We start from the raw sequence: 144,179 nt of genomic DNA on the forward strand, positions 1-144,179 counted from the left end.
CGTTGTTGACATTCCAACTCACACACTGGCCCAAAGTTGGCCATTTCTGTTATGAGTTCACCTGGTAAAATGTTTAAAAAATTTAAATAAGTGCAACAAAATATACTTCTGTGCAATACTCGTCCCCTGTTTTAAAAAATATTTCAAACTTTGCTTTTGCTTACTTTCTGCAAGAGACTGATAGCTCTACTTCCATAATTGTACACTGTGCTTATTGCACCAACTTTTTTTACTCGTGACAGCTTACTTATATAGACTCTCAGTTTCTTTCCTAATTCTGTGTTGTTATTCACAAGTTTTGGTTTGCAGAACCCATTTTGCAATTATGCAAGATTATCCTTATTTTCATGTTTACTGTGCATACTAACTTTATAGTTTTCTTAATCTGTGTTTCTTGATTTACACTAGTTAACCTCTCGACAGGTGCTTGATGTCTCAGTAAATCTGGAGAATGGATGCCTTATGCCTAAGACAAAAGTTAAAAATGCAGTCAGGAACATCACAATACTAGTGGTCGCCATGTTTATACATACCACACTTCCAATGGTTGAAGTACACCTGTTTGCATTTATGCATTTAACAGCTGCCTCTATTGGTGTTGGGTGTTGTTTGCCCTTCCTATGTTTCCCACAATCCTGTGCTCTGTGCCCTACTTAGACACACTTACAAATACTGCATTTTTATGTTAAGTTCACAACTATAAAATTTTACTTCTGCAGAAGAAACATGCTGGTTCGTATGTGGTGTTGTAGCAATGTCAGCCAGCTCTAATTGTGTCACAACCACAAGAACTACAACCAATCCCCATTATTTTCCATCATTACTCAACATGACATCTCAATGGGTATGCAATATAGAGAAACAAGAAGAGCTCTATTCCCAGCTTTCCACAGCAAGACACTGTCCACTTCATTGTTTTGCATTAGCTAATACACTACTGGCCATTAAAATTGCTACGCCAAGAAGAAATGCAAATGATAAACGGGTATTCATTGGACAAATATATTATACTAGAACTGACATGTGATTACATTTTCACACATTTTGGGTGCATCGATCCTGAGAAATCAGTACCCAGAACAACAACCTCTGGCCGTAATAACGGCCTCGATACGCCTGGGCATTGAGTCAACCAGAGCTTGGATGGCCTGCACAGGTACACCTACCCTCGCAGCTTCAACAAGGTACCACAGTTCATTAAGAGTAGTGACTGGTGTATTGTGACGAGCCAGTTGCTCGGCCACCATTGGCCAGACATTTTCAATTGGTGAGAGATCTGGAGAACGTGCTGGCCAGGGCAGCAGTTAGCCCATACAGGACTTGCAACATGCGGTTGTGCATTATCCTGCTGAAATGTAGGGTTTCGCAGGGATCAAATGAAGGGTAGAGCCGCAGGTCTTAACACATCTGAACTGTAACGTCCCTTGTTCAAAGTGCCATCAACGCGAACAAGAGGTGACCAAGATGTGTAACCAATGGCCATACCATCATGCTGGGTGATACGTCAGTATGGTGATGACGAATACATGCTTCAAATGTGTGTTCACTGTGATGTCATCAAACACTGATGCGACCATCATGAAGCTGTAAACAGAACCTGGATTCATCAAAAAAAAAAAAAAATGACGTTTTGCCATTCGTGCACCCAGGTTCATCGTTGAGTACACCATCGCAGGCGCTTCTGTCAAGGGTCACCGCAGTTACGGTCTCCGAGCTGATAGTCCATGCTGCTGCAAACATTGTCGAACTGTTCATGCAGATGGTTGTTGTCTTGCAAACGTCCCCATCTGTTGACACGGAGATCGAGACATGGCTGCACGATACGTTACATTCTGCATTACCTTCCTGAACCCACTGATTCCATATTCTGCCAACAGCCATTGGATCTCGACCAACGTGAGCAGCAATGTTGCAATACGATAAGCTGCAATCGTGATAGGCTACAATCCAACCTTTATCAAAGTCAGAAACGTGATGATACACATTTCTCCTCCTTACACGAGGCATCACAACAATGTTTCACCAGGCAACGCTGGTCAACTGCTGTTTGTGTATGAGAAATCGGTTGGAAACTTTCCTCATGGAAGCACATTGTAGGTGTCGCCACTGGCGCCAACCTTGTGTAAATGCTCTGAAAAGCTAATCATTTGCATATCACAGCATCTTCCTCCTGTCGGTTAAATTTCGCTTCTGTAGCACGTTATCTTCGTGGTGTAGCAATTTTAATGGCCAGTGGTGTACATCTGGCACTGATCCTCAGGATCTTATCCAAAAGGATGTCCACTGGTCTCTTATGTTTCTTTGTTTCTGAATTTTTCCTGTGAACATCTTATGCTGTTTTTTTGCTTCTGATGATAAAAATCGTTGTAAATCATAAGCTTACTACTGGAATGGGGACCTCATGAGTAGCAGCGCACTGCAGGTTCTGGCAGAGAATATGCTGAAGCAGCACCTTCTTATCTGTTGTGTCATATTACAGCTGAGACAAACACACACATCATATTTTGCTGACATCAGCATGACCACTTTCTTATCTTCAAGATCATTCCAGGGATCACGACATCCTGCCATAAACTGAAGTTGAAGTTAAGGTCAAGGTCAGGGTGCAATGGGGCTGGGGTGGGCCTCCCCACCCCCCACAGGCATCAAGCTCCCACCCCCTCCCCCAGCTTCGCATTTGTGGGAGTGAGACTTGAAAGCATTTCGCATGCATGCCATATTTCACTGACCTCAGCCCCACCCCCCTTCTAAAAGTTTTGAATCAAGTTGCTTAAACTCTTCACACCTCCCCTTAACAACTACGTTTGCACTAAAGACTGCAGCCCTTGCACCTCCCCTTTACAACTAAGTTTGCATTACTGACTTCCAAATATTTGTTTAAGGACTGTCTCACCAGTCCTCACATAGCGACGAAAAGAACAAACCACTAATAGGGCTAACCCCCCTTCTAGTCTGATTAGTTGGTTCAGGACAGAACTAATGAATCCTCGGACAAGCACTGTCATGGTCAGGGACGACGCTTGAACCCTATGCCTGTCCACAATGGTAGCGACACTGCTAGTCACACGGAAAATGATTTAAATCCAAATATAGGTGTTTTGCAGGATATGCTCCCTGCAACCACTCTAGAAGGAAAACAAAGACGGGATGAGATGGTCAGATGAAGCTAACTGACACCTCATGTTCTGTTATTACCAAGCAACAAACCTAGGAACCAACACAACTGGATACAGATCACAAGTATACACAACATTTATTACCAGATACCCAGAATTAAAATTTTTAACAGAACAACGACTAGCTGATCAGATCCGTGTAATAATCAAAAATAACATGATACCCTACTCAGAATTAGAAAACATCAAACAACAAGTACAACAAGTACTGGAACAAAATCATGTGCAATCAGAAGAAGAAGAAGAAAATACAGTAATGGACTCAAACATCCCAGAGCAAACAAACAAAGAACAACACGCATCAATTAAACAATCATAGGAAAACGAAATCTTAAGACAGCCACCAGAACAAGCACAAATAGAACACATGTTAGATATAGAAGAAAAATTTCAGCTGACATATATAGAATACAAAGACACAAATACCGACATTAGACAATTCTTGTATAGACCACCAAATAACCCACAAGTCGAAACAACAATAACAACTATCAACACAACCATACACAACAAAATAAATGAAAATACAACTATGGAAGAGTTACAACTACTGGTTTATATAGGAGCACTCACTACACTAAATATACACACTAGGCAGAAATCAGAACCAACCAACACACAGAAGAAACCCACAAAACCAGCATGGCAACACAGGCTTCAGATCAGAATAGAAAAACTGAGAAAAGACATTGGACAGCTGACACAATTTATAGGAAATGAAATATCAGACAAAAAACAAAAAAGGTTAGGTAAAATCTCACAACAAGAAGTGATAGAGCAATTAGATGAAAAGAAGCTGAAATTACAAGCATTGGCCAAATGACTTAGAAGATACAAAAAAAGTGAAAATAGAAGGAAACAAAACCAAACATTCAACACAAACCAAAAGAAATTTTACCAGACAATACATAACACACACATTAAAATAGACAACCCACCAAACATTATAGACATGGAACACTTCTGGAGAAACATATGGTCAAACCGGGTACAACATAACAAACATGGATGGTGGATACAAGCAGAAATAGATACATACAAGATGATACCACAAATGGCTGAAGTGATAATTTTGTAACATGAAGTTACCCGAGCAATTAATTCTACGCACAATTGGAAAGCCCCAGGAAAAGTTAAAATAGCAAATTTCTGGCCAAAGAAGTTCACCTCAACACATTCACATCTAACTAAATTCTTTAACAGTTACATTGCAGACCCATACACAGTCCCTGATACACTTACACAAGGAATAACTTATCTGAAACCTAAAGATCAAGCAGACACAGGAAACCAATCTAAATATCGCCCCATAACATGTCTACCAACAATATACAAAATATTAACTTCAGTCAATACACAGAAATTATTGACACGTACAACATAGAACAAAATTATAAATGAAGAACAAAAAGGCTGCTGCAAAGGAGCACGAGGATGTAAAGAGCAACTGATAATAGATGCAGAGGTGGCATATCAAGCTAAAACTAAACAAAGGTTGCTACACTATGCATACACTGATTACCAAAAAGCTTTTGATTGTGTACTCCACTCATGGTTACTACAGATATTGGAAATATACAAAGTAGATCCTAAACTGATACAGTTCCTAAACATAGTAATGAAAAATTGGAAAACCACACTTAATATCCAAACAAATTCAAATAATATCACATCACAGCCAATATAGATTAAGCATGGAATATACCAACGAGGCTCATTAAGTCCTTTGTGGTTCTGCCTTGCTGTGAACCCGCTATCCAACATGCTAAATAATACAAATTATGGATATAATATTACTGGAACATACCAACACAAAATCACACATTTGCTGTACATGGATGATCTAAAACTACTGGCAGCAACAAATCAACAACACAACCAATTACTAAAGATAACAGAAGTATTCAGCAATGATATAAATATGGCTTTCGGAACAGACAAATGTCAGGAAAATAGCATAGTCAAGGGAAAACACACTAAACAAGAAGATTACTTATTGGATAACTACAGCGACTGCATAGAAGCGATGGAAAAAACAGATGCCTATAAATATCTAGGATACAGGCAAAAAAGAGGAATAGATAATACAAATATTAAAAAAGAACTAAAAGAAAAATGAAGACAAAGACTAACAAAAATACTGAAAACAGAATTGACAGCAAGAAACAAGGCAAAAGCTATAAATACTTATGCTATACCAATAGTGACCTATTCATTTGGAGTAGTGAAATGGAGTAACACCGAACTAGAAGCACTCAATACACTTACACGATCACAATGCCACAAATATAGAATACACCACATACATTCAACAACAGAAAGATTCACTTTAAGCAGAAAGGAAGGAGGAAGGGGGATTTATCGACATAAAAAAACCTACATTATGGACAGGTAGACAATTTAAGAAAATTCTTTATAGAACGAGCAGAAACTAGCAAAATACACAAAGCAATCACTCATATAAATACATCGGCTACACCATTGCAATTTCATAACCACTTCTACAACCCTTTAGATCACATAACATCAACAGATACAAAGAAAGTAAATCAGAAAAAGAAAACACTACATGGCAAGCACCCGTATCATCTAACACAGCCACACATCGATCAAGACGCATCCAACATATCGTTAAGAAAAGGTAATATATACAGTGAGACAGAAGTATTCATTATTGCAGTACAGGATTAAACAATAAACACCAGATATTACAGCAAGCATATTATTAAAGATTGCAATACCACAACAGATAAATGCAGACTTTGCAAACAACAAATAGAAACAGTAGATCACATCACAAGCGGCTGTACAATACTAGCAAATACAGAATACTCCAGAAGACATAACAATGTAGCAAAAATAATACATCAACAACTTGCCATACAACATAAACTAATAAAACAACATGTTCCCACATACAAGTATGCACCACAAAATGTACTGGAGAATGATGAATACAAATTATACTGGAAAGTATATACTATAAAGACTTTGTTCCGCTGTTGAGCATTCTAATTGACCTTTAAAAGAAGAATATCAGATCAGAACAAATGCATTTTAGGGCAAACATACCACCAATACTATTTGGATGGTGTACTGACAACGGGAGGCCATGACGACGGGATCACACATTTACTTCAAACTCTGTACACCTTTAGTAAGCCATTAAAACAACATAATGTGCAAGCAGTAAGGTGCACTAAACTGGCAATTCTGAGAAAATCCCAAGAGAAATTTTACACATGCATTATATATGTATCTGTACAAAGCTACCTGCCAAAAGAAGTCATAATGACCATGTGCTTAGCATTCACGCAGGGCAGGTGATTCATGCCCAAGGCAATGGTTCAAGCCCCACCAACATCTACTTTTTAATATATTTTTTCCATCACTGCTCTCATTTTTAATTTATAACACTTTTTAGACGCAGTATAATGTTTAAGAAAAACTACATGCATTTTCATGAAGTTACAGTGAATTTCATGTGTCATTTGACTACTTACAATTTATAATTAAATTTTCAAGGATGAGGGATGGGCTTGGAAAATGCTAGTCAAAGCCCAATAAATAATGATGTTATTCAAAATCAGTAATGTAGTAAGCCACAGTGTGTTAGACCAGAAGAGTAATATAGAGTCACTTATTGGATATGCACTCGACATCACACATTGCAGGATTTTTTTTTGTCTAACAGACATGGAAAACATAAATTGAAACTTCACACAAATACTCGATTTTTTCGTTATATTACGTCCTAAATGTCATATAAATTAAATAATGAGCCCAGTGATGAGAAAAATATAGATTAAAAAATAAGTCTTGATGGGATTCGAATTATTGTCCACCTTAGCCACAACTTTGCTGCCATGTGAAAACTCCAACCACATCATCACAATGAATTCTTATGGCTGGTACCTCTGCACAGGTATGTGGTTTACATAACAGATGCATAAAACTTCTCTTGCAATTTTCTCAGAATTGCTAGATTAGCGGAACTTACTATTTTCACATTAAGTTGTTTCAGTGGCCTACTAAAGGTGTATAAAGTTTGAAATAAATTTTTAATAACAATGATGTGGACTCCCCTTGTGAGAATTTCTGTCCATTAACGAAAAATTAAATGTAATCTTTCTCCTGCATCATACATGACATCGGTTCTAATACACAAATTTTATGCAGTGCTGTGAACTATTATAATTGAGAATGACAAATTACTGAGATTTTTATTAGTCTGAATTACTCATGCTCAAACATGAGATGAATTATTATTCACATCCCAGTATGAAGAACAGTGAGAAATACAAAGTTACCACTTAAGTTGAAGCCTGGTACAGGACATATCTCTTTTTTCCTTTTTTATCCAGATAGTTTTCTTGTGGTCCATGGCAGCAGTTCTATGGCTTTGCAAAGCAATCAATCAGATAAAAACAGATATATCCAACTTCCATTATTGCTATGAGGTATATCACAAAGGAAATATTTTCAGTACACTACTGGCTGCAGCCATAAGCCACAACACAGAGATTAGATTTAACAATGGCTGAGGAACAGAATGGAATGACATGAATTAATTTATTTCTATACTAAATTTGCAGTATAGTTAGCCTCCCTTCAAAGCATAATCTTTCGAACAAGTAATATCCCTCAAACAAAAAACTGTGCCCACTTCTTGGGAAATGGTACAGGTGACACCTGTCTACAAAAGGGTAGTAGAAGTGATCCACATAACTACTGTCCCATATTCTTAACACTGATTTGTTGTAGAATCTTGGAACACATTCTAAGCTCAAACATATTAAGGTATCTTCAACAGATTGATCTCCTCAGTGCCAACAGCATGGATTTCGACAACAGTGATCATGTGAAACCTAACTTGCACTTTCCTCACATGACATGCAGTTGCCTCGAATTAAATGAAATGCTGCTGCCTGACGAGCAACAAGGTCCCCCAAAGGCCCCCTCCACCGGTCCCCCGAGATGACAGCGCGAGCCCGCCTTATCGCTTCTGGTTGCGCAATCCCGCAGTTTGATTTTCCAGCAACACGGTGCTAGTAATACTAGGCACTGTGTCGCGCGGCTGCCTCGCTCAGCGGCTAAGTCCCACTGAAGATCACGCACCTTACAGAGCGACATGCAGTCAATGCACACAGCCATGCTATAACACCCACCCACCTCCCCAGGAGTCGGAACTCCCGCACCCATCAGTATATGCTGATCAATAAATAATTAATAAATAGATCCAAAAGATAAGATATTGACATGGACCTACTTATACAATTAAAAAAAATCTACAGAGAGTATAAAAGATAAGATTTTTAAATGTATGTAAATAAGTTCTTCAAAAAAAAATCTCACGAAATAGATACGGATGATTTGAAACTTTAAATTGAAGAATGAAATAAAGACTAAATTTGAAATTATAAAGGTGATTATATAAGATTGACTTATTGTGAAAATGACAGAGACAGCATCCCAGAGTGCCCAGAGAGCATCCCAGAGTGCCCCAGAGAGCTAAAACACCAAGAAGAATCACTTCTCGGCTTTTGGCAAGATCAATGTGTAGTAGTAAGTATTAAATAATAAAATACAATAGCTTTGGATCAAGGCAGTCAGGTAGATCCAGAATTTCTTGATTTCTGAAAAGCAATTGACTCAGTACTGCACCTAGCTTATTGCAAAAGTTCAGTCATATGGGGTATCAAGCAAAACTTGTGGCTACTTTGAGGAATTTTTTGTAGGGAGGACACAGCATGTTATCTTGGATGGAGCATCATCATCAACTGTAGAAGTAATGTTGGGTGTGCCCCAGGGAAGTGTGTTGGGATCCTTACTGTTCATGTTGCATATTAATGACCTTTCAGACAATATTAAATCACGTTTTCTGAAAATGGCACAGTTTTTTATAATGAAGTGCAATCTAAAGGAAGCTGCATAAATATTCAGTCATATGTTGATAAGATTTCGAAGTGTTGCAGAGATTGGAAACTTGGTTTAAATGTCTAGAAATGTAAAATTTTGCACTATTATTACAATATCAATGAGTCACTGTTGGAACCAGCCAACCCATACAAATACCTGGGTTAACACTTTGCAGGGATATGACGTGGAATTATCACACAGGTTCAGTCATGGGTAAAGTAGGTGGTAGACTTCGGTTTATTGGTAGAATACTGGGGAAGTGTACTCAGTCTATAAAGGAGACTGCTTACAAATCACTCATGTCCAGTTCTACGATACTGCTTAAGTGTGTGGAGCCCATACCAGATAGGACTAAAAGGGGATATGGAAATTACATGGAGAAGGGCAGCATGAATGGTCACAGGTTTGTTTAATCGGTGGGAGAGTGTCACAAAGGTACTGAAGGAACTGAACTAGAAGACTCTTTAAGATAGCTATAAATTATCCCGAGTAAGTCTGTTAACAAAGTTTCAAGAACCAGCTTTAAATGGTGGCTCTAAATTTATGCTACAACCACCTAGTATCACTCACATATGGATTATGAGAATAAGATCAGAATAATTACTGTGCACACAGAGGAATTCAATCAATCATTCTTCCCGTGCTCCATATATGAATGGAACGGGAAAGAGGAGGAATCTACCCTCTGCCCTGCACCTCACAGTGGTTTGCAGAATATAGATATACACTACTGGCCATTAAAATTGCTACGCCACGAAGATGCCGCGCTACAGATGAGAAATTTAACCGACAGGAACAAGGTGCTGAGATATGAAAATGATTAGCTTTTCAGAGCATTCATGCAAGGCTGGCACAGGTGGCAACACCCACAATGTGCTGACATGAGGAAAGTTTCCAACCAATTTCTCATAGACAAACAGCAGTTGGCTGGTGTTGCCTGGTGAAACATTGTTCTGATGCTACGTGTAAGGAGGAGAAATGCATACCATCACGTTTCCAACTTGGATAAAGGTCGGATTATAGTCTATCGCGATTGCGGTTTATCGTATCGCAACATTGCTGCTTGCGTTGGTCAAGAACCAATGACTGTTAGCAGAATATGGAATCGGTGGGTTCAGGAGGATAATTTGAAACGCCATGCTGGATCCCAATGGCCTCATATCACTAGCAGTCGAGATGACAGGCATCTTATCTGCATGGCTGTAACGGATCGTGCAGCCACGTATCAATCCCTGAGTCAACAGTAGAGGACGTTTGCAAGACAACAAATATCTGCACAAACAGTTTGACAATGTTTGCAGCATCATGGACTATCAGCACGGTGACCATGGCTGAGGTTACCCTTGACGCTGCATCACAGACAGGAGCGCCTGCGATGGTGTACTCAATGACGAACCTGGGTGCAAGAATGGCAAAACATCATTTTTTTCAGATGAATCCAGGTTCTGTTTACAGCATAATGACGGTTGCATCCGTGTTTGGCGACATTGTGGTGAACGCGCATTGGAAGCGTGTATTTGTCATCGCTATACTGGGGTATCACCCGGTGTGATGGTATGGGGTGCCATTAGTTACACGTCTCAGTCACCTCTTGTTTGCATTGACAGCACTTTGAACAGTGGACGTTACATTTCAGATGTGTTATGACCCGTGGTTCTACCCTTCAGTCGGTCCCTGCGAAACCCTTCATTTCAACAGGATAATGCACAACCGCATGTTGCAGGTCCTGTATGGGCCTTTCTGGATACAAAAAATGTTCGACTGCTGCCCTGGCCAGCACACTCTCCAGATCTCTCACCAACTGAAAACATCTAGTCAATGGTGGCCGAGCAACTGGCTCGTCACAATACACCAGTCACTACTCTCGATGAACTGTGGTATCATGTTGAAGCTGCATGGGCAGCTGTACCTGTACACGCCATCCAAGCTCTGTTTGACTCAATGCCCAGGCGTATCAAAGCCGTTCTTACGGCCAGAGGTGGTTGTTCTGGGTACTGATTTCTCAGGATCTATGCACCCAAATTGTGTGAAAATGTAATCACATGTCAGTTCTAGCATAATATATTTGTCCAATGAATACCCATTTATCATCTGCATTTCTTCTTGGTGTAGCAATTTTAATGGCCAGCAGTGTAGATGAATAATTTATGATTCTCATGTTATAAAGAGTCAAAACATATCATCTCAAATTACATTCCATGGAAACAAAAGAGAATTAATTGCTGTTGCTTCTATGAATCACTGGTGTATGGCAAACTGTACTCTGATTAAAATTACCTTGTCAACCTGATGTTTCAGCGAGTAGAGTGGTAGGAGCAAGCCATCATCCAACCAGATTGTTTTTTGAGGGTGACATGCTCATTGTGTTGCCTGTTTTGTACATACATGCAGCAACTCATCTAGCGAGCCTGGCTACACTTTGGCAATACTGCCTGCTGCCACTGCAGTTTGTCAAAGTACTTGTAACTGGAGTTTATCCAATTGGGATAACTATGGTAGAGGTTATATTGTCTTCTTCAGAGGAACACTAACTTAAGAATTATGATCAGTCAAAGTAAGTAAGATCAAAGTGAATTTACCAAATTAGACTGTTCACTATAGCCTGTTTCCAAATTTCCAGATGAAGAAAAAAGGTTTTAGCTTGCAGTCTTCACCAACACCATTGCTTCTGCACTTTTTTTGAGAATATTTTGATGTATAATTTAATCCAAGAGGTCTGTAATCATGTTCTTATTAAGAATGATAAGAACAGAAAAGAATTTCTACTTATCTGAATCATACATGCCACACCTGAAATCCTTAGCCCCTAAATATACATTTTACACTGTACCTTGTTCACTGCATTATTTAGTTTCACGCTGAGAGGCAAAAATTGAAAATGCACCACCACAAACTGTTCATCATACTGCAAACCAAAAAATGTTTGTATTTTTTAACATTCTTTTTAACACTGCTGTTTGTTTGAGACTTTCTTTGCCACATTCATTGCTGTACACTGAGTCATAGTGGAAAGTCTTTCAAGATGGATGAAAAGTAAAATAATTTACTCTTCTGTAGAGTTAGTTGAGTGTGTATTAAATCATCCTCATTCCTTATGAGGATGAACAATAAATTAACTACAAACTTTACATATGCTACACAGTGTAACTGTGGTACTGAGGCAGTATCAGTAGAAAGTCTCAAACCTGCCTTCATTGCTCCTCCCTGAGATGAAATACTGTGCAACCCACCTGTTCCTGTACCTGCACCACATGCCCTGTGGTCACACCACTCCCTGCTTCATCTCGAGTAACACCATCATCGGTGTATGCAGACACCCTTGTCCTGTTGCCTGCTACACCACTATTCACTCGCACTGGCAGACAAATAAAATGAAAATTCTGAGAGATTCCTGGTGCACCAGGCTATCATGTGCACAGTAAATGAGGGGGTGAGATGACTTCACTCTCTGATACTCCAACGGCACTGCCTCCCTGTGTGCCAACTTGTGCCCAGGTGCTCACTACAGCTCCTGCTGTTTCCACCTTTGTCAAGAAATGGCCCAGCCATGCCTCCACCCAGGTGGCCTGCCACAGACTGAGTTAGTCACCACCCCCCAAAGTTCTTTGGGAGGACAGAAGTCAGATGAGGCACAACACACCATCAATCCACACTGTAGGCTCTACATTTTTTCAAAGTAGGGGTGCTTCTGTGGTGACTGCAATATCGACTAATTGATTAACTCCATTGAAATTATGCTGTACAAAATTCTTTGAGAGGTATAGGATGCCGTCTTAAATTTGTGTTGAATGTATATGTATCTGTGCACCCTGCGAGTGTTTTGATGCTTAATAAAATTATTTGCTGTGCTCTATCACACAGTTGTTCGTTCTAGTTGAGGTAAAATAGCATCAATACACACCCTCAGATGGTAAATATATTGACGGTTTGACAATATTATTGAATGTGTGAGGGTCTCCTTAGCATGGAAGAAAGAAGAATACCCAGTTGGGTTCAGATGTCGACAAAATTGTGATTACTCGGTTGTTTCAGGGTATGTGGACTGCAGTATATGAGTCTTTGTATAGTGAGTGTATAAATTTCTGCCATAGCATTTTCCTCAAACTGGGGCTACAATTATGAATGTTACCTATGATCAATTGGAAGAATGAATCAATACAGTATGTTTCATTGTAGGATTGTTTCACTTTAACTTCATTAAAATCTTACATGCTTCCTGACATTGTTTTAGGTTAAAGTCCATCCACAGGCTACGATCCATCTGCACAAATATCTGTGCTAATGTCTGTGGGTGCAGCAGATCGCTGCAAATGTGGTTTGTTCATACCAAAGAGATTGTTTTCTCTATCTCTTTGGTTCATACGATATAGTTCCAGTTTACTGACCACACACCATCTGTTGGTATAGAAAAGAAATTTCAGTGGCATGCGACTAAGTTCACATAACCTCAAACCTCATTTTACTTCCAGAATGAGCTTCTGTAAAGTTTGGAAGGTAGGAGACGAGGTACTGGCAGAAGTAAAGCTGTGAGTACCGGATGTGAGTCGTGCTTCGGTAGCTCAGTTGGTAGAGCACTTGCCCGCGAAAGGCAAAGGTCCCGAGTTCGAGTCTCGGTCGGGCACACAGTTTTAATCTGCCAGGAAGTTTCAAGTCTCATTTTACTTATTCATAAATGGAGTAGATTCAGTTATGATCTATGTTGCCAATTTGTGTTGCAGAAAACATGCAACAGAAAAATCTATCAAAATGGTCTCGACAGTGGCTGCTTAGCCAAAGCCAGTTTTTGCACGTAAATTTGCTTCATGAGTTACAGGATGAACCCAACGACTGTCGTAATTATTTGCGGATGGCTCTGGATACATGCAATTATCTTTTGATGCTCAAAACTCTTTGTATAATATGGAAAAAAAAGTTTTATGAGGAAATCAATTTCCCCCTTCGAGCCAACAACAGTGAAGTTAAGCTTCCTGGCAACAGGAAAGGGCTGCCCTGTGCTTTTTAAACAATATCCCCTGTCCTCTATCAAGATATATGCAACTGCAAACTCGATGAAAACATTTTCAGTGCAAAATTTTTGGGAGTCCATATCTCAACTGTATGTTAAATTGTTGTCTTGTCATATCTAGAAAGAATATTCATTAAGCTTCAAAAGTTATATTGCTTAATTTTTTACTCATGACTGCTTACAACTGAAAAGCATTGCTCAAAATCATTATTATTCATATACAGTATATATACTTGATTGTGAGATTAATGAGTAAACAAAGTGAAATCGTTGGAAAATCATTTTATGCCAGTCAAAATATATGTGTAGTTGTGTACAAGTCTACTTCAAGGAAGAATTAGAGAAAAACAAATGAAAGTCCAGAAAGTTAGAACTTTAAACACACTGTATGAGAGGAATAGTCCTATTCCACTACAGACTTAATAAATTGCTAATACATCTTGTTCTGATTTTGGGTAAATTTATTGCCTTGATGGAGCATTTATGAATTTAATTGTGTGTCACTCTGGAATCCAGCAATTGTATTTAGTAGATGGCCAGTGGAAAGAATGGGAATGACCATGGGGATACATAAAGTGACCAAGGCATCTTTTTGTTTAAATGAAGTTTCACATACATTTCAGTACCACTAAGCATTGTCGTACATGCAAGGAACGTAATGCCACAGCTGTCACAGTATAGTTGAAACGGCTGGAATTTCTTTGTCTGATTTAAATGCATGAACTGCAAATGCTGCAGGATCATTGGAAACTCTGCTTTCTCTGATCTCCTTTAAACCAATAGGCTTGAAAAGTTGATTTACTGCTGTAAAGTTTCACTATGAGGGGAAAAAGATACCTTGTTAAGCCCTATGCTTCCCCTGGTCCAGACAGTTGCTTCCACTGGTTGTGTAGTAAAATACTTGCTGGCTTCCAGTGGAACACATATTTAATATCATAAAAGCACCATCAATGCCATCATCATGAAGGCAATACATTTAGTCAGATAGACAGTATTGGCAATTTATTTAGGCTGAAGACTTATTTCAAGTTGTATAGTGCATTTAAAGTTCTAACTTTCTGTACTCTCAATTTTTTTGTTACAGATTATCACTTGAAATTGATTTGAACATAACTACACTTGTCTTTGAGCAATTTTCACTGATTTTGTTTCCATTTACCCATTAATGTCACATTCAGCATATATACTGTGTATGAAAAGTAATAACTTATAGCGATTGATCAAAAACTGAACTATATAGATTCTACAGCTTAACAAATACTCTTTCTAGGTATTAAAAGACAAAAACTTAAGGAACATACAGGGTGACAGTTATTGAACGATATGGAAAAAAAACAAACGTAAATTAGTTACACACTACGGAATGCATAGACTTTATTCAACATGTAAAAATCACTACAGATATTCATATTTAGGTTTCGATATGTTCGATAGGCCTTCCACCATTGGCGATGATGAGCTGCAGACAAAAAGCAAAATTCTGCATGACCCACTGAAGTGTCAGAACATTGATGCTGTCAATGACCTCCTGAATGGCTGTTTTCAGATCAGCAATGGTTTTGGGGTTATTGCTGTACACTGTGTCTTTAATACATACAAAAAAAAAAGAGTTGCACATGTTCAGATCCTGAGAATATGGCGGACAATCAAGGCCCATAGCAGTGCCCTCTGGGTACCCCGGAGCCAGAATGCAGTCCCCAAAGTGCTCCTCCAGGACATCAAACACTCTCCTGCTTTGATGGGGTCAAGCTCCATCTTGTATGAACCACATATTGTCAATATCAGGGTCACTTTGGATAATGGGGATGAAATCATCTTCCAAAACCTTCACCTCCCGTTCAGTAGTCACCATGTCACAAAGGAATATTGCACCAATTATTCTGTGACTGGACATTGGACACCACATAGTCACCCATTGTAAGTGAAGAGATTTATCGATCACAATGTGTGGATTCCAAGTCACTCAAAGCACCATTTTGCCTTATTGACAAACCCATCCAAATGAAAGTAGGCTTTGTCACTAAAATAAACCATACAGTGCATAGTAATTCCCATCATGACTGCAGCCAACCATGAAGTTTGAACATCCTAATGCAAACCATTCAGAAGTTATGACGATTTTATTTCATACAGTTCAATAATTGTCACCCTGTATGTTTGACAATCCCCCCCTCCCCCCCCCCCCCCCCCCCCCCCGCAAAAAATAAATAAATAAATAAAAAATTTTGCACTCAAGATGTTTTCATCAACTGTGTGGATCATATATTTTGATGGATGACAGAGGCTATTGTAGAAAAAGCACAGGAAGACAAAAGGGCTTTGGGTCATATTACCAATTAATAGCTGAATCTGTCTATAAAATTAGTGTCAGCAAAAAAGTTGTATGTTAACCAAAATACAGTTTTGTCAATTTTGTCACAAAATGCATATAATCAAAATATGTAAATAAATAATTGGATCTTAGAAAAGTATCTGAAATAATTCAGTACTTCCTCTATTAACATATCACTATATTTCTATGTAATTAAGAAACTATCCTGGCATTTGCCTTACAACTCAGGGAAACCATGAGAACCCAGATTAGGGTTGAATATTAACATATTGTGATACGGTTCCATAGTGATAAGTTTCACAGTGTGTGAATTTAAAATTTCACTTCAGAGCACACTTAAAATCGCTGATCCCAGATCACAGAAAACTACTGCTTTCCATCCCTCTGAACTCTGCTTCAAGCTGTAAAGATACTGAGGCAACACTGTTCACCATGAAACTCATGAGGATGGGTATTAAGCTGGTAAGGATATTAGTATGAGAGATAATAAATATGTGAAATGTGACTAAATATTTAATGTTTAATATTATAAAAATAAAGTTTTAAACATAAAATGGCAACAGTCTTAAATACCATAAAACAGGAACAACATGCCTAAGTCATAAAACAGTTTCAAATTTAGTAGTGACTTCAAGCTAAAAGAAAGTAATGGATGACACTACATGCCCCAAAAATTACGTAATAAAGCAGTTTTGCTCCAGAGAATGGCCTACTTCCCAATAAAATAGGCTTGCCAGTGAAAAAATGGTGTCATGAACAACTAGCTAGGGAACTTCATCAACTTGACCTCATATTGTCTTGAGAAGAAACACATGAGCCAGATATCAACCCCAGCAATTGATCTCCTTGCAAATTGAGGCCATTATGTGGATGCTACCCAGGTATGGCCTTCTCATTGTACAGCTTTTAAACATTCACTCTGTAGTGTTTGTCACACTTCCCACTTCACTGCAGCTGCACATCTCCAAATGCAATGTACTATGTGTGAGGTTTAGTAAGGCTGCATTCACAGTGGCACCAATAAGAGTCACCAGACACCTGAGATCGCTCAATAACATTGGCTGGCAGCATGGTCGCAGCGCATCCGATCTCTTCATCAGTTTAATACAGATGCTATACAGCACTTGTATTGAAGCACAGAGGCACTGTGGTATCAACTCCACCCTAACAGGTTAAAATCTAACCTACTTCATACATAGAAGTTTTATGAATATATGAGATGACGGGAGAAATGTTCTGTAACATACTTGATGTAATTCATGGTGACCTTGAACAGCAAGTTATAAACACTCAGTTTCATTGAATTTACTTCAAGTTGTATGGACATACATCAATTAACCTTCAACGCCTGTCATTTAGACACAAGTGAAAGACAAGCATAAAGTGCAGCATAAGATACTCTGAAAACCTAAAGCACTTAAAAGTGGAAATACATACTGTACACCACATTTGCAAATCATTCCATATTGACAGAATCACTACCGTACTGGCATAAAATGCCAGTAAGCAGTAATAACAATTTGTAGACAACTAATGACAACCTACCACAAAAAAGATCCAGTACAATAGCTTTACGTGTAAAAGATACACCACCTTTTTTTACTTGAACAAATTATTTTTTGAGGTTATAATCTATATCAAAATTTTCCAATAAAGATTTTGTCTATATGAGTTTTCGAATAAACCTGTGATTTTAATCCATAGATTCTGAACTATAATCCGATGATATATTCATCCTCAGGATGCCAGAAACTCACTATTTCTTGGACTAAACTTATCAGTTTTTCACATTCCATATTTGGTGTATGAGAATGTTGGTTAATTTAGGCAAAGAAAACAAACTGATCTAAATTTCATCGACTATTGTCTGAAGCCTGTATGTTCAGGAGATTGTATCGGCTATAGTGTGATCGCACACGTAGTGGCATACTGATTTGGAAAGACTGGCCGTCTCTGGCCGACATCAGTCGTCGGCGGAGTACTCTGATGAGGGAACCAGTGTGACCACTGCCTAAGAGGTGTGTGTTCATGATGTCAGTTAATCCACAAGCTATTGTGCGACACCATCACGAGTGGTATAGAATGATAGCTAAACTGCAACAAGTAAATGTCAAAGAACTAGAATTCTTGAAAGTCGTCACCAGTACGCATCAAGATTTGTGATTATTGGACGAGCTTCTATATACCATAAATGAAAGCATCACACTTTCCTTATGCTTTTCCTTATATCTTTCAATTTGTTGCAGATACCATAGACAACTGCACCAATGTAGACCTGCTAGATACAGAAGAAAATAGTGGGCTGACGTTCAGTGCATGTGTACAAGAGGATGAGGACAATAATGAAACTACTTTCTCACCAATGTCACACTTTCGTTGTATCAATGGGGCAGGAGTGTGCAGTCGAGGATGTCATGATGATGAGGGATGCTTTGACAATGTAAAATTGTTGAATACCACCTTGCCCATGCCCATAACAGAGGAATATATACAATATGCCGTTGCCTTTCAGAAAAGTGGAAAGAAGGAGAATCTATCTTTCAAGACACTCAAGAAGAGCTTTAAATTATTAAAAAAAGGAAGAGGGGTCTGTATGTATGGAATAAATAATTCTAAAACCATGGTGCGCATCATCAAAAGGTTTCAAAAGTAACTATAATCTCTTTGGATAAATTTAACAATGCATGAAGCAGTAAGTTCACGATCCACGACATTGACTTGCAGCAGTGGGGCATTCAAGCCGCAGTGGAGGTGGGCCTAATTAATTTCAAGGCATCTGCTGAGTGGGTTTACACCTTCAAGGAGAAATAAGATATTGTGTCATGGAAGATAACAAAAAAGCCACATAATGAAACAACCACAATTACTGCCAGCGAAAAAGTCGTCACCACCACCATAGCTGTTATGGAAGTGGTCGGTACACAGAATGTTTGCCATATGGATCAGAGTGGGTTTAATTTAGGAATGACGTCAGATTGAATGCTTGTGGAAAAAGGGACAAAAGATATCATCACAACTATGCAGTCCATCAGTAATACGACCCACAGCTATACACTACTGCCAATGATATCTACAGATGGACATTTGCAGTCACTTTTGTTTATTGTTTTAAAAGAGCAACCAGACCACTTGGGTAGAATGTCAAACAAAATTTGTTTCACATGGATAATATTATAGTTGTCACCTCATCTTCTGAAAAGTGAATAATGAATACTTAAAGTGGTGAGAAGAGCTGTTTTATAAAATCATCTGAGTTGATGAAAGATCAGTTTTAATAGTGGACTCATTTTCTTGTCACAAATGTTTGTCAGCGCAAGAAGAACACAGAGTAGAAAACATGACCTGTACTGACAATACCACCAGGTGACAAGATACTGCCAATGACTAAATGTATTTGGATTCCGCATGTTCAAGGGGCTCATCTGGGAACACCATCCTGCAAATGCATTCGCTTCTTCACAAGCAATTATGCGCACCAGTGTTTAGGTCAGGTTTCGCAGATACGATGCGGCAACACCAGTGAGCATCCAGACTACTGTGAACATTGAGTGAAATACTGTTTTGACACAGGTGAAGTGATATATTCATTGTGTCAAAGACCGTGATTTTTAATGTGTAGTGAGTGTCAAAGACCTCTTAGCTTTGAGCATTTTTATCTTGTGGTTGATAACTGCAGTAGGAACGAATGAAACGGTCTTTCAACATGTAGCACAGTGTAATTTAATTTTGGCAGTCAAGGATGTATGTTATTTTCTTTGATATGTAAAGCTGACACTATTAAAATGGAGTACAGTTGTAAGAGTTACTCTATATAGGTTGCATTTCATACTATTATTACCTCTTCCACTTCCATAGCTCTTTACATTTCAAATTATGATGGACTCGCTACTGTCACTTCAATGCACAGTACTTTATGTTTGGGTATTACGCAGTCATAGTGAAGTGGGGCGCATGACAAACAACCCCTAGCTCGCGAATTTTCAGAAGCTATACATACCTGTGTAGTGTATGCAAAATGGCCCAAATTTCTGCGTAAGACTGATTACTACGGGTTGGAGGATATACGACGAACATCAACAAAAGCAAAACAAGGATAATGGAATGTAGTCGAATTAAGTCGGGTGATGCTCAAGGAATTAGATTAGGAAATGAGACACTTAAAGTAGTAAAGGAATTCTGCTATTTGGGGAGCAAAATAATTGATGAAGTTCGAAGTAGAGAGGATATAAAATGTAGACTGGCAATGGCAAGGAAAGCATTTCTGAAGAAGAGAAATTTGTTAACATCGAGTATAGATTTAAGTGTCAGGAAGTCGTTTCTGTAAGTATTTGTATGGAGTGTAGCCATGTATGGAAGTGAAACATGGACGATAAATAGTTTGGACAAGAAGAGAATAGAAGCTTTTGAAATGTGGTGCTACAGAAGAATGCTGAAGATTAGATGGGTTGATCACATAACTAATGAGGAAGTATTGAATAGGATTGGGGAGAAGAGAAGTTTGTGGCACAACTTGACTAGAAGAAGGGATCGGTTGGTAGGACATGTTCTGAGACATCAAGGGATCACCAGTTTAGTACTGGAGGGCAGCATGGATGGTAAAAATCGTAGAGGGGGACCAAGAGATGAATACACTAAGCAGATTCAGAAGGATGTAGGTTGCAGTAGGTATTGGGAGATGAAGAAGCTTGCACAGGATAGAGTAGCATGGAGAGCTGCATCAAACCAGTCTCAGGACTTAAGACCACAACAACAACAACAACAACAACAACAACAACAAGAACAGGGGTTGGTATCTTTCTAATGTGTTTTTTTTTCTCTTTTCAAGAAAATATGACATCAAGTTGATAAAGTTCCCTTGTAAGCATAACAGGTTCACATACTGCTCATGTCACTCCCATGGTTATAAGCAGTGACACCAGAAGCTGAGCACTCCAAATATAATGCATTTCAAAACCTAATAGGTGCATGAAACAGAATAACTGCTTCACTTTATGGTGAATCTATACATTATACATACCAACAAGCAGCTCCATAACAAAAACTGTGTGCACCTAGATTTAGAGAAGGCTGCTTCAGCATTAAATAAATTGTAACATTATACCATTCTACAAATGGCAACTTAGAAAATCCTCTCACTCAAATGGAATCCACTTTGTTGTGCATAATGTGTGGTTATTTCAATGTACACTTCAGCAAAGACACCACTAAGGAGAGAGAACACTGATCATAAAACTAACTGAGATGACTAGTTGAACAAATGATTTCTGACCATAGAGCACAAGTCATGGAATGTGGAAGAATGAACATAGTATACTGGTAAATTGAAAAAAAGAAGTATTGTACTATTACACAATCACGTCAAACCAGCAAATAATCCTAGCTCAAAAGGCAATATTCCACAGCAATTACTTACAAACTAAAAGAATTTAAAGAAAAGATGTATAAGTAAGTGTGAAGAAAAGTAATGATATGTACTTAGTTTTTGTAAATGATTTTACACACCTGTGGACAGTTCTCGTAGATGACAACATTGTACTCTAATGACTTTAATGCTATCCTGAAGATGTAGAGTGATGCAACAAAGGAATGGTTTGTTACACACAAAGCTATTGTAACAAGTATCAATTATTAAGCAATACAGATAAACTGAATGGGTGAAGAGTAAAATGCACAAACGGATTAAAATTAATGTGTTACTGTAGTAGCAGAAAGAAATTACACTAAATTTCCAAAGCTAAATTATGAAACAACAAGCAGTTCTCTTCAACTGCATTAAAAAGAATTTTACAGTGAAAATTTGAAAATAAAAATATAAAGAATATACGTGATACAAAGTAACTATATATCGATATAATCAGATCCTGGTAAACCCATACAATATGCTGTGTACTTCCTGAGAGGCTTACCTTGTTCTGCCATGTGATTTACGACTTATTGCTGCTGTTCTTACTGCTGCTCCATCTTGTGTAGAGTGTGTGATATCGCAGATTGAATTTCAAAGTTCCGCTTATCCCTCCATTTCCTTCCCTCACTCCTGCCCCAGTCTGTTTGGAGTGTGGCTGTGTACTACTGTCTCTTCTCATCTACTAGTTCATCTTCTGTAGTATGTTTCTTTATCCCATACTTTGATAGGGGAAGGCGGGGGGGGGGGGGGAGGATAATAAGATTCCTTTATTAGTAATGTTAAGAAATTTACTATTAAAATGAGAACTGATTTGAGGCAAAAATTGACGAACTTTCTGGTAATGTATGAAATACTAACGTTTAAATCAATTTGTAACATAGTTTTTACGATAGAGACTGTATGTAGTACCATTAAAATCGGTACCATAAATGAAAAATTACCCCTGGTTTGTGATTATTTAGTTTCCTAAGGAACCTGGAAGATATGAAATGGCGCATTAGGACAGCTTATTCACGATTCTCTTGTAACATATAGATATTTACTGAATAATTTAGTTATTCAGTAACAAAAAATATTAAGTAAACACAAGAAGACCCGACCTTTTGCAGAAGGACATCATATATCGACCCACCAAAGTGGAGTTTTGTTCACAAATGCTTTGCTTTCAGACAAATCAGTGAATGTGGAATGTAGGAAACCTATGTGGAATACCTACATTATTTAATGATTCAAATGAGCCACCACAACTGTAACTTAAGGAAAGACTGTGCATATGTGGTAATAAATCACTAAAATCAATAAAACTGTTTCCCAGAACTGAGAAAACCAATTTCACAACTGTTGCTAAATCTGAGCCACAAACGGCAAGAATCTTCAACACACTCACTTTTGAAGCAGAAGTAATTACCTTAAAAAATGTTCATGTATTAGAAAGCCGAGTGAAGTGTAAGAATGGGCGTATCATTAGAATCCACAGAAAATGTTTACCACTCAAGGAGAGTGCCTATCATAACAACAGAAATAAGGCTTTGCATGCATGAAATGTGTTTATATTCTCTTGATTTCAGTGAAATAAGATGCAAATATGGGCACAACGGAAAGCATATATTCATGAACGAGCTGTAGCTTGTCACAGAACCAGTGCGATTTGGCTGTTTACACATGTATTTCACGGTAACTAATGTCTCTTGGTAACTTGCTAACACATGGATTGCAAAATACAACAACTATTCCATTAACTAAGTAGGAAATAACTAAAAAAGCATTATCCTTATGATGCATGTGACAATCTGCTTTTTTGTCACTTAGAGCACTACTGTTGCTTCAGCTGTCAAACAGTAACAACTTTCACACTAGTCTGTGTTGTAACTGTGATTAGGTTATAAAAAAAATGTTTCTTTTTATAATGTCAAGTAATGAAAAGTAATAAGCTTATTAAATAGATTATGTAACAATTACACATCATTTTCTTTTTCTAGACCCCTGAAACAACTGGTGAATGGATGCAAGTGGCAAAGGAGTTTGAAGAAGATTGGTAATTTCCACACTGCATGGGGCACTGGATGGGAAGCACACTGTGAGGCAAGCTACAAATGACCGTGGGAGCTACTATTACAATTACAAACGTTGCCATGGTATTGTTTTTATGGCACGTGTAGGTGCCAATTAAAAGTTACGGTATATGGATGCAAGATGTGATGGAAGAGTTTCTGATGGTGGTGTGTTTATCACCTGTTCATTATCTTCAGCCCTGGAGCCTTCAGCCTTGATGTTCCTCTGCCTCATGCACTCACAGTCATAGAAAAGGCCACCTCGATGTAATTGTAGCTGATGATATATTCGCAATGAAATCGTAATTAATGGAGCATTATCCTTTTCATAACCAACCAAGTACAAACAGAGTATTTAGTTATAGATTGTCAAGGGCACAAAGAGTTGTTTAAAACTTTCTTTGCACACATTGCACTATAGTTCAGAGTATTGAGGCGTCCACTGATAGCACAGCCTGAGCAAACCATAACAACAGTTTCAGGTATATGTGCCCTACACAATTTCTTGATGGTTAGGAAAGGGGGCAATTATGCAAACAGATGCAATTTAGATACAGAGAAGGTACAGAATGGTGAAGTATTAGGGGTTTCATGGAGGAATGAAGAGCAATGAACACAAAATTCAAACAGGAAAATGTAATAGAAATTCTTGTGATACTTGAGCAGTTTGTGAAGAATTCATTAATTATATCACCACATGGCGAAGTAACTTGACAGTACAAATACATTTAAAATGTAGATTGCAGATTTGAAAATTTACTTCTTTCAATTTTATAAACTGTTGTAAGAAATGAAAGCAATCTATTCTACTCCATAATCTATTTTTCTGGTTGTTTATAGAACTTTACACTGTAATCTAATCTTCATAGAGTGTGGCTGTATTCCATGTCAGTGACAACCAAGTTCCGCTATTTTAATGTATTTTGTATTATTTGAATTAGCAATATATACTAGATTTCTCTATCATTATTGCAAATTACTGTATTTAGCATTTCAGTAAGATTCACCTGAGAAACATGGGAAGGGTTGATGCATGTATTACTATGCCTGTGTATTATTTTGTTTCAGATAGTCACAGCACATAAGCACTCAATTTAATTACAGAATAACAAGTAAAATGACAGGAAATGTGTATGGTAGACCTGTAACTGATATGCTACTAAATATTATTTCAATTTTGAACCAACTATATTTTGCACAGTACATTTACAACTTCCACAAGGAGTTATGTTGGACAAGAGAGGGACAACAACCTACCTTTCCTTCATATAAACAGTATAAATGGCTTGCTTCATCATAATATAAGTAATTGTTGATTAGTCAGTGCATTCACATTTCTCAGGCCACAAGTCAGTACAAGAGCTCGGAACTTGTATTCTCAGTGAACACACAACTCAAAGGAAGTGAATGCTTCATTACATTTAGTAGTAATAAACAAATTCTCATATATAATTTGGCCATATAAAAATCCAGTGTAGCCCCCATTTAGACAGGATAGTCATAAACCACCAATTTAAATAGTTTTTCCACCTTCCCCATCATTTCTACAAGCTTATTCTTTTTAGGAGGGAAAAACACTTGTAATACTGAAAACCTTTCAAGAGAATCTATTAGGAGCAATACCTTATAACTATCATAATGACCAAGTATCATTTAAAAGAAATTTTTTACAATTATTTCTACGACGTATTATCAATATTCAATATAAGGAGCATGAACATAAAAATACAAATCTTCCTCTGTAAACAAAACACAAGGTTCTACTACAAAAACTGATGAAAATATTGCATTTTGAAATTAGGTAGGAGCTTGTATATGACAGTCTGAGCTTCTGAATTCATATAACTTCTTTACATCATAACTGGAAAGTACTTGAAACTTCCTGGCAGATTAAAACTGTGTGCCCGACCGAGACTCGAACTCGGGACCTTTGCCTTTCGCGGGCAAGTGCTCTACCATCTGAGCTACCGAAGCACGACTCACGCCCGGTCTCACAGCTTTACTTCTGCCAGTATCTCGTCTCCTACCTTCCAAACTTTACAGAAGCTCTCCTGCGAACCTTGCAGAACTAGCACTCCTGAAAGAAAGGATATTGCGGAGACATGGCTTAGCCACAGCCTGGGGGATGTTTCCAGACAAGTACTTGTCCTGCAACATATTCTGGAGATGCTTATTTATATAGGTGAACTTCAGTTACACAAGATTACAAGGATTTGTATGGGGGTGGGCGTCAGTTCTTAACTATTCTGGACAATTTGTTATGGAGTGACCCATATCTGTACATATTTATGGCTAGAATTATATTGGCATGAGTATCAAGAAAATGATATCGTCTGAATCTTTAACAGATAGGAAAAAAGGGACTTTTTCATACATTATATGCTAACTTATCACATTTAAATCTGTAGGTACTTGTGAGATATGATTTTGATAAGCATTTTCTGTTCCTGTATGTGAAACTACTAATGCTGCACTGAACATTATGGGTTTGTTTTTCCTACTCATTCGCATTAACTTACATTTTTCTACATTTAGAGCTAGCTGCCAAATCATTTATGTATATAGAGAGCAATGGTGGTCCTATCACACTTTGCTGGCCTGAGTGGCCGAGCGGTCCTAGGCACTACAGTCTGGAACAGCGTGACCACTACGGTCGCAGGTTCAGATCCTGCCTCAGGCATGGATGTGTGTGATGTCCTTAGGTTAGTTAGGTTTAAGTAGTTTTGAGTTCTAGGGGACTGATGACCTCAGCAGTTAAGTCCCATAGTGATCAGAGCCATTTGAACCTATCACACTTCTCTGGGGCACTCCTGATGATACCCTGGTCTCTGATGAACACTCACCATTGAGGACAACATACTGGATTCTGTTAGTTAAGAGGTCTTCAAGCCACTCTCATATCTGTGGACTTTAGTTAACCAATAACGTGTGCAACTGTTTTAACTTTCATGAGCTTGAAGAAACAACAAAATAATCACTTCTACTATGCCAGTAGTAGTAAAATGAAAAACCTGTTTCTGTAAAATACTTTCAACAAAATACTTATTACTTTACTTCTAAATGTATGAAAATAGTTACCTCTTACTTTAATGATTTTGAATAAGGGTTGTCATGTTGAATGGCTGAAGGCCTCTTTATATTAGAACCAGGCTGCATAAAAAACATACGAAAATGCACACTATCCCAGTTTACAGTGAAGCAATAATTGCGCTCAAATCTTTAGTAAGTTCTAGTCACACACACAGTTACATAATATGAATGGATTTACAAGGAAATTTTCATCAAATAGCAAAGACTAAATATTTTTACACTTTGTATTGCACAAAAAACCACAAATATTTACCTTTTCCCTGTTTCAATACTACGTACCCAAATTTTAGATCTGGCCTTTTGATGGTCAACAAACTGCATCCATTCTAACTGCTCTTAACAATGGCTCCATGTAATAACTAGCATGTACTACATTATCCTCTTGACGTAATATAGGTTGCATTCATACCTCTTGCTGCATGTGATGTAGACAATTTACTGAATGCTGGTAATCGGCATTTACAGCAGAAAATTTCCACAATAACTGCAATCTGATATTCGTCTTGCCTCAGGTTGTAGATCAGCCACACTACTACAAGAGAACATGCCACAGTACTTACAAGCAATCCAATGTTATAATAACCAAATTTATTTCAGACACAAAATAAATCACACAGAGCAGTGCTCAGTCTTCTCCTGAGGTAATACATCTCGTTTCTTATTACATTTGCTGTGGTCACTCTATTAACTGCTCGTAAGTTCTGACTTTACATAATGACCAACCTCATTAGGCATACTACAGACCGTGTCCCTGTCTTGTGCACTCTGGCATACATTTAACTTTTCACATCTTCCACATCATCAGTACATCCCCTGCTCAGAGATACATAACAATTGATATTATTCAGTGTGAGGTTAGAGAGTAGTCTTTACATTATCATTTCCTTTGATTCATCACTACAAAATTTCTATTGTTAAAATGAAAATCGTATACAATTTCACACAACTTGAATTTACAGGAAATAATTTAGGCAAAACATTGTTATAAAACATACAAGCAAAATTTGAATGTTTTGTTGTAACTTTAATGGTAAATTAGGATAGACTCATTATAGCTTCAAGTAATCAAAACCAATATTTTGTTCATGTTATGGACTTGACTTCCATTATATTAACTTGCCAATAACATCTCACACAAGTTCCCCTTCTACAATCAAAATCATAACGACAAAACCCTTGTAACATGGAACTACTAGTTCAAAAGACTTGCAGTAGTTTACAGAAAAAACTTTAGAGCTTAATGGCAGTACTAGTAATAAAATAACCATTTCAAAAATATCTTAAAATATCAAATGCACTTTTAGTGGACAAGTGATTGGCAAATAACAAGTCACTGCAACAGTGCAGTCTGCCTTCGGTGGCCAGAGACAGTGGTCACATGTGTGAGTTGTGTCTGCATGAATGGGTGTGTGTATGTTTTCTTATTCAGAAGAGTCTTTTGGTTGAAATATTACTTGTTTAGCAGTCTTTCTGTTGACTCAGCATCTTCACAATATTGTCAACAGTGAAGTGTGATATATCTTTAGACAGTTTTCTTTGTCTTGCCTTACAGCATCTTTTTTCCATTATACCAAATCTTATTGTTTTTCTGATTATTAAACCAATAAACTCTCCATTTGTTTCTGCAGAAAAAGCTGAGGCTATAGTGGCATGCTCAGAACTGAAAGTTGGCAGCACTGTCGCCTGCATCATTTCTCAGCTGGAGACCCCGAAACAAGCATTTCAGAAATGGGCAAGCACAATGGTTCCAGAGCAAGCATCAAGGGAAAAGCACCAGTTCATACCACCAAGCAGCTAGCAGAAAGCATTCAGATTCTGGCCACATAAGTGGCAGCTCTGCAAAACAAGCTTCATGCATCAGATGTAAAAACAAGCTGCGTGCATCAGATGTAAAATCCAGCTGTTGGCACTGGCAAGGCAACAGACAGTGTGAAGAGAGGTTATAATATGATGAGATTCATTTATACTGGTTCCATCCGAGGTTGAGAGACAAGGCACGCAAATGCATGGCATCATGTCAGTACCCAAACTCGTTCGACGAAATCTAAAAGGTGCACCATGGCAGCACACAAGATTTATCAGGCACCCACCCCAATCCCCCTCTTCTGTAGCCATTGCATCATTCATGCCCAACTGTTCAATTCGGTATGTGTCCCGAGTTCAATGACAGCAGCACCAGAGGAGGCTACTGAATGTTGGAATACATATAGCACACAGGAAACAACATGCAGGTGGACTGTACGTTCGAGCCTGTTCCTAGGAGGGTGTTAGTGCACATGTGGTGCGAGAATTTTAACTTTGAAGAGACTGAAGAGATGCAATTCTACTGCCACAATCAAACAACAAGTAACTCAGAATGTGAAGGGCAACTTCTGAGTGTTGGATTTACAAATACTACAGACCAATTCAAACGACTGTTTGTGACAGACAGATGGTCAGTGAAGGACTGTTTGGTGACACAGACTTGAATATTGGTGAGTTGCCGAGAGAGTTGTTTCACCAAGAGAGTACAGCGACACCTTTCCATTTAATGGCCATGAATTACAATTACAGAGTATAGTGTTAGTTCTCAGTTTACAATACCACTTAGCACGGAACTTTTTCACTGTGAACATTACAGAGACCATCCTGGGGGTAGATTAGTTTTTCAATATTTGAATTTTGTAGTGGACATCAGGAGGGGACTACTCTAAAAGGCATTGATCACAATCACTAGTCCCAACAAGGGGTGGTGCCACATTCTCAACAAATTCTTAGGTATTTTTTCTATGTCAGAGGCTAAGGCAACAGTTCAGAATAAAACACATCATTTCATACACACCATGCCAGGACAACCATGCCACAGCCCTGAGAAGTTTGCAACAGTAAAAAATGATACAGACAGGCACATCAGTAATGTGGTGAAAAGGCTTTCAGAAAGCCGATGGGCTTCACCTACGCACATGGTGAAGAAGTGCAGTGACACATGAAGGCTGTGCATGACTATTGGGTATTAAATTCGAGGACAATTCTGGATCAGTATCCTACACCAAATGTTACGGATGCAGACAATTCAGTGGTGGGTGCAACAATCTTCTCCATCGCTGATTTCACCTGCACATACTCATAAATTCTGGTGGCACTGTCTGACATAGTCAAGATGGCAGTCACCACACCCTTTGGGTTATTTGAATATTTTTGTGTAATTCACCAGGTCCTCTGTGGATTGGTTGGTTGGTTGATTTGGGGGAGGGGACCAAACAGTGAAGTCAGTGGTCCCATCTGGTTAGGGAAGGATGGGGAAGGAAGTTGGCCGTGCCCTTTCAAAGGAACCAATCTGGCATTTGCCTGGAGCGATTTAGAGAAAACCTAAATCAGGATGGCCGGACATGGGTTTTAACTGTCATCCTCCTGAATGTGAGTCCAGTATGCTAACAACTGTGCCACCTCACCCCATCCCTCCATGGACTCAGCTGCTTATTCTGTTATATGGATGACATTCTATACTGTACACAGTTGCAAGACAAGCATAAGAAACATGTACTGCAAGTTTTTACACAGCTATGGGATGCCAGTGTAGTGGTGAACAATGACAAATGCATTTTCGGTCAGGCCAAAGTGAAATCCATGGATTTTGAGGTTTCACTGGGAGAGCTCACACCACTTGCAGAATGGCTGATGGCCGTTCAGAATGTTCCTAGGCCAAAAACATTCAAAGATCTAAGAAGATTCCTTGGAATGCTAAATTATTATCAGTGGCACTTACTCCAGGCTGTGATATTGCTGCCACCATTAACAAATCTGCACAAAGGAAAACACATGATGGGATCAGAAACGGTATGTGGGAATCTGGAAGAAGGGACAGTGTTTGAGAAAGCAAGAGAGTATGCTGTGCAGGCAGTCCTGCTGGTGCGCCAGTAGTTTCAGGCACTGTTGACTCTCACGACTAACAAGGCAGATGGCTGTGGGGGCAATACTCCAACAATTCATCGAAGTGGTTTCGCAACCTTTGTGTTTTTTTTCCCCCATCAACTTACTGATGTGCAAATGTCATGGAGTGCTACTGACAGAGAGCTCTATGCAGCAGTCCAGCACTTCAGAGATTTGATCGAAGGAAGAGCCTTCACAATTTATACAGACCATGCACTGATTACAGCACTATTCCAGAAAAGTGCCAAATGTCTTGCCTAGGTTGATTAGACAAGTGAACTACATATTGCAATTCACAACAGATGTTTGCCACATAAATGTGTGCCGCATAAGAGTCAGCAAAAACAGTTCTGACTTTGTCAAGATATTGTGCAAGTGTGAAGACCATACAGTGGGGCAACATTACACGTGCATAAGCACTTGAACCAGAGATATGTAACCTGCAGGAACAAGGACATTCCAAGCAAGTGATGACGCCATCAGGCCATTTAACTTTGTGGTGCGAGGTTTTGCATGGCATGACAAAAGTTTTCATAGCCAGGCTTTTTAGGCGTGGTGTTTTTGATACATTCCATGGACTGTTGCATCCAGGATTACTAGCCACTGTATGGCTGCTGACTAAAAAGGTGGTGGGGCTTGGAATCAATAAAGACTGTCATAAATGGGCACGGCAGTGCGATCACTGCCAGAGGTGCAAAGTGAATCTGTACCAACAGGATCCATTGTCATGACTACAGAACTGTTTAGGCACATCCGTGTGTCTCTGGTCAGACCACTACCATACACCAATGACTACTGTTATTTGGTTACCACTGTAGACTGCTTCATGAGATGGCCTGAGGTGTGGCCTTCCCCTTCACTGACATCACTGCCACAACCATGACAAGGGCACTATTCATTGGTTGGATTGCAGGATGGCACACACCAAACAATAATAATCCAAAGGAGCCAACAATTGGAGTCCACATTATTCCAGGAGCTGTTTCACCTGTGCAGCTGCATCAACATTCATATGAGTTCCAGCCTGCAATGGGCCAGTGGAAATATTCACCACAGTCAGACGGCAGTGCTGACGTGTAGTTAGGTTACATGGACTGAGGCTTTACTGACTGTGTTGTTAGGGTCGCAGCCAGCCTTTAAAGAAGACATGGAACACACACAGGCACAGTTAGTTTATGGCACAATATTACATCTATCAGCCAAATTGATCTCAGTCTAGCCGGCATGCATCTCTTCAATGGAGTCGGTTTTTAGTTTGGCAGACAGTTCTGTGAGACTATGGGTGTCCTTTGGTCAACTGCTCCGTGCCTATCAAACAGATTAAACGGACTCATCTGGATATGGACACTTGATGGAAACCACCTCCATACCTCTGGGCCAGGTTCACCCAGCAGTCGACAATGCACATACAGTAGACACAGGTGACACCAGTTCGAATAGCAAGCATGGGACTGTAAAGCCAGGCATGCAGAAATTTCCTATGACCAGGACATGAGGCAGATGGGTTTTCAAACGTCGATTCTGTGACATTCATGGGGCTGAAGGTCTTTTTTGTTTAAAAAAATGAAGGGGGGAAGGGGCTGCTGAGGTGGACTAGGTGTTGAAAATAGCAAGTTACTGCAACAGTGAAGTGTGATATATATTTTATATAGTTCTCTTTGTCTTGCCTTAGGCAACTTTTGTATTGTACAATCAAATCTTACTGTACCTGTCTGTGATTATTAAAGGAGTGTGCACTACGTTTATCTGTGTCTGCCTACTGCATCTATTTCTCCAAGGATCATTCCTACACAGAGGTTACAATGAACATATGTTTGCATTATTGAATAACATTTTTCCTTTACTATATGTTGAATGTCCATTACTTTTGTCACTGTTCCTGATACCCCTTCAACAGTGAACTAGCCTGACAATCTACAAAACAATTCATCAAAGAGTTTAAAAAATGAATTTTTGTACTGCAGTGGAATGTGCAGCAAATTGAACCTTCCTGACAGATTAAAAACTCTGTGCTGGACTAGGTATCAAGCCCAAGACCTTGTGTACCTCAGTCAGTTGAGCATTTGCCCAGGAAACACAAAGGTCTCAGGTTTGATTCTTCGTCCAACACGCAGATTTTAATTTGTCAGGAAGTCTCACATCATTGTATCACTGAGCAAAAGTTTTCTAATGAATTAATTTCTGCTACACATCTACATTTACATAATTTGAACTATTACAGATGCAAAATACAAACTCAGTCCTTCTACATGACAAGTAAACACAGTGTGAATCACCTAAAACTTTTATTGCAAATATTTTGGCAATGGAAGGCACCATTGATACACAGATTTCAGGGACCCACCTTTGCAGCCTCTACACAGTATTATTAGTTTCAAATGTGTTTACAAAAGGTACAAATATTTCAATGGAACAAAGCCTACCGACAGTACTACAACCAAAAGTACATAGAGTAAATTAGAATGTCAATCATATTTATTGCAGAAATCTAGAGCAAGTAGTTTGAGATATTATAGTTTGAATATTGTAAAGTTGAACAGTTGTTTGAACCATGTGGTGGCTTAAATGAATGTGAATCAGACACGAGTGCATTTGTGCAGCCCTATTCAGATGTTAATATATCTCCAGAGGTGTCATGTTGTTAAATGCAACAATACCTAGGACAAACAAAGATGAATACAGTACCACTGTGGGGTCTGACATGTGAAGAAACACTCTACCATCAAAGCCTATACATGACCACCAATGGTATCAGTAAAAGCTTGCAGTCTGCTATGCAAAGATTGCTGCACATGTTATAGCATTTCAGTGGAAATTGCAGCACAGGAAGCAGCAATACGCCATTTCACATCTTCTGGTGTCATTGGTATGACCTTGTAGACAGTGTCTTTCAGGTTCTGCCACGGAAATGCCAGTGGCATCAAATTGGGAAATGAGAAATCCAAGGTGCACGTCCTTCCTGTCCAGTCTCTCAATCAGGAAACAATCCCTTAAGAGACACAATCATAGCCATGCACTATGGACCAGATAGCTGTCATGTTGATATCACAGGTTCCTTCTAGTCTGAAGGGGAACGTCTTCTAACATTTGCAGAAGATGGTCCATTAGGAGGTGAGATACTTATGTAAATCCAGTGTTCCCTCTATGAATGACAGGTCTATCATGTGGTGGTGCACTATTTCACACCACACATTTAAACTCCATGGATGTTGACATTCCACCCAACGAAGAAAATGGGAATTGTCAACAACCCAGTGGTGCATGTTTTTGAGACTTGCTTCGCTATGATTAGTAAATGTTGCTTTATAAACAAGATATATGACATGTACAAAGTATCATGTCTTAACGTCCATGTACAAAAGTTCACACGATTCACAAAATCATTTCCATGCAGTGTTTTATGGAGAGATATGTGATATGGATGGAGTGTATTATGATGCAGAACGCGTAGTACATACACTTGCACGACTCATGCCACTTCCTCATGCAATTACACGGGAACTACTTTGCAGATCTACTCCTACAGCAACCGCAACATTTATTTCACACTCCTCTCCAGTCACACATTTCATTCTGTTACATATTTTAGGAGTTACACTACCACTTTTAGGTAATTGTCTGAAAAGGTTTACAAATAACTGTCGCAATGGTTGAAATCTACTGAGATATTTTTCGATGAACACAGTACACAAATGAACGGCATTCTTCCTGCAGTCATCATAAACCATAAGCATGTCCACTTTTTCTGCACTGGAAAATGCCGTCTTCCAAGCAGGTGACACTGCAACCAATATTGTTTGAAGAGGTTAACAAATAACTGTCACAATGGTTGACATCTACTGGAATATTTTTTGATGAACATGGTATACGAACGAATGATAATCCTACAATCACGAAAAACCATTAGTATGTCCACTATTTCACATTGGGAGATACCATCTTTCAAGCAAGTCATGCTGCATTCAGTATCTCACAATAACTGGCAGGACTGTCACACAACAAAATATAAACAAACAACATCGTCACCTAGTATCTAAGGAACAGGATGGAACAACCAGCTGTTGGTGTTTACAATATTCACAAAGCTTAGCTTGACTTGACTTGACTTAATTCCTTTGGCCCCTATGGGGGCATAGGGCATCCGGGAGAACTCGCCATCCGTCTCTGTCTTTGGCCATTTGCCTCAATTCTGCCCAGGTCTTGCCAACTCTTTTTGCTTCCCCTTCCACTGTCCTCTTCCATGTGCCCCTTGTCTTCCTCTCTTCCTTGTTCCCTGGGGATTCCATTCCAATGCTTTTTACTCGATGGCTCCATCTGGTTTTCTCAAGGTGTGCCCCAACCAGCCCCACTTTCTCTCTCGTGTTTGGTCTTCTACAGGTATCTGGTTTGTTATTCGTCAGAGCTCCTCATTACATATTTTTTCTGGCCACCAGATATTCATGGTGCGTCGAAGACATTTATTTATGAAGCTTTGTAACTGGGTTGTTATCTTTTTATCCATTTTCCAGCTTTCACTGGCGTACAGGAGGACAGCCTTCACATTTGTATTAAAAATACAGATTTTTGTTTTATATGTGATATTTCTATTTTTCCATATTGGATACAATTGTATGCCTTTTTAATGTGGTTTTTCACGTCATCTCCAGCTCCACCATCTTCTGCCACTGAACCACCCAGATACAGGAATGAGTTGACAGTCTCCACTCACTGCTCACCTATTAACAGGGGCACCTCCATGTTCTGTGAATTTACTCTCATTTCCTTTGTTTTGCCTGTATTTATCTTGAGGCCAGCAGTCTCTGCTTCTTCTTTCAGCAAGTTTAATTTAGCTTGCATATCAGTCAGCCTTGGAGCTAATAAAACTATGTCGTCCGCAAAATCCAAATCCTGCAGATGTTTGTGGATCCCCCACTGGATTCCTCGTCTCCTGCCTGCCGTGACTCTTCTCATAACAGAGTCTAGAATGAGTAGAAAAAGTGTTGGTGACAAAATGCAACCCTGCCGGACTCCAATTGTTACTTTTATGGGCTCTGTCATATTTCCCTTGTGCAGCATTCGTAGCCATCATATAGATCTTTTATGATGTTTAAGATCTTCTGTGGTATGCCATACTTCTGCAACATCTGCCAGAGCACTTTATGTTTCACGGAATTGAAGGCCTTTTGAAAATCAATGAATGCCAGGTACATGGTTGCTTGGAATTCTTTGCTTTGCTCTAAGATGATTCCAAGAGTGTTAATAAGATCAACACAGCTGCGTTGTGCCCTAAAACCGGCCTGTTCTTTAAGCAGTTGCTTTTCAAGGGATTCTTTAATTCTGTTTAAAATAATTCTGGTGAGGACCTTTGTAATACCACGCCAGTTGTTACAGTCTGACAAATTTCCCTTTTTTTGGGAGCTTTACCACCAAGCCATTTTTCCACTCCTTTGGAGATTTCTCTTCAAGCCAAATATGCTTCAGCAAAGGATGGAGCATTTTAACAGTACTTTCAATATCGGCTTGTAAGAGCTCCGGTGCTATGTTGTCTAGGCCTGGAGCCTTTGTATTTTTTAGTGTTTTCAAGGCAATTCTAATTTCGTCCATTGTGGGGCACTGCAAATTTATATCTTGATCTTCTTCGACTTCCTCTGGAACATCTCTTACCTGTTCCTCTTGGTTGTCTTCACAATTTAACAGTTCCCTGAAGTGCTCCTCCCATCTCTGTAGCTGTGCCTGTTGAGTTGTAAGCATCACACCATTCTTGTTCTTAACTGGTCCTTCAAGTCTGAAGTTCTTCATTGACAACCGTTTGGTAATGTTGTAGAGCTCTTTCATATTTCCTTGTCTTGCTGCCTCTTCTGATAATTTTGCTTGCTCATCTATCCATTTCCTTTTATCTCGACGTAGCAATGTTTTCACTTTTTTGTTCACCTCCATGTATTCTTTATGCGCTTCGCTCTTCTGCGCTCTTGTCTTACAAAAATTTAACTTAAGTTTTAGTTCTTTCCTGTGGCTGATTTCATTCCACGTAGCATCGGAGATCCATTCCTTCCTTTGATGTGCCTTAAATCCTAGGATTTTTTCTCCCACATCTAAATAACTGTCTTTGATTTTTTTGCCAGCATGTTTCAGTTCCCTCTTCCATAAAGTTTTCTTCAGAGAGGACCTGGAATCTGTTTTGTAGTTCAAGGGCAAATGTTTCTTTGATCTGTTGGTCTTTTAATCTTGCCACCTCTATTTTCTTGCACCTATGATTGAGCTTGGTTCTATTTGCCACTATCTTCAGTCTGAATTCCGCCAAAACTAGGTGGTGCTCACTTCCAACGTCTGCCCCTCTTCTATTTCTCACATCTAACAGAGAGTGTCGGAACTTGCAGCTTATGACTATGTGGTCTATTTGATTTTCGGTAACGTGGTCTGGAGAAACCCACCTTATCTTATGGCAGTTACGATGTGGAAACAATGTGCCTCCAATGACTAGTCATGTTCAGCGCATGTATCTATCAACAGTTCACCATTTACATTCCTGATCCCCATGCCATGCACGCCCATGATATGTTCAAGCCTTCATTTTCTGAACCAACTTTTGCGTTCAAGTCACCCATTAAAATTTTTATGTCCCTAGAATTTGTTTGTCTAAGGACTCCGTTAAGCTCTGTATAAAATGCATCTTTTAATTCTCCTTTAGCTATTTCAGTAGGTGCATAGCATTGAATTACAGAGACATATCGCACATTTGTTTTAAAGCGTGCGGTTTTTATCCATTCTGAGACGAATCCACTCCAGTAAGCTCTTCTTGCTACTTTTAGATAGTAAGAGCCCTACACCATTCCTGTGCATCGCGTCCTCATCTGTCTGACCCGCATACAGCAACACTTCACCATTTTGTGTTTGGAATTCCCCAGATTCTGGCCACCTTACTTCACTTAGTCCCAATATATCTAGTCGATAGTTCTCCATCTCTTTTTCAACCTGTCTTAGACTCCCTGCCTCTCTCTACGTCCTTACATTCCAAAAACCGATACGGGTTTTCCTTTTCAGGCCAAAGGTCATATCCTTAAGATAAGATCCATCCGGCTGTTTCTCCTTTTAGTTTCTGTGATATGTGTTTTTTGGTGGTGCGGGTTATCAGCGCACAGCCCCCGAGTGTCCTGGTGGGGCTGCCACCTCATGGCCTGGACACCTGCCAAGGTTTTATTTCAGGGCCTTACCCCTTAGATAGCTTGTCTTCACCACGACTACAGAAAGCTATCCATCTCTTCGCAGTAAGGCCTATGTGCGTCAACGTTGTCCTGGTTTCCTAGGATCTTCCGCTGTCCACATTAGGGGACTGTGTCTGCTGCCAGACAATCACAAGGAGGAAAAGGAAAGGGAGGGAATGTATAGGATGGGACAGAACAGAATAGGGTGGGACAGGACACTAGACAGGACATTGTGAGACACACTTTGTCTGGATCCTCTATGTAGACCTGTCCAGCTTGGGAGGCCCTACCGGTAGTTGCACCACCGCCGGCATTCACAAAACAATAACTTGTAAACTACTTGAATTAGCTTCCTGCAAAACCACTGTAGACATTCTCATTTACACTACTTTTCGGATTTTAATGTCAATGGACACAGTCCCATTTAAAAATTTGTAACTGTTGCAAATAACTGTACCTTCATAAACGTCTCAAAATGTGTATAAGCTGCAAATATGCATGAAATTCAGTTCTGTGTAAACCGCATACTGATAGCACCTTCCATTTCCAAAATATTTGCAGTGCAAGTGTTAGGTCATCCACAAATTAAATAACTTAAGCATATCTACTGGTGCTAGGAACAATTATATATAAAAATGAAGGAAAAAAGGCCAAATTTGATGAAGTACAGAAAACCATGGAGTTTATAGCAGAAATGGTATTTATGTACTTTACGTATTACAAGAAACATTGGGCATGGCAAAAGTCAGTCCTGGAACTGAATTTTAACATTATATGGTACTTTTTAACTAACTACACATTCCGGTACAAGTCTCCCACTGCACACATGCTTTTCTATCCTTTTAGACAAATAAAAGGACTCAAATATTAATCTTAAGCATGCTTGCCAGAATCTTCGAACAGCTGCACATCAATGCTATAAACAAGTTATGGAACAAAACTACAGAAACAGAGATCATCTTTTTTATATCCACTTTCCTCTGCTTACACATACAAAATATATGTGTCACAAAAAAATATGGATATTTATTGTGACAAAGAAGGACACATTCACACACACAAATAAAACTCCCATGGCAAATCTCGCAATAATGTTCAAACAATTAACTAAGTGCAAACTTTGTGTGCACACAACTAGTATGAGCATCTTTCATTATTTTATCTGAAGCTATATGTCTCTTAATTTAAGAATGCATCTAGCATATGAATTTTGAGATAAAAAATCCTTGCAAAAGATTTCCTTCATATGAGAATGCGCTACTAAATGGACATTAAGTACACCAACTCCAGTAATTATGATGGACATTACACTGCCGTGATTATGCCCCAGAATGTACTAATAAATGGTACTTGACATCACGAAGGGTAGCAAAAGATTCGCCACACACATCACATTTATGTGGTTTCATGCCAGGATGCAGTGCTTGCTCATGGTATTTGAGATAATCAGCTCTAGCAAACATTTTGCCACAAACATTACATTTATGTGACTTCACTTTAGAATGCAATAGGATATGGCTTTTGAGATTATCAATTCTAGTAAACAATTTTTCACAAACATGACATTTGTGTGATTTCACCCCAAGATGCATTACTGCATGGGCATTGAGATTATGAACTCGAGCAAACAATTTGCCACAAGTATCACATTTGTATGATTTCACTCCAGAATGCACTAAAGCATGATTCTTGAGATTATGAACTCTAGCAAACAGTTTGCCACAAACATCACATTTGTATGACTTTACTTTAGAATGCACTAATTTGTGATTTTTAAGATGATCACATCTTGCAAACAGTTTGCCACAAACATCACATTTGTATGACTTTATTCCAGAATGCACTACAGCATGGGCTTGGAGACGAGAAGCATAAGCAAAGGATTTGCAACATTTGCCACATTTGTATGGCTTTGTGTGTACTGTGCATGTAGAAACTAATTTAGAGTTGTTTCGACAAAGAGAGTAGTTATCGGGTTCACTATAGCACCTCTGTGATATATGATCAATGTTTGTAAACTGCCCACATGAACACATACCACTACATTTATGTAACTTCCTGGTGTCAGCAAGTGGGTGAGCAATTAGAGTCCTATCTTCCTCTTTTTTCATCATGTGCTTATTCAGACAATTATCACTGTGAAACACTTCACCACAACATCTACAAACATGTGATGGCACATCCACAGCATCAATATGAATGAACACGTGCATTATGAGGCTGTATTTTGATGAAAATCTTTGTAGGCATGTACTACAGGTGAAGTCACCAAAGTTATTCCCCATCATGCTCATATTACTTGCACTGCAGAAGGAAGAAGTACGTAGTTTCCATTGGACATTTGAGACGACCTGAAACATCACGATAATGAATCGAATCAAAATTTCATTTAATAACTGCTAGATAAATTGATGAAGATGTAGTTACACACGAACATAAAGGACAAAGCTGAAAATATTTATGCTAACTACTTAGGTCAAGTTTTGTTGAAGGGTAGTAAATCATTTGGAAATTCACCACTAAAAGTTTTTACTCAGTAACTGAAGCAGAGAAGATCTGTATGAGTGTTTAAAGAACTCCTTTTATGAAACATATTTATGATACTAATGTTTGTGGATAAATTACACCATTCCTGCATTAATTATTAATTCCAGTCTGAAAGAAATCTCCAAGAACATGGAATAAGTTGGATAATAGCTTTTGAAAGAGAAGAAGTTGTCAGAAATTAATGCTGTGCACATAACTCAAAATTATCAACAACTAAACTACTAGAATTTATTTGTTCTTACTTGTGCTAATATGAAAATAATGAGAGAAACAAATGCTCTAGTCTAAAGAAAAGCTACTGTTTCTACACATATTTATACACTGTCTATGTACTATCAAATGTAATAAAATCAATAATATTACTATAAAAAATTATTCAAATAGTGTTCAACTATTTGATAAAATTCAGTTTTATATATGCCACCAAAATAATGCTATAAAACTTAATACTGCTGCATGTAGCTTCGATATTTAATCATCCAGCAGATCTGAATATAATAAGACTGCACTTTTTTTTTCAAATTAAAGGACATAAATAATTTTACTATGTTAATATATCATTATGACAACATTATAAAAGGATAGATTCCTGCTCAGTATATAGAGGAGACACTGAGTTGCAACAGGCACAGCAGAAAGATTGCTATACATTTGAGCTTTCAGTCAAAAGGCCTTCTTGGTGTAAAGTACAGAACCCACACATTCACACAAGCACAACTCACACACTCATGACCACTGCCTCCAGCTACTGAGGCCAGCACACAGCAACTGTGCCTGACATGTAAAGAAAGCTGAGGACGGTGGGGGTAAAGAGGAAGCTGGGGTGAGAAGGGGTTGAGCAAAGATGCAGTGCTGGTTTTGGAAGCATGCTGGCACATGACAGGAACAGGGCGAGGCTGCTAGCTGCAGTCAGGACTTTTAGTTTAGCGAGGGTGGGGGCGGGGGTGGGGTGGGGGGGAGGGGCACAGCGGGGGTGGCAGAGGAGCCGAAATAGAGAAGATAACTAGGGCAGATGGAAAAGACTAGTGGGTGTATTGGCAGAATAGAAGGCTGTGTAGTGCTTGAGTGGGGGCAGGGAAGGGAATACATTGGTGGAGGACATGGACTAGCAAAGGTTCAGGCCTGGGGGTCTACCTGCGAATGTAGGATGTATTGCACAGGTGAGAATTTTCCCTGCAGTTCGGAAAAGTTGGCGTTGATGGGAAGAACACAGATGGTGCAGGCTGTGAAACAGTCATTAAAGTGAAGCAAGTTACGTTGGGCAGCATGTTTAGCAACTGTGAGATGCAGCTGTCTCTTGGCCACAGTTTGACGGTTAGTCTTTCTTGCTGACAGACAGCTTGTTGATGGTCATCTCCTTGTAGAAAGAAGCACAGTGGTTTTAGCTTCGTTTGCAGATTACATGATTGGTTTCATAGATAGCCCTGCCTGTGATGGGATAGGTGCTGCCTATAACTGGACTGGAGTAGGTGGTGGTGGGAGGATGTATTGGACTGGTCTTGTATGTAGGTCTATTGCAGGGATAGGGGCTATGAAGTAAGGGGTTGGGAGCAAGGATGGTGTAGAGATGGGGAAGAATAATGTGTAAGTTCAGAGGGCAGCAAAATATCACTGTCGGAGGGACGGGAAGGATAGTGGGTAGAATATTTCTCATTTTAGGGCATGATGATGGTAGTAACAATACTGATGGAAAATGTGACTCAGTTGCTCCTGTTCTGAGTGGTACTGAGTCATGAGGGGAATGCTCCTTCGTGGCCAGATGGTGGGAATATGGAAGGTCATATGTGACTGCAGAGAAAAGGTACAAGAGATCTGCTCCTGTACAAGCTTGGGCGGGTCATTTAGGTTTGTGAAGACCCCAGTCAGATCCTTGGTATATTTTGAGAGGGACTCCTTGTCACTTGAGATGTGATGGCCATGGGTGGTTAGGGTCTATGTATGGGGTGGGTGTTAGCTGTTGAAGTGGGGGTTGGTGGTTGCTAGGTTTGACAAATTGATGTAGCCATCTTTGAGGTGGAGGTCAACGTCAGGGAAGGTGGCTTGTTGGGTTGAGGATGACCTACTAGGTGAAGTCTGATACCAACCATTTCCTCCACCAATTGTCCACAGACCCTGTACTGTTACCCGCACCCAGTTCATCACTGTTATTAGCATCTCCCTCTATACTAACACCCCTAATGTCTACAGCTTTGCTGCTACTGAACACTACCTTTCCCAATGCCCAAATTACTCCAAACCTGCAACCTCCTTCCTGGTCACAATAACCAATTATATTCTCACCCACAATTACTCCAACTTTGAAGGCATCACCTACAAACAAATCCATGGTAAGGCAATGGACACTTGTATGGCACCATCCAATGCCAAGCTATTCCTGGACCATCTAGAAGATTCCTTCATAATCACATAGAACCCCAAAGACCCTCCCTGGTTCAAATTCATTGATGACATATTTGTGATCTGGACCAAGGGTGAGCACACATTATCCACATTCATCCAGAACCTCCCCCATTTGCTTCAACTGCTCCAACAAGCCACCTTACTCAATGTTGACTTCCACCTTGATGGTTACATCAGTACCTCTGTCCATATCAGATCTAACGACCACCCGCAATACATCCACTTCAACAGCTGCCACTCATTCCATATCACGAAGTGCCTTCCATACAGAATAGCCACCTTTAGCATTTTTAGTGATGAGCAGTCCATCTCAAAATATACCAAGGGCCTCTCTGAGGCCTTCACAGGTTGAAATTACCTTCCTAAGCTTGTACAGAAACAAATCTCCTGTGCCTTATCTCTCCAGTCACCCAGCATTCCCACTGTCTGGCCACAAAGGAGTGTTCCCATTGTGACTCAGTAACACCTCAGGACTGGAGCAACTGAATCACATTCTCTGCCAGGATTTCAACTACCTCTCATTGTGCCCTGAAATGAGGACTATCCTACCCACTATCCTTTCCATCCCTCCCACACAGTGTATTTCACTGCCCCCTCCCCCAATTTACACAATATCCCTGCCTGCCAATGCTCCACCCCTACTCCCAACCCCCTGCTTCATGGCTCATAACCCCGAAAGGCCTAAATGCAAGACCTGTTCCACACATCCTCCCACCACCATCACCTACTCCAGTTTGGCCACATTCATTATCTACCCCATCAAATATATGGCTGTCTGGAAACCAGTCATGCGATCTACAAGCTAAGCTGCCAGCCACCAAGCTGTGTTCTATGTGGGAATGAAAACTGACACGCTGTCTGTCCGCACAAATGGCCGCCGCTAAAATTTAGCTCAGAGACAGCTGGACAAGCCAGTTGCTGAGCATGGCACCCAACACAACATTCTTCATTTTAACGGCTGCTTCACAGCCTGTGCCATCTGGATACATCCTACCAACACCAGCTTCTCTGAACTGTGTAGGTGAGAACTCTTCATGCAATATATCCTACATTCCCATAACCCTCCTGGTCTTAAGCTTCATTAGTCATTCTCCTTCAACTACCAATCCCTTTTCCTGTTTCGACTGCAGCACTAACAGCCCACTGTTCCACTAATGCATTGACAGTCTTTTTAATTCTCTCCTTTTCTGCTCCTCCCCCCCCCCCACCACCGCCGCCATCAACATAATGTCCTGACTGTAGCTAGCAACCCTACCCTCCCCCCACATTGTCTCTGCATGCTTCCGCAAGCAGCACTGCAACTTTGCCCACCCCTACTCTGCTATTCTTTTCTATCTCCCTCTCCCTACCACAGCCTCCTCCTTCCCCCACCATCCAACAAATTGCTTCTCCCATTACGCACAGTTACTGCATTCAGTCTGGCCTCAGTGGCCAGAGACAGTAGTCATGTGTGTAAGAGTTGTGCATCTGTGAATGTGTGTTTTATGTCGTAGAAGGCCTTTTAGGTGAAAGGACAAATGCATAGTAGTCTTTCTGTTGTGCCTGTCTGCAACTCAGTGTCCGCTCTATATTGTGAGTTGTTGTGCAATATTGTCATTGTGCCATCTTGGATTTTCCTTTGCTTAATACAGGTAAACAGTTTAAAATTTAAAACAATATATACCTAGCATCCATTATTGAAAAGTAGGTGTAATATACAGTTAGTGGTATGGAGTGAAGCTGGTCCTTTAAAAAACAAAGATAATATACATCAGAACCATGGTTCTATATATCAATATTGGCTACTTTACACACTCAGTCACAAATTACCTAATTTATGGTAGGAAATTATCAAATGCGGAAATGTAACTGAAATGGCACTCAATGTTTCAATTACATACAACTTTGTACATGTATCACAGGGTATATCAAACTTTAAATGTTTGTAAGAAGTAGGTTTGAAATTCATGCGTCCAAGATTGACCTATTTCTGTGTCCAAGATTGACCTATTTCTGTGTCTGTATTACACACACACACAAAATTAACATATAACGTATCATAATACAAACTGAACTGTTGTAACATTACAATTTAAGATTTTAATCAAATTGTACACAATAAAAACAGTTCATGGTAGAACCGAAAAAATTTTCAGGCTGTAAAATCTTGTAGCCACCAGACTTCTTACAAAAAAAGATACTCATAAGCCCAAGCACACAGTTATTAAGTTATCCAACACACACTTGTACTTCATGCTGTAAGTATTATAGTGCACCATGTAAAAGACACGGAATTTAACATGGTCACTGATACAATAAACGTATAATGTTAGCATTATCATACTGACTTTCAGAGGATAATACATACGCAGATAAAGTCAATATTATTTATAGAATGATACATTAACTGTTACATAAATTTGCATTGCAGAATATAGCTGCCAAGTACGATTACATGGTCACATTATAATGCATTACACCCAGAACACAAACTTTTAATTGACTTTCCAGGCACTGTTTCAGGAAAATCAATTCATGTAATACACTAGGTAAAAAAGTTTCAGATACACCAGCATGTCAAGACAAGTCTTCATATGGCAGGAATGCAGAAAAAAGGAACATGACAACAACATCTCACAGTAGCAAGTTGCAGTAGCAGAGATTTGGCTAAAGACAATCAAAAAAGTCTGTTTAACATGGATCTATGTGAAGAATTCATTGCAAGCAACATTCCTCTTCACAAACTTACAAACCCAACCCTCAAAGGTTTTCTGCACAAATATTGCTTAAATCAAAATATACCATATGAATCAACACTGTGTAAAAATTACATATCTATAATTTACAAAAATGTTCTGGAAGAAATATACAATGAAGTGAAGGACGGCATTCTCTGGATTTCTGTTGACAAAACTACAGACACTTGTGGCCTTTACATCGCAAATTTAATTGTTGGTGCTTTAAAAGAAGAGCCTTCTTCTTCCTATTTAGTGGCCTGCAAAGAATTTGAAAAAGTAAATCATTCTACGATCGCCAGGTTTGTGAATGAGAGTATTAGAAAAATATTTCCAGAACCTTCTGCAGACGAAAGGGTGTCTGTGTTTATTTAAGATGCTGCTCCCTGCATGATCAAAGCAAGAAAAGCCCTCTGAGTATTTTATGCCAATTTGATTCATGTGACTTGCTCTGCTTATGGAGTACATCGCCTTGCTGAAAAAGTATGTTCAATGTCTCTGAATGTAAATAAACCTCTCCCTCTGAAATCAGTAAAATAATAAACTCACTGAAAAGTAAAAGCTCTTATGGAATTGATGGCATTTCCAGCAAGGTACTTAAAGCTTGTTCCCCACAGATAAGTAGGATTCTCAGCCACGTATGTAATGGCTCTTTGGAGCAGGGTGTTTTCCCTGATAGACTGAAATAAGCCACTGTAAAACCATTGCATAAAAAGGGGGATACGTCGGATGTCAACAACTACCGCCCAATCTCTCTTCTGACATCTCTATCAAAAATTTTTGAGAAAGTAATGTATTCAAGAGTAGCCTCCCATATTTGTAAAAATAAAGTACTAACAAAATGTCAGTTTGATTTTCAGAAAGGCTTTTCAACAGAAAATGCTATATACGCTTTCACTGATCAAATATTAAATGCTCTGAATAACTGGACATCACCCATTGGTATTTTTTGTGATCTCTCAATGGCCTTTGATTGTGTAAATCATGGAATTCTTTTAGATAAGCTAAATCACTATGGTTTGAGGGGGGCAGTGCACAAATGGTTTAATTCATACTTAACTGGAAGAATGCAGAAAGTTGAAATAAGTGGTTCATGTAATGTTAAAACAACAGCTGATTCCTCAAGCTGGGGGGCTATCAAGTACAGGGTACCACAGGGTTCGGTCTTAGGTCCTTTACTGTTCTTGATATACATTAATGACTTACCATTCCACATTGATCAAGATGCAAAGTTAGTTCTTTTTGCTGATGATACAAGTATAGTACTAACATCCAAAAACCAAGAACTAAGTGATGCAATTGTAAATGATGTTTTTCACAAAATTATTAAGTGGTTCTCAGCAAACGGACTCTCTTTAAATTTTGATAAAACACAGTATATACAGTTCCGTACAGTAAATGGCACAACTCCAGTAATAAATATAGACTTTGAACAGAAGTCTGTAGCTTTGGTAGAATTTTCAAAAATTTTAGGTGTGTCCATTGATGAGAGGTTAAACTGGAAGCAACACATTGATGGTCTGCTGAAATGTCTGAGTTCAGCTACGTATGCTATTAGGGTTATTGCAAATTTTGGTGATAAGAATCTCAGTAAATTAGATTACTATGCCTACTTTCTTTCACTGCTTTCATATGGCATCATATTCTGGGGTAATTCATCGTTGAGTAGAAAAGTACTCATTGCTCAAAAATGTGTAATCAGAATAATTGCTGGAGCCCACCCACGGTCATCCTGCAGACATCTATTTAAGGATCTAGGGATCCTCACAGTAACCTCACAGTATATATATTCACTTATGAAATATGTTGTTAATAATCCAACCCAGTTCAAAAGTAATAGCTATAACACCAGGAGAAAGGATGATCTTCACTATGCAGGGTTAAATCTGACTTTGGCACAGAAAGGGGTAAATTATGCTGCCACAAAAGTCTTTGGTCACCTACCAAACAGCATCAAAAGCCTGACAGATAGCCAACTAACATTTAAAAATAAATTAAAAGAATTTCTAGATGACAACACCTTCTACTCATTGGCTGAATTTTTAGATATGAAGTAAGGGGGGGAACAAACTTAAACATTAGTGTCATGCAATATTTTGTGTAATGTAATATCTTGTACAGACATCTTTTATTAACCTGACACGTTCCACATCAATACGAAGTGTCGTATTCATGATCTATGGAACAAGTATTAAACTAATCTAATCTAATCTGATCTGATCTGATCCACAACAAAAGTGTTTCTAAAGGTTCCTGCACGCATCAAGACCTACTAAGAAAAATTGCCACACTTGCCTTTATCTCTCAAACCAGTAGTAACTTGTTGGGGTACGTGGGTTGAAGCTGTGTTGTTTTACAATGAACATTTCGAGGCCATTAGAGGGGTAGTAAACAACTTCAATCTAGTAGGCACTGCTCATGCAAGGTTGTTTACATCTTTGGGCAGGTTTAGTGACATCTCTGAACAGTTGAAGGGACTGTGTCTGTAATGCAATATCTTCACGAGTTCTGGGAAGCAGGGTGCTGCAAAACTTTTTTGATGTCTGTATTATGAAATAAGTGAGGTATGGTTCTGGGCTCTCCAACTGTAGGTATAGCTAACTTCTTTATGGTAGGTTCTGATGAACCAGCTTAACATTCTGCCCCTATCCACACAACTTGGTTTTCTAGGTACGTGGACAACAAAGTTTTAATCATGGGATGTATAAACTCCATACATCTGAACATCAAATTTACTATGGAATTAGAGACAGGAGACAATCCGCCTTTTTGGACATGTTTGTTGAAAGTACATTGAATGGACAACTGAGCCATACTGTGTACAGAAATCTGACACACACAAATTGTTATGTACATGAGTCGAGTTCCTACCATCCGCTTCAAAAGCATTCTGTCCAGAACACTTCATTATACAGAGAACACAATTTCAGACTACTGTAAGGCTATAATTGGAGTGGCAAGGGAATAAATACATACGAGCCAAACTAGTACCAAGTCAAATAATATACCAATCATCTGAATGCATTAATTCTTCACATGCAGCAGTTGGTTCAGAACACAATTTATTACAATGGAAATTGCTCTTCTGCACATCATTAACACAAACACTTAGGCTCTGGCTATTCATATACCTCCAAATTATTTCACTACATCTTGCCACTCCAGGGAACAACCACCTTTCGGTGCACTAGCTTCTATTCAACTCCATTACTCAAAGTTTACACTAGCGCAAAGATATAACAGCAAGGCAAAACTCCTGAATGGTTGGTGCTCTACACCTTCTAGATATTTGATTATGAAAATCTTCTAAACACCATGAGCTGCACTTAAAATGATTATTAGCCAAACCGGTTTCCAGGTGTACAACCCATCATCAGTGGCAACTGATACAGAGGAACAAACAACTATGTACATCAATTTTTCCAACATGGCAATGTATATATAACAGCAGATACATAAGTCTGCTTACATTACAGATCTTTGTATCAATGACATGCACATAAGTTATAAATTCTTTGTGGTGTTCACTTTGATGTGCATCAAGAAAGCAAATAACTATGTGGATACCTAGAACCCAATTACAACCATGTCCATGTTAATATGATACGATATGAATTCAGTCCTAGCTCAGAGTATAAAGGTTGCTGTGTACGTTACTGCTGTCGTATCATAGGAAGCGACAATTTGTCGTCACATCTGACATAACCGTCACATAGTGTAAACATGGAACTGACAGGTCAGAGAGTCTATACTATGCCTTTTGTTATTTCTAAGGTCATATTTATATACATCTGTGACTTGTATTCATATATGTAAAACACCATGTCTGCAGGAGTAGAATATACAGAAGGTATAATATGGAAAAATAATCCAACATATCATACCAAATTAGACAATTTTACATGTACGATATGGAGAGATCCCAAACCAAAATTATTCACTTCAAACGTAGTTGAAATTTTGTATATATATCTTTTCCATATCTCTGTTCATTAAGTGTGATATATAAACCCGTATCAAAATACACCTGGACAACATGGCTCTGTTATGGAAGATGACCACAGTATTCTAAGTGGAAATACACTATGTGATCAAAAGTATCTGGATACCACCAAAAACATACATTTTTCATATCAGGTGCATTGTGCTGCCACCTACTGCCAGGTACTCCTTATCGGCAACCTCAGTAGTCATTAGAGATCATGAGAGAGCAGAATGGGGCACTACGTGGAACTCACATACTACGAATGTGGTCATGTGATTGGGTGTCACTTGTGTCATATGTCTGTACGCGAGATTTCCACCCTCCTAAAAATCCCTAGGTCAACTGTTTCCGATGTGATAGTGAAGTGGAAATGTGAAGAAACACATACAGCACAAGCATACAGGCTGACCTCGTCTGTTGACTGACAGAGACCGCCGACAGTTGAGGAGGGTCATAATGTATAATAGGCAGACATCTATTCAGACCATCACACAGGAATTCCATACTGCATCAGGATCCACTGCAAGTACTATGACAGGCAGGAGGTGAGAAAACGGATTTCATGGTTGAGTGGTTGCTCATAAGCCACACATCATGCCGGTAAATGCCAAACAACACCTCACTTAGTATAAGGAGCATAAACACTGGACGATTGAACAGTGGAAAAACATTGTGTGGAAAACGACGAATCACGGTACACAATGTGGCGATCCATGGCAGAGTGTGGGTATGGCGAATGCCCAGTGAATATCATCTGCCAGCATGTGTAGTGCCAATAGTAAAATTCAGAGGCAGTAGTGTTATAGTGTAATCATGTTTATCACGGAGGGGGCTTGCACCCCCTGTTATTTTGCATGGCACTATAACAGCACAGGCCTACATTGATGTTTTGAGCACCTTCTTGCTTCCCACTGTTGAAGTGCAATTTGGGGATGGCAACTGCATCCTTCAACACAATCGAGCACCTGTTCACAATGCACTTCCTGTGGCGGAGTGGTTACATGACAATAACATCCCTGTAATGGATTGGCCTGCACAGAGCCCTGACCTGAATCCTATAGAACACCTTTGGAATGTTTTGGAACGCCAACTTCATGCCAGGCCTCACCAACTGACATTGATACCTCTCCTCAGTGCGGAATTCCGTGAAGAATGGGCTGCCATTCCCCAAGAAAGCTTCCAGCACCTGATGGAACTTTTGCCTGTGAGAGTGGAAGCTGTCATCAAGGCTAAGATTGGGCCAATACCATAGTGAATTCCAGCATTACTGATGGAGGGTGCCATGAATTTGTAAGTCATTTTCGGCCAGGTGTCCGGATACTTTTTATCAGATAGTGTATCTACTATCAAAGCTTGCATGAAGGAGAATTTGCGAAGCTGCTACAAAGATCTTAGCATCCACAGGGTTATTTTTTCCAACATATACAAACTCTAGGAACTGATCTATGACAGGATATGGAATAAAGTGGTCTAATGAACTTATCTGCAGAAATGAATGGTTTCCATGCTAGAGACCATTTATTCAATCACACTTTGTTACAGAGATTGTGGTCTAATATGCGCTGTACCATGCAGCCTGTCATCTGCTAGATAGTAGGCAGAACCCCCATGGTATGGTGACAGTGAATCATCAGCATCGGTGTAGCTGGAATGTATGGGCCGGGATAACTGGCAGCCATATTTTGGGACCAGTCTTCCTTCCACGTCACCTAACAGGCCACAACTATCGGCGTTTTTTGCGGGTGATTTTGCCTCCTCTGCTGGAAGAAGTGTCGCTGCTGCATGACGTTGTTCCAGCCCACTTCACTGTTAACATTCAGATTCATGTCAATGGTGTCTTCCCCAATCGACAGATCAGACAATGGGGGTCCAGTTGCATAGCCTGCTCATTCACCAGATCACAACCCTTGCAATTTCTGGTTATGGGGCCATCTCAAATGTATCGCATATGCAGGGCCCATTCCAGATGTGGAGACACTGGAGCAGCATATTCACGCTGCCTTTGACACTGTCTGGGTGCAGCCTGGCTGATGCAAACGTGAGACAGAACATGCTACAGCACATTCACATGTGTTGAAGCACATGGAAGCCATTTTCAACATACACTGTAACAGTGGTTGCATGGTGCAGCGTGTATTAGACTGCAGTCTCTGTAACAATGTATGATCGAATAAATGGTCTCTAGTATGGAAACAATGCATTTCCAGATATACGCTCATTAGGCCTTTTTTGTTCTGTATCCTCTCATCGATCAATCCCTAGAATTTATACATGGTAGGAAAAAAAAAATCACCTGGCATTTTTATTGAGACAGGCAAGCAGATCTGAAATCTCTATTAACCCCTGCATTGAGATCAAGTATTGTAGCAAAATGTCATGAATCCCTTGACAGACTAGGGGAAAGCAATGGGACACATCTGTTGTGGGTCCCTGGTCACTCAGGAATTAACAGCAATGAACAGCTGACAGACTGGTCAGCACAGATGTAATGATGCCATTTATTGGACTGGCACCTGTCCTAATTATCACTAGGGTGAAGGTAATTCAAAACTATGTAGCTAGATCATGCGGCAGCATGCACAATACAGGAATATGATAAAAAAAATCAAAAACATGGCAAGGTAATGATTGCAAAGTCCTGTAATCCTAGCTTGAAGAAGAAACAGATTAAACTCATGGTAGAGCTCATGACTCACTCAGGGAACTTCTTAAGAAACGCCTACACATGATGACTATAGAGGAAGAAGCCCCTAAGTGTTTGCTATGTGGTGAGGAGGATGAAACCCCACCACATCTCATCTTCCAAAACAAAGCTCTGTAGGGCAATAGACAGAATATTTGGGTTGGTAGAGCATGAAGAAATAGTGTCTCACAAGGAACTAGGAAAGGGTCTCCTACTACTTAATGGTACCAGTTGATTTTACTAAAATCACAGGGAGCCAAAATGTGCAATAAACACAGTTTTGGTGCAGGCAACACTGAGCTAAGACCACTGCTGTTTCTGTCTCCCTGCATTAATAAAATAAAACCGAGATGTGTGTACCTCACATCCCCCTGCCAGCTTCTTTTTCAAATTTGGAAAAATAACACCAAAATCAAGAACATGCAAAAAAACTTGCATGCAATGAAATTAGTCTCAAATAACTAGTAACTTAAACTAACTTTGCAGATGCTCTGTTTAACAACACCACACACAGCTCATTAATTGCTTCGTATTAAGATATCATCTTACACAAATTTAGATGTACATTTACTAACCAAAACTCATCATACTCAAGTGACTAAGGGTCCTCTGATTTCTACACACACACAAAATAGACAAAAACAATGAAATATTAACCACGAAACCATCCACAACTGGACATCAATCACTTAATGACTGAACTGCATAACAGCCATATTATCAGTCACCTCAGTCTTTAGTTTCAATCAGTTCACAAAAAATAGTAGGAACATTCACAGGCAAGCACAATATACGGAAGGCTCCCTTGTTGCAGACTTGCAGTCACTCACACTGAAAAACTTCTAGCATGCTGGAGTAGCTGTGGGTCAACAACTTCTGTTAATTAGTAGGAAAAAAACCTGTTCAAAGTTGCAAATTTTATGTTTTTATCCACTCGAGTTTTGGGCTGACAGTAATTTTCAGCTCATTGTAAAATACTCAAAAATGATATTTCTAAAGATGCGAAAACAATGTCAATGTGCAACAAACAGTTACAGTGCATATAGATAATTCTGCACATTTTTGACATGGTTTTCACGTCTCTTGAAATACCATTTTTGACTACGTTATGATGATTTGAGAATGTGTCTCAGCCTGAAACTAGTCATCAAGTTAATAAAAAAAAAGCAAAATTTGCAATTTCGGACTGGGTTTTTGTTATATTGGTTATTTTTATTGTCATGAGTGAAAGTGGCTTCATCAGCAGACAGTATCAGTGGGATTACTTGGTGATTTGCAGTTAGATAATGACAAAATTCCACCAGTATTCCTTCATCCCTTCTCGGGGGTGTTGAATCTGCTGTGAAAGATAATGACTGAAGCTTTGCATAAGTAATGTCAGCCATATTCATACATATGGAAGATAGAAATGTATACAAATTCTGTGTGTGCTCGTTGAAGAACGGGGTAATCCTATGGAACCCATCTGGGTCACTTTGGGTGGCCTGTTATTTATACTAATTACATGACCTGTTGATAGATATGTAGATATCTTGTGCTACATATCTCCACAAACCTACCAACAAACAGTTGGATACCAGAATCAGAGATACACTTCACTCCGAAGACAGAAAAAAAAGCTATTAAGCATGTGGTCATAATGTTCTGGCTCATAAGTGTAGCAGCAAAATTTGCGTCACCTGAAGAGGACGTCCGCATTGGTCATTGAAGTATTGCATACCAAATGGAAACAACAATTTGGCAGAACACACTGAAGTACACCATTGTGAGTGTTGTTGTTGTTGTTGTTGTTGTTGTTGTTGATGATGATGATGATGATGATGATGATGATGATGATGATGATGGGGGTGGTTGGTTTGTGAAGCATTCAACTGCACAATCACCAGTGCCCCGTACGAAGTACCAATTTTTACATAGTCCAATTTTCTTACACAGTCCACTCTAGCCATGGTCACGAATGATGATGATGAAAACACAAACACCCAGTCCCCGGGCAGAGAAAATCTCCCAACTCGGCCGGGAATCAAACCTGGGACCCTATGATCTAGAGGCAGCAACGTTAGCCACTAGACCATGAGCTGTGGACGTGAGTGTTATTGTTACAAGGGTGTTCAAAAAGTTTTGCACACTTGTCTCAAAGTTTTTTATGTTTTGCAGAAGGAGAACGAAATATTTTGGAATATTTAGCTATAAGTTGGTATATAAAAGTATTTTCTTTTATTTACAGGTGAAGTAAATGTCAGGTTGCGACAACGGTCGGTGATGGAGTTCCTCTTCAAGACTGGCGATGACTCTGCCACATTGATTCACAAGAAGCTGCTTCCTGTTTATGGGGAGGACACAGTGGATCGCAGCAGTATCCAGTGATGGTTGCAGAGGTTTAGAGAAGGTGATTTCTCTCTACTGGACAATCCACGATGCGGTAGACCATCGACGGCAGTGAGTGATGTGAATAAGGAGACCACTGATCAAATCATCCAAAATGACAGATGTTTGATGGCACAGCATGCCATCAAGACCCACAGACCACAGTTTCAGGGTCAGCTCATCAGACTACACCAGGGCAATGCCAGACCCCATACACCCCTTATGACGCAGGAGAAAATCAGGAAAATTGGTTGGAAAATTGTTCCTCATCCTCCCTACAGTCCGGACTTGGCTCCGTCTGATGTTTACCTCTTTGGTCATCTGAAGGCCCATCTGCACGGTAAAATATGTGATAGTGAGAAAGACCTTATTTCCTGTATCAAGCGATGGTGTAAAAGTCAATTCCCAGAATTTTACCAAACTGCATTTCAATCATGGAAAGAATGTTGGGCCAGATGTGTCGCAGCTGATGGAGGCTACACTGAGTAGGCTCAATGTATAGCTAAATGTTCCACATATGTTCACAAAAAAATTTCATTCTCCTCCTACCAAAAAAAAAAAAGGAGATGAGTGTGCAAAACTTTTTGAACGCCATTTCTATTTACAAACTTCCAGCATGCTGGAGTAGCTGTGGGTCAGCAACGTCTTTTAATCAGTACAACAAAAAACCAGTCCAAAGTTGCAAGTTTCACTTTTTTTTATTCACTTGATTAGTTTTGGGTCACAACCCATTTTCAAACTCAACTACGTTACGATGATTTGAAAATGGGTCTCAGCCCAAAACTAGTCATCGAGTGAATAAAAAAGGTGACATTTGTAACTGTGGACTGGTTTTTTGCTGTACTGACTTATATTAGAGGCATTGTTGGAATGCTGCTCACTGTCTGTCATGGTATGGCGGAAACAACCTGTGCACCATCTGCATGTTGGCACATTTACAAGGGTCACTCCAAAAGAAATGCACACTATTTTTGTAAAAATACACTTTTCATTCTGCATGTGTGAAAGTTTTACAGTGTGTAGATACATCCTTCCCGCTTGTTTTCAAACTAAGTTCAACCTGTTCCCGTGAGTGGCGCCGTCACAGCATGTCTTCAAGATGGTTGCTACGCTTGACGTTCGTCAGAAGCAACGTGCTGTCATAGAATTCTTGTGCTGTGAAAACGAGACAGTGGGAAACATCCACAAGAGGTTGAAAAAGGCGTATGGAGATGCTGCTGTTGATCGCAGTACAGTTACTCGGTGGGCAAACAGGTTACGTGATGAAAGCGGGCACGGCAATATTGAGGATTGTCCTTGCAGCGGAAGGCCTTGTACTGCACACACTCCCGACAATGTGCAGAGAGTTAACAAATTGCTGACTGCTGACAGACACATCACAGTGAACGAACTGTCACACTACGATGGGATAGGGGAAGGAAGTGTTTGCAGAATACTGAAAGTGTTGGCGTTAAAAAAGGTTTGTGCCAGGTGCGTTCCCAGGATGTTGACAATGGCTCACAAAGAAACAAGAAAAATAGTATGCAGCGAACTTTTGGAACAGTACGAGAATGGTGGAGATGAATTTCTTGGAAGAATTGTGACAGGTGACGAAACATCGCTCCATCATTTTTCACCAGAGATGAAGAGGCAATCAATGGAGTGGCATAATGAAAATTCATCCAAGAAAAAAAAAAAAAAAAAGCAAAACCACACCTTCTGATGGAAAAGTTATGGCTACAGTGTTTTTCGATTCCGAAGGACTCTTGCTTGTGGACATCATGCCGAGTGGAAACACCATAAATTCTGATGCATATGTGATGACACTGAAGAAACTTCAAGCTTGACTGAGTCGTGTTCGACCACATCGGCAAAAGCAGGATGTTTTGCTGTTGCACAACAATGCATGGCCACATGTCAGTCAAAAAACTATGGAAGCAATCACAAAACTCAGATGGACAACACTGAAACACCCACCTTACAGTCCAGACCTGGCTCCATGTGACTATCATCTCTTTGGGAAACTGAAAGACTCTCTTCATGGAACACGGTTTGAAGATGATGACTCCATTGTGCACGGTGTCAAACAGTGGCTCCAACAGGTTGGTCCAGAATTTTACCATGTAAGTATACAGGTGCTGGTTCCAAGATGCCGTAAGGCAGCTGAGAGGGATGGAAATTATGTGCAGGAATGAAAATATTTTTCCTAAAGGATGTATCTACACACTGTAAAACTTTCAAACATGTAGAATAAAAGATGGATTTAAAAAAAATAGTGTGCATCTCTTTTGGAGTGACCCTCATAGTTTGGTCCGGTCAACAAATAATAGCAGTTAGTGGGACACAAGCCCTGGAGGTCGACGCTCCCTCCCCACACTGGCTGTTAGCAGCAGCTGCAACATCACAATGATTGGGGCAAAATAAGAGAGCATTTGCTTACTTACAAAGAAAATAGTAGAAGCCGACCTTGGGGAAGATCAGTTTGGATTCCATAGAAATATTGGTTCATGTGAGGCAAGCTTATCCTAGAAGCTAGATTAAGGAAAGGCAAACCTACGTTTCTAACATTTGTAGACTTAGAAAAAACTTTTGACAATGTTGACTGGAATACTCTCTTTCAAATTTTGAAGGTGGCAGGGGTAAAACATAGGGAGCGAAAGGCTATTTACAATTTGTAGAGAAACCAAATGGCAGTTATAAGAGTTGAGGGGGATGAAAGGGAAGCAGTGGTTGGGAAGGGAGTGAGACAGGGTTGTAGCCTCTCCTCGATGTTATTCAATCTGTATATTGAGCAAGCAGTGAAGGAAACAAAAGAAAAATTCGGAGTAGGTATTAAAATCCATGGAGAAGAATTAAAAACTTTGAGGTTCGCCGATGACATTGTAATTCTGTCAGAGACAGCAAAGGACTTGGAAGAGCAGTTGAACAGAATGGGCAGTGTCTTGAAGGGAGGATATAAGATGAAAATCAACAAAAGCAAAACGAGGATAATGGAATGTAGTTGAATTAAGTCAGGTGATGCTGAGGGAATTAGATTAGGAAATGAGACACTTAAAGCAGTAAAGGAGTTTTGCTATTTGGGGAGCAAAATAACTGATGATGGTCGAAGTATAGAGGATATAAAATGTAGACTGGCAATGGCAAGGAAAGCGTTTCTGAAGAAGAGAAATATGTTAACATCGAGTATAGATTTAAATGTCAGGAAGTTGTTTCTGAAAGTATTTGTATGGAGTGTAGCCATGTATGGAAGTGAAACATGGACGATAAATAGTTTAGATAAAAAGAGAATAGAAGCTTTCGAAATGTGGTGCTACAGAAGAATGCTGAAGATTAGATGGGTAGATCACATAACTAATGAGGTGGTGTTGAATAGGATTTGGGAGAAGAGAAGTTTGTGGCACAACTTGACTAGAAGAAGGGATCGGTTGGTAGGACATGTTCTGAGGCATCAAGGGATCACCAATTTAGTATTGGAGGGCAGCGTGGAGGGTAAAAATCATAAAGGGAGACCAAGAGATGAATACACTAAGCAGATTCAGAAGGATGTAGGTTGCAGTAGGTACTGGGAGATGAAGAAGCTTGCACAGGATAGAGTAGCATGGAGAGCTGCATCAAATCAGTCTCAGGACTGAAGACCACAACAACAACAAAGAAAATAAAACTATAGAGAACACAGAAGCATCTATGAGAACATTTTGCAATGCAGTAGAAGACCAGGGGAAGCAGGCACAAATGGATTACGTGTCACTGCAATTTGAAACAGCATCTAGAAGAAAAAGAAAATCTGAATGAAGACGAGGAAAGTGTCCAGAAAATCACAGAGAGCGATACCAAAACCATAGAAAATTGTGACTCCAGTGATGGTGAGGTTGGCTGCCCAGAGCTGTGCTGGTGTCTGGATTTCCTGTTTCTGTTGACACCTGACACACTGTAAACTTGAAGAAAAACAATCAGCATCTATGTGTCAGCTCAGAGAAAGCATTTTGAACAGTGAGAAACTAATTTATACTTGTAAAGTGTTTTTTGACGTACAACTGTATCCCGGCTGTCTCTGCAGCACTATTAATCTTGCAGTCTGTCTTTCTTCTTCTTTCTACTGTTCATCCTCATGCATTTGATTTCTTCTCTCACTGCACCCGTGTCAAGGTTATGAAATAACTTTAAGTACTCCATCTCACTTGGCTTTCCCATTTCATGTTCACTTCCTTCTTCCTTCCTCACCATACCTTTTCTCTGTTTATTTTCCTGTTATGGAATTGGTTTTGGTATTGCTCTCTGTGATTTTCTGGGCAGTTTCCTCTTCCTCAGTGGGTATTTCTTCCTCTTCTAGGTGCTGCAGTATGACACATAATCCATTTGTTCCTGGTTCCCCTGGCCCTTTCCTAGCACAGTGCAATACATTCTTATAAATGCTTCTGTGTTCTCTATAGTTTTCTTCTCTTTATACCTAAGCATATGTTCTCTTTTGCCCCCTCAATACTTTCGGCATTGTCACTAAAACTGATCTCTACTCTATATTCCATATCCAGCCTGTACCTAGTATGACATCCACACATGAATTTGGTACTAATAAGATCTTCATAGTATACATTTCTTCCTCTACTTTGGTTAGACTATCATCCTCTGCTTGTATATACTGTTTTCTTTTAAACAATGTTGCTGACTTAAATCTGTGCTCATGTGGATTTGTTCACTTTGTATCTGCTGGTGCTTCAGTTTGGTCTTGTTTTTGTAGCTCTCTATGCAGTTCAGAAGTTCCTACTTGACTGTCAGTTTCTAAACCTTCACATTTATCTGTATCTTCTAGTGGCTTGCGTAACATTAGTTCCAAACATTTTTCAGATTCTTCCTAGCATCGGGCCTCTCTTTCCTCTTGATCTTTCTTCTATTTTTTTGTCAATGTCCTGAAGAAGGCATGTCACTGCATTTAACATTACCTCCAGTTGCATTCATAATGGGTATCTTTTAATAGTTTAATTGTAACATTTTGGCCACACACATAAAGAACAGCTCTAACACAATTCAGATTGAATCATCACCCGTTATTCCACATACCAGAAATATGACTGTTTCATTCAACAGTTATACTGCAGCACTTTGTCGCAAAACATTTAGTCATCTTAAACTACTACTGTTGCATGTTGCACCTTCTACAATGTAGACTGCTGTTTATGGTGTTTTTGTAATTTCTTCTGTCGTCCTATTTATGCAATTCACCATTTTAAAATTCCATTCTGATTTGGCCATGTGGTCCACTATGCTGCGCACTCCACTTGATAATACAGTGTTCAAACATTGTGAATCATCTTGAAAAAAAAAAAAAACGATTTATTGAGAATTAGTCAACATGGATTCAGTAAATCTTGTTCTTCTGAAACACAAGTAGCTCTTTATTCTCACAGAGTAATGAATGCTACCAACAAGAGATATCAAATTGTTTCCATATGTTTTGATTTCCAGAAGGCTTTCGAAACATCCTCATGAAAGACTGGCCTCCAAAACTGCTCCTCACGAGGGACTTCTAATTAAATTGTGTGTCTATAGAAAGTTGTCTTGGTTGTGTGACTGGATTTGTGATTTCTTGTCAGAAAGGTCAGAATTTGTAATAATTGATGGAAAGTTATCAAGTAAAACAGAAGTAATATCTGGCATTCCCCAAGGTCCTCTGTTGTTCCTGATCTACATAAAAAATTTTGGAGACAATCTTGAGTAGTTCTCTTAGATTGTTTGCATTGGTGCATTTACCACTATGTAAAGTCATCAGACGATCAAAATGAAGTGTAAAATGATTTAGACAAGATATCTGCATAGAGCAAAAAGTGGCAACTAAGTCTAAATCATAAAAATTGTGAAGTCATCCACATGAGCACTAAAAAGAACTCACTACATTTCTGTTACATGATAAATTACATAAGGGTAAAGGCTGTAAACTCAACTAAATACTTAGGGAATGCAATTACGAATAACTTAAATTGGAACAATCACATAGATCATGCCATGTGGAAAGCAAACCAAAGACTGCAATTTATTGACAGAACACTTAGAAATTTAACAGGTCTACTAAAGAGAGTGCTTACACAACACTTGTCTGCTCTATTCTGGTGTACTACTGTGTGGTGTGGGATCCACATCAGATACAATTGATAGAGGACACTGAAAAAGTTCAGAGAAGGGCTGCTTGTTTTGTACTATTGCAAAGTAGGGGAAAGAGTGCCACAGATATGATACTTCAAATAGGATGGCAGTCATTATAAGACAGGCAGTTTTTGCTGCAGCAGCAACTTTTCATGAAATTTCAATCACCAATTTTCTTCTCAGAGTGTGGAAATACTTTGTGAGTGCCTACCTACATAGGGAGAAATTATCATCAGAATAAAATAAAACAAATCAGAGCTGACACGGAAAGACTGAAGTGTTAATTTTTCCTGCATTTTATTCGAGACTAGAATGGTAGAGAAGTAGCTTAAAGATGGTTCGATGAACCCTCTGACAGGCAGTTAAATGTGAATTGCAGAGTAATCATGTAGATGTAGATGTGCTAGGTGCCACAGAGGCTCTCAAACCACAGATTTGTTTCAAGAGCCATCCATCCCATCACATTTTTTAAGATCTTTAGGTCGAGATTTCTTGTAGAGCTCTTAATCCTTTTGCAGCTTAAGAGGAAATCTCCGCTCCTGGGAAACTTAATGACCCACAGCTCTGTATGGTTGTCTCCAAAGTATGCATGAAGCTTACGGTTACTGAGGATTACTGACTAGCACCAGCCCACAGCTGTCACTGTCCAGGTTGCTAGCCATGCTTGCCACTTGAAACTATCCAGGAGGCACATGTAATTTACAAAAATTGTTCACACAATAACCATTACCTGCCACAACTACAATATGAGAAGAATTTTGACATATACGTGAATACTTACATTACTGTCAGTTGTGTCGATCCCTAAATCTACGTCTGGTTCCTCTTTAAAACAGCTAGTGAACTCTGAGACTGCTAATGGCTCTTCAGGAACCTGGAAAAAGCAAAGTAAATGGAGGTAATTGAAGCTATAAGCACATTCCCTCATGCGTCATGAAGGCAGTTCGAAAATTTCATGGAATCACCACCAGATGTCAGGGCCAGTGCAACAAAGTTCCCACATACCAAAAGGTCATCTTTTATGTGTAAACAGGTGACACATCAGTGCCCTGGGTAGAGATCTGTGATGCAGACATCTCTCTGTTGTTGTGCTTGTTTAGTAGTTTGTGAAGATGCAAAGAAATCAAAATTCAAGCCATGATTATGTTTGAAGAATGACATTTTTCCACCAGACTGTGAAGAACTTCCAATTTTTCACATTATCTGTTTCAGGCATTATCCATTCTCAAGTGTGTCTCTAGTAACATATCATCATCATTAATTTAAAATTAATGATGACAATGTAGCTATGTGTGTAACTAGAGACACATTTGAGAATGGACAATGCCCAAAACCAGTATTATGAAAAATAAAGAAACTTATACACAGTCTGTTGAAAAAATATTGTTCTTCAAATTTATTGATGCTTTAAAGCCCGCACAGAAGAAAATGAGAAAGTGATTTAAGTACATTGTAAAGAAAGGTAAGAAAGCAAGGGAAATTCACGCTGATTTTCAGAACACATTGGGGGGACTCTGCTCCTCAATATTCAACTATTACCAAGTGGACAAATTAGTTTAAATTTTATTGCGAGAGCTTAGAAGATAATCTGTGAAGTGGTCAGCCAAGATGAGCCACTATGCAAGATCACCAACTGAAATTGCGAGAAATTGCTGAAGCTCTATGGATGTCATCTGAATAGGCATATCATATTTTTACAGTGGAACTAGATATGAGAAAATTATCTGCTAGATGGGTGTTCCAACTATCAACACATGATGAGAAATGCATCAGAATGCAAATGTTCAAACAATGTTTGATCCATTTTCAGTGTAAGCAAAACGATTTTTTCCAACAGTCTATAACCACAGATGAAACTTGGATCCATCACATCCCAGAGACAAAACAAAAGATGAAGCATGCTGATGAACCACCACCAAAGACAGAAAAGGCAATACAGTTGGCTGGAAAAGCAATGGTATCAGTTTCTGAGATGCAAAAGAGGTCCTGCACACAGATTATCTTCTCAGTGGTTAAACAATTGCAGGACACTACTATGCTAACCTCCTGGCCAACTGCAGCAAAAGATATGGGGGAAAAAAAACAAATTTTGCAAGGAAGAAAGTCACTTTTCATCAAAACAGAACTTACACAAATCTCGTTGCCACAGCAAAAGTACATGAACTGACAATGAGAGATCCCCAAGGTTGGGATCCACTTTTTGAAACCATCTATACAGTGATGTAGGTTAACGTCCAAGGTATCACACCCTGCTTTCATTTACCCTGATGGACCCTAGTTTGAGAGCAATCAAGAAAAAAAATTCATAATTTCATTTGATGGTCTAGAGCTTTAAAAATAGGAGCCTTTGCACAGAGTAGTGGTGTAGTATAATGGTTAAGGTGGTTTCCTCATATGCAGAAGATTATGGGTTCGAATCTCATCAAATGCTTTGAAATTTTTTATTTTTTGATCTTTATCAGAATGATTTTTACTCAGGTAACTAGTTTTAATGTAATGTTTCTATTTATATTTCTAATTCCCATAATTTTAATCATATTACCCATTATCCTACACTGCCAATCTGTGACGCTACAGTTTTTAAAGTTCTAGGGCCTCACAGGAAATTATGAAATATTTTTTTGTTGATTACTCAGAAACGAGGGCTCACTGCGATGAATGGCTCCAGTATGTGATACTTGGCACCCTAATCTTCACAACCATACAGACTGTTTCAAAAAGTAAATCCCACCCTTGAGGACCTCTCCTTGTAAGATATGAACTCTTGCCACACCCACCTTATTTGCCTGATCTGGCTCTATCAGACTTACATTTCTCCCAAGCTCCAAATTTTCTTGTGGATGAAGATTCTCTTCAAACAAAGAATTGACAGCCAAAGTTCATGGATATTTTGCAGACCTGGAAGAACCTAATTTTTGGGATTGGATTAAGTGATTGGAATGTAACTTGACCATGTGCATTAGTGTATAGGTAGAATTCATTTACAAATAGAATAGTTTTACTTATGTAAGTAGTTTCTTTTTATTTCATTCCAAGAACTTTTTTACTATCCTTGTACTACACTCTCATTTCATAGGAAGAGGATGAGACACAATTATCATAGGAAAAAAGCAATATAAAGATATGATTCCAGCATTATTACAACTTCTTTTCAGTAATTCTGCATCTTTACCTGAGGACAGCCTGTTCTTTTGTCTAAAATCTTTGTACATTCTTAAGGCATCCTCACATGGAATGTGAAAGCTAATGAGGGCATAGAGAGGAATGAGTTTTGTGATTCCACTGGGATGAATTCATGATGCTACAAAATATGACCTACAATGATGCAAGATCAGTTTCTGCATCACAGGCTGTACTACTAATCTGATGCTGTATTGCTTAAGCTAAAGGGCTAGATACTTTTTGTGTGAAAATTTACGGACTATGGAAATTTCCTGTTTCAGAGCACTGTCACATTAAATAGAAAGTGACCCAGAACTCCATCAACAAAATTTCAGAGGTTGTTCAAGGATACCTTCTGAGTGTTTTGGTACAACAGACCCACGGTCTCCAATTGCTCGTTACAGAGTATTACACTAAAGTGACAAAAGTCATGGGATATCTCCTAATATTGTGTCAGACCTCCTTTTGCCCAACTTAGTGCAGCTACTCAACATGATATGGATGCAAAAAGTCCCTGGATGTCCCCTGCATAAATACTGAGTCATGCTGCCCCTACAGCCATCTATAAGTTAAGTGTTGCAGCTGCAGGATTTTGTGCACAAACTGATCTCTCAATTACATCCCATAAATGTTTGATGGGATTAATGCCAGGTGATCTGGGTGGTAAAATCATTAGGAAGCACAAACTCCACGAACGGCTGCAAATGGTCTCCAAGTATCTGAACACCGGTCCAATTGGACCAGAGGATCCAGCCCATTCCGTGTAAACGTAGCCCACACAATTATGGAGCCACCATCAGGTTTCACAGTGCCTTGTTGACAACTAACCGTACTTACTCGAATGTAAGCCGCACTTTTTTTCCGGTTTTTGTATTCCAAAAAACCGCCTGCAGCTTAGAATCGAGTGCAAAGTAAGCGGAAGTTCTGAAAAATGTTGGTAGGTGCCGCCACAAGTGTAACTTCTGCCGTCGAATATATGTAGCGTTACACTGGCATGCTTTCAGGCACAAAGATAAATACTGGCACCAAAACCCCTGCAGCAGTAAAAAAAAAAAAGAAAGAAAGAAAGGTGGAAGACGTGTTTTTTTTTCTCCGCCCCGAGTTTCGACCACTGCATTTTCATACATTACCCAATGAAGTAAATACAAATTCTGTATTGTTCATCTTCGAATATAGCAGCATTTCAATGCACTACGAAAATCCGATTGGCAAGACTGTTTGGGATATTTGTCAATATGGCCAACTGTACATTATGAATTTTTTCCTAGCTGTCAGAAGAGATGGTTGCTAGTAAGAAATTTTATGAACTGTGAATCACATTCAGTATTCTCATCACCATAAGAATAATACAAATATAAACATTTTGCCATGTATTCTTTCGTGTTTGCTGCGCTCTTTTAAATCCTGTGTGCCTAATAAACTACGAAACTAGAGTGAGACAACAGCACATGCGGAAGAATATACATATCGTGTCACGTTTATATTCATATTATTCTTATGTCTAATAGTGATACAGTCAGAACTGAAGCACGGCAATTGACTAGATTTTTGAATCTAAGATGACTCTAATTTCTGTGCAGAATGTAATGTGCTAAAGAGGCGTCTGCAAAGATTTTCAAACGCAGAAAATTTGTCGCTAAACTCTCATTCAGAACATCTTCTATCATATGCAGTCTATTATTTGGTTCTTGTTGATCATTATCAAAGAAAGGAGCAGTGTAAGTAACAAGAAACAGCAGTCTCTTGCCATTGGTTCGCTAATTTTTTTTCTTTTTTTTTAATTATAAGCGGTGGTAACACGCACAAAAGCAAGCCATGCCACGAGCGGCGACAGGCCGTAAACACTCATCATCAGAATGTGACAAACAGTGCATGACACAGTACAGTAATGCATTTTCAGCTTAGAGTGACGTAAACACCTATAACAAAGAAAACGGCACTTATCAGATCAAAGAAGAATAAGCAATCAATTCAAACCAGATGAAGCACGTGAAAAAGGAAGGGTACCCGTATAAATACGGATGGAGCGCCTGACGCATAGCAATGGCTACCTGGTAAAGCTTAACTGCTAAGCTTACGACTTGAACCAAACTGCTGTAGCTCTATCGTCACTCATTCGACCTAAATTGTGTCTCATATTAAATGGACCAACTTTGTTTCGATTTGCAGGTGCAGCCTAAAACTTCTCTCTCCCCTTGAATTTTGAGTCTCAAATTTCAGGTGCGGCTCAGATTCGGGAATTTTTTCCCCCCCCTTGTTTTCGAGTCTCATTTTTCATGTGCGGCTTAGATTCGAGTAAATACGGTACACCCATGGCTTCAATGGGGTCTGGACCACACTCAACCTACCATCAGCTCTTACCAACTGAAATCAGCACATATCTGACCAAGCCACAAATTTCCAGTTGTGCAGGTTCCAACCAATATGGTCATGAGGCCAGGGGAGGTGCTGCAGGTGATGTCGTGCTGTTACCAACAGCATTTGTGTCAGTCGTCGGTTGTCACAGCCCATTAATGTCAAATTTCACCACACTGTCCTAACAGATACTTTGACTGATTTCTGTGATGTTAACAGAGTTGCTTGCCTATTAGCACTGACAATTCTATGCAAACGATGCTGCTCTCGTTCATTAAGTGAAGGGTGTAAGCCACTGTGTTATTCACGGTGAGGGGTAATGCCTACAATTTGGTACTCTCGACGCACTCTTGACACTGTGGATATCACAATATTAAATTCTGTAATGATTTCTGAAACTGAAAGTCCCAGGCATATAGCTCCAACTACCATTCCACATACAAAGTCTGTTAATTCCTGTTGTGCAGCCATAATCATGTCAGAAACCTTTTCAAAATCACCTGAAGTACAAATGACAGCTCCACCCACGCACTACACTTTTATACCTCTTGTACAGATATTATCACTGTCCCATTACCTTTTTCACCTCAGTGTAATATAATTATGATTCATTCAGTTTATTACCACAGCTATCTTCACTTCTGTTCAAATACCATGATAACAATGCAAAAGAACTGAAATACCCAATCACCAAAATGTATAACACATCCAGTTTCTTGTAGTAGTCTAAGCACAGACACAAAAGCACTGTCATTACTGCAGGAAGAACTTGGCATAGGCATCACTGTGCCACTCTCCCACTGCATTCAGTGGAACTGCACACAGAGTGCACATTGGTCAAGTCTTGATCAGTAACCCTACTCAAAGTACTGTGTATCACTGTTAAGGTACAAGTAACATTGCCGGAAAAACAAACTGAAGACAGAGATGTGCAATACTGAATGCAAGCTTGAGAGTGAAGAGTAATGTGGGCATTATTGTTGTCAAGAGCACTTACTGTGAGTGAATAGAACAAGTTTGTTTCCCCATAGGACACAAAATGCATACTGCTGACATTTGCACTGTTGTGCACTATTTTCAGTGTAATATAGATACAAAGCTAACTGGGATGTGAATAAAAGAGAAATCCAATGACTCTGTAATGAGCCTCCAGAGGCCGTGGGTCCCTAATACCAAAAAAATCTGAAGGTGTCCCTTAACAACTTCTGAAAGTTTGTCAGTGGAGTTCTGGTTTACTCTCTACAGCAAAAACACATGTTTATGATACAAATTGTTAAAATAAATTTTTGTGACATGGTATGCCAGTGGTTAAAATTGCTACCATACATGTAATTACAAGAAGATGGCACAGGAAAAAAAAACCCTTTACAAATGTTTTACACATTAAATGTGAATGTGCTTCCCTCCTGGTGAAGAAGAAATGAAAAATGTTTGAAATTAACCTGGAACAGAAGGAGTCAAACAAGTTTAACATATAAGATTTAGGCCTGGGGATTACAGGAGCGAAGGATGTGCTGTAAGGATAGCTCCCATCTGTGCAGCTCAGAAAAGTTGGTGGTGGTGGGGAGGATGCAGATGGCATGGGTTGTGAAGCACCTGCTGAAATCTCGCATGTCGTGCTCTGCCGCACGTTGCGCCACTTGGTGGCCCACCTTGTTTATGGCAACAGGTTGGTGGTGACCATTCATTTTAGCTGACAGCTGGTTGGTTGTCATATCAAAACAATGCAATGCAATGTTGTGCAGTGGTTGCAGCAGAGCTGGTATATAACATGGCTGCTTTCACATTTGACCATGACTCTGATGGGGTAGGATAAGCCTACAACAGGTCTGGAATAGCTGGTGTTGGGTGGGGTAGATTGTGCAGGTCTTGCATCTGGGTCTTCCACAGGGGTATGATCCCTGCGGTTGGGTATTTGGGGTGGGAGTGGCATAGGGATGGACTAGGATGTTGTGGAGGTTGGGTGGGTGGCAGATCACCACTTTGGGAGGTGTTGGAAGTATCTTAGGTAGGATTTCCCTCATTTTAGGGCATGATGACAGATAATCAAAGCCCTGATGAAAAACATGGTTCAGTTGTTCCAGTCCCAGGTGGTATTGGGCGACGAGGGGAGCACTTCTTAGCGGTTGGTTCTTCGGATGGTTGTGAGGATCAGGTGTGTGTGAGGTTATGCCACAAGAGATCTATTTACAATGAAATTCTGATCACTGCAGATGTGTCTACCGCAGGTGGCCAGGCTGTATGGGAGGGATTTTTTGGAATGGAAGGAGTGGCAGTTGTCAGAATGCAGGTACTGTTGCTGACTGGCGGGTCTGATGTGGAACAAGGTGTGGATGGAGCCATCTGAGAAGAGGAGATTGATATTTAGGAAGGTGGCAAGATGGGTGGAGGAGGACCAGGTGAGGTGGATTGGAGAGAAGTTGTTGAGGTTGTGGAGGAATGAGGATAAGGTGTCCTGGCCTTGGGTCCTGATTATAAAGATGTCATCAATAAACCTGAACCAGACCAGGGGATGCAGGTTCTGGGTTTTCAGAAGTCTGGAATGTTTCCCCTAGGTGGCTCATAAAGAGGTTGGCATAGGGAGGTGCACACAGGTGCTCTTGACCATACCATATGAATTTGCTTGTATGCCTTCCCTTCAAAGGTGAAGTAGTTATGAGTGTACGAGGAACGAAGTGGTAGGTTTGGAATCTGCATAGCTTAGGCAGAAGTAGTGTTCAATTGTGGTAGGGCCACGGGCATTATCCGAGCAAATTTGTGGCACAGCCATGGGCACCCACATGTCATCCTCCTATGCCAACTTCTTCGTGGGCCACTAGAGGAAACATTCCTAGCTTCCCAAAACCCTAAACCTCAGGTCTGGTTCAGGTTTGTTAATGACATCTTTTTAGTCTGGACCCAAGGCTAAGACACCTTATCCTCATTCCTCCACAACTTCAACACCTTCTCTCCCATCCACCTCACCTGGACCTCCACCAACCATCATGCTACCTTCCTAAATATCGATCTCCTCCTCTCAGATGGCTCCATCCCCACCTTGTTCCACATCAAACCCACCCATCAGCAACAGTACCTGCACTCTGACAGCTGCCACTCCTTCCACTCCAAAACATCCCTCCCATACAGCCTGGCCACCCGTGACAGACACATCTAGTGCAATGCAATCAGAAACCTCTCACCCAGTATACTAAAGGCCTCACAAAGGCATTTGCAAGCAGTCAATACCCTCCAGACCTAATTCACAAACAGATCTCCCATTCCATACACACACACACACACACACACACACACACACACACACACACACACACACACACACACACACCTAATCCACACACACACACACACACACACACACACACACAATCTAATCCTCAAATCCATCTCAAAAACCAACCAAAAGAAAGCACAGCCCTTGTCACCCAATACCACCTGGAACTGGAAGAGTTGAACCATATCCTTCTTCAGGGCTTTGATTTCCTATTAGCATGCCCTGAAATGAGGGACATCCACCCCAAAATACTTCCACCACCTCCCAAAATGGTGTTCTGCTGCCCACCCAACCTCCACAACACCGTAGTCCATCCCTATGCCACTCCCACCCCCAATCCCCGGCCACAGGGATCATATCCCTGTGGAAGACCCAGATACAAGACCTGCCCAATATAAACTTATCCTGCCCCATCAGATTCCGGGCCACTTGTGAAAGCAGCCATGTTACATATCAGCTCTCCTCCAGCCACTGCACAGCGTTTTACATTGATGTGTCAACCAACCAGCTGTCAACTAGAATGAAAGACCACTGCCAAACTCTTGCCAGAAACAAGGTGGACCACCCAGTGGCACAACATGCAGTAGAGCACAACATGTGAGATTTCAGTGAGTGCTTCACAACCCATGCCATCTGTATCCTTCCCACCACCAGCAGCAATCAGTTTTTCTTAGCTGCACAGATGGGAGCTGTACTTCCTTCACTCCCGTAACCTCCCTCCTGGCATAAACCTAAGGTAACTTGCAGTCCTGCCACCCCACCTCCATCCCTACCCAATACAGAGAGAGAGAGAGAGAGAGAGAGAGAGAGAGAGAGAGAGAGAGTGTTTCTGTTTCTCCTACAAGTTTCAAAAGGAAGTTCATTCCAAAAGCTAGAAAACCTTTTGGTTCTATGTGTATAGACAATGTAGTGCTTCTGCATTTTGGTGAGTCGTCTCCTTTATTCCTAAACAGCTCATAATTCTCAAATAGAACTTTCCATAAATTTTAAAACTTTATTATATATATCTTGATGCCCAGTCATGTAAAATTATCATTTATTTTGAACTAGTATCAGCTCATGTGCAAAAACGAATTCATTCAACACAGTTAGCAAGATAATTCACTCCGAATAAAATGCACTGTAAACTTTCTGTACAATCCCTTTTCTTGGTACATCAACAAAGCTTTCTCTGAGCTAATAGCTTTACCTTGGTACAGAAATAGAAATACAGTTGAAAGTCAAGTCCACTAAATACTGGATAGTAAAAAGAAGTTAGAACCTCTTCAGTTGGATAGCAGACATGATTCATGTCTCCTGTGAAGGAACGTGGCCAGAGGTTGGTTGGATGGCTGGTTTGGGGGAGGTACCAAACAGCGAAGTCATCAGCACCATCGGATTAAGGAAGGATGGGGAAGGAATTTGGATATGCCCTTTCAAAGGAACCATCCTGGCATTTACCTGAAGCAATTTAGGGAAATCACGGAAAACCTAAATCATGATGGCCGAACACGGGTTTGAACTGTCGTCCTCCCAAATGTGAGTCCAGTGTGCTAAACACTGTGTCACCTTGCTCAGTGGTGAGATGTTGATTTATTTATGTGTTAGTGTGCATAAGAGTGGGTACTTATGCCAGAAACAGAGCTTTCTGGAACCAGACAAGCAGCTAAAAATGATAAAAATGGCTCTAGGTTTGTTACGTGTTTCTACATGCTACAGACATGTGACTAGATATGTGTGATTGCCTTTCTCCATTTCTGTTTATCATTAACATCATGTAATATTCATTATTGTAACATTCATCATCACATAATTTCCAGCACATTACTGTCCATTTACTTAATTCTGGATATGGTGTGGGGAGTACTGCAGCTCTGTCCACCCACTGACAATTCACTGATCCCTGTAAGTAGTTCGGAACTATATAACAGCCAATAACATTACCAGCACAAGCAAAATATTAACAGAACTTCACATTTAGCAGCTTCATACCTCTTTCTTAATGCTCCGTAAATCACAGTTGGAAAGTGCATCAACAGCAAGTGGATAAACCTGTAACAACCCAACCAGAAAAATAAATCACACTTTGTGAAACTAATTTTAGTCATTGTGATTCTGCAGGTAATAGTCATGCAGTCACTACATACCTCATACAAAGAGCGCTCTCTACCAAATTATAGTATCCAACCTCCTTAGATGTATGCGCCAACTGCAACCATCCAGCACAAATACGACTGACACCAACACTTTGGTGTGTGTGTGTGTGTGTGTGTGTGTGTGTGTGTGTGTGTGTGTGTGTGTGTGTGTGTGTGTGATCCAAAATGGCAAATTTCTACCAATGCTGGACTCCTCATGTACGAGGGTGGTTTGAAAAGTTCTCAGAATGGAGTAGGAAAAAAGTACTTACATCACTGAAACTTTTTTAAAATTTTTCAATGTAGTCTCCATGTAGATTAATACACTTGGTCCAACGATGTTCCAGTGCCTTGATCCCATTTCTCCAGACGTGCAAAATATTTGTCAATTCCGGCTATCAATTCTTCATTTGAAGTGAATCTTTGTCCAGCAAGAAAAATTTTGTTTTGGGCAGAGGGAGGTCTGATGGAGCCATATCAGGTGAATAAGGCAGGTGTGGCAACAATTCATATCTTAGTTCATGTAATTTTGCCGTGACAACGGCACACATTTTTGATCCAGCTTCAGGAGTCGTGGCACCCATCTTTTAGATAATTTTTTCATTTCTAATTCTTCAGTTAAAATGTGATATAGCCTTTCAGATGACATCTGGCAAGAGTGAGCAATTTCATGCACTTTCAATTGGTGCTCCTCCGTGACCATTCTGTGCACTTTTGCCAGCATTTTCAACCATATTTTAGATGGTAACATACAACAGACTCAATACACACACAGTACTGGAAAACGCACTCAGCAGCAAACAGTTTGGACTTCAGAAAGGGCTGTCAACTGAACAGGTTAGATTTACCTTGACAGGTGACATACTAGAATCAATCAGAATTCACTGCCATACCCTCGAGAATGTTTTGTTAAGTTGACTATGGCTTTTGACGGTGGTGACCATGAGATCCTAATGCAAAAGTTAAAATATTACAAAGGTAAGTCAATACGTAAGTTTCACAATAGAATAGAAGCAATAATAATCAATGTTACTTCTTGAAATTTATTTCACTTTTCTGCATATTCACCCTGTATATTTGGCCAAAAGTCCCTTGTTAGCCAAAAGCAAAGAAGCCTTTTGTTGCTGTTGCTGCCAACATGTAGTGTCATCAGCTACAGCTTCTTCACTTTCAGAACATCACCCACCAAAACAAGAGTTTAGGAGTGTAAACAGATGAAAGTCACTAGGGACTAAGTCTGGACTGTACAGCAGACATTCCAAGTATTTCCAATGACACAGCTTCTGCATATGTCTTGTTGTGTGAGGGCAGGCATTGTCATTCAGAGGAATCACCCCTTTTGTCAGTGGCCCAGGCTGTTTGTGGCTAGTCACATATCACAGATTCCACACAGTGCTGGGAAAAAAAAAAAAAAAAAAAAAAAAAAAAAAAAAAAAAAAAAAAAACCTGGCGTTCACAGTCTCCTGCAAGGCTCGAATTTCATCAGTTTGTCCACTCCCTTGTCCCAAAAAATGATGAGCATCATTTTTCAGGCTGATGAAATGGTCTTGGAGTTTTTGTTGTTGGGGAAGTGGAATCTTTCCAGTCTGTGGATGACTGTTTTGTTCCCAGGTGAAAGTGGTGAGCTGAAGCCTCGTCCTCTGTAACAATTCATTCCACAAAGTCCTCTTCTTCCTCAAAGTACTGAATGAGATGCTGCAAAAAGAGACCCATTCTGTTCATTCCCATCTCTACATGGAAACTCCACAAACCACACTTAAGTGCCTGGCAGAGGCTTCGCAATAATTCTCCCTTATTCCACTCTTGAACAGGGCATACCCCTATTTCGCATTAATAAAAAAGGAGCTGCTCTTCTCTGAACATTCACGATGTACTCTGTTAATCCTATCTGGTAAGGATCCCAGAACTGTGCAGCAGTACTCCAAAAGAGGACAGACAAGCACAGTATAGACAGTCTCTTTAGTAGATGTGTATGCAGTTGTCGGTTTGCCTTCCTCACAAAATTTTCTATGTGTTTGTTCCAATTTAAGTCGTTCATAATTGTAATTCTCAGGTATTTAGTTGAATCTGAGGTCTTTAGATTTGACTGATTTATCGTGTAACTGAAGTTTAACAAATTCCTTTTAGAAATCATGTAGGTGACCTCACACTTTTCTTTATTTAAGGTCAATTGCCAATTTTCGCATATTTTCTAAATCATTTTGTGATTTGTTTTGATCTTCTGATGACTTTACTAGACCATACATGACAGCATCATCTGCAAACAGCCTAAGACAGCTGCTCAGATTGTTTCCTAAATCATTTACATAGGTTAGGAACAGCAAAGGGCCTGTCACACTACCTTGGGGAATCTCAGAAATCACTTCTGTTTTACTCAATGACTTTTCATCAACTGCTTTGAACTGTGACCTCTCTGAGAGGAAATCATGTATCCAGTCGCATAATTGAGATGATATTTCATAGGCACGCAATTTCACTAAAAGCTGCTTGTGTGGTTGTGTCAAAAGCCTTCTGCAAGTCTACAAATATGGCATCAATATGAAATCTCTTATGAACAGCCCTCAACACTTCGTGTGTGTGAAGAGCGAGATGGGTTTCACAAGAACGACATTTTCTAAATCTGTGCTGAATGTGTATCAATAGACCATTTTGTTCACTGTAATTCATAATGTTCGAACATAATGTGTGTTCAAAAATCCTGCTGCATATTGATGTTAATGATATGGGCATGTAATTTAGTGGATTTCTCTGACTACCTTTCTTGAATATTGGCATGACCTGTGCAACTTTCCAGTCTCTGGGTATGGATCTTTCATCGAGTGAGCAAGCAACTCAATATGGCTGTTAAGTATGGAGCTATTGCATCAGCACACACTGACAGGACCTAACTGGTATACAGTCTGGACCAGAAGACTTACTTTCATTAAGTTATTTAAGCTGCTTCACTACTCTGAGGATATTTACTTCTAAGTGGCAGCTGTTCTTGAGACAAACTTGGGTCACCTATGAGAATGGAAGTACACAAATCTCAACTGGTCATGCGTGATGATGTAAGCAGATCCATGTGAACAGTCTACAGCACACATTACACCTTTGATCGTCACATGCTGATCATTACGAATGATGTGTCCCACATATTGCACTGTGGTTTCTGCTGCCACCATTACAGGATAATGAAGACACATCCAATCCATGATTCTTTAACAAGGAGTGGTAAACTCCTGAATGCAACTGATCAGAGGTTTCCATGATAAACAGTTGTCACCATGCTTAGGACACATTTTGTGATGCACTTCTGTCAACAGTTCTTTGGACCACAAAAACTACATGAGTGCATGCTTTTCTACTGGTGTACTCTAATGCAGCATCCATCATCTCGCACTGGCTATAATACGAAGAAACACTGGCTCTATGAAAAGAATGCATATACTGCTATATGCTGGAAAAATGTGTGCACATAATTTAAACACAGTATGAGATAAGTTGACATTTGCAACTTATTTATTGACCTTCCTCCATATATTTTAGTAGACACAGAAGGTTCATGGTTTTTGTCATGAAAATCTCAATTGTAGAAAGTTTCTTCATTTAACTATGTTCACATTATGCATGATTACTGCTACAGGAAAGTTAAAAATTAAGTTTATTCTGCACATTCCATTCATTAACAAGTTATAGAATCATTTTTGGGGAAACTCCAGTTACAAGGACAGTATCCTCAGAAAACAGTAGCACATTATAAGAATTATCTCTCAATGTTAATTCAAGAAAATCCTGCAGAAACCTTTTCAAACAACTTAGTAACTGACAACTACTCCACAATTAATATATTCATTACTGTTCTTTGTCATTACCAATACCTCTCTTTTCACAAGAAATAGTGACAATAATAAACACTAGGACAAAAAACAACCACTGCAAAGATCTCTCACAGGTTTGCCATTAACACAGAAAGGAGTCAGATACATTGGTACACATGTAGTCAGCAGCCTATCAGAGCTTATGACTGAATTAAAAATCTTTCTATTGGGCAACTTCTCCTACACCATTGAAGAATATGGTCGCAGAAATTCTTAAATTTAAAGTTTTCCGTTAATGTATATTTAGAATTAGCACTGTACTGCATTATTTTAAAGTCATTTCATTGTCTTGCATTTAAATTAAAATAAATGTACATTCTTGACTTCCTTTCACATTCCCAAGACCACTTTCCATTGGGTCCATGGAATATGACAATTGCAATGAAAAATAGCACAATGCAATGGGCCACTACAATTATTTGCAGTGTTTACGTCAGGGTATATGTAATGCTCACACATATGGTGGTAGGTAAAAAGTTTCCCACAACAGGAACTGAACACCACTTCTTAGAGCACACATATCGGTATTACACAGAATTCAGTTTCTCTGTATAGATATTGGTATGGGGTTAAGGAAAGGTGAGATACAGTTGACTATTGGACAGAAGGAATACAGCTGGTGTATGCAGAGAGGGAAGCTAAGCCAGTGATAAAATGAAAAGCCTTAGTCTTGGAAAACCTGGAATGCAGCATGGTTTTAGATTAGACATATGTTACTGACTAATTAGCGCGAGCACACACACACACACACACACACACACACACACACACACACACACACACACACACACGACCACAGTCTCACATTTGTGTGTGTGTGTGTGTGTGTGTGTGTGTGTGTGTGTTTCTATTTTTGACAAAGACCTTGTTGGCTGAAATCTAACTTCCCGACAGTCTTTTTAAAGCACTTTTCTGCAACTCAGCATCTCCGCTATATGGTTAGTAGCAACTATCCTTTTCGTTATATTGGTACATTCCATCCTGGATTTTCCACTCTTCGACTTTAGCATATATGGTTTGTTTTGCAGTTATCTAGATACCTCATTTTCACTGACATTGACTACAATTTTTAATTAAATACTTACATTCCATTCAGTAGCAGTCACTTCTACTTTTAGTTCTGGATCCATTTTTACATAATCACTTGAAGTTGTGATTCCTGATGGCTCTTCTAGGAGCTGAAAATAAAACAAAAAAACCAACTTATAAATTTTTGGAAGAATCATGCCTGCCACAAATTTTGATATTAAAAACTGACTTAATGTTTTGTTATTTCTACCTTTTAAGATTTTGAAAATTCCATAAAGCTTATATATTTATTGATTTTTTCCTAATAACATGGCTAGTTAGCTTTCTTGTGTCGACTGCTTCTTCAAAGAAAAATATATTTGTATAATATTAAAATATTCCATCAGATTGAGCTTGGTTAACATACTAATCTTGGGTAAATTTCATGTAGTTCTCCTAATGAATCAATTAAAAAATTACAATCACGAATTGCATCTGATTAGCCTTTTTTGTGCATGTCATGTAATATTACCATTGCAATTTTCCCAGCTCTGCCTTTTTGTGTGTGTGTGTGTGTGTGTGTGTGTGTAACTGATATTCATTTACTAAGCCACATACAGTAAATCCCAAAAACACTAATGTGAGGGTGAAGTGTTTCTCATCTCACGACAGATATCTGTGAAATACGAGTTGAAAATTTTGTAGTACAACTGTTCAATAAAGTCAAACTCATAACACTGTATATCGAACTGAAGAAAAAGGAGTTTTAGTTATATACAAAGTAAGTTTACACATCAAATTCTGTCAGTCACCACTCACACAGTGATGCATTAGAAGATGTTGATAAAGAGAAGGCCATTGTACTGCACTGCATAAACAGGGTGTTTCAAACCTTTTGGATCAAAATGAAACAGGTGATAGTGGGTCCATAATTGATTATATTGAGATAGGGAACCAATGGTTGGAAATGCATATTTATTGTGTTTCAGACATACACAGCACACACCACATAACAACAACATCGTAACTGTTCAAAGTGATGACCACCAGTGTCAACGCATAGATGACAATGGCGCATTCAGTTCTGCCACAATCTCACAAACATATTGGGTGAGTTGTATACTGGAACAGGTAATGGGTGAGAAACAGCATACACCCCTGATCACCAAACAAACATACTGTACACAACTTGGTTCATGACGTGTAACGACGACCACATGCATCACACTAGTGCATTAACCTGTGCCCCATGCGCGCGCGCGCGCGCCCACACACACACACACACACACACACACACACCACTATTCCTAGTGTCAGTTGTCTCTTGCATCAGTTAGCTCAAGATTTGTTGACAGTTAAGTGCTTTACTGTGTTCAGTGCATACTCGTAGTCAAAGATGGAATGTTACTTGTCATGAAAGTTGGCAAAATGCATTTAATGTATGGTGCGGCAGGATGTAGTGCCCATAAAGCAGCATGAGTGTACACAGAACAGTTTCCCAATAGACATCATCCTAATTGGAAGAAGTTTATTTCCATGGATATCAACTTATGAAGAAATGGTCATTCACGCCACATGGAAACCAGTCACAGTTCCTGCCAAAGAGATGTCTAAACACCAGACTTAGCAAAGATGTTGTTGGATCACATAGCTGACCACCCAGCAACAAGCATCTGTCATCTTGCCTGTGAAACACACACTTTGAAGGATACAGTGTGGAGAGTACCGGTGAACAGGTATTACAACCCTATCATAAATAACGTGCACAAGCACTGGAACCAACAGATTTTGAGCCCCGTGTTCACTTCTGTCAATGGATTAGTCACCGCAGTGCTGTAGTTCCAAACTTCATACAGTTTGTGTTGTTCACAGATGAGGACTTATTGACCCACCATGGTGTTTCACCGATCACAACAGCCACGTCTGAAGTGAGGACAATCCCCACACCACCCACATCAGTGGCCACCAGCAATGATTTTCTGTCAATGTATGGGTGGGCACTGTCCAACATCACCTAATAGGACCTTATTTGTTGCCTTTCCACTTGACTGGCCCAGACTTTCCTGTTGTTGCAGTGAGATTTGTTGCCACAGTTCATTGAGACTGTACCCTTTGCTACCTGTGAAGGGATGTGGTTTCAATATGGTGGTGCACTGGCTCAGATCGATATTAATGTCTCTGAGCACCTGAACAATGTGTACCTTCACCACTGGATTCAAAGGGGCAACCTCGTCCCACAGCCAGCGTGGTCGCCCGATCTCACATCTCTAAACTTTTTCTTCTGGGGCTATATCAAGATGTTGGTGTATGAAAGTACTGTAGAAATAAATGAACACCTGCTTATTAGGGTCCAAGCTGTATGTTTCCTAGTACAAGAGACACCAGGGATCTTTGAGAGAGTGCGGCAAAACTTTACGTGCCATTACCGTGCATGTGTTGACACTGCTGGCCATCACTTTGAACAATTACAACGAGCTAAGATATTGTTCTGCAGTGTACACTGTATATGCCCATAACACAATAAATATCCATTTCCAACCATTGGTTCCCAGTCTCAATACAGTTGATTGTGGACCCACTGTTCCAATCTGACCCAAAAGGTTTGAGACACCCTGTAGACATGGGTCTTCTTATGATGTTTCTACACATCACTAACTACTGCTTAGAATCTTATCAGTTCCCAGTTTTGTACAACTATTTAGTGACTGTCATTGCAGTTTGAGACTATCTGTTTACACGGTTCTGCAGCTCAAGGCATAAAATACCAGCCCTGCCAGTCTTTGTAATAAGCTTTGTCCATAACTGACACTACATTCACTTTTCTATAGGTTGCATCATAAGTCTAAATGACAGATATAGATACAAGAAAGTATAAAATTGAAAAAAAAGTTAATGCAATAGAGGAAATGCCATTCAATGTGATTGCACACTAGTTCACTTCTGTATAGATTACAGAAAGGAACAGGCAGGTAACTGGACCAACGAAGCATTCAAAGAAGTCAGAAAATGGTGCTAGTGGCTACCATTTTAAAAAATGTTATTCTCACTGGTGCATACAACTACTGACCTACATTGCTAATGGTCATCTGTTGTGAAATAACCCAACACATTTCATGCTCATGTCAGATTATCTTCTTGAAGAGAAAGTATCCTGCTTACAGGAACCAATATGGATTTCACAGCAAAATGTATTAATATACGCTCTCTTCATTCATCCATGACAACCAGGAGTCCATGCTTAGTAGTAGCTCAGATGACACCACATTTCCTGACTCTAGAAGGTATAAAAAACTGCTGAGTGGGATTGGATACCCACTAAAGTGATTAAAACAATATGTGGCATAATAGCACCTCCCCTATCTAAAATATTCAACCAGTCTTTTGAACAGGAATGATTTTACGATGTTTTTAAGTATGCCAAAGTCAGACCTTTGTTCAAGAAAGGGTCAAGGAAAGACATGGGAAACTATCAGCATATTTTTATTCATCCAGCCCTAACAAAATTGCAACAGAAAGTAGCTGCAAAACGGATCAAAAATTTTACTGTAAAATATGATGTTATTAGAAGTAACCACTTTGGATTTCAACCAGGAAAAAACATTCTGGATGCAGTGATTACCTTTATTGAAAAGATAGGCAAATCACTGAGTCAGAGGAGTATAGTTGCAGGTATCTTCTATGATCTCACAAAAGCATTTGACTCCATGAACCATGTGTGGCTTATCTACAAATTAGACAAATATGAGGTTAAGGACTATTTTCTAAATTGGCTAACGTCATAGTTACATAACAGAAAATAAAGGGTAACTATTGCCTCAGATGCAGTGGATTATTAATCTAAATGGAATACAGTATCACAAGGTGTGACTCAAGAGTCCATTTTGGAGCCAGTCGTGTTCCTATTCTATGTAAATGACTTACCCTTAAATATAAATTCCCCATCATTTCTGCTTGCTGATGATACTTCTGTTTTAATTGAAGATGGTGATGCAGAAAAAAATTCTGAGTTCCGTAATAAGGACACTGGATACCTTAGAAAACTGGTTCCAGTTAAATGGGTTGCACTTAACATTGCAAAACCCCATATGTTACATTTCAAAACCAAACATTCGAAATGTGTGGAACTTCAAATCTGTCATTAGGTATGGGATTTTTTTCTGGGGGAATCTTGAATACTGAAACTGCAAAAGAAAAGTGTCCGATACATGAATACTGCACAGCAGAGTCTTGTTGCCCATTATTTCAGAAACTGCAAATCCTCACTGTTCTCTCCATATACATCTATGAAATTATAATCTTCCTACACAATAGACAAATGTTATTTGAGGAGAATTATTTTAACCATACACATAACACAAGAAACAAAAATAATTTTATGCTACCCACACACAAGTTGAAATTATATGCACATACACCACAGTATATGGTGATGACAATATACAACAAATTAATGGGCAAAAACATATTTAATATGAAGCCAGAAATTTGAAAAATGGTTCAAATGGCTCTGAGCACTATGAGACTTAACTTCTGAGGTCATCAGTCGCCTAAAACTTAGAGCTAATTAAACCTAACTAACCTAAGGACATGACACACATCCATGCCCGAGGCAGGATTCGAACCTGCGACCATAGTGGTCGCTCGGCTCCAGACTGTAGCGCCTAGAACCACACGACCACTCCAGCCGGCCAGAGAAATTTGGGAAACAAGGCTACAGCATATTCTGTGGGAGAAATGATACTATTCAACAGAAGAATTCACAGAGGGTGAAATGATCATTTGAGCAAGGGGCAATTAAGTGTTAGATTTTATTGTATGAATGCATGTATGTATAACAAAATTGTATTATTATTATTATGCTGTCAGTTAACATCAGCTGTTCTTTGTTTATGGGGAAATATTACCACAATTTGACGTGGCTCCTGTAACTGAATCAACTGATTTAGATTATGTACATTATGAGACAAATAAACCACAATTCACAATTCAGTACATTTCTGCACTGTCATCTAGTGAACAAAATGCAAGCTTCTCGAAAACTGGAACAGGTCTGTCACTGAACTGAAGATATCCCAGTGAACAGAACTGAGTAAGCCATCCTCAACTTGGAGAGATCATCAGATGCCAAATGGCTGATGCAAAGATCAAAATTACTGTCAATTCATTATCATTCTGCAACATCATATGAACCATTAAATAATGTCAAAAGACCCTTGAAAACTTTTCTGTTCCAAGGGAAGTTGCAATGAGAGGAAATGTTAGCAGAATGTAAGAGAACCTGCAAAGGATCAACACCTGGTGTAAAGAGTGGCTGAGCTGTCTTTCAAAATACAGAAATGGCAATTTGAGGAAATAGCCCTCTATTTTTAAAGTAAATCACTGGCAAAATACCACTAGAAATAATCACAAATGTAAAATACTAAAAGGTCCATAGCCACAGAAACTTAATCATGTATTACGTGGTGTTGCTATCTGGCAACAAACCATATATTTATGTATAGTGTTATAAGCACGATGTTGCCATCCGGCACAGACACGATCTGGCTGGATTGAGCTAGGCTGTGGTTAGCACAATTATGTTGCTGAAGTCTGAGTGGGTGTAAAAATGCGTGACAGCAGCTGAAAGAGTGAATTATTTCTGCCTCTTAGTTCATATCTAGTTAAATTTTTAAGGTAAATAGAATGATGCTTAGCGACAGCAGAGATTATGTTTCCATATCCCTGTAAGTGACTGATTAGTAATTAATCAATATTTTCAGTTTATTGTCATACACCAACAAATCTAAGACATTTTTAAATCAAACTTTCTATGATCAGCCGGTTACCCACAGATATTTTTTTTTTAAATAGAATTGGTTTCCTAAAGAAAACCCATGAAACAGAGGGTTAAGATGGAACCACCACACAACAGTAATTGTACGGATACACTGCAAGAATCCTCAGAGCACCAATATAAACCTTAGTTTGCGTGACAAGATGGCTTAATACACATACTTCAAAATGTGGTTTCTTGGAAGGATATCTGTGTTGAGCTAACATTTTACACAGGAAGCTATAAACCTGAGCAATTTATCATCAACAACAACAACAACACTATCTAGTCAAAAAAATATCTTACCCTACTATTTCTGTAATGACTTATTCTATGAAGTCTTTAAACATTTTGGAAATACTTTCTCCCTATCCACTTTACTCCTCAGTGCAGACATGTAGGCAGTAGTGAAAGCATACAAGCATTTAGTTAATAGTTACAAATGACATATACTGTTTTTATTACAACCATATTGTAAAGTACATACGAAAAGACTTCCTACATTTACTTTTCCCCAAACTCACTAGAGCACATTAGGAGAACCTGGATCTAAGAGCCTCATTGCATACAGTGAAACCACAAATTGGTAGTAGTGGAACACAAAAGTCTAGCCAAGAGAAAGCTGAAGCAGTCATGCTAAGTAGAAATAGACAAGAATGCTACGGCTTACAAATAAAAATGTGACAAGAATGAAATTTTCACTCTGCAGTGGAGTCTGCGCTGATAGGAAACTTCCTGGCAGATTAAAACTATGTGCCAGACCAAGACTTGAACTCGGGACCTTTGCCTTTCTCGGGCAAGAGCTCTACCACTTGAGCTACCCAAGCACAACTCACAACCCAGCCTCACACTCACAACCCAGCCTCACAGCTTCAATTCTGCCAGTACTTCGTCTCCTACCTTCCAAATGTCACAGAAGCTCTTCTGCGAACCTTGTACAACTAGCAGAATTGAAACTGTGAGGACAGGTCGTGAGTCGTGCTTGGGTAGCTCAAGTGGTAGAGCACTTGCCCGTGGGAGACAAAGGTCCCGACTTCGAGTCTCGGTCCAGCACCAGTTTTAATCTGCCAGGAAGTTTCAAAAAATGTGCCGCTCTGAAAGTGTCCACCTCATGTATTTCTGGAAATACACAGTGGAGGGAGACTATCAGGCCTGGAACACTGACCTACAAATAACATTCAAAATTAAGACTCACTACAGCAACTATTTTGTGTTACAGCAGTGAAAACTGAGAGGTGTCCATCAACAGGTGTAACTAGCAGTGACAATAATTGTTTGTTGTTAAAACCCCATATCTGTATGGTGTGTGAATCAGAGAGGTTCTAATTGTCTGCCTGTAATGGTCATTCACATACCTGTTTCATTGCCTCTCCTAATTAATAAGGCTAGGGAGATGAGAAGGAAATGTTGCTGAGTGACAGAATTATGTTACAAGTGGGGAATTAACTGTGTTGTAACTGTTTTGAAAACTGTCACAGTAAGAATAAAATCCTACCATGCAGTAGTCTGGCACACTTAGAAGAATATGCAGTGGCAGCAAGACAACAACGGATTGGCAGCTACGGTGCATCTGGACACCACTGCCGGCATTGAATAAATGCTTTACCTGTAGTCATTATCTACATCTACATCTACATGGATACTCTGCAAATCACATTCAAGTGCCTGGCAGAGGGTTCATCGAACCACCTTCACAATTCTCTATTATTCCAATCTCGTATAGCGCGTGGAAAGTACAAACACCTGTATCTTTCCGTACGAGCTCTGATTTCCCTTATTTTATTGTGGTGATTGTTCCTCCCTATGTAGGTTGGTGTCAACAAAATATTTTCGCATTGGGAGAAGAAAGTTGGTGATTAGAATTTTGTGAGAAGATTCAGTCGCAACAAAAAACGCCTTTCTTTTAATGATTTCCAGCCAAAATTTTGTATCATTTCTGTGACACTCTCTCCAATATTTCGCGATAATACAAAACGTGCTGCCTTTCCTTGAATTTTTTCGATCTACTCCATCAGACCTATCTGGTAAGGATCCCACACCGCGCAGCAGTATTCTAAAAGAGGACGGACAAGCGTAGTGTCTCCTTAGTAGGTCTGTTACATTTTCTAAGTGTCCTGCCAGTAAAACACAGTCTTTGGTTAGCCTTCCCCACAACATTTTCTATGTGTTCCTTCCAATTTAAGTTATTCGTAATTGTAATTCCTAGGTATTTAGTTGAATTTACGGCTTTTAGATTAGACTGTTTTTATCGTGTGTCCGAAGTTTAATGAGTTCCTTTCAGCACTCATGTGAATGACCTTACATTTTTTGTTATTTAGGGCCAACTGTCACTTTTTGCACCATTCAGATATTTTTTCTAAATCGTTTTGCAGTTTGTTTTGATCTTCTGATGACTTTATTAGTCGATAACGACAGCATCATCTGCAAACAACTGAAGACGGCTGCACAGATTGTCTCCAAAATCATTTATATAGATAAGGAACAGCAAAGGGCCTATAACACTACTTTGTAGAATGCCAGAAATCACTTCTGTTTTACTCAATGACTTGCCATCAACTACTATGAACTGTGACCTCTCTGACAGGAAATCACAAATCCAGTCACATAACTGAGACGATATTCCATAAGCACGCAATTTCACTATGAACTGCTTGTGTGGTACAGTGTCAAAAGCCTTCCGGAAATCCAGAAATATGGAATCGATCTGAAATCCCTTGTCAACAGCACTCAACACTTCATGTGAATAAAGAGCAAGTTGTGTTTCACGGGAACAACGTTTTCTAAACCCATGTTGACTGTGTGTCAATAAACCATTTTCTTTGAGGTAATTCACAATGTTCGAACACAATATATGTTCTAAAATCCTGCTGCATATCGACATTAACAATATGGGCTTGTAGTGTAGTGGTTTACTCCCACTACCCTTCTAGAATACTGGTGTGACCTGTGCAACTTTCCAGTCTTTGGGAACAGACCTTTCGTCGAGCGAACAGTTGTATATGATTGTTAAGTATGGAGCTAATGCATTAGCATACTCTGAAAGGAACCTAATTGGTATACAGTCTGGATAAGAAGACTTGCTTTTATTAAGTGATATAAGTTGCTTCACTACTCCGAGGATATTTACTTCTACGTTACTCATGTTGGCAGTTGTTCTCAATTCGAATTCTGGAACATTCACTTCGTCTTCTTTTGTGAAGGCCTTATATTGTATGCCTGACAGTCTGATGTATTGCTCTATGTTGAGGCAGGCTACATTATCTACTTAACTGAATGTTAAAATGAACTGAATATCTGAAAAGAGTTAGGGAATGCACAGTGCATTATACAAGGTCTGTTCAAAAAATTCAGGCACATTTGTAATTTAGCAGCAATGGTGTGTTGGAGTGAAATGCGGTTGGCGGCCCTGCATATGCCTGTGTTTCATTGCTGTATGTAAGTTAGTTATTGTTCAGTGCAGTATTGAGTAGAACATTGTGTTGCACAGTTTGTGAATTTTGAGAAGGCAGAGTTAGAGGAGCAACACATATGCATTAAATTTTATGCGAAACTCAAGAAAGCCTTTACAGAGACACACCAAATGATGCAGGAATCCTAATGGTGATGAGTGCTTCAGCCATAATCAGTGTGACAAATGGTTTAAAAATGCCCAGACAGAAGTTCTGTCTGGCCGCCCTTCAACATCTACCGACGACACTCTTGAGGAGCATCAACAAAATTGTGCCAGTCGAAGACTGAACGTCTGAGAGATTGCATAAGAATGTGATATATCAGTTGGATCATGTCATGGAAGCCTGACACAGTATCTTGGAATACATCATGTTGCTGCCAAGTTCGTCGCACGGATCATGAGTCAAGACCAGAAAGATCTTCACCTCACAATCTGTGAACAGCTTTTGTATCGTGCAAATGAGATTGAGATTTTCCTTACCAGAATCATAACTTTTGATGAGCTGTGGATCTACGATTATAATGTTGAGACCAAGATTCAGTCTTCACACTGGGTCCAGGAAGGTTCTCCGAGACCAAAAAAAAGCTCAAAAGGTCAGGTCAAATTTGAAAGTCCTGCTGATAGTTTTCTTTGACTTTGAAGGATTAGTTCATCATGAATTTGTGCCACTGGGGAAAACTGTTAATTGATGGTACTACCAAGGTGTGTTGCAGAGCCTGTGAGAAAATGTGAGAAGGAAACAACCTGAAATTTGGTGAGACAATTCATGGCTCTTACATCTCGATAACATACATGCACATTCATTCGTGTTGGTGTGTGACTATTGCACAAAAAATAAAATCACTGTGCTGCCTCATCCTCCAAACTTTCCCGAACTTGACGCTGTGGGCTTTTCTTATTTACAAAGTTGAAAACCCCAATGAAAGGACGAAGAATTGCAATGATAGACAAGGTAAAAGGAAATTCAGAGATGGCGTTCTGCACGATCCAGCAAGACTGCTTGCAAAAGTGGAAACGGATCTGGGAGCACTGTATCAATTCCAGAGGAAAGTATTTCAAAGGGGGGCATACACAATAAGTAGTAAATGGTAAGCATAGAAAAATTCTGTGTACAAAGTTCCATAACTTTTTGAACAGACCTCGTACATATATGGAAAAGTTTCAGAATATAGACAAATTTATGTTTTACCTAACAATATTTTGTGGTTCTCATTGGTAGATTGAAGTTAGCCAAGTGTGAATGTTGAAGGGCAATAATTCTGCAAACTTCTATTTAATGTAAAGAATATTACATGAACTGGACTACTAGAAACTCTTTTGCCATAGCTCAGACTTTTATTCAAGCGTGGTTTGAAAAGTTCTCAGAATCGCCACAAGAGGACAGCACTAGCACAACAAGTTGTTCATGTGATACTCATTAGACTGTTTGCCTGTAAACACATGCTACATCAGTGCTCTTGGAAGAGAGCTGTGGTGATGACATGGCTCTGTTGTTCCCGCATAGTGATTTGTGAGGATGGAAAAAAAAAATCGAGGTTCGAGCAGTGATTATCTACTTCGTAAAGAAAGGTATGAAAGCAAAGGACATTCATGGCAATTTCCTGAATACACTGGGGGACTCTGCTCCTTCATATTCAACTGTTGCCAAGGGGACAGATGAACTTAAATTTGGGCGGGAGAGCTCAGATGATGATCCGCTCAGTGGTCAGCCAAGATTGTCACTACTCCAGAAACCATTGCAAAAGTGCACAAAATGGTCATGGAGGAGCACCAACTGAAAGTGAGTGAAATTGCTCATGCTTGCCAGATGTCATCTGAAAAGGTATATCACATTTTAACTGAATAATTAGAAATGAAAAAAAATTATCTGCAAGATGGGTGCCATGTCTCTTACATGGGATCAAAACTGCATGTTGCGGCCATGGCAAAATTATACGAATTAAGGTGTGAATTGTGGCCACACCCGCCTTATTCACCTGATACAGCCCTGTCCAACTTCCATCTCTTCTGAAAACTGAAAATTTTTCTTGGTGGACGAACATTCACTTCAAATGAAGAATGATAGCCGGAGTTGACAACTATTTTGTAGGCCTGGAGGAAACTCATTTTCGAGATGGGATCAAGGCCTGGAACATTGTTGGGCCCAGTGCATACAAGGAGACTACATTGAAACATAAAAAAAAGTTTCAGTGATGTAAGTACTTTTTTTCTATTCTGTTCCAAGAACTTTTCAAAACACCCTTGTATTTAGAGCTACAAATAGACAATTTCCCTTGTGTATCCATTGTAGATTTTGAATATTAGACTCCATGTCGACTGACATTTCACCTGGATCAGAACTGAATTATTTGTTGAGTACACAGGAAATAGGAGTGAGGGAACTGATATGCAGTTAATTAAACTCAGCCTACAAACACCAGAAATTCCACACTAGCAATCCTGCCAGGATCTTACTGGCATTAGATTGATATCACAAACTGTAATGGATGAGCAAGGTGATCAGTGGCAGTATGAGGACTTCAACCTGTATGTGAGACAGTGGATGTGCTACTCAGCTTGTGGCGCCGCAACTAGTGCGCGATCGCCCATTTGTCTATGAAAAGCTTTACTTCAGAATGTATGTGGGCTGCAGTGTAAGCCGGTAGAGTATTATACGGTCAGTAACGGACGAGTTGTGTCCTGCACACTGACATCACGACCACCTGTTGCAGCTGCGCGTATGAAAGCAGTGGAGTAGCGCTGGCAGGCCACTTACATTATACGAAACTAAAAATATTGATAACTAATAAAGGAATAACCTGAGGAACGTCATACTTGATGTACAACCTTCTGTTGTGAAAACAAACAATATGTCAAAGTCTGAGATCAAAAATAGTTGTACTTTGGAAGTTAGTGAAATTCCATAAGAAAAAAAAAAAAAAACTTAATTTTCCGACAGTCAAGAATTTAAATAAATACAGTGATGTAATAGTTCACCTTCAGTGACTATTTACGATGATCTGATAACACTTTCAGTGTTCATATATAAATTTGGAAAGTTTTTAGTTTCAGAAAACCTCTGTGACTTTTCTATAATAATAATTCCAAGAATTCTAAGTAAATATGTGTATTATGTGTTAGGGTATGTGTGAATGAGAATGCGTGCGTGAGAGTATGTGGGACGTTCGGCATTATTAAAAATCATTCATGTAATTCTCTACAGGAACTGGCAAGTGTTCCAACTCTGTAACGTGGGAACGAATCCACTAGTGGTTCCCCTACTAGTGAATGTCGGATGTCCAAGTATGTATGCTTATGTATAAGACAGCCAGAACGTTTGCGACTACATAATAAATTTCCAGATGTAGAGTAAAGCTTATAGTTCATTTTGTTTTGTTTATTTAATTAGAGAGTTTTGTGTTACTTAATTTGATGACGTCAATGAGCCTAGAGAAGTGATTTGTGCTTGCTACATTTTGGCGTGAGCCGCGCCCTAAAAGTGAGTTCTCATTGGTCGTAAGTGCTGACAGCCAATGAGAAGCGAGACGGTTGGCTGCCTAGCAAGGAGATATAGTTTTGAGTGTGGGAGAGTGAGAGGGGTGTCGGGAGCTAGCTTTGATTGGAGGCGGTTGTGCTGGATGTGACTTTTCGCATTATGTGTAAGATGAAGTCTTGGGATGACTTCCGCGTTATGATCCAGTGTTAATGGTATCTGGTAGTGAGCCGAAACTGTTTATGAAAACTTTAGAGTGTTGTGATAATTCGTTCCGACGAAAATAGTGAGTGAACTTTGAATTATATAGCGTGGCGGTACTGAGTATATTCTTACTGAGTATTTTACGGTGAGCATAAACTTTTACTAAAGACAACCACTGAATATCGTGTGCAGAAGTAATTGGCTGATCACTGACTGTGTTACAAGTAATTGGTTTCAGAATTTGGGAAGGTAAAAGTTCTGGCTGTTTTAGGTATGGCGATAAGTGTGAGGAGAAACTTTAGTAATTTCGTAATGTGGGCTGATGATCTTGCTTAACGGCAATAAAGATCTATTGAAGTTTTAAATTTGAACTTCATGTTTAAAGTACGAGTGACATCCCCTTTCCAAATCATTTCTTTAAAGTACACAGACAATTTTCAGCAAATTTTACTTATAGCGGCCTCCGGCGTGTAGCTATGAGGTTACAGTTTCCTCAACACTGCTTTTCTGTGATCTCGTAAGTAGTTGCAGTCAGGAGTTTACGTGCGAAGATCTACTGCTGTAAAGAGGTAGGTGAACAAAAATTATAAAAGAAATTGCATTGCAGCAGCAACGTAATAATCCGTCGCAACTGGTGCATCGCACGCACGCACGTAAAAAATCCGTCGCAAGCTCATATCTACATCAAGTGTGGCTCAGTTCCTCTCTCACTGCATCCACTGGAACTCTTAGCAAGTTTGGAGTGGAGTTCACAGTGCCAGCTGCCCAGATAAAGGTGTGTGGTTCAACGGTGCTGACTTCGAGGCGGCAGGACTGTTGCCCTTGCAGAGCACACAGTGAGAACACTAGCTAGCTAGCTTGTTTTGTTGAAACTGTCCAAACAACATGCTGTCTCTGGTGTATTCAGAACCTACCATGAGGGGACACAGTACTCGCTCTAATTCTTGTCAGGTGAGGCATTGACACTTGTTGCCAGAAGCAAGTGGTGGCTTCACGCTCTGAACCCTATGTGCGAGGGATCTTCCAATAACTTGTTTGGCTGTTGTGCAATCGAGGAGGCCACATGTATATGACAGACTGTGAAGGAGATTACAAGAAGGATTTGTTTACTTTGTTTGACAAAATAGAAAGTTTTCTAAAAAGACCAGGAACTGTAGAAAGTTACAGTAACAAAACTTTAAATTGACAAGGTATGTGTGGGATGAAATGACGAGGAATCTAGTACATATGGTAGTGAGTCATGAAATGAAAAAATACCAAGTTGGGTATAGCGTATATTGTTCAAATATGACTAATCACAAGCTTACAACTGAAAATTAACATTAGAAATGAGAGCTAATCTTGATAAATTCAATTATGATTATAATGAATTAAAATTTAAATTTGTTAAATTAGAAGATAAGTTAATTATATGGAATTAAAATTGATATACCATTTCATACTAGTGAATTAAGAAATAAAATTAGAAAATAGTCAATTAAGAAAATATATTAAAATTGATATTAGTCAATTACAACATGAGGTTGAAATGACTGGGCTGGAGGTATTAAATAAAACTCGAGATAATTGTGTAAAACGTAAGGAAAGAGACACAGAGGATTTATATGTAGCTTGTAAGAAAGTGCATAGTTTCAGTGTTGACACCACTAATGCTATGGCTGATTTGAGAAAAGAACAAGCTGAAGACATCTGTTCACTCAGAGATGAAATTTTAAAACAAAAGACTCATGTGAGGCAGCATGCAAGAATCAATCAGTAGTAACTGAAAATTTACCTAATAATTTACGTCAAATGAAGTCTGGAGTGACTGAGTAGGTAGAGGAAATAGAAAATAAGTGTGTAATGCAAACTGATGAGCTCGAATCCTGTGTAGGAACCAATTTTAGTAAAACTCAAGGACCACAATAAGAATTAACACAAGGGTAAAGATATTGGAACCTGCTATACCTTCTTTAGAAAACATTACATGTCTAACTAAACAAGGGATTAGAAAGCAACTGAATCAAGTTAGGAAACACATTTTAAATTAAATTATTGTAGTTAAAGATACCACCTTAGAGGTAGAGGAATTAAAACTACACAATTTTGTTCCCTACAGTTTAGCTGGGCATTTGCATCCTGTAATATTTTTGAAGTCATTCCAGGATATATTCCCAAAAGGATGGACTGAGGAATGGAAAATTATATTTGCTGTAGATTATTTATAAGAGGTGTTGCAGCACACTTGGGATTTATATTTCATGAATTACAAGCAGCTTTCAAGTACCAATTTTGGACGGAGGGTACTATAAGTAAGATAAGCTTAGATCTAAGGGAAATTAACTGTGTGCTAATTGTTTTGGAAACTGTTGTATTAGGAATGATATGTGATCACAGTTGTCTGGAGTGCTAGGGAAAGAAGTACCTGACCTTAGTGATGTTGCGGTGATAATGGACAAGAAGCCAAGGAACAACCAGATATCACTGCTTCTGTAAAAGAAATATTTTAAATGCTCTGTACCCATTAGTCACTGTGTTGTATAATCAACACACTGAATAACAAAAACATCACAAGGTTCATTATATGCTTGGATCCTACCAAGTAACAAAATCACATCACAGAGAGTTTTTGTAGCTTGTAAAAAGGAGCATTGTTTCAGTGTTGAGACCACTAATGCTATGACTAACTTGAGAAAAGAACAAGCTGAAGCCATCTATTTACTGAGAGATGAAATTTTAAAACAAAAGATTCATGTGAGGTAGCATGCAAGAATCAATCATTAATGACTGAAATTTTATGTAATAATATAATTCAAGTGAAGTCTGAAGTGACTGAGTAGGTAGAGGAAATAGAAAATAAGTGTGGAACGCAAACCAGTAAGCTCAAATTTTATGTAGAAACCAGTTCTTTAACAGAAGCAGTGATGTCTGGTTGTTCCTCGCCTGCTTGTCCATTACCAGCACCCACACCACTAAAGCTAGGTACTCCTGGAATAGAGCATGAATACTAGATTACTACTAGTGCACAATTTCAGTGCAGTAATGTGTTCACTGAAAATTTGTGTGTCTGTGTGTGTGTGTGTGTGTGTGTGTGTGTGTGTGTGTGTGTGGTTGTGTGTAAGTAAAATCTAACTTCTGCACCATTTCAGTGCAGTAATGTGTTCATTGTAAATAAGTATTTCAGTAGTTGTATTACATGTTTTTACCTTATAAATAAATAAAAAACTTTTTTATTTTAAATTCAGTGCATTAGTATTTGTAAAATGACTCTTAGTGTTCATTAAAATATGACGATCATTCCACTTGGGACCTGTGAAATGGTACATTAGCTTATTTGTTTTAGTTGTAAATATTTGTCATGTATTATTGTTTTTCTGACATGTTCCACATCCTGGAGGACCTCCTCACTACGGATCAATTGGAATGAAAGTAAATCTAATCTAATCTAAATCTGTCTAGTTTTAAAAAACTCACAATTCATGTTTCTTTCACTTGAATGTGCCTATTAGATTTATGATTAGCCAATGACCTTTTTATCAACCCACATCTAAAAAGGACACTGATGTGGTTGTTATGTTATTCTCAGCTGCAACCAGTCCAAATTTTTGATCTGTAACTTTCTTTATACTGAAGTCAGACACTGAGAATATTGCGGGGTCTTCCTGAAACAGCAAAAGTAAGATATCATAAACAACGTGTTATCTCGGATAGAGAGTTGTCGTCAGATGTACAAGTAGTTTCGGTTGTGTCCTAGGGAAATGTGTTCGGACCCTTGGTGTCCATATTGTATATTAATGACCTTTAAGACAATATTAATAGTAACTTCAGGCTTTTTGCAGATGATGCAGTTACATCTAATTAAGTACTATCTGAGAGAAGCTGCATAAATATTCAGTCAGATATCAATAAGATTTCAAAGTGGTATAGAGATTGGCAACTTACTTTAAATGTTCAGAAATGTAAAATAGTGCACTTCACAAAGTGAAAAAAAATGTAGTATCCTATGACTGTAATATCAATGATCCACTTGTTGGAATCTCACAAAATACCTGGGTGTATCATTTTGTAGGGATATGAAATGGAATGATCGCATAGGTTCAGTCATGGGTAAAGCAGATGGTAGACTTTGGTTCATTGGTAGAACACAGGGGAAGTGCAATCAATCTACAAAGGAGGCTGCTTACAAATCACTCGGGAACTGGTTCTAGAATACTGCTCAAGTGTGTGGGACCTGTACCAGATAGGCCTAACATGGGATATTTAACATGTACAGAGAAGGGCACCACAAATGGTCACAGGTTTGTGAGAGTGTGCCACAGAGATACTGAAGGAACTGACCTGGAAGACTCTTTAAGACAGATGTAAACTGTCCTGAGAAAGTCTACTGACAAAGTTTCAAGAACCAGCTTTAAATTATTACTCTAGGAATATACAACAACTCCCAATGTATCGCTCACACAGGGACCATGAAGATAAGATTAGAATAATTACTGCATGCAGAAAGGCATTCAGATAATCATTCTTCCAAATCTCCATACATGAATGGAACAGGAAGCAATCCTAATAACTGGTACAATGGGACCTACCCTCTGCCATAGACCTCATGGTGGATTGAAGAGTATAGATGTAGATAGACACTCGTGCTCATAAATTAAGGACAATGCTGATACATAGTGAAACAATGCTCTCGTGGGCAGTTTGCGGGTTTAAATCACCTTGGGGTATGACCATGTGGTGCATTTGACCTGCGGTCGTCACACGGTGGCGCTGGCAGCTGTCCACATACACAGAGGTGTGATGATGATGTTTGGTTTGTGGGGCGCTCAACTGCGTGGTTATCAGCGCCCGTACAATTACCCAATCTTTGCTCAGTCCAATTTCGCCACTTTCCTGGATGATGATGAAATGATGACAACAACACAAACACCCAGTCATCTCGAGGCAGGTGAAAATCCCTGACCCCGCCGGGAATCGAACCCGGGACCCCGTGCTCGGGAAGCGAGAACGCTACCGCGAGACCACGAGCGGCGGACATACACAGAGGTGTGTTGGTGCATGTCAGAGTATGGTGCAGCGAGTAAATGTGCAGACATTTTCAGACGTGCTAACAGTGACTGTGTGTTGAAAATGGCTCAAAGAACACATATTGATGACATTATGAGGGGTAGAATACTAGGGCGACTGGAGGCTGGTCAAACACAGCAGGTTGTAGTACGGGCCCTCCGTGTGCCACGAAGTGTGATCTCAAGACTATAGCAACAATTCCAGCAGACAGGAAACGTATCCAGGCACTACAGTAGGGGACGTCCGCAGTGTACAACACCACAAAAAGACTGATACCTCACCATCAGTGCCCGCAGATGGCCACGGAGTACTGCAGGTAGCCTCGCTCCGGACCTTACTGCAGCCACTGGAACAGCTGTCTCCAGACACACAGTCTACAAATGACTGAACAGACGTGGATTATTCGCTTGGAGACCTGCAAGGTGCATTCCACTGACTCCTGGTCACATGAGAGCCCGTAAAGCCTGGTGTCAAGAACACAGTACGTGATCGTTGGAACAGTAGTCCCAGGTTATGTTTACGGACAAGTCCCGGTATAGTCTGAACAGTGATTCTCGCCAGGTTTTCATCTGCCGTGAACCAGGAACCAGATACCAACCTCTTAATGTCCTTGAAAGGGACTTGTATGGAGGTCATGGTTTGATGGTGTGGGGTGGGATTATGATTGGTGCACATACACCCCTGAACGTCTTTTACAGAGGAACTGTAACAGGTCAGGTGTATCGGGACGTCATTTTCCACCTTTTCAGGGGTGCACTGCATCCCACCTTCCTTCTGATAGATGACAACGCACGGCCCCACTGAGCTGCGATCGTGGAGGAGTACCTTGAAACAGAAGATATCAGACGAATGGAGTGGCCTGCCTGTTCTCCAGACCTAAACCCCATCTGGAATGCTCTCGGTCGACGTATCGCTGCACGTCTTCAAACCCCTAGGACACTTCAGGAGTTCCAACAGGAACTGCTGCAAGAATGGGAGGCTATACCCCAGCACCCACTTGACCACCTGATCCAGAGTATGACAACCCATTGTGAGGCCTGTATACGTGTGCATCGTGATCATATCACGTATCGATGTCGGGATACATGCACAGGAAACAGTGGTGTTTTGTAGCACATGTGTTTCGGGACAGTTTTCTTAACTTATCACCAATACCGTGGACTTACACATTTGTGTCGTGTGTGTTCCCTATGTGCCTATGCTATTAGTGCCAGTTTTGTATAGTGCCACATTGTGTGGCACCACATTCTGCAATTATCCTTAATTTATGAGCATGAGTGTAGATACAGAAGTGCTCAAAGCTGTTTATACCTTTCTGTACAGGATGTACCATAATTAATGGTGTAAACATCGTGAGTTGAATGTACACAATATTACAAGCAAAAACATTTCAGTTAACATGGGCTCTAAAATGCATACCAGTACCTTAAGAGCCATGACCACTTGTTTAATAGAAGTGCTCATACAGCTCCTTAGGTATGCACTTTAAGGGTGCATGTTTACTGGACTATTTTTCTTGTTTTGGTCCATAGTAGCTCCTCAGAAAATATGGAAAGAAAAGAGCTTTCAGTAGAAAATATTTGTTTCAGAGTATTGATGATGAAGCACTCTTAGCTCTTAAGGTCTGCATTTTGGAGGCCATGTTTACTGAGACTTTTTTGCGTCTAGTATTGCGTACTTTTGACTATACGCTTTTACGCCATTAATTATGATACACCCTGTATGTGTTATAACAATGTGATTTACGAGGTGGATTGGTGGAAACCATAATGAAATATAAGAGGTGACAGAGCAAGCTTTCTATATTCTTGCTGTATCCTGCTACTAGTGTGTGTGAGTGTGAGTGGGCGGAGCGTAGTGTCGCTACATGTGTTGGTTCAAATGGCTCTGAGCACTATGGGACTTAACTGCTGAGGTCATCAGTCCCCTAGAACTTAGAACTACGTAAACCTAACTAGCCTAAGGACATCACACACATCGATGCCCGAGGCAGGATTCGAACCTGCGACCGTAGCGGTCACTCGGTTCCAGACTGTAGAGCCTAGAACCGCACGGCCACTCTGGCTGGTCACTACATGTGTGTACTTAAATCCACTGCCAACTGTATCGGAGCAGGCCGAACACTAGAGGCCACCTGTAGGATACCTGCACCAGGCACGGTCTCTGCCACACCATCTATATACATGCAGAGCAATGCTCACCTAGCCTCACTATGTTCTTTTAGTTTGTATCACTCACATAAGTTGTTCTGTGTATCACTTATGCTGCGCCTTCTGTAGGATTGTTTCATCTTGGCGTGTGTGGAGTCACGAGAGGCTTGCTCTTCTTACTGTTCAGAGGTTTATGAATAGAGTCATATTTGTGATACCTGGATTGGTTTTGTCTATTACTCAGTTACTCACGACTGACAACGAGATTGGAACAGTTCCCGCGTGTGCAGTCTTTAAGTGTAGTTTAATCAGGTGTAGTCATTATGGACACCGTGCTACTGTCCCTGACTGAATGCCTGACTTCAGCACTGACCACCTTGTCGGCTTCCATTGACAGATAGGATACAATTCCACTGGTCTACCCACCCACTTTTCTTCTGTGTGATGATTTGGCCAAGGATTGGGGAGCTTATGTAAGAAAGATTCGGACTGTATTTTTTTTGGCTTTCAGTGTGACAGATTTGAATTTTTGCAAAGCCTTATTCCTCTCGTGGATTCCACCTCGGGTGTATCATTTACTGTGTCAGCCTGCTCCTTTACATGAACTGGCAGCTCTTACTTTTGATCACACGTGCAGTTTATTGTTCAGTTACCATCGCAAACGAACATACATTGTAGTGGCACACCTTGACCTTGAATGCTACCGATGTCGCAATTGTGGGCTCACAAGGATTAGGCCTGTCCTACTCCTCGTTAAATCGACCAAGACTTATATGAATAATTGTAAGAACAGTTATTATTATTATGTTCTTTAAGTTTGTTTTTGGGTTTTCAGAAATACTGTGGGAAGAAAGTTTATTTATGTTGCAGATAACGTGGGGGACGTTGCCCAACGATCACCACGAAAGCTCGACGTTGCGGCAAGTGGGCAAGGAATAAAACAAATGCTGCAAACTACCGCGAGCCATGGAAGACACGTCAAAGGAAGAGATATTCTGCTTTCTCTTTGTAAACAGATCGACCGAGCCTTGAAAGGTTCATGTAAAACGTATAGGTGGGTGACACATTAGGTGGGATCCGATGCCTGTAATACTTCCACAGTTATTAAAAAGTTGTTAAACGGCAAAACCAATAGTTCATCATTTGTATAGATAAAAAGTTGTATAGATATAGGAAAGGAAGAGTTGTGGCGTCAGAACGAAAAGTGATACATTGCTCAGCAACGAAGAGAGACATAAACAGCGGGCGTTACGTGGTGAAAACAAATCAACTGATAAAATAGTAAGTCTGTAATTAAGCATAAAGCCACGTAACACTGCACAAGAAACCAGACCTGTTATACAGGGCAACAAAACTTCACTGCCTTAGCCGTAAGAGCCAATTTATCACTAACGCCCATAATGACTATTAGGCAAACTCTATGGTACATGACACAATTATCTGTTTACCTCTGGCCAATGAAGTCCATCAGGTTTTTGTCTGTGAAACAGCCCCTCCCCCCTCCATTGGCAGACATTTTGCAAATAGCACAATCTCTTGAAGTTTTTCTGGCAGCAGGTGACCAAATTGAGGTATGGGGCAATGTAGCAGTAGTGTCACAAGATGTGCCCACTAGGATCACAGATAGCTTGCACAAGGAACTGACAGTAGCAGTGGTAAATGTGCAGGACCAGTGAAGAGCACCAGGTTTAAGCAGGTTAGTCATTATGTACACCGTGCTATCAGCCCACATTGAACGGCTTACTTTGGCACTGACCACCTTGTCAGCTTCCATTAACAGACAGGGTATGGTTCCGTCAGTCTATCCACACTTTTCCTCCATATGATGATTCAGTCGAGGGTTGGGAGGCTTATGAAAAAAAGACTCTGACAGCATTTTTTGGCTTTCGGTTGCAGTGTTACGTGGCTTTATGCTTAATTATAGACTTACTATTTTATCAGTTAATTAGTTTTCACCACGTAACACTAGCTGTTTACATCCTTCTTTGTTGCTGAGCAATGAATCACTTTTCGCTCTGATGCCACAACTCTTCCTTTCCTATATCTTTACTACTTTTTATCTACACTCCTGGAAATTGAAATAAGAACACCGTGAATTCATTGTCCCAGGAAGGGGAAACTTTATTGACACATTCCTGGGGTCAGATACATCACATGATCACACTGACAGAACCACAGGCACATAGACACAGGCAACAGAGCATGCACAATGTCGGCACTAGTACAGTGTATATCCACCTTTCGCAGCAATGCAGGCTGCTATTCTCCCATGGAGACGATCGTAGAGATGCTGGATGTAGTCCTGTGGAACGGCTTGCCATGCCATTTCCACCTGGCGCCTCAGTTGGACCAGCGTTCGTGCTGGACGTGCAGACCGCATGAGACGACGCTTCATCCAGTCCCAAACATGCTCAATGGGGGACAGATCCGGAGATCTTGCTGGCCAGGGTAGTTGACTTACACCTTCTAGAGCACGTTGGGTGGCACGGGATACATGCGGACGTGCATTGTCCTGTTGGAACAGCACGTTCCCTTGCCGGTCTAGGAATGGTAGAATGATGGGTTCGATGACGGTTTGGATGTACCGTGCACTATTCAGTGTTCCCTCGACGATCACCAGTGGTGTACGGCCAGTGTAGGAGATCGTTCCCCACACCATGATGCCGGGTGTTGGCCCTGTGTGCCTCGGTCGTATGCAGTCCTGATTGTGGCGCTCACCTGCACGGCGCCAAACACGCATACGACCATCATTGGCACCAAGGCAGAAGCGACTCTCATCGCTGAAGACGACACGTCTCCATTCGTCCCTCCATTCACGCCTGTCGCGACACCACTGGAGGCGGGCTGCACGATGTTGGGGCGTGAGCGGAAGACGGCCTAACGGTGTGCGGGACCGTAGCCCAGCTTCATGGAGACGGTTGCGAATGGTCCTCGCCGATACCCCAGGAGCAACAGTGTCCCTAATTTGCTGGGAAGTGGCGGTGCGGTCCCCTACGGCACTGCGTAGGATCCTACGGTCTTGGCGTGCATCCGTGCATCACTGCGGTCCGGTCCCAGGTCGACGGGCACGTGCACCTTCCGCCGACCACTGGCGACAACATCGATGTACTGTGGAGACCTCACGCCCAACGTGTTGAGCAATTCGGCGGTATGTCCACCCGGCCTCCCGCATGCCCACTATACGCCCTCGATCAAAGTCCGTCAACTGCACATACGGTTCACGTCCACGCTGTCGCGGCATGCTACCAGTGTTAAAGACTGCCACGGCAAACTGGCTGACACTGACGGCGGCGGTGCACAAATGCTGCGCAGCTAGCGCCATTCGACGGCCAACACCACGGTTCCTGGTGTGTCCGCTGTGCCGTGCGTGTGATCATTGCTCGTACAACCCTCTCGCAGTGTCCGGAGCAAGTATGGCGGGTCTGACACACCGGTGTCAATGTGTTCTTTTTTCCATTTCCAGGAGTGTATATAAATGATGAACTATTAGTTTTGCCATTTAACAACTTTTTAATAACTGTGGAAGTATTACGGGCATCGGGTCCCACCTAATGTGTCACCTGCCTATACGTTTTACATGAACCTTTAAAGACTCGATCGATCTGTTTACAAAGAGAAAGCCGAATATCTCTTCCTTTCACGTTGTCCAACAACGACCTAGGAAGCTCGACGCACTCGCAGCCCGGGCTCTTCCATGGATCGCAGTAGTTTGCAGCATTTGTTTTATTCCTCGCCCACTTGCCACTACGTCGAACTTTCGTGGTGATCGTTGGGCAACGTCTTCCACGTTATGTGCAACATAAATAAACTTTCTTCCCACAGTATTTCTGAAAACCCAAAAACAAACTTAAAGAACATAATAATAATAACTGTTCTTACAATTATTCGTATAAGTCTTGGTCGATTTAATGAGGGATGGGACAGGCCTAAGCCTTGTGACACCACACGGTATGACAGCTTCAAATTTGTGCAAAGCCTTATTTCTCTCACAGATTCCACCTAAGGTGTATCATGTTCTGCATCAGCTTGCCCCTTTACAAGAACTGGCAACTCTTATTTTTGATCACATGTCCAGTTTATTGTCCAATTACCACCACAAATGAAAGCACATTGCAGTAGCATGAGTTGAATTCTACCGATTCTGCAGGAAGCCACACCTGTCATATAGTGCGGGGACGGCTGAACTTCACAGCCTTGTCTGTAAGTGTTAATTCAGTAGCAATACCATAATACCCTTGTGCGAAATCTATGGTGCATGATGCAATTATCTGTTTAGCTCCAGACATGGAAGTGTGCCAGAAGGCTTTATTCTGTGAAAACTCTCTGTTGGCAGAAGTTTTGCTAATAGCACAATCTTTTGAAGTTTCTCAAGTAGCTGGTAACTAAATTGACGCATGGAGGGATGTGGTAGTAACATCAAAAGACGCGGCCATTAGGATGACAGATAGCTTGCATGAGCAAGTAGCAGTTGTAGTGGTAAACATGTGGGCCCAGTGCCGAGCAAACCGAGGCCAGCCCAAGCAGCTGCGACCGCAACACTGCCAGCATCAGCATTTTCTGTTTCTGTATTGTCCTTTATGTTTTGTCCAGCATGAACATTTGGCATGCCCTAAGTGCTGGGCTACTGTAATGCTTGCCAGAATAAAGCCCACATCACCTCCATGTGTTGTCGCTGAAGGTTGCTCAGAACAGGAACACGGACACAAACTGTGGGACTCCAATGCTTGTGACTTCTCCCAAGTTGTTTATCGAGTTAAGCATTTTTCGCCAAGTGCTCCGACTGCAGGTTGACACAGATGCTGCAGTGATGTTATTGAATTCTCAAACTTATGTGAATTTAGGCTCGCTGCCATTGACACTGGTCATGCAGAAGTTGTTCAGTTAGAGTAAACAGAAAATTGCATTGTCGGGACAGTTTGTGTCATCTTCCTATTACAAGTCAGTGGTTCATTCCATTATATCTTTGGTGGTTGCTGATTCGGGTGTTGAGAACACATTAGGGATGGATGCATTTCAGGCATTTTGATTTTCTATCGCCACTATAGTTCACATTGCGTCCGATCAGGCACCAAATTCTCAATTGAAAACACAGTACGAGATATTTTAGAACTTGTTTTCAGAAGGTATAAGGGGTGCTACAAATTTGCTGCTCATATTTCTTGCAAATCCACAACTCAGCACTTCATAAAACATCAAGTGAAAGCAGAATTGTACAGACTTCAATCTATATGGGTTGTGCAACCTGTTATGGCTTGTGAATGGTTGTCTCTGCTGGTTGTAGATCGGAAGCTGTTGAGAAAAAATCACCTCTCTAGCGACTTCGGTACTACTGTCAATGTGTAGTCGATCGCAGATATGTATCCTCTCCCATGCCAGGAGGATCTGTTGGCAAAAACATTGTGTGACCAGTACTTTTCTAAAACTGATTTGCCTGAAGCATATCTGCAGGTTCTTGTGGATGAAGAGTCTCAACGAGTTCTGCTTTTGAACATTCCTTTTGGTGTGGTCAGTGCTCCTGCTATTTTCCAAGGAGTTTTAGGGCAATCGACTATGCCTCTCCTGGGTTGCATTAATTACCTGGACGATATTACTGTCATAGGTTTCTCCACCCTAGGGAAGATAGCTTACTACCAAAAATTCCTGCCAGTGGCAGCCACATTGACCCATCCATTGCATGCCTTCTTATGCAAGAATGTAACTTTTTGCTGGAGCCAGGACTACAAACGTGCTTTTCAAATGTTGAGACCCAAACTACTCTCAGCCCCTTGTTCAGCTAAGTTCTCTCCAGACCAGCACATAAATCTGACGATGGCTGTCTTACAGTACAGCCTCGGTGTGGTCCTAACACACAGATATGCCAATGGCTTTGAATGACCTGTTGTTATCGCCACTAAATCTCTCATTCCGGCCCAGCAGCATTATTCTCAAGTGGAGAACGAGGCTCGTGCCACAGTCTATGCTTTCCAGAAATTTCATAGTTTCTCTCTCTCTCTCTCTCTCTCTCTTTTTACGGCTCCAAGTTTCACCTTATTACTGACCATAAACCGTTGATTTCCTTGTTTAATCCGCACATTTCTTTCCCTGAAAAGCCCACACAATGCCTACAATGCTGGGCACTCTTCTTGTCTCACTACAATTACAAAATGCATTCTCAAACTACATCTAAACATGCCAATGCGCACGTGTCTAAACATACCAACACAGATGCCTTGCCCCACCTTCCCTTCAGTCCTGATCCCAACTTTGATCATTAAGAATTGCTTTGCTTCCATCTTGATAGTGAAACGCAGGCTGTGGTTGAGGATTCCCCAATTACGAGCTTGTGCATAGGAGTGCTGTTGCTGCTGACCTGGTTCTCCATCAGGCAGTTCAGTTTGTTCAACGGCGCTGGCCAGATAAACCACCAGGTCGGGCTTCAGACCCCTTGCTCAACTATTTTTCCTTACAGTATCACCTCTCTGTTTATGAATGTTTTGCTATTGTCCACAGAACCCCTCTCTCCCAGAACAATCAGTCCCACCGTGTTACAGTGTGAGGTTCTATGCCTTCTCCACCAGGACCATTGGGAAGTTTCACACTTGAAACTGTTAGCTAAAAGACATGTTTTTGGCCAGGAATTGACAGTAAAAGTGTCCATTTTGTCACAACTTGCCAGCAGTGTGCATGAGAACAGGCAGCTCCCACAGAGTCTCTGTTCCCCTGGTCCACTCCATGCCAGCCATGGGAACACATTCGTGTAGAGTTTGTGGGTCCCTTCTCAAATTTCTATTAGCTCTTGGTTGTGAGTGCACTTTCCCAGTTTCCTTACAGTCTCTGGTGTCCATCAACTTCGGCATAGGTCACAATTAATATGCTTTTGAGTTTTTTTTTTTTTTTACTGAGTGGTTGCCTTGTACCTTAGTTTCTGATAATGAAGCCCAGTTCGTTTCTCACACACTTTTCAATTGGTTTGTTCCCATCATGGCACACGTCCGCAGTTCCACCCTCAATCAAGCGCCAATGTGGAATGACCAGTGCATACATTGAAATCCCAAATGAAAAAGGCTGTCATAGATTCTTCGCCAGATGACACCCGTCTCTGTTTGCTGACGACCTTTCGCTTCATGCCTGTGGGGGACCAGCCATGCGCACTCCTCCACCTTCTGTGGCCTGTGCCACACCTGCCATAGTTGGGTTCATCCTGCCACTTCACGCCAGGATTGTCGGTACGGGCGTGAGGATTGGTCACCAGACCAAGTGGATACTGACCACTGTTGTCCACTGCCGGGGATGCTGTCTTTGTGACATCTGTATGGCCAACAGGCTCATGATGGGCCACTTTGATCAGATGCGGCTCCACTCTCTGCTGGAAGCTACCAGTTTGCAGGTGTGGACCCCATCGCTGCAACCCGCTCCCACCCGCCACCACCTCAGGCCCATCACCACCTACATCTAAATCTACATCTACATCCATACTCTGCAAGCCACCTGACGGTGTGTGGCGGAGGGTACCTTGAGTACCTCTATCGGTTCTCCCTTCTATTCCAGTCTCGTATTGTTTGTGGAAAGAAGGATTGTCGGTATGCCTCTGTGTGGGCTCTAATCTCTCTGATTTTATCCTCACGGTCTCTTCGCAAGATATACGTAGGAGGGAGCAATATACTGCTTGACTCTTCGGTGAACGTATGTTCTCGAAACTTCAACAAAAGCCCATACCGAGCTACTGAGCGTCTCTCCTGCAGAGTCTTCCACTGGAGTTTATCTATCATCTCCGTAATGCTTTCACGATTACTAAATGATCCTGTAACGAAGCGCGCTGCTCTCCGTTGGATCTTCTCTATATCTTCTATCAACCCTATCTGGTACGGATCCCACACTGCTGAGCAGTATTCAAGCAGTGGGCAAACAAGCGTACTGTAACCTACTTCCTTTGTTTTCGGATTGCATTTCCTTAGGATTCTTCCAATGAATCTCAGTCTGGCATCTGCTTTACCGACGATCAACATTATATGATCATTCCATTTTAAATCACTCCTAATGTGTACTCCCAGATAATTTATGGTATTAACTGCTTCCAGTTGCTGACCTGCTATTTTGTAGCTGAATGATAAAGGATCTATCTTTCTGTGTATTCACAGCACATTACACTTGTCTACATTGAGATTCAATTGCCATTCCCTGCACCATGCGTCAATTTCACTGCAGATCCTCCTGCATTTCAGTACAATTTTCCATTGTTACAACCTCTCGATGCACCACAGCATCATCCGCGAAAAGCCTCAGTGAACTTCCGATGTCATCCACCAGGTCATTTATGTATATTGTGAGTAGCAACGGTCCTATGACACTCCCCTGCGGCACACCTGAAATCACTCTTACTTCGGTAGACTTCTCTCCATTGAGAATGACACGCTGCGTTCTGTTATCTAGGAACTCTTCGATCCAATCACACAATTGGTCTGATAGTCCATATGCTCTTACTTTGTTCATTAAACGACTGTGGGGAACTGTATCAAACGCCTAAACCCCATTGCCTCGACATGCTGGGAGGTGCCCCCATCCCACTGACTGAATCCTCCATGTGCAGCAACATAGGGTTCCAGCTTCCCGGTGCCAGGTGCCAATCCGTCTCAGGCGTCAGGTCTGTTGCCACAGCCTGCCGTTCCGTTTGGACCACCTGTACCGGGCCCGTCCTTCATCGCCGGTGGGTCCAGCCGCATTTCCTCCACGCTGGAACCTGCCTGCTGATGACGGCGCAGAGATGGCGATGGCACTCTCCTACCTGGTGCTGTAGTAATTTCTTGACAGTTCACATATTATTGGTGTGCACTGCCAAAAATGTACAGGAAATATCTACAATATTATAACAAAATATTACACCATACTGTGTAAAACAGCACAAAATCAATGTGAAATTGATATTTTAGAACTTCACGTGAAGTATAATGAGAACAGTCCACAGATATAGTCACACCAGATGTGATATATACGTCACGACAATTGAGATATCCTTGAAAATGAAAATCTTCCAAAACAGCTGTCATAATAATCAGTAATTGGTTTATGCAGTGATACTGGAACCTTACTTACAATGTCCTTTGAAGACATTTATTTCATTGTAGGCCCATTTCTTCAAGTAAGTTTATTCTTTTTCCTTTGTTGGCCAGTTGGAGTATTTGTTTGTCACAAGGTATGTCTGTCATTTGATGTCCACTTTCAGCTACATACAGGGCAAATGTGGATTTTCTTATGTTTTTTAAATGACAAGCATCCCTGTGCCTCCAGGAACAAATGTTGCAAATTCTTCCTGTTTGGCCAATGGAGACCAGTGAATAAATAAATTATTGTTGAAACATTTATCCCACTCTCTTTCTCCAACAAAGAAGGTTACATACTGATTGCACAAATCTCTGAAATTACCACAGAAGCAGAAGTTTAGAGCAGACAAAGTGCCATCCAGAATGTTTTTCCTCCACAGCACCTAAATTCCACAGTACCCCAGCTCTGCCTAGTCAATGGGAAAACAGTTTCAGGTAACTGAGATGGGAGAATATAAATGAGATGTTTGGTGGTGAAAATGCAATCGTTCAATATTGTTTGAAGCTCATTCATTGCATTCTGCCATGTCTTGAAATACACAGTAGCCCAAGGCGCTATTACACTATGAGACCAGAGTTGACTTTACTGCCATTGAAGCAACCTAGTCTTGCAGTTGAGCAGTTGCTGCTGTAGGTTATTCACCACTTGCTTCAGAATCTACTCCACATACCAAATATGTATTATGCTCATGGTATGGAAGATTACTTTCAGTTCACAGCTGGGCAACAAAGACTTCTACTCACTGAAAGATTTCACATTGAGTTGCAGGCAGGCACAAGGAAAAGATTGTCACACTGTGCTTTCAGCCAAAACCTTTTTCAGAAAGGACACACACACACACACACACACACACACACACACACACACACACACACACACACACAAGCAAGCAACACCTCAGACACATGTGACCTCTATCTCCAGCAGTTCTCTCTCTCTCTCTCTCTCTCTCTCTCTCTCTCTCTCTCTGTGTGTGTGTGTGTGTGTGTGTGTGTGTGTGTGTGTGTGTGTGTGAAGAAGGCTTTGGCCGGGAGCTTAATATGTATGTCTATTCATTCTGCCATCTGTAACTCAACATGCCACCTTCATGATGAGTAGCAATTTATACTTTTCATAACATTGTTGATATTCCAATCAGAACTTTCCATTGTTTCAAACAAAGACTTCTGTCATGTGTTATCTAACTGCTTGCTTAAGACTAGCCATCTATGTACATCACCATTTTCTGATCAAAGATCACATACAGTGCCAACATTAACCTGCAAATAAATCTGCTTGACAGTCCTACTGCAGTTCTTACTTTTACAAGGGTTGACTGAAAAGTAATGCCTCCGCCTTTATAACTCTTCAACTGTTGGCAGCATTGGTATGCAGCAGGTACTGGTTTATTCCGTAGCCTCTTCTCTACAGCTCCAGTTGGCAGGAAGCCAGTTGTGTTGTTACAGTGTAAAGTATGGAACCCTGGGCAGACAGTTCGTCAATGTGATTTGAGCAAAGTGCAGTTATTGAATTCTTGACAGCAGAAGGTGTTAACCCAAAGGAGATTCACCAGAAAATGAAAGCAGTTTATGGTGATTGTGTTGATCCGAGTACTGTGCGTCATTGGACGAGTAAGTTTAAAGATGTTGAGGCGGAAACATCTGACCTGCTTGATAAACAAAGAGTTGGACATCCTGTGATAGCAACCACCAAGTTCCCCAAGCAAAATGTTGACAGATTGATTCAGGACAATCGTCGTATCACTCAGAGAGAAATTGCAAGCACAATCGGCATTTCACAAGAACGTGTGGGTCACATTATCGCTTTGCTTGCTTATTGGAAGATCTGTGCACAACAGGTACCCCAGATGCTGACTGCTGAAATGAAAGCGCACAGACCTGAAATTTGCCAGGAACTCCTCTCGTGTTACAAGAATGTAGGTGACGCCCAACGACGCACAGTACTGACATCAACACAATCGCCATAAACTGCTTTCATTCTCTGATGAATCTCCTTTAGGTGATACCTTCTGCTGACAAGGATTCAATGACTGCACATTGCTTAAATTGCACTGGCCGGCTGTCTGCGCAGGGTTCCATACTTTACACTGTAACAACACAACTGCTCAATGCTAAAGCTTCCTGCCAACTGGAGCTGTAGAGAAGAGGCTACGGAACAAGCCAGTACCTGCGGCATACCAATGCCGCCAATTGTTGAAGAGTTATGAAGATGGAGGCATTACTTTTCGGTCAACCTTCGTACCACAATCTGCTCGTTTTGATTTCTGACATGTCTGCTTAATTAAACCCCACTGCAACTGGTCAAATGGGATAGCATCAATAACACAAGGGAATATTCTTTCTCAGAATTTACTAAGAGCTCTGCAGTGGACATATCAATTCAAAAGAAAATGGTGGTACCCCCTGCAACAAATTACCACATGATGCAGTGAGGTAACCAATATATGCTTTCAGAAACCTTATGTACGATCAATATTTTGTTTTCCCTCAAAACATGTTACTCACAGACTATGTTAAATAAACTCTATTTCTTCCAAAATAATATCCCCTTGTCACATGTAATCACAAAGAAATATCAGGAGTGAGTGTATATTACACACAAGCATAAACTGCTTAATTCACTACATTAGCATCTGGCATTTGGAAAAATGTATAACCAAATAAAAACATAGTCTGTAAGCTACAAGGTGGCATGCAGATACTGTTATCAATTATTAGTGATTGCATGCAAATAAAACTAGCACACACCACTAATTATTGCGGTTTGTGCTACTGAAGTGCAGTTTGTGTGTTTTACACCAGGTGATAACAGCAACTGTATTCTGTTTTTCAGAATAACTATTGTTTACTCATATGAAACATTTACAAGGAACATGGAACAGCTAAACACAAATTAGAATGTTATATCGACTATAACTGCCATGTTAATCACACACCAGTCCCAATATACAGCCTGGCTGACACTCGTATAGTCTGCCATACTGGATAAAATCTGGACACACAAATAATACACACTATCAAACAAGGGAAACTCCGGATAGGAATATCAACAACGTAGGAAAAGACAGATTGCTATTCACTGTAAGGAAGACATGTCAAGCTGCAGATGTTGTTGTTGTTGTGGTCTTCAGTCCTGAGACTGGTTTGATGCAGCTCTCCATGCTACTCTATCCTGTGCAAGCTTCTTCATCTCCCAGTACCTACTGCAACCTACATCCTTCTGAATCTGTTTAGTATATTCATCTCTTGGTCGCTCTCCACACTGCCCTCCAATGCTAAATTTGTGATCCCTTGATGCCTCAGAACATGTCCTACCAACCGATCCCTTCTTCTGGTCAAGTTGTTCCACAAACTTATCTTCTCCCCAATCCTATTCAATACTTCCTCATTAGTTATGTGATCTACCCATCTAATCTTCAGCATTCTTCTGTAGCACCACATTTCGAAAGCTTCTATTCTCTTCTTGTCCAAACTATTTACTGTCCATGTTTCACTTCCATACATGGCTACACTCCATACAAATACTTTCAGAAATGACTTCCTGACACTTAAATCAATACTCGATGTTCACAAATTTCTCTTCTTCAGAAACGCTTTCCTTGCCATTGCCAGTCTACATTTTATATCCTCTCTACTTCGACCATCATCAGTTATTTTGCTCCCCAAATAGCAAAACTCCTTTACTACTTTAAGTGTCTCATTTCCTAATCTAATACCCTCAACATCACCTCACTTAATTCGACTACATTCCATTATCCTCGTTTTGCTTTTGTTGATGTTCATCTTATATCCTCCCTTCAAGACACCATCCATTCCGTTCAACTGCTCTTCCAAGTCCTTTGCTGTCCCTGACAGAATTACAATGTCATTGGCGAACCTCAACGTTTTTATTTCTTCTCCATGGATTTTAATACCTACTCCGATTTTTTCTTTTGTATCCTTTACTGCTTGCTCAATATACAGATTGAATAACATCGGGGAGAGGCTACAACCCTGTCTTAGTTTGGTTGGTTGGTTTGGGGAAGGAGACCAGACAGCGTGGTCATCGGTCTCATCGGATTAGGGAAGGATTGGGAAGGAAGTCGGCCGTGCCCTTTCAGAGGAACCATCCCGGCATTTGCCTGGAGTGATTTAGGGAAATCACGGAAAACCTAAATCAGGATGGCCGGACCCGGGATTGAACCGTCGTCCTCCCAACCCTGTCTTACTCCCTTCCCAACCACTGCTTCCCTTTCATGTCCCTCAACTCTTATAACTGGCATCTGGTTTCTGTACAAATTATAAATAGCCTTTCGCTCCCTGTATTTTACCCCTGCCACCTTTAGAATTTGAAAGAGAGTATTCCAGTCAACATTGTCAAAAGCTTTCTCTAAGTCTACAAATGCTAGAAACGTAGGTTTGCCTTTCCTTAATCTTTCTTCTAAGATAAGTCGTAAGGTCAGTATCGCCTCACGTGTTCCAGTATTTCTACGGAATCCAAACTGATCTTCCCCAAGGTGAGCTTCTACTAGTTTTTCCATTCGTCTGCAAAGAATTCGCGTTAGCATTTTGCAGCTGTGGCTTATTAAACTGATTGTTCGGTTATTTTCACATCTGTCAACACCTGCTTTCTTTGGGATTGGAATTATTATATTCTTCTTGAAGTCTGAGGGTATTTCGCCTGTTTCATACATCTTGCTCACCAGATGGTAGAGTTTTGTCAGGACTGGCTCTCCCAAGGTCGTCAGTAGTTCCAATGGAATGTTGTCTACTCCGGGGGCCTTGTTTCGACTCAGGTCTTTCAGTGCTCTGTCAAACTCTTCACGCAGTATCGTATCTCCCATTTCATCTTCATCTACATCCTCTTCCATTTCCATAATATTGTCCTCAAGTGCATCGCCCTTGTATAGACCCTCTATATACTCCTTCCACCTTTCTGCTTTGCCTTCTTTGCTTAGAACAGGGTTTCCATCTGAGCTCTTGATGTTCATACAAGTGGTTCTCTTATCTCCAAAGGTCTCTTTAATTTTCCTGTAGGCTGTATCTATCTTACCCCTAGTGAGATAAGCCTCTACATCCTTACATTTGTCCTCTAGCCATCCCTGCTTAGCCATTTTGCACTTCCTGTCGATCTCATTTTTGAGACGTTTGTATTCCTTTTTGCCTGCTTCATTTACTGCATTTTTGCAGATAGGCACAATTAAAAGACACATAAAGCTTTTGGCCTTCATCAGCAAAAGAGAGACACATACCATTCTCACACACAAGCAAGCGCACCTCCTGCACACACAACCCCCAACTCCAGCATATCGGGCCTGAGATGTGGTCATGTGTGCATGAGATGTGCCTGCTTGTGTCTGTGAATTGTGTGTGTCTCTCTTTTGCTGATGAAGGCCAACGCTTTACATGTCTTTTAATTGTGCCTGTCTGCAACTTGATGTGTGTTCTTTGTGGTTAATAATACACTCCGCTTTTGTAACAAATATAACAGCAAAGCTTTTCTGTGCTTCAGAATACCACTCACTGCTGCAGAAAATTGGGGAATACTCCTCCACTGTTCATAAAAGGACTTCAGTTTTAATTTGTGATTTCATCAAAATGGTGGACAAAAGCAGCTCACCTAAATCCAATACAGCAATTATCTCTCTCTCTCTCTCTCTCTCTCTCTCTCTCTCTCTCTCTCTCTCTCTCTCTCTCTCTCACACACACACACACACACACACACACACACACACACACACACACACACAGTAACCGCACAACACACAGATGTTCAAAATAGTTTATAAACCAATAAGTACTAACATGACATCCATGTAAAGTGGAGCAGTTTGGTTGAGGACACACTGCTCATATAATACAACCCAAAAACTCTACAAACTTGATATTGTTATACCTAGATTTAACTTAGCTAAATTGAAATCTGCTGTAGACCCAAGCACAAAAAAAGGCATAAATGAAAATATATAAGGGTCGACAGAAGCATCCGATCCCACGCGTCGGCTTTGACCCGTGACGTAAGGGTGTTGTGTGTGACGTCATGACGGTGCGGAGTTTGGTTTGAGTGTGGCTGTCTCCAGTTCTGTTTTATCTTATTTTATTTACTTTTCTGATCAGTTCGTTCTATCTCGTGAGAATTATTTTTTAAATTTAAAAACGCTTATTACTTATTTTAATTATCTGTTTCCTCCAGTTTCTGTTTTAGTTTATTATATTTATCTTTCTGATCTGTTCGTTCTACCCCGTGAGATTATTTTTTAAAAAAAGACAAAAAACACTAATCAGCTACTGAAGCATCTTTATCTTTTATGGGTTGCTGGGGTTACAACCCCTGGGGAGGTGGGTGGGTATTCATGCATGGCTGTCTTCACTTACACGTTGTAGCTACGCAAGGCGTCTAAGTTTGTTTATATTTAGTTTGCCCCCCCCCCCCCCCCCCCCCCACCCAAAACACCCCATTTCCCGCGCTTGTCCCGTTAGTGTCATTAGGCTTCTTGTGGAAAGCGTGTGTGTTTGTTTTTGTTTCTGCCATATTTGTGACGTCATGGGTCAAAGCAGACGGGCGGGATCGGACGCTTCCGTATTTCCATATATAAAACACTAATTCTGATACAAAATTGGTATTACGGGGGATGTACCGAAAGTATGGTTCCCAATGAGCTACAGCCATAAGGGAAGGTGCCAGGCAAAATCCGACAACAGTGCCGTGCACAGTGGTTCCCCACTCTCGAGCCCACCTGTCCGCAATTCACTATGTCGCTCAGTGTTGGCTTGGCATCAGTCAGAGATGGAAGTGTTGATCACCACTCCCACCAAGTGCGAGGTTCAAGCAGTAATCCAGTTTCTCCACACAAGGAAGTTACCGCCCATGGAGAATCATCAGCAACTGACATGGTGAAGAGTGCATGTTCGTTCAGCACACCCCACAAATGGTGCAGGGCTTTCGCCGAGGGTCGCACGGAAGTTCACGATGAAGAATGGAGTGGAAGACCACCGTTTTCAGATGTGATCGTCCAGAAGAACAACAGTGAGCTGCTCAGAAATCAGAGGGTCACTGTCTGTGAACTTGTTGAATGCATTCCTGAAGCTTCGCACAGCACAAAAGAAAGAAGTTTGACAGAAACGTTGGGTTATTGCAAGGCATGTGTTTGCTGGGTCCCCCAGATGCTGACTGATGGACACACGGAGCAACGCCTTGACTTTGCTCGCAAGTTTCTTCAACAATGTGAGGGTGGAGGCAACAAGGAGAAGTTATTGGACTCTATTGTCATGCAAGATGAAACGTGGGTGTTTCAATATTACCCCGAACAAAACAACAATCTCGTCAGTGGTGTCACTCTGGTCACCGCCACCAAAGCAATTCAAACAAATACAGTCAGTAGGAGAGAATGATTGGAAAAGAGCACAGATAGTCCCAGTCTTCAAGAAGGGTCGTCAAGCAGATGCGCAAAACTATAGACCTATATCTCTGCCGTCGATATGTTGTAGAATTTTAGAACATGTTTTTTGCTCGCATATCATGTCATTTCTGGAAACCCAGAATACAAAACCTCACAAAACGATGAAAAAAACTGACATCACAAAACTCCCCAAATACCACTAAACACAATATCATCTGGAATTGGACACTTCCCTTGACCTATATAGCTCCACAGCAGCTCCCGATCCCACAAATTAGGATCAAACACTTCCCTTGGCCTATATAGCTCAAAAACATCTCTCGATACCAATACCAGCATACACAGCCACACGCACATTGGGATCGAACACTTCCCTTGACCTAAGCAGTGTTAATTTTATCCGTCATATCCATTCCTGAACAAAAACAACAACCGATTAATTTTACTAAAATTACCACACGACGTACAGCGAACAACACTAAATTAACCTTCACACAACATCGTTAACTCAATGAAATGAATTCCACTACAAACACAGCCGACACTCGAACAATTCTGGATAATGAGTAAAAGCAAACTGATCCCATAACACCACACAAACGAAAACCCTGAACATACCACCAGAGAGCACAACAAACCACAACACGACTACATCTACAAACACGCCACACTCACAAACCAAACTTCGCGCCGACATGACGTCACACACGACAACACCATTACGTCACAGGTCAAAGCCGACGCGTGGGATCTGACGCTTCTGTCGACCCCCATACAAAACCACACAAAACGATGAAAAAAACCGACATCACAAAACTCCCCAAATACCACTAAGCTCAATATCATCTGGAATCGACCAAGATAGCCAAATTATAATCCATATTGCCTACAGAAGGGCACAGAGACAAACACAAAAATGACGATAAAAAAGATAGGTTAAAAAACAATATAGCAAACTTGACACCTTAATTTTTCAAACCACTTGTCCCTGCAAATAAGTCTTCCTATGCTGTCTTCCTAACGCCACCACAAAAACATTCATCACTTTCCTACATTTCAGCATTTATGACTATTAACATAAGCGGTCAATGCACCACACTTTTGAAGAAAAGATATGGTACATGGCACATCTAACATTTCAGACTACTTGAAATGCAAGATTGAATAAAAACAATACGAATTAGGACTCTGATACCTAAGTATTCTCTAAAATGTGTGTGTGTGTGTGTGTGTGTGTGTGTGTGTGTGTGTGTGTGTGTGTGTGTGTGTGTGTGTGTGTGTCCCTCTCAGCACCCCCTCCACAGGCAGAGTAGCAATCTAACATATCACAGTAGAATCCGTGGCAATTACCCTACATACCAAAGACATAGAAGAAATGGAAATACGGAAGTGTCCGATCCCGCCCGTCTGCTTTGACCCATGACGTCACAAATATGGCGGAAACAAAAACAAACACACACACTTTCCACAAGAAGCCTAATGACACTAACGGGACAAGCGCGGGAAATGGGGTGTTTTGGGTGGGGGGGCAAACTAAATATAAACAAATTTAGACGCCTTGCGTAGCTACAACGTGTAAGTGAAGACAGCCATGCATGAATACCCACCCACTTCCCCAGGGGTCGTAACCCCTGCAAACCACAGAAGATAAAGATGCTTCAGTAGCTGATTAGTGTTTTTTGTCTTTTTTTAAAAAAAATCTCACGGGATAGAACGAACAGATCAGAAAGATAAATATAATAAACTAAAACAGAAATTGGAGGAAACAGATAATTAAAATAAGTAATAAGCGTTTTTAAATTTAAAAAAAAAATCTCACGAGATAGAATGAACAGATCAGAAAAGTAAACAAAATAAGATAAAACAGAACTGGAGACAGCCACACTCAAACCAAACTTCGCGCCGTCATGACGTCACACACGACAACACCCTTACGTCACGAGTCAAAGCCGACGCGTGGGATCGGACGCTTCTGTCGACCCAAAGAAATCTCTAGATACAACTTAGAAATTAGTTAAGACTCCTTCCTGCTGTAATTTAACACAAGAGAGTGCTATCTCAAACAAAGCAATCAATTCTGCACACCTACCTCTCTCTCTCTCTCTCCCCCTCCCCCTCCCCTTCAGCCCATCTCAGCTCAGCTATTTATTCATAGGCCAGTATAATTTGAACTGAGTTACCTATGACAGCATGTTGCAGTAACTTATAAGAAACTTGGGTCAAACGGAAGTGTCCTATTCCATCTGTCCGGTTTGAACTGTGACATAATGGTGGTGTGGTGTGGAATTAACTAGGCCCAGTTTTTGAGTTGGTTGTGTTTGCATGTCATGTTGTTGTACTTGATGGTGCACCCTATTGTGGATATGGGCGTGCTGAGTTTAACATCTGGTATCAGATTCATTTGAGTTTTGGTTGTAATCATGCTACCACGATTTTGAGTTTAGGTAGTTGGTGTGATAATGTGGTTATGGAAGCATTTTCAGTGAGTTATTAAGAATTTTTTTGGTTTGTGTGTTTGATGTTTTTGTTAGGTCTGATTAGTCTGGTGTTTGTTATGTGGGAAGAAGTGTAATTTTTGTAATTGCCCCCCCCCCCCCGCCCCGCCCTTTTTTAAGGCATGGATATGACACTGAAGCTCACAAGAGTATCATTACATTCGGAGATGGAGATGATATGATATGATGTCTGTCATATAGCTTCTGCAGATGTTTGGTCTTCCTGTTGAATATGTTAGATGTCACGTTTGTGGCAACAACATAACATAGACGAGAGCTCTGGAGGCTTGGGCCAGGGACAAGTACATGTGGTTTCCTCAGTGCATATGCGTGCATGCATCTAGGTGGTATTGTGGGAAACTTTTGTTGGTAAGTAATTTTTGCTTTGGTATTTTTCCTACAGTAATGGTGATGTTTTGTATGTTGTATATTTATGGTAAGTCAGTTGTGCTTTGAAAGGTGTAGTGAATATGGGGTATTTGGGTTTTCGAGTTGTTGGGGTTTTGGCTCTGGTTTTTGTAGTTGGTGGTTTTTTGGTATGGTAGCTGTGGTTGAGCTATACAGGTCAAGCGAAGTGTCCGATTCCTATAGTTTTGTTGGTGTAGCTGAATGCTGTAAATGAAATTTTTTTAATATTTTGTTTTGGGATGTAGCGGTGTTCTTTTATTGTTGTATATTTAGCTCGCTCCCGCCCTAAACATTCCATTTTCCGCGGTTGTTCCATTAGTTTCACTTTATTTTTGGAGTGAGACATTATTGTATCATTTGTATTTTTGTTCGTGTTTGTTTGCGTGTGTATGTAGAGCTGTTACTGTCGTCATTTTGTATACGTTAGAAGTGGCCGGTTCGGCCATATTGATGACGTCATGCGTCAAAGCAAGTGGGTGGAATCAGACGCTTTGGTAATGGGGGAAACTGTATAGAGGAGAAACTCATGAAAATTGCTTACCGTGGAGCTAGGTTCCAATTGCATCACTTCTTTTTTCACCCAACCAATTGTTTCATGTTCCATAGCTGCTGCAATTCTAGTTTCCTGGAAACAAACCAATTACTTTAAACTACCTGAATCTAATTTCTTGTACTAACTGTGAGATGCAAATTAGTATTTTACGCCTATCTTTGCCGAAAGCACAATAAAAAAATAGACAGGGCTGGAAAAACCTTCATAACATAACACTTACTTGAAATAATTATTTTCTATAATGGGAATAGTCTATACGTTCTGAACACAATAAAATACTTCTTTAATTATATATGCACACAATTCAGAGTTAATTAGCTGCATCTTCATATAAAGATCTAACACACACACACACACACACACACACACACACACACACACACACACACGTTGTATGGATGGGCACTAATTAAAAAAAAAAAAAAAAAAAAAATACTGCATTAACCCTGCTGTTCTGTTCACTTTTACTTGACATATATACTGTTCGGGTCAATATGACCCGACATATCAAAATGCTTTAGAAACATAAATTTTGGTACAGTTTTAGCTATCGACATTGTTGTTCTATTCCAGTACCTTGTTAGTAATAATAATAATAATAATAATAATAATAATAATGGTAATAATAATAATAATAACAATGCATACAACTTTATTGAGGGATATTTTTCATTTAAATATGCACATAAATTTGAAACAACAGACAGTTTCCATTACAGGCATTCAACTTAGAAAGCACTACAGTTTTTCCATACTTCTATTCTTATTGTTGACAGTTTAGACGTAAGTATTGACATTTTCTAACAACAGACAGTTGTCATTACAGATATTCATCTTAGAGCACACTACAGTACAGAACACACTACAGTTTTTTTATTACATTCCAACATAGAAAGCACTACAACTTTAGAATCCTCTCTTCTTACTGATTGTAGTTTAGGCACAAGTATTCACATAAATTTGAAACAACAGAATTTTCAATACAATCATCTTATAAAATACTACAGTTCTTTTCTTACTGCTTGCACTGTGGACACAAGTAGGTTACATGTTTCTTGCAAATATGTTTACTACATTTTCCACACACCATGTTTGTTTTATTGTCATTACTTGATGGACAGAACTTACAGCGTGCACGTTTTGTAGATTTTCTTGTTGTTACCGATTCTGACACACCACCCACATCATTCGGGTTTTGGATGCTTGTGACCATTCTCAAAGAATCTTCTGTTCTTGGGAAATGCGTTCTTGATGCAATATGTTCTTTTATCAGTGACTTTCCAAGTTCCTCCAAGAATATTCTCCTTCTAGTCAATTTGCTTGCATTCCAATTAGGGTCAACCGAAATCCACAAAACGTATGCATTATAAGCAGAAACATCAAGAATATTGTAGAAAACTATCATTGGCCACCTATTACTTTTTCGTTTGCATGTATATGTACCTAATAACTGATCAAGCGTGTCTACAGCACCTTTGGTTGAATTATAGTCCAAAATCATTTTTGGCTTCTTATCAGCCCTGTCACTGATTTCCGCATCATGGTGGAGAGTGCTCATAAGTACAACATTCTTGTGTCTCTTAGGAATATAATTAACCACAGTAGTGTCATTTGTGAAGTAAAATGAAGAGCTGTGTACCTCCTTGTTGGTCATTTTGTGTGGAAGCTCCGGCTTATTTTTCCGTATAGTTCCCAACATAGTCAATTTCCTTTTCAGAAGCAGCTGCCCCAAATTGTACGACGTAAAAAAGTTGTCACACGTGATATTCTGACCACGTAACTCAGAAGTGAGATCAGATACCACCCTCATTCCCTGATTTCTTTCTGGTGCCGCTCCACTCACCTTTCCTGTATAAATTTGGGCTTTCAGTACGTATGAAGTTTTGCTGTCACACATGGTCCATATTTTGATCCCATATTTTGCCGGTTTACTTGGGATATACTGCTTGAATGGACAGCGACCTCTAAATGCTACTAACTGCTCGTCAACAGTAACATTTTCTCCTGGATTATACAGTTGAGGAAGGACCTCTACCCACTTCTCCCAAATACTACGAATTGCGGCAAGTTTGTCAGTACGTCGTCTTTCCTCTCTAGTAGATTTCTTGTCAAATCGCAGGACACGTGATATCTTACAGAATGTTTCATGAGACATGGTTGCTCGAAATATGTTTCGCCCAGTATCTTTATCCCACAAACTTTTTGTAGACTCCCCATGAGATCGATATACACCCGCTAGGAGTAAGAGTCCTAAGTATGCATGGAAAACAGAACCATCAATATCTGTCCACTGTTCACCATAAACTCGCTGCCCTTCAATATTTGTCATCTCTATTATTTCATTTTGAAGCGCTGTGTGAAATACTGCTTCAAATGAACATTTTACATCAGATATTCTGCTGACTGCATACCTGGTAACTCCTGGGGTACTCTTGATGATGTTCGAAGCTGGTAGGCGACCATGTTGTGCTGGTGGATGCAACTGCCATTCTATATTCCCATTTTTAGAAAGAAAAGTCTCTACACTATTTTGTATGGGCTGTGGACTGTCGTAACTGTCATCGGAACACTCGCTTTCAGATGCATTGCTGATGTGATCTTCAAACTCAGAAAGTGATCCTTCATCTGGTGAGGCATTTACTATTTCTTCCAACTCACGATCATTCAATGGTCTCATCGCCATGGTGTCACAAGTCAAACTGGGCAGAAACAAAGCATTCCAATTATTGAGAACTGCCAATTATTATTTCCTGGGGAAAGCAACAAACAAGCCCATTGTTGTGAACGCATGGAGCTTTAGGTGATTGTTGAGAGTAAGTTGGAATGATGCAGTCACTATTCCCACACAACACAACAAAAATAATTTTCGCCATTTCCAGATTTTAGAAATAAATACGAGTTACACTAAACATATTTGTGTCGGGTCATTATGACCCGAACATTACATATGCAACTATTACAGTTGAAGCCCAAACTTCTTAAACTTTTTTAAAACCTTTTAAAACACATGCTGCTCATCCATTTTCAGACAAAGTCACAAAGTTTCATAAATATATATTGGTATTTACATAATGTAAAATAACGTTCATATTCGTTTCGGGTCATATAGACCCGAACAGAACAGCAGGGTTAAAGATGTAATTTCTTAGTACTCACAATTTGGGCAGACAAGCGAAATGCACTGGGCTTATCTATCGTGGCATTTACTGAAATTGTTTAACAAGTTAGTGCCATGACTCAATTATGTAGCGGTAAAGCAATGATTGAGTTATATATTCGGAAAAGCAACAGCAGTTTGGAGTAATATAGGCCTTGTCGACCTCTAAAAACACTTATTATGTCATGCACAGAGTACATATATTTGCTAGGTCGAATAGAAGATTTTGACTTTACATATCATCTCCAATATAAAAATGAGTACAAACCTGTTTGTTCTTCACATGACACAACACGATACAACAGCCACATGCAGTAGTATAACCGCTACTTCGGTTAAGAACTCATTATTTAAATCATTATTGCACTAATTAATTGCACCACAACACGCGTAATTTGTGATGATTAAAGAAAACGGAGGCCTATCTAAAATACTTAGATGCATAGTGAAACTAGAATTGTTTGTACTGGTAAATATAACAATCACATGATATCAGCTAGCTGTCCTATACATCGAAACTGTTAACACTAATTCAACCATCATATCGACGATTACGATTACTTTGGAGCACGTTGAGCCAACAAGATCAAAACAGTATATTTTCGATGTTACGTTGACCAAAAATGCACGATGTTGATAAAATCGCTTTACGAATAATCACGAACTATTTCTCGGGTTTACAACGTTGAGATAAGTGTATATGTGAATATCAGCGTCAGCCTGTAATTTTATTTTTTATTATTATTACGACACTGATGTATTTCTGCAAAATTCAAGATCGCGGCAATGAAAACATACACATTCCCACCATGACAGGACGTCTGCTTTCTCTGGCTGATTGTCTCTTGTTCATCATGGAACTTGGAACTTCACTTCGCTTAACCATCGACACTTGTCACGAAGTAAAAAACAAGCAAGCAATAAAATAAAGATCAAGAATACACTAAAGCATGTCATATCATGAGTAAGTGCGACAATAATATGTTAACTTTACATGCTAGTAGAAGACAAAACTGACTACAGATAAATCACTATGTGGAATAAAGAGCTTTTTATGACATGCTATGTAACCATATTTTCGCTGTACAGTATACTTTATGTGAGACGAGACAAGAGATCGGCGTTCTATGTACCATGATCAACAGCGGCCAATCACATGGCCGTAGGCCGTATCCAAATATTTACGTGGCAGTTTTGAAGTGTGTGGAACTGCTTCATAACATACCAAATGATCACAAATAAAAAGACAAACTTACACCAGTGGAGGAAATACACATACTACGGAACTCCTACGGTGCGACGAGGCACCTGAAATGGTGTTTATAAAGCAGTTTCAACAGTAATCATTTCTCGTTATATATTTCAGTAAACTTAAAGACGAGAACACACAGTTTCAAAGTTATTTGCTACACGTAATCGAATCATAAGCACAGCTGCAAAATATTAACGCGAATTCTTTACAGACGAATGGGAAAACTGGTAGAAGCCGACCTCGGGGAAGATCAGTTTGGATTCCGTAGAAATGTTGGAACACGTGAGGCAATACTGACCCTACGACTTATCTTAAAAGATAGATTAAGGAAAGGCAAACCTACGTTTCTAGCTTTTGTAGACTTAGAGAAAGCGTTTGACAATGTTGACTGGAATACTCTCTTTCAAATTCTGAAAGTGGCTGGGGTAAAATACAGGGAGCGAAAGGCCATTTACAATTTTTTACAGAAACCAGATGGCAGTTATAAGAGTCGAGGGACGTGAAAGGGAAGCAATGGTTGGGAAGGGAGTGAGACAGGGTTGTAGCCTCTCCCCGATGTTATTCAATTTGTATATTGAGCAAGCAGTTAAGGATACAAAAGAAACATTCGGAATAGGTATTAAAATCCACGGAGAAGAAACAAAAACGTTGAGGTTCGCCGATGGCATTGTAATTCTGACAGAGACAGCAAAGGACCTGGAAGAGCAGTTGAACGAAATGTATAGTGTCTTGAAAGGAGGATATAAGATTAACATCAACAAAAGCAAAACGAGGATAATGGAATGTAGTCGAATTAAATCGGGTGAGCTGTGGGTATTAGATTAGGAAATGAGACACTTAAAGTAGTAAAGGAGTTTTGCTATTTGGGGAGCAAAACAACTGATGATGGTCGATGTAGAAAGGATATAAAAAGTAAACGCAGTGGCAAGGAATGCGTTTCTGAAGAAGAGAAATTTGTTAACATCGAGAATAGATTTAAGTGTCAGGAAGTCGTTTCTGAAAGTATTTGTATGGAGTGTAGCCATGTATGGAAGTGAAACATGGATGATAAATAGTTTGGACAGTAAGAGAATAGAAGCTTTGGAAATGTAGTGCTACAGAAGAATGCTGAGGATTAGATTGGTAGATCACATAACTAATGAGGAGGTATTGAATAGAATTGGGGAGAGGAGGAGTTTGTGGCACAACTTGACTGGAAGAAGGGATCGGTTGGTATAGGCATGTTCTGAGGCATCAAGGGATCACCAATTTAGTATTGGAGAGCAGCATGGAAGGTAAAAATCGTAGTGGGAGACCAAGAGATGAATACACTAAGCAGATTCAGAAGGATATAGGTTGCAGTAGGTACTGGGAGGTGAATAAGCTTGCACAGGATAGAGTAGCATGGAAAGCTGCATCAAACCAGTCTCAGGACTGAAGACCAGAACAACAATCGAAAATAGACGAATGCGCTGGATAGTGTAGCCATACCAACTCCAGGTAACTCTATTATCGAGTTCATTAACCACTATAACTAACCCCAAAAAGTAGTAAACTAGTAATTTTACCACAGGTTTTTCTGTTGACTTAATAGGAATCTCGTTTTGTGCATTTCCTTCAATTCTTATAAGGAATTAGTAATGATATAGCTCAAAAAATGAAATGATAATCATCAGGCTTAGTTTAAAGTTATTTGCCCGCTGTTCTGTAATACATTGTACGTCAGCAATAATGCAACCCCACTGTGCATGCTGTTCTTGAAGAAGGGATGAGTCAGTTGATGTGCATAAGTAGATAGAAATCAGCCTGAATGTGGTAAAGTATTTGGCAGCTGCTGCGATTAATGTGTTGGAAGAGCTCCCAGGAGTCATGTACCTGTGGTACCAGTGACAAAGGTGCTATCGTTTCCTACAGAGCCTATCTCCTCTGGCAATAGTATGGGATCTGTCATCATTCATCCACTTCACTGCAAGTAGTGTTTCAATGGTAGACCTAGGCATCCTTTACAGGGAGGATGGGAACCAAGGAGGACTCAGGTTATACCGATCCCCCTCACCAACAAGTTTGAGGTGCTGTCTTTCACTGAAACTGAAGCTGAGCCAGTGGGGTGCCCTTCACCTGTTTCAGGGAATCCTGTTTTGTCTGGTGTCAAGGACGCAAGAATAGGAGGCTATTAATCATCGGCAGCTCAAACATAGAGTGAACGATCTTGGGGAAATGGCAGGGAGAGACTGGGGAGGACACCAAGTGCACTCAGTGTGTATGACTGGAGGCCTTGTTCAACGTGCTAAATAGGCTATTCCAGCAGGTATTGATGACACAGGATGCAAACAATTGCAGATTGATTGATTGATTGATTTACTGATCCATTTTCATCTACAGCTGCACAATGTGCAAAAGATATTTGGATTTTTATGTTAATATTAACAGTTTTACTTATAATATACCTTTGTACATAATAATATATCTAAAAACAAAGATGATGTGACTTACCAAACGAAAGCGCTGGCACGTCGATAGACACACAAACATACACACAAAATTCTAGCTTTCGCAACCAGCGGTAGCTTCGTCAGGAAAGAGGGAAGGAGAGGCAAAGACGAAAGGATGTGGGTTTTAAGGGAGAGGGTAATGAGTCATTCCAATCCCGGGAGCGGAAAGACTTGCCTTAGGGGGAAAAAAGGACGGGTATACACTCGCACACACACACATATCCATCCACACATATACAGACACAAGCAGACATATACATATAGTGTACATAATAACATACATTAATATATCAATTAATGATGAATACTTAAATAAATGTTGTTATGCCATATACAGAGAGATAAAGTACAAATGTTCTTCTGGATGAGACTACATTGGGTTAACACAGAAAAAATTTAGTTCTGTAGGTATTCATTTACTGTGTAAAAGCAAGTGCGACTTCAATTTAGATTTGAAGTGACCAATGTTTTGTATGTGTTTAATGGTATCTGGTAAGGCATTTTATAGTTTGATACTAGGATGGATAAGGCCGTTTTGAAATAACTTTTTGTTGGGGCTTTGAACATGTACATCCAAGTTTTGTCTTGTATCATAGCAGTGTATTGTGTGATTTTGAGTGATGAGTGGTCTTTTTGAATGTAAGTTTTGCTTTAAATACATTATATTTTCAAGTATATATATGCAACGAAGTAGCACGATCATCCTTTTTTGAAACAATGGTCTACATGATTTGCAATTATCTACCCCTTCCATTATTCTTAATTTTTTTTTTTTTTTTAATTTTGAATGTTTTGATGGCATCTCCAGAATTTGCCCAGAACATAATCCCAGACCGGAGGTGAGAGTGTATAACTGCATAATACACACACTGGAGGGTATTGTAGCTGGTGCAATTTTTTAATGTATGTAACACAAAACAATAAGTACTTAATTTTTTGTTCATTTGCTCAATATGTGCTTTCAATTTCAAGTTGTCTTGCAGATGATTACAGGCTGCTTTGCCAATTGTCTGTCCATATAGCTCTAGGTTGGGTGATATCAGATTTTTTGTTTGTGCTGTGTGTATATCCATAGCTACAGTTTTTTCAGTGTTTATTATTAAGACATTGTCATCAAAGTAACATGTTAGCCTGTCAGTGGCTTCTTTTATGTTTTCTACAAGAGTTTCTTCAGAGTTTCCTGTAATCAGAACACTTGTATCATCAGAAAATTGAAATATTTTACTGCCTTCATTGCTTATGTTTAGGTCATTTACATAGAGTAAGAACAGAACAGGACCCATTACTGATCCTTGTGGCAGTCCATATTTAACATTCAGTAACTTGCAATTATATTTCCTAATGCCATTTCCACATATTGTTCCTTGTTCTTAACATAAGAGCTGAGCCAGTTGTTAGCTATTCCCCTAATGCCAAGATTTTCTAGCTTGTGTAGCAATTTGTCATGATTTATGGTGTCAAATGCCTTAGAAAAATCTAAAAATATGCCCATGGTAAGTTTTTTGTTGTCTAATGCTATCAGTGCCTCTAATAGAAAGGAGTGAACTGCTGATTCGGTTGAACGGTTTGCTCTAAATCCATGTTGAGATTCTGACGGAATGCTATTATCCTCTAAGAAGTCTGTTAGCCTCTTATTGAAAAGCCTTTCTAATATTTTTGAGAAAACAGACAGAAGTGCCAGTGGTCTGTAGTTGGAAATATCATCTTTGTTTCCTTTCTTGTATAATGGCTTTACTTTTGCTATTTTCAAACATGAAGGAAAAGTTCCTGTAGCAAAAGATAGTGAGGGAATATGGAATAGTTGTAGGTAAACAGCTAGAATTCTCTCGGATGTACTCCCACTTAGCTTCTACACAGATACAAGTCGGGAGGCTAACTGCCGTTAGCATCCAACATCCTCTCCAAAGCCCTCTCCTCAAAGATAGCTCACTTACGCACAGAACAAATATTGATATTTATGGTGCTCTACGCCACATAGCCCCCCCCCCCCCCCCCCCCGCACAGTATGGAGTACATCCCTGTGAATGGGGGGGGGGGGGCGTGAGAAGTTAGGAAGGTAACGCACAGTTCTTCTGCGTCAGGCAGAAGCGGTCGACTGGTAGGAGACCGGGGGGTGAAACCCGGTACGTCGACGGTGAAGTCAGCAAGCGACGCTGGTGGCTGAAGACGACGTCCTGTCCTGGAGTGAAGGTGTAGCACTTCGGCAGCCGGCAGGCGGAGAATCACCTTGCCAGAAGGCCTAACAAAGGCACGCAAATTGCCACAAGCAGCACTTCTGCTCAATTTAAAGCGGCGCACCACACGAGATTCTGCACTTCCTCCCTCAATATTGTCACACGCGAGTACCAAACACACACCGTATCACCATCTACGATAACAGATAATTTATGTATGTCATCATGGTGCACATGTGCTGTGAATTCTTGGATGGCACCTGTACGAGCAATGGTAGGGAGGCAGGGAGGTGTGGGAAAGCCATGGCAGGGGGAAGCATCTGCTAAGAGGGGGCACTGGACTGTGCAGGAGACAACCTCGGGCGATCAGCTGACAGACGAGGGAGCGTGACTGAAGGCAACGAGGAGCCAGCGTGGATTGAATGGCGTGACAAAGAGCTGTCACACGAAGATGGTAACACAATGGTAGAATCTGAGTGGTTGGCAGTTTGACTGCGAGGGCTGTGAGGAGTGAAGCTGCGAAAAGATTGGCCACTTGAATTAGATGAACGCAGAGAAGGAGCAGTGCTCAGCAGAGAAACATGCTGTGGAGAATCAATACCCAAATGCATGGTATGGGAAGATGGATGGCCACTCGAAGCAGGAGTGGGAGAAATAGGAGCAGAATCAGGGAGGTGCACCTGAGGCTGAATGAAAGCTGGTTTCACTCAGTTGAGTGAGACCATGGTTACAGAGTCTTTTATGAGGAGATCCATGTTATTCTCAGAACATTTGACGACGTTGTAAGGACCTCTGTAGGGCGACTGAAGTGGGGCTTTGACTGAGTCGTCTCTGAGAAACACGTACTCACAAGAGTCTAGCGTGCGTGGTACGTACACGCGCGGAGGTGTATGAGCAGCCGGAGGTGGCGGCTGAATTTTGCTGCAGTGCAAGCGCACCCGCTCGAGAAGTGAAGAGAGTTCAGAGGGCCGTGGAAGTGGGGTCGGAGTGACTAATTCTCCAGGCAAAACCAGAGGTTGGCCATACACAAACTCGGCTACGGAACCCTTGAGGTCTTCCTTGAAAGTCGCACGAAGGCCAAGAAGCATGAAGGGCAGTGCCTCTGTCCATAGTGAGTCATGGCAATGCAGGGCAGACTTTAAGGTGCGATGCCATCGCTCTACAAACCCGTTTCTTCTTTGGGGGTGGTATGCAGAAGTATTAATTTTGACAATACCACACATTTTACATAAGTCAGAGAAAACTGAAGACTCTAATTGTCGCCCCTGGTTAGTGGTGAGGTAAACAAGTGAGCCAAATCTAGAGATCCACGAATCTAAGAATGCTCGACTTACTGTCTCAAAGGTAATGTTCAGAATAGGCACAGCCTCAGCCCACCGAGTCATCCTGTCAATAGCTGTAAACAAGTAACGGAAACCCTCGGAGGGGGGCAAAGGGCCTACGAGGTCGACATGAACATGGTGAAACCGGCCTGGCAGTTGGGCAAAACAGCCAAGGGGTGGAGAAGTGTGCCTGGAAACTTTGTTCTGTTGACACAACATGCATGCCCTTGCCCAAGACTGAGAGTCACGGCACATGTCTCTCCAGACAAACCGTTCAGCTACCAGACGGGTGGAGGCTTTGACACCGGGATGTGCTAATGTGTGTAGTTTGTCAAAGACCTGGCGTTGAAGGGGCTTAGGAATGAATGGCCGCAACGTACCAGTCGATTCATCACACCACACTAAGTCAGATATGCCAGGGAAAGTAGAGCGTACCGGTTGGAGAGAGGAGCTGTGGTCTGAAATTAAGTGCATGGTATCGGGGTCTGCCGATTGCAACCGAGGTAGGTCCGTTAAGTCAATTAAGGTTGTGACAGCACCAACACGTGAGAGAAAGTCAGCGACCACATTGTCCGCTCCTCGGATGTAGCGAATGTAATTTGTAAATTGCAAGATGTAATCGATGTGACGAAAGCGTCGTGGGGGCAGATCAGCCGCAGGATTTTTTTATGGCAGGAACCAATGGCTTGTGATCAGTGAGCACATAGAAATCTTGTCCCTCAACATCAGTTCTGAAGCGTCTTATGGCCTCTTAAACTGCAAGTAATTCTCTGTCGATTGCTGAGTATTTCTTCTGCGAGTTGTTTAGCTTTTTCGAGAAAAACTGCAGGGGGGTCGTAACATCGTTGTATGTCTGACTCAGTACTGCGCCGATAGCATTGTCACTAGCGTCAGTAGTGATAAACATTGTGGCATCCGCCTGTGGGCGAGCAATAGTGACAGCGGAGGCCAACAGCTGTTTGAGTTCACTGAATGCCTTGTCCATGTCTGGTGTCCATGGTACCTGGCAGATGCCAGAAGTTTGTGGGCCAGCGAGAGCATCTGTGAGAGGAGCCTGCACCGCAGAAGCGTCTGGCAAATGTTTCCGGTAATAATTAACTGTTCCGATGAACCTGCGTAATTCCTTATAGGTCTGAGGGTGTAGCATCTCGAGAACAGGCTTGATCTTGTCCTGTGGTGGTGTCAGACAGTCCAATGACACAACATAACTTAGGAACGTGACGGGTGACTGGTACAATTGAGTCTTTTTATTGTTCAGTTCAATACCAGCGGCTGCTAAAATATCTGTCACGACTTGAACACGCTCCTCACTTTGTTCCAAAGTAGAAGCAAAAACCAATATGTCGTCCATGTATACGAAGCAGAAGTCTAGATGGGATAAAGTTTGATTGATGAAACGCTGCCACGTTTGGGGGGTGTTTTTCAACCCAAACGGCATAAATTTGTATTGGAACAGTCAGAGGGAGTGGTTATGGCAGTCTTTTCAATGTCCTCCAGAGCCATAGGAATCTGATGAAATGCATGCTTACAGTCCAAAACAGAGAAGTACTTTGCACCTGCGAGCGCATGATTGAAGTCTGCGATGTGTGGGACCGGATATTTATCAATGATGGTGCGGGCATTTAAACGCCTATAGTCTCCGACCATATGCCAAGTACCGCCTTTCTTTTGGTCAAACAGGATAAGACTAGCCCAGCAACCGGAAGAAGGTTCAATTATTCCCTTTTGTAACAGATTGTCCAATGGTTCTTTTGCAATTTTCATAAATTCCGGCTTGAGGTGGCGTGGGCGTTGCGATATGGATGGCCCATCGGTTAGACGTAACCGATGAACTGTGACATTAGTGACTACTGCAATACGTGGCGCGGCACGACAGTCAGATGTCCGTGAAGCGGAGCAGGCAGTGGTGGACGGGCCAAGCTGTGGCGCTGAGGGCACAGAAGTACAGGTGTACCACCCGCTCGTAGGCTGCGTAAAGGCCGCACACGTGTTAACATGGGTGAGGTTGGTACACTGGTTCTTGGTAGCGGGCCGTGCCGCTACGAGCGCTGTAGGCACGAGTGGGTGTGGCCGAACAGCAGATGGCCGTAGTTCATTGCCACGAGCTTGGCAAGTTAATTGTCCATTCGGAACGCAAGGAGCATGAGCACTCAGGCATACCCTATCATTACAAAAGGGGGTGCTGACACAGTTTACAGAGTTCACCACATTGCCGTTAATGTGCGCGGGCACGGGAACACCAGATTGGCACGGACTGACCTCGTCTGTAGCCGACGAGTCGTCTGCTTGTAGTGCCACGAGGCGTTGTTGTGTGGAGGCCAACTCGTGGTGTATGTTGCGGAGATGCAGCAGCATTTCCATATGTTCCATCCGCAACTTCAAAGACTTGGCGCACTCCACTAGCCACTTGTTTGTCCAAGATTGCAGCTCCAAGGATAGGTTTACACACTTCTTAGCACAGCACACATGTTTGGTGTTAGCCAAACTGTCACTCGGAGAAGCGAAAGGAATATGATTAGATTTAGATTAGATTAGATTAGATTAATACTAGTTCCATGGATCATGAATACGATATTTCGTAATGATGTGGAACGAGTCGAATTTTCCAATACATGACATAATTAGGTTAATTTAACAACATACTTAAGTTAATATAACAACTTTATTTTTTTTGTGTGGTTTTTTTATTTTTATTTATTTTTATTTTTTTTATTTTTTATTATTTTTTTTATAATTTTTTTCTTAATTTATATCAAAAAATTCCTCTATGGAGTAGAAGGAGTTGTCATTCAGAAATTCTTTTAATTTCTTCTTAAATACTTGTTGGTTATCTGTCAGACTTTTGATACTATTTGGTAAGTGACCAAAGACTTTAGTGCCAGTATAATTCACCCCTTTCTGTGCCAAAGTTAGATTTAATCTTGAATAGTGAAGATCGTCCTTTCTCCTAGTATTGTAGTTATGCACACTGCTATTACTTTTGAATTGGGTTTGGTTGTTGATAACAAATTTCATAAGAGAGTATATATACTGAGAAGCTACTGTGAATATCCCTAGATCCTTAAATAAATGTCTGCAGGATGATCTTGGGTGGACTCCAGCTATTATTCTGATTACACGCTTTTGTGCAATAAATACTTTATTCCTCAGTGATGAATTACCCCAAAATATGATGCCATATGAAAGCAATGAGTGAAAATAGGCGTAGTAAGCTAATTTACTAAGATGTTTATCACCAAAATTTGCAATGACCCTTATTGCATAAGTAGCTGAACTCAAACGTTTCAGCAGATCATCAATGTGTTTCTTCCAATTTAATCTCTCATCAATGGACATACCTAAAAATTTGGAATATTCTACCTTAGCTATATGCTTCTGATTAAGGTCTATATTTATTAATGGCGTCATACCATTCACTGTACGGAACTGTATGTACTGTGTCTTATCAAAATTCAGTGAGAGTCCGTTTACAAGGAACCACTTAGTAATTTTCTGAAAGACAGTATTGACAATTTCATCAGATAATTCTTGTTTCTCAGGTGTGATTACTATACTTGTATCATCAGCAAAGAGAACTAACTTTGCCTCTTCATGAATATAGAATGGCAAGTCATTAATATATAATAAGAACAACAAAGGACCCAAGACTGACCCTTGTGGAACCCCATTCTTGATAGTTCCCCAGTTTGAGGAATGTGCTGATCTTTGCATGTTACGAGAACCACTTATTTCAACTTTCTGCACTCTTCCAGTTAGGTACGAATTAAACCATTTGTGCACTGTCCCACTCATGCCACAATACTTGAGCTTGTCTAGCAGAATTTCATGATTTACACAATCAAAAGCCTTTGAGAGATCACAAAAAATCCCAATGGGTGGTTTTCGGTTATTCAGATCATTCAAAATTTGACTGGTGAAAGCATATATGGCATTTTCTGTTGAAAAACCTTTCTGGAAACCAAACTGACATTTTGTTAGTACTTCATTTTTACAGATATGTGAAGCTACTCTTGAATACATTACTTTCTCAAAAATTTTGGATAAAGCTGTTAGAAGGGAGATTGGGCGGTAATTGTTGACATCAGATCTATCCCCCTTTTTATGCAAAGGTATAACAATAGCATATTTCAGTCTATCAGGGAAAATGCCCTGTTCCAGAGAGCTATTACACAGGTGGCTGAGAATCTTACTTATCTGTTGAGAACAAGCTTTTAGTATTTTGCTGGAAATGCCATCAATTCCATGTGAGTTTTTGCTTTTAAGCAAGTTTATTATTTTCTTAATTTCAGAGGGAGAAGTGGGTGAGATTTCAATTGTATCAAATTGCATAGGTATGGCCTCTTCCATTAACAGCCTAGCATCTTCTAATGAACACCTGGATCCTACTATATCCACAACATTTAGAAAATGATTATTAAAAATATTTTCAACTTCTGACTTTTTGTTCGTAAAGCTTTCATTCAATTTGATGGTAATGCTGTCTTCCTCTGCTCTTGGTTGACCTGTTTCTCTTTTAATAATATTTAATAATATGTTTGTTAAGGGGTTGGTAAAACACAGTATTTTGCACAAAATCTACTGACAACTGATAGTGCTTGAGGAAATCAATTCCGAGAATAAGTTCTTCAATTGTTGACACTAGAAACGTCCACTCCAGCTTGCACTCGGGTGAAAGTTTCACTGTATACAAAGTGGAACCCGAACACTGTAGAGTAGACAAGTTCACTGCACGAAGCACTTTATTGGTTGCTCGGCGAACCGGCAGCAAAGAGACGTCTGCGCCAGTGTCTACCGGAAAACATACACCTGATCGTAAATCGCGAACATAGACTCGACCACACTTACTGTCATTGTCCGAGACGGAGTGCAACGTGGGATGGTGCCCGTTGTTTACATTGCAGGAGGTGGCACCATAGCCTACCTGCAGTTGGAGTTTGGGTAGGAATACGGTGACTGGCATTTGCGAGCTTGCTCCCTGAATCTCGCGTGGAAGAAACAGTAAGATTGGGCGGGCCTGTGCTCCTGTGGTAGTTGCTAGGTGACGGAGAATGTGCCCCAGAGTCTTCCACAGAGGCCGATGCACTGTCATTGCGGGGAGTTGAAGGTGCAGGCAGGGCGGCTAGTTTAACAAACCTGTTATTAGCAGCACCAGACAAGGGCGTGGCATCAGAAAGCGTCTTAGTGCGGTCACGTCCAGAATGCAGTGCACGGAGCTCACATTGCCTGGCGGAGTGTGCTCTGTCGGCGGCGCGTAAACGTTCATTTACTGGCCTATCTTCATGCGCAGAGATTGCAGTCTGGACAGGCAAAGGCAGCTTTTCAGTCCTGATTTCTGCGAGCGTGTCATCAGGCATAACTTGCTCATCGACGAGAAGACAGATGCACTGCCACAGCTGGGACGGAGACCTGTCGCCGAGACGCTCTTCGTAGATGAGCTGCGTACATTTTCTCTCCTGGTTTTTGAGACGCGCTCCAGTATCATCTGTTTCGCCACAGCATACTTCCCTGCTAGGGGGGGCTGCTTTGACCAGATCGTAAATTAAATCGACGCGGTCGTGAAGATGCTTCATGAGGCAGGCGAAGCGTGCGTCGTCGTCCAAAGCACGGACATTGAATGTTTGCTCAACCAGGTTAAACCAGAACTCCAGGTGAGCGGGTTTGAAGTCTGGTAATTTCGGCAGATTCAGCACTGCAGTCACTGCGGAGGTGCGCCTATTACTTCGGACAGAAGTAGAGCATGCAGAAGATTGCGAGTCTGAATTATTGGTGTCCCGTAATGCGGGAATCGCGAAATTCACTTGACGCCAGGGGGGCGGCTGAGAAGCGACAGATGCTTGAACGGTGTGAGGATCATAGTCAAAATGTGCATTCTCATTGACGTGGTAGCTCGGAGAGAAGCCACAAGTGCTTAAGTATGCCGGTGAATGTCCGTTACGCACACAGTATTCACTCTACCGTGAGTGGTGGGGCTGGTTGTAGATGTCGGAGTAATTACTGTCCAGCACAGAATTGTTGACTTGATTAGAAACAACACAAGGATCCCACACATGTCCACTAGGATGCACACTCGCTGTGATATTTGCTGTTTGGCGAGCATTGAACACCTGTTGAGTAGCCGGCGTGGAAGGATACACATGTGGCGGAAACTGATTCGAGTTTGAATTTACTACTGGATTTTCCAAAGTAGCAAAACCTCGCTCGACACCACGAACTGTATTGAAATGTGTGTTCGACACAGGAGTAGGAATGTTCCGACCAACACTCTGTGGAGAACACGTGGGAAGGTCCAGCCTAACAAAGCCAGAGTCCACGACCGTTGGCTGTTGGAAGAAACTGGCGGCACTCGATGAATTCCACTGCATGTTATGGCTGAAGGATTCCGAAGATTCTTGCGGCATGTCCACTATGACGGCAGGAGTGCTGGAGAGATGTTGCTGGAATCCGGGCGGCGGTGAATGCTGAAAGGCCATTGTCTGGAGCTGAACAAAGGCCCTCGCGGTCGCGGAGAAACCCGACGCTGTAGGCGCGTAAATAACCTTCGGGCGGTAACTCGGACGTGTATTACACAAAAATGGGGTCACCAGTGAGGGAATATGGAATAGTTGTAGGTAAACAACTAGAATTCTCTCGGATACAGATGTATTCACACTTAGCTTCTACACAGATACAAGTCCAGAGGCTAACTGCTGTTAGCGTCCAACATCCTCTCCGAAGCCCTCTCCTCAAAGGTAGCTCACTTACGCACAGAACAAATATCGATATTTATGGCGCTCTACACCACAATAGGTTACATAGGTGGGTTAAGGGCTCAGTAATCAAGTCCCCACACTTCTTTATAATGAAATCAGGTATATCATCTACACCTGCAGAGTGTTTCATTTTGAGACTTTTTATTGCAACCTGTACTTCTTCTACATTTGTCGGGTACAGAAACATTGATCTGCTTGAGACTTTTTTCCCTGTTTCTGTATGCTGTTTTCTATTAGAGGTCTGTTGTAGTAGTTTCTCTGTTACTCTGTTACATTTATAAAATAGTTATTAAACATATTAGCTACTTCCTGTGGGTTATTAATGTTTTCCAAGCGAGCCTTTAATACTATATTTTTTAACTCAGATTGCGGCACACATTGGAACAAATGATGCCTGTCACCTGGGCTTCAAGGTTGTACTTGAATCATACCAGTGACTGGCAGAAAACACTGAGACAACCACCCTTGCGTAGAGAGTTTCAGTGAAGCTCACAATTTGCAGCAGTATCACAGAATTGATTGTGGCCCTTTGGTTCTGAGTTGAGGGGAAGGACTGAACCAGAGACTTCATAGGTTCTGTGATAAGCTAGGCTGTGACTTCCTGGAGTTGCGCCATAGGGTTGCCAACTTCAGGGTTCTCCTAAATGGGTCAGGTGGGCTATCCAGGTGTCTGACTGTGTGTGGGGTCCACACAAGGGTTTTTTTAGGTTAGCCTACTATTCATCCAATCCAAATAACAATAGTTGCAGGAAGCCCAGAAGTATCAGTGTAAGATTGAAAGAAGGCCTCGCACAGGTGAGAGTATTAAAATCCTAGTGGTCAACTGCCGATGCAACAAAGTGCCAGAGCTAGAACAGAACTGCTCCTGAAAAGTAGTGACGCTCACATAATACTAGGTAGAGAAAGCTGGTTGAAGCCTAAAATTGACAGCAGTGAGATTTTGGGGGAAAATGTAATTGTATATCAAAAGAATAGGCTAATCAGAAATAGAGGTGGTGTATTTGTTGCAGTAGACAAGAAACTCATATCCACCAAGATAGAAACTAAAGCTGTATGTGAGACTGTTTGGACGAGACTCGTATCAGGGGTGGACATAAAATTGTATCCGTATCCTTCTATTGCCCACCACACTCATCTCATGATTTAACCAAAAACTTTAGAGAAAACCTTAGGTTGCTTGTATGTTACTTCCCCCATCACACTATAATCATCGGTAGAGACTTTAATCATGCTACAATCAGTTGGGAAATACTCTTCTTGGGTTTTCCAACAGATCATATTGTGCAAATTCCACAATACAGAGTGTACGTAAAGTCTGGGAACAATTTCAATTATTTATTGCACAAGAACCAAACATTGTACAGATATCATACATACGTCATTTTGAGGAGAAACCCTGAAAGTTTTTTTTCATGTATACCGCCACAGCGTAGTTTGGTAATTTGCCGATATTCAGCATTAGTGGCAAACATGGTGAATTCAGGTGTGGAGTGAGCTTTCTGTGTGTTGACAAAAACAAGTGTGCTACAGCTGTTCAACAGATGTTTAGAACCAACTATGGTAAGAAGCCACCAACAAGGAAGGCCATTTACCACTGGTACAACAAATTCGTTACAACGGGTTGCTTGTGCCCAGTAAAGAGAAGTGGACATCCCAGTGTGAGTGAAGTGAATGTGCAGTGCGTACGAGAGACATTCGTAAGGAGTCCAAAGAAATCGATGTGTCATTCATCCCGTGAACTTGAAATGGCTCCAATGACAGTGTGGAAAACCCTGAGACAGAAGCTGTCTGTGAAACCATTCAAATTGGAGCAAGTGCAGAAGCGCAATGACGGCAACAAAGACAAGCGTTTTGAGTTTTGTTCACAATTGCAACAATCAAATGAGGATGGGGGTGCCATTGTTGATTGCTTAATTTTTAGTGACAAATCCACTTTTCACACTAACGGGAAAGTGAACAGGCATGACTGTCAAATCTGGGGTACAAGGCGTCCACACAAATGTATTGAATTTGAGCGTGATTCCCCAAACGTAAATGTTTTTTGTGCCTTGTCACGTCGAAAACTATACAGGACACTCTACTTCAGCAAGAGTACTGTCACTGGATACTCCAACTCCAACATGTTGCAGCAATGACTGATGCCTCAAATGCGATCAGACTCTCCGTTCATCTTTCAGCAGGCTGGGGCTCCACCCCATTTTCAACGTGAAGTTCGTGGGTACCTGAACACGGAGCTGCTGCATCAATGGGTTGGCCGTGCTGCAGAAGGGGACAACTGTGTCATGAAATGGCCTTCCCTATCACCAGATCTCACTCTGTGTGACTTTTTTCTTTGAGGACACAATAAAGATCTAGTGTACGTACTGCCTCTACCATGTGATGTAGCAGAGCTTTGGGAGAGGATATGATGAGAAGCTACTGCCACAATCTACACTGCCTTGCTTGGATGGGTATAGCAAGAATTCGATTACTGTATTGACCTCTGCATGGTCACCCATGGTTCGCATATTGAATGTTTGTAAAAAAAAACTTTCAGAGTTTCTCTTCAAAATGCAATATGTATGACATCTGTACAATGTTTAGTTCGTGTGCAATAAATAATTGAAAGTGTTCCCGAACTTTATGTACACCCTGTATTTCATGTGTATAACTGCTTGACATCTTCAGGTGCTGGGTAGATGCTGTAGTCACTGACACTAGGCATAACTGATGATAATCTTCAAGAATAGAAATAATCTTCAAGGGGCATGATAGCAAGTGTGTTTTTAGTCAAAGATGGACTTGGCCTTAGGAAATGTGCTGTGTATAAGACCCAATGACAGTGTGGAAAATCTTATATTGGACAGACATGCCAAACCATACAAGAATGTCGTGTTGAACACCATCATCAGACACGTCTGAGACCAAGCTGATAAATCAGCAGTTGCAGGACATTGCGTTGACACGGGGCATCGCGTTTTATGAGAAGACCGAAGTTTTATCGTCAGGGTCATCTTTCTGAGACTGTGTTTTTAAGGAGGCTACATATATTCATACAGTGGGCAATCTCATCACAGGGATTCAAGTTTTCAAACTGAATCCAGCACTGGCTGCCATTAAATAAGGAAAGGAGAAACAAGAACTTCTGATTCATGGCTTGGTGTGGCATAGTGCTGACATTTAATTCAGCTCCCAACCACAGGAACATATGGCAGCACACCCACTGCCCAGAGTATGTGCAGAAGGCCTTTCTGTGGCTTCCATCAAGGGACACTATGAGTGCTGCTTTCCTACAACAATGAGCTTTTTCATGCGTGCTTATTGCCTGTTCCTGGCCTGATAAATTTTGATGCCACCATGTAATTATCATTGGTCATGCCTTGTAGCAGTGACAACAGAAGTTACCCAGCACCTGGAGATGTCAAACAGTTATATTGATGAAGTATTGTGCGATTTTCACAACATGATCCAGCGGCGAACCAGAGAAGAGTATTTGCAATAGATTCATCGGGAAAGTCTGAAAATTCAATCAACTGGGAGAATTACAGTTTTGTTAGTGGAGGGCGTGATAAGAGATCCTGTGAAATATTACTAAATGGCTTCTCTGAAAACTACCTAGAACAGACAGGAATCCCACTCATGATGGACATATATTGAATCTAATGGCAACAAAGAGAAATGCCCTCTTTGAGGACGTCCACATTGAAACTGATATCAGTAGCCATGACACGCTTGTAGAAACAGTGATTACCAAAGTACAAAGGACAACTAAAACAAGCAGAAATATATGTTCAGTACATTAGATTTAAAAAAAATGGTAGCGTCATATCTCAGTGTGGAAACAAATTTTCAGCACAGGGCAGGGGCATGTAGAACCATGGCTCAAGTTTAAAAGAATAGTTGACCATGCCCTAGATAGATACATATCCAATAGAACAGTTCATAATAGGAGGGATCTTCGATGGTATACAGTCACTGTAAAGAAACATCTTAAAAAAAACAGGGACCGCTACATAATAGGGTGGTGTCACCGCCAGACACCACACTTGCTAGGTGGTAGCCTTTAAATCGGCCGCGGTCCGTTAGTATACATCAGACCCGCGTGTCGCCACTGTCAGTGATTGCAGACTGAGCGCCGCCACATGGCAGGTCTAGAGAGATTTCCTAGCACTCGCCCCAGTTGTACAGCCGACTTTGCTAGTGATGGTTCACTGACAAAATACGCTCTCTCTTGCTGAGACGATAGTTAGCATAGCCTTCAGCTACGTCATTTGCTACGACCTAGCAAGGCGCCATTACCAGTTGCTATTGATGCTGTAAAACATGTACCATCAAGAGCGACGTTCACCATTTATGGACTAAAGTTAAGTATTCCAGAAGCTACGTACATTTTTTACTAGTCTCATTTCCGTGTCCTGTTCCAGACCTCACGCCAGCCTGCGTGAGCTTAAACGCGTGCCTTTCGGCTTCCTCATAGTGGGTTGGCTGTCTTGCCAATCCACAACAATAGGTTTAAAATAAAACATAGGGCTATAGACAGAGAGATGCTCAATGAAACCTATATAGATGTCAAGAAAGCAATGCATGAAACCTTCAATGGCAACCATAGCAGGTTATTGTCAAATTCCCTCTCACAAAACCCAAATAATTCTGGTTGTATGTTATGGCTGTTAGCGGCAGTGAAGTTGGTGACCAATCCCTAGCAAATGCGAGAGGAACTGAAATTGAGGGTAGCAAAGTAAAAGCTGAAATGCTTCATTCCATTTTCAAATATTCCTTTATAAAGGGCATTCCAGAAGAATTGCTGTAGTTGCCAGATCCAATAATGCACACTATACCACCTGTAATAAGCACTATTTTACTACTTGGAAGCACACATATACAGTTACATACATTCTTAATTCTCAGTGCACTTGTGTATTGTTTCATGTGTGGCTGCAGACTTGTCACAAAGAGCTTGCCAAAACAAAGATATTACATGTGACTTGGTCGATAGTCACCACAGTAGCCCCCCCCCCCCCCTCCCCCCAGAATGTGGCACACAAAACATAAATATTGGGGCATACATGTCAAGGAAACACCCAGGGTGGAGGGAGAGGGTGTTTAAACCAAAACCATACCTTACATTACATTACATTAGTAACTGAAGTCTTCGAGCCATCGAGGGGGCTGGATGGTCCTGCCTGACTGGGCGAATCCTCGTAAAGCAGTCGAGGGATCCGGGAAGGGGATGGTGGGTTGTGAGGAGCCGGGGTAGCATAGCTGAATGCCTGTTGTGGTACACAGGACTTTTACCGTTGATGGGTCAGTACCAACAGGCAAGGGGACAGACTGGAGAAGATGTATGTGGGTTAAGTTGTCATTGGGGGAGCTGGCTCATTCGCAGAAGACACACACATTATCTGGCTGCATAACAAAAAACACTTTAGAGCTGCAAATAAAATCTGTGTTGACATTCACTATCACTCCCGTATACGGGTTGACAGAATCTCCACACGAGTCGTCGTCAGCGACATCACACATTCCGAGGCTGCCCCCTGGCACGTCACTAAATCCTAACAGGGGAGAGGTGGGGGGGTTGCCTGTTGGAGTGGGAGTCATCACACGCATCACTCTGTATGGGAATGTCACACGCACCTGTAGCACTGTCACACGACTGGGAGTGGGTAATGTCACGAGAGCGGGAATGGGTGCCACTCATCAGCAGACCGTCTTGCGAGGCGGGTGTAGCAGGGGGTGGAGGCTGACTGGGTGGGGTATCGGGCAGTTATCCCAGAGTCCACACTGATTTGAGGTGGCAGACAGATACTGTTTGAGGTGTGATGTTAATGAGCACTTCGAACGTGTCGGTACGCTGCGATATGACTCTGTGCGGGCCCGAGTATGGAGGTCTGAGTGTCGGTCGGACGGTGTCATCACGCACCAGGATGTGAGTGCACGACACCAAGTCCTTATGCAGAAATACAGGAGGGGGGTGAGTGTGGTCGAGGTGGAGGCACGCAAATGTTAGTGATTAGCTCCTTGACATGTCCGACAAATGTCGAGTTGCAGATTTGATCTGGAGGAAGTGAAGGCTCGACTAGCTCTGCTGGGAGTGTGAGGAGCTCTCCATACGGTACTTCTGCCAGGGATGCACCGAGGTCCTCTTTGTACATGGCCTGAACGCCTAACATTACCTGTGGTAAGGCGTCGGCCCACTCACCTCTGTGGCACATCAGGGAAGCTTTAAGCATTCGGTGCCAGTGTTTGACAAGCCCATTGCTCTGGGGGTGGTATGCTGCAGTCCTAAATCGTTTCACCCCACACAGTTTGCGAAGCTGTCAGAAGAGGGCGGACTCGAACTGGTGGCTCTGGTCAATGGTGATAGAAACTGGGCAGCCGAAGCACGAGATCCACATTAATAAAAGGGCTCGGTCCACTCTGTCGGCTGTGATAGTAGTGAGAGGAATTAACTCTACCCAGCGGGTAAACCTGCCAATGGTGGACAGTATGTAATGGAAGAGGCCCGAGGGGGGTAAGGGCCGGACAGTATCGATGTGTATGTGCTGGAATCTTCTTCCGTGGGAGGTTATGCATGACGTCCTGCTTTTGTGCACTGACAAGCCACACAAACTCTCGTCCAACTGCGACATTGTTTTATCATCCCAGGCCAAATGAAATGTTCTGATACCAGACGTGCAGTGGTGAGAGTGCCAAGGTGTGCCAAGTCGTGGATACTATTAAAAATGTCCCAGCGGAGAGGTGCAGGAATCACCGGACATATGCACCCTGTTGAAATGTTGCACCTGATGTTTGATGAAAACCCAGGAAGTGTCTGTAACTCTAGTTTCAGTCCTGTTTTAACATCAGAGCGCAATGCGGCGAGTTCAGTATCCTCTGTTTGCAAATTAGGGAGTTCGTTGAGGTCTAGCAGTGAAGATAAAACCGACACACGAGAGAGAAAATCAGCAATGACATTGTGTGCCCCTCTGAGTAACATATGTCATTCATAAACTGACATGCGAGGTCCATATGTTGAAAATGTCTCGAGGATGAGTCCTTGCCTGGGTTACGGAAAGTGTATACCACTGGCTCGTGGTCAGTAAATACCACGAGATCGCGACCTTCGATATTGTCCTGCAAATATTTGGTAGCGGCGTAAATAACAAACAGTTTCCAGTTGAAGGTCAACCCTTTACATTGGGAAGCGGACAGTTTGTGGCAGAAAGATCTGAGTGGCTGTACAACAGAACCCACAAATTGCTGAAGTACTGCCCCCACTGCTGTATCACTCACATCTATAGTAAGCAAGATGGGTGTATCAGGAATGGGGTGAGCGAGTGTAACAGCCATCTGTAAGGCTGACATTAGGTTATCAAATGCATGACCGCCTGAGACCCTGACATGTTTTTTCTTGCAAAAGCATCCATCAGTGGGGTTTGTATGTTGGCAGCATTGGGGGATGTGTTTGCAGTAGTAATTTACCATTCCAAGGATGTGGTGGAGGCCCTGAAAAGCTTTGGGCAAAGGCGCCGTACTAATGGCCGTGACCCGTTCAGGTAGGGGACGGATGCTGTCGGCAGAAACCCCGTGGCCCAGAAAAGTGACACTAGTGCAGTGGAGTTGTGACTTAGCAATGTCCACTGAGACACTGTTTGCTTTTAATAGTTGGAGCACTGTATTTAAATGAAGTTCTGAGGGAGGAAGAAAAAATTAACAAGTCATCCAGGTACGCATATCCAAAGTCAAGTTTTTCAATCAATGAGTCGATGAAATGTTGCCACATCTGTGCAGCATTTTTAAGGCCAAACGGCGTAAACAAATACTCAAAAAGCCTGAATGGGCTGATGATAGCAGTTTTTCCAACATCCTCCGGTGCCATTGGCAGTTGGTGGTATGCCTTATGACAGTTGATTACACTGAAAATTTGTGCCCCGTGCAGTTGGGAAGCAAAGTCTTGAATATTTGGGATGGGATGATTATCTAGAATTGTTCTGGCGTTAAACACCTGACAGTCACCGCAGAGGTGGAAAGTGTCATCCTTCTTGGGTACCAAATGAATGGTTGACGACCAATTACTAGAAGAAATGGCAAATATTCTTACTATCTAAAAATTCCTGAATAATAGTTTTGGCATGTTTAAGTTTTTCCAGATTTAAACACCTAGCCTTTGCATGTACTGGTGGACCTTTTGTGGTATTGATCCTGTTAACAGCACCATTGTTGATCACATACACTGATGGGAATGATGGTCCCACACCTGATGCAGTAGGACTAACCTGTAATGCACATGCTTGTGTGTTCCCGGCCGGTGGATCAGCAGCAGTGGTGGTGATCGACTGGTAGTCCTTGTCATGGAGCTCGGTGGGGTACTTGATAGTGTCATGGGCACAGCATCTGTCCAGCTGTAGAAACGTCATGCGGCGTCGGTGGCAGGTGCAAGAAAGCAGTGCAGGGGTTGGGGGGCGTGGCCATGTGTGACAGCTGGGCGACGTGCTTACGAGCAACTGTGAGCTTGGCTCGCACGGTGGTGAAGCGTAAGTGGAGGGCTTCATTGCTGTCCCGAAGTTTGTTGTTGTGTGATCTAAGAGAGAGCTCTGCAACAGCGGTTTCAGTTAGCTCACACAATAGACACATCCAACACATGGCTAAGAAAAGGTAATATATACAGTGAGACAGAAGGATTCATGATTGCTATACAGGATCAAACAATAAACACCAGATATTACAGCAAGCATATTATTAAAGTTCCCAATACCACAACAGATAAATGCAGACTTTGCAAACAGCAAATAGAAACAGTAGATCACATCACAAGTGGATGTACAATACTAGCAAACAGAGAATACCCCAGAAGACATGACAATGTAGTGAAAATAATACATCAACAACTTGCCATAAAACATAAACTAATAAAACAACACATTCCCACATACAAGTATGCACCACAAAATGTACTGGAGAATGATGAATACAAATTATACTGGAACAGAGCCATTATAACAAATAAAACAACACCACATAACAAACCTGACATCATACTCACCAATAAAAAGAAGAAATTAACACAACTAATCGAAATATCCATACCCAATACAACAAATATACAGAAGAAAACAGGAGAAAAAATTGAAAAATACATCCAACTGGCTGAGGAAGCCAAGGACATGTGGCATCAGGATAAAGTTGACATTATACCAATTATACTATCAACTACAGGAGTCATACCACACAATATCCACAAGTACATCAATGCAATACAGCTACATCCAAACATATTATTGATACATGTTCAATTACCCGAAAGTTCCTAAATGCAATGTAACATATACCGTACAGTTAAAAGGAAGTCACGCTTGATCAAGGTACACATCCCTTTCCATTTTTAACCAGTCATAACGTCTGAGAAAGGAAAGAAATAATAATAATAATAATAATAATAATAATAATAATAATAATTTGACCCATATCATGATTACTGGTGACAATAATCTGTTAAATGGTTTCAATAAATGGATATGCAAAATTGAAATGAAATATTTTGTTTCAGTGTGCTTCACATCATGACACAGAATTCTGTGTATTAAGAAATCAGTTCCTTCACTCAGCATAATTGGTCATGGATTATTGTGCCATAAAGGAGGATTCTGCACTACTGGCTGTCAGCTTTGGCTAATGTCTTAATGTTAATGGATGCTGTGATGTCAATTTGTGGTGAGTATTGTGAACAGAATTTCCTCATAGTTATGCTGTCATGACTGCATTGTTTAGAGAAAAAATATTTCTTTACTCTCTACTGTGTGTAAGAAATATTTCTTTTTCATTAGTTTGTACTAACAGTTAATCAACTTGATGACGAAAATTGAAATTGATCAACTGTCCTGCTTGTTATCTGTACACTGCGTGTTAGCCAACTGACCTGAGTGGCACAGTGAAGTCAAGAACGACCATCCCGATTTATGTTTGTATGGTTTCTGTAAGCTGTTTGAGATAAGTTACAGAGTGTTTCTTGGGAAATGATACTGCGTGTTTCCTTCCCCATTTGTGTCTTTAAATGCATTCGTGCATTGTCTCAAGGGACTTCCTTGTCTTTGGGACTATATATGACAATCCTACTCTCTTCCTTTATTTTGCTCTTCTTAAGACATTTTGGCAACACTGAAATTATTGGCAAGACATAGATACTAATTTCTTTAAAGGTTTTTATGACAGAGTAGAGCCAAGTTGTATTTTTCTTGACATTTACTCTGGTCACTGTAATTTTGGTTTATGGAACACTCACATATTTTGAAAAAAAATTAACTCAAATAACTTTTAGTAGTAAGTTGTATTCTTTGGGTATTAATCTACTGAATTATTTCAATGGGATGTCTCTCTCTCTCTCTGTCTTGCTATTTGTTTAGTT

At 40.6% G+C, this 144,179-nt stretch overlaps 1 protein-coding gene across 6 annotated transcripts; it reads right to left on the reverse strand.

The window, feature by feature from the left end:
- Nucleotides 1-13,366: 13,366 nt before the first annotated feature.
- On the reverse strand, nt 13,367-120,666 carry LOC126108126 (zinc finger protein 83-like). 6 transcript variants are annotated; one of them, XM_049913376.1, is made up of 8 exons: nt 120,117-120,666; nt 116,680-116,763; nt 76,725-76,817; nt 71,637-71,696; nt 61,659-61,751; nt 40,106-40,418; nt 27,387-27,509; nt 13,367-13,490 (listed from the first exon to the last, which is right to left on the reverse strand). In XM_049913376.1, the coding sequence occupies exons 2-8, from the start codon at nt 116,740-116,742 to the stop codon at nt 13,453-13,455; spliced, it is 783 nt and encodes a 260-aa protein (XP_049769333.1). In that variant the 5' UTR covers nt 116,743-116,763; nt 120,117-120,666; the 3' UTR covers nt 13,367-13,452. The 6 variants fall into 6 exon arrangements, with proteins under 6 accessions (XP_049769333.1, XP_049769334.1, XP_049769329.1 ...); XM_049913377.1 differs by lacking the exon at nt 13,367-13,490 and adding an exon at nt 22,709-22,811; XM_049913372.1 differs by lacking the exons at nt 13,367-13,490; nt 27,387-27,509 and having other exon boundaries at nt 38,772-40,418.
- Between the last annotated feature and the right edge of the window lie 23,513 nt (nt 120,667-144,179).

The sequence above is a fragment of the Schistocerca cancellata genome, chromosome 11, assembly GCF_023864275.1.
Source record: "Schistocerca cancellata isolate TAMUIC-IGC-003103 chromosome 11, iqSchCanc2.1, whole genome shotgun sequence".
In the NCBI taxonomy this organism is placed as follows: Eukaryota; Metazoa; Arthropoda; class Insecta; order Orthoptera; family Acrididae; genus Schistocerca; species Schistocerca cancellata.

What these genes read in the sequence shown, in the direction of transcription:
- LOC126108126 (XM_049913372.1), bottom strand. Translation starts at nt 116,742, where the DNA reads ATGGAACATGAAACAATTGGTTGGGTGAAAAAAGAAGTGATGCAATTG. An exon ending in AATTGGAACCTAGCTCCACG is followed by an intron (nt 76,818 to 116,679) that starts GTAAGCAATTTT and finishes TTTTATTTTCAG; the next exon opens with CTCCTAGAAGAGCCATCAGG. An exon ending in TACGGAGCATTAAGAAAGAG is followed by an intron (nt 61,752 to 71,636) that starts GTATGAAGCTGC and finishes TGCTTTTTCCAG; the next exon opens with GTTCCTGAAGAGCCATTAGC.